This window comes from Strongylocentrotus purpuratus, unplaced genomic scaffold, assembly GCF_000002235.5.
Source record: "Strongylocentrotus purpuratus isolate Spur 01 unplaced genomic scaffold, Spur_5.0 spur5_scaffold_11, whole genome shotgun sequence".
Classification (NCBI taxonomy): Eukaryota; Metazoa; Echinodermata; class Echinoidea; order Camarodonta; family Strongylocentrotidae; genus Strongylocentrotus; species Strongylocentrotus purpuratus.
In genome coordinates this window covers 8,736,295-8,840,164 of record NW_022145596.1, presented here as the reverse complement: position 1 = coordinate 8,840,164, position 103,870 = coordinate 8,736,295, and the positions used below count along the sequence as shown (strand labels likewise).

The 103,870-nt window shown below is 36.3% G+C and overlaps 1 protein-coding gene across 1 annotated transcript; it reads right to left on the bottom strand.

The window, feature by feature from the left end:
* Nucleotides 1-16,930: 16,930 nt before the first annotated feature.
* On the bottom strand, nt 16,931-56,189 carry LOC100891049 (uncharacterized protein DDB_G0271670). The gene is made up of 6 exons (XM_030980566.1): nt 56,042-56,189; nt 53,479-54,462; nt 46,489-46,539; nt 34,942-35,028; nt 33,614-33,644; nt 16,931-17,621 (listed from the first exon to the last, which is right to left on the bottom strand). Exons 1-6 carry the CDS (start codon nt 56,156-56,158, stop codon nt 17,539-17,541), a joined length of 1,353 nt encoding a protein of 450 aa, XP_030836426.1. The 5' UTR covers nt 56,159-56,189; the 3' UTR covers nt 16,931-17,538.
* Between the last annotated feature and the right edge of the window lie 47,681 nt (nt 56,190-103,870).

Below are 103,870 nucleotides of genomic sequence, written 5' to 3'. Positions count from 1 at the left end.
AGAAGACACTATTGTAAGTATTCCACCTTACTATGGATCTATACAACATCCAAAAAAAAAGAAATAACAAGCATACCATGTGCTTAGTTTTCCATTCTACAATTTGATGTTTTCTCTTAAAAAGAGTCTATGAAGCAAAAGTACAGAAGCTTTCAAACAAAACACAAGGGAATAAATCAATAAATTCATCCCTATTTTCACGAAGTGACGGTAGTGAGGAAAATCGCCACGCAAAGTGAATGCAATTTTTTTTCACTACCATCACTTTGTGAAAACAGCAACGAATTGCCAATACTTTACACCAAATGAAAATAGAAAGTTGTAGTGAAGGATTTAGTGCTCATGTTCAACTTCACTAATTCATTTAGTATCAACTCATATACTCTTGCATGTAGTCTACTGGCAGTTAGAAGGACGTTAACACATATCCATCAACACATCGTTAACATCTTTCTGCCTCTCAAAAAGGCAATGTGATGTGTAAAGAAAACTGCATGTACCAAATCAAGCAAGTACTATTGTGCAATCACAAAGAAATAAGGCTGGTTCTCAAATTTGATTACCTTGCACTCGCACCATTCATCTATTATCGAATCAAAATAAAACTCCAGAGAAATAGGTGAAATGAAATCCAATATTAGAAGAAATTCTCGGTTTGCCAAGGGTTTTTTTTATCTTGGATGTTGAAACATGAGAGTGAATAGAAAAAAATGCAAAAGTGATCAAAATGAAATAAGTGTATCCTTGAGAGTTGCAATGAAAGTTCTGTCTGTTCAGAGCCAAATGGGCATTAGGTCTGTGTTCAGTCTACAAATTAATGATCTTCTGGATACAAACAGTCAATACATCTCAAGCCAATATACTAATAGCTGAAATATTGGGTTGCAAGAACTCTTTGGACTGTGATTACAAATATATATGTTTCTCACTTCTCCTTTCATATTTAGCAATAATATTAATCTCTTTCCTTTTATCGTCCGCTTGAGATAACACTTCTAGGTTCAAGAGCAGAATAACCTAAGCTACCAGAAGGAAGTTGTGAATTGAGTCTTTTGTAAGAGAGGGGTGGAATATTATCAAACATAACTTTTATTTGACATATAAAATCCAGTCCATCAAAATGTGAATATTGTATAAACGATCACAAAGATTTAAAAAAATACATCAACGCAAGGAAATGTCCTAATTGTGCATCACCTTTAGAAATGTCAGAATTGTATAATGACGTACCTATTACATAATCTCTCAAATTCTATTAGCAATACAATAGGGCGTTGGCTTTGCCCTTTGGTTGATTTCTTGAACGTCTTTATGATCATGTTTAAAAAAAATGTAATTTATGATTAACATTGCATGATCACCGATTCAGCTGAAAAAGTAAAAGACAATAATATTTCGTCTCTTTCAACTGTTTTTCTAATTAGATAATTTGAAGGGAAGCAAAAAGAAAATGGGGAGATAAAGAAAAAGAGAGGGAGGGAAGGGAAGAGATAAGGGAGAAGGAGAGGGAGAGAGAGGGAGAGGGAGGAGAGAGAGGGGAAGAGAAGGGGGAGGAGAGGACAAGATGAACAGGAAGGAGCATTTGATAAGGTACGTAGGAGAATGGGGGAGGGGCTAGAGATTCTTTATGGAGTGTGAGAGTAAAGATAACAGTGTACATAGAAAAGCTTAAAAAATCTCAAAGATGATATATATATATATATTGATATAAAAGTAGACATAACTCTCCAACATCAATACACTTACCACACATAACATGAATACAGATCCAGAGTCATCTTGATGCCAATGTCTACAGCTTCAGTCTCGATACCATCTTTAAAAATCCTAAGGACCTCGAAAGCAAGAGAGGGACCATCGTGTGGTAATCAGAAAGCTTTTATCATCATCGTCTTATTAAGAGCAAATCAGCTTGAGTAGCCGTCAATTCAACCACAAGCCGATTAAACCTGATGTATAGCAATCATCCACGTCTCTTCCTAGAGAATCCAAAGATGCCTTTAGAGTTAGATGGTGATGGTGGCAACAAGAGGAGGAAAAATCATCACCTACCGCCACATAAAATTAGATGGGCATCCGCATCAGAGTAAGACATTCGCTGGCACTCTTGTAGCTGCAACGATGACGGAGGCAGAGAAATACTGTATCACAAGACTAACAGATCTCAAGGAGCAATCAATTAGTATACAATGTTTCCTATTACATGCTTGAATCATTGGGAGAGCATATCCGTCAGTTACAGAAAAGAGAGGGAGAGAGAAAGAAAAAAAAGAAATGTCCATAAACCAAAGCATACAGACTTGCTTTGGGTTCTCATTATCTAACAACCTCTATTTTCTCTGTCTTCCCTTACTCCCACATCAATGTATCGTCATAGACCTCCTGAGTCCTGATTATACAATTCAGATTTTCTAGCTATAGTATTTCATTATAAATAATAATGATGATGATGATTAATGATGGTGATGATGACTGAGATCATGGTGGTGGTGGTGGTTAAAAAAAAAGACAGTGAATTGAAAAGATGGCTGTGATTGTGATGATGATGATGATGATGATGATGATGATGGTGATGATGGTGATGATGGTGATGATGATGATGATGATGATGATGATGATGATGATGATGATTGATGATGATTGGTGATGATTGATGATGGTGACTGAGATCACGGTGGTGGTGGTGGTGGTGGTGGTGAGTGAATTGAAAAGATGACTGTGATTGTGATGATGATGATTTAATTGGTGGTGATGACTGATGATGATGATGATGATGATGATGATAGGGATAGAGATTATACTGATGATAAAGAAGAAGATGCTGAAGACAATGATAACAATGAAGATCGTGATAATGAAGATGATGATAGAAACAATGAAGAAGATGGAGATGATGAATATGATGAGGAGAAAGAGGATAATGGTTATGATGACAGCAAGAATGATTTCTAAAGGCAACAATCAAATACTGGCAAATCTTAGAAAAGATCTAGCTCCACATGACAACACTATCGCTAAATCTCTATTCCATCTCAACTGCGGGGCAGCTACCCCCTCGACAACCGACAACCCAGCTTATCATCTGCACCTCATTAAATCTGCACGATTCATCCATTGAAGTCCCTGATTGTCAGGAAAACACTCCATACCAACACAGATCACGATCAATAAGTCCAGTGCCCTCAAGTCAAGATGCTGCCTGGTCGACCAGCGCCCACTTGGTGTAGGCTTAACGACGAAGGTTAACAACGGCAGAGAAGACGAATGTTACCAATCCTGTCTCCGTGGCAACTGGTTATAATGTATAAATCATAAAATATTATACTCGATATCGGTGAGCAATGGTATACTAAACAGAGCAGGCAGATCGCTGACTTCGAGGGGGAAAAAATTGGTATATCCACTTAGACATCCGTGCTGTAATTTGATGTTTGGCTGTTTCACACGCAGCGAGTATTGCCTCCAACAGTTTTAGCTACTGGTCATCTGCACAGCAAGAGCTTACAGCAACAACGTTTGAAAGTCCTCCTTCCTCTTTTCTCTCTCTCTCTCTCTCTCTCTCTCCCTCTCTCTCTCCCAACCTATGATGTATTACTATTAGGGAGCACAATAGAAAGCATTTTTAGATAATCTGCTTTGCTGATTTACACTGTAACAATCAAAGCATTTCTCATCCTCTCTTTTTCATTATTCCCCTTCCTTCTTGATTCCCTCTCTTTCTCTGCCACTTTCTCTTTCTCCCTTGCTCTCTTCAGTTCTCTCCTTTCATATTTCTCCTAATAGCACAGTAAAGGGCAAAACGTGATTCTGAGGTTGAAAATGCGCTTGGGAGAAGTAAAAGTGAAGAAGAAAAAAAATCAGGCACAATGCCAACTGAGTATCACGGGGAGAAGATGAGGGAGGTGGGGAGGAGGGAGAAACCATTAGCCAAGCAGGTGGGATGCTTAGCATACGAATAGAGGGAAGAAAATGGAAGATAATACCATTGCCTGTCTGAAATAATATTTAATTATGGTAGCAAAAGGGAAATTAGTTGAATATCATTCCACTTGTATGAAAAGATACATGTGTGAGATGGTTTATTATGCCCTGTCAGTGAGTTCCGATTGAAACGTCAGATATGTTGACGTTTCATCCATGAGTTCCGATGAAAGTTTCTGAAAGGAATCCCAAATCGAGGCATGTGCCTGGACAGAAGTACACCGACTGCTTTCTCACAGAGGTCCCAACATTTCTGTACACATACACACAACTATTCACTGGTGAAAACAAGTCTGTTGAACATGGCTATTTCATGTCTCGGCCCAAGATGTAAATTATTTTCCCCTCTTTACTGGTTTCAAATTCCACATCCAGAGGGAAAAATCACAGCATAATAAAATTGATTGTAGCCATTAGTTTACCAAGGTTTCCCGTATACCCTCTGTTCCCCCATGCTAGATCTCTTCTCTCCCCCCTCCCTGTCAAATTTATCCATGGTGCATGCCCCCCCCCCCCCCCTCCAACAACGAAAACGCCAAAATCCATAATTGTTTCTAGTATCCAACATAAATATATGAACTGTCTAACCTCAAATGTTTCCTTTTTTTCTCTCTCTCTCTCTCTTCAAAGTTGAATGTTAAAGTGAATCTAATCAATAATGTTCAGTTTTCTCTTTTCTCTTCATTAGTCACCCCAGACTCAGTCAGAGGGGTCTCGTTATGAGCTCCCATGGGCTCTGCACTTTGACTTAAAGTTCATGGTTAAACCAACTGAAACAATGTAAGGCTACCATTGTCTTGGAACATGTTTATTATTTCTACAGTAACATGGTAGATCTTGTTCATCCACACAAAACCCTCTTATTGTTAGGCAGTATGTAAGATTATAGATAAATGTTGGATTCCCAAGCTATAATCATGGAGATATTTAACATTGTCTCCTGTATTTGAGACCAAACACAAGTACGTTGTTTTAGCAAAATCTATATCAATTCAAACAAAAACTACATCAAATTTCTTTCTAACATAATATAATTCACCAGCCCCACCATATCCCCCAATCCCCCCCCCCCCCTCTCCATCCACCTCCCCAAAAGGGTCGGACAGAGTACACATTGTTTCTCTCTCTGCGGGCGAATTATCTAAACAGTTAGGATATCTTTGACAGTACAGTTTAAACTTGAATATATGCAGGTAACTTTGAATTGTGTTAAAATACCAAATCGGGTCTGCGCTTGCAGAATATCGATGATATAGATATAGGCTACAGTCTCTGCCCCCCTCCCCCTCCCCTCTCAACCTCAAACCAATTCTTCCCCCACAGAGCACTCGAAACTGAAGAACGGATTACAAAAACTCCCTGCCAACTCTGTTTCCTTTTTTTTTAACAAAAATGAATTTGTGGTTAGCTGTACTCTTTCGGCCCTCTCGCCCACTTTCTCTAAATTATGCATGGGATCGGAATTAGAATGATCATAGAAAAAATAAATAATATAGAACCGCAGGCCATTAGTATGATTGGAATATGCAGTATGTGGAGAATGGTGTTTCACAGATTTGTTCAAGGTACTGCATTTTATGAGATCGTCACTCTAACATTTGTGTCCTTCTGTGTCTATTCAATTTCAATTAGGACAAAATTAATGGTTCGTATTAATAGAAAGGTGGAACGAGTGAAAACTGGTTTAACTTAGTTCACAGAGAATCCCGCTTTTTTCTGTACAAAACGCACTAAAGATTGAGCAAATTGAACATTTGATACTTGTGTGCAAATTTAATATTTGTTAGATTTGCTGGTGGTGGGGGGTTTGAAATCAGACATACTTATCTATGTGTCCCGTATGATTTACAACTTATAATTATATTTACACTTAACTGATGAATGATTACATATTCAGGTGGGCTGTATCTAATACAGACCACCTTATAATGTTGTTAAAATTGCCTTTATTATTATTTCTTTATTTTTCTTATTTCGACCCACTTTTTTGTGAGCAAGATAACTTAAAAACGGTTCAATCAAATACCTTGAAATTTAGCACACATATGTATAGGCATTAGAACAAAGCACAGAAAATTGTTCAACCTTGACCTTGACTGATGACGTCATCTAGACGCCATTTTGTGAAATTTTCTGAAAATCAACTCATGGTCATATCTTCATAACTGAAATCCATTTCTCATTCATATTTATTATGATCAAGGTCAATATCAGTCCGGTCAATTTCAGGACAAAAAACGCGCGTATGCGCGTACGTCCGCGCGTCAGTGCGCGCGCAAAATTTTTAAATGCTCAAAATCGTCTCAAATTTATTTTGCATACGTTTCAGGTCATTTTAAGCATTTTATAAAAAATCGCGCGTACGAGCATGCGCGCGCGTTTTCGCGCGTAACACCATTAACAAACATAAAATCGCCATTTTTTTTCTTCATGATATTTCTCATATTTTTTCAAGGAATTTGATACCATGTTAATCTCTTTATGACCATTATTAACAAGATGAGCGTAAATTCAAGATAAATGTCAGTGCGCGCGAGCTCTTTTAATACATAGCATATATGGGCAAAAACATGCCTATACAAAATCCGTTATAGCTCTTTGGAATGCACCGGAATCCTCAATTTTGTTTCATATTTAGATAGAGTATGAGTCGGAAATATGATTCCATGTCTCATTTGGCCATTAAGTGTTTCGTGACATCATCACAATGGCCTTGGAACTCAAAATGCGAATTTGCATATTATGACGTCAGCATATTTATGGAAAATTTATTGTATCTCTGTAAATATTGATCAATTTTCTTCAAAATTTCGATATGTTGTAGCTAAGACAATTCTCTACAAGCTTAGTAATAACCATTTTTCATTTTAATGACGTCATCATAGTGAAAATCTCGATTAAAGGCCTCATGTCAAAAGGCCTTCATAATTTGCGTTATCCCTATACAGTGTGTCCCGAAAAAAACTATACACTTTTGAAATGGCTGCCGAATAACAAATATATGATTCTAGGGGGGAAAGTTGTATATGTATGGAAAGCCCATAAACTCAGCTTTCATATGACACCAAAAAGTTGTGAAAATAATTCATGCTCGGGTGAGCACTGCTCACTTTTGTAAAGGGTATGAAAATTTGGTTGCGCAGGAATTAGCCTTCCAATTTGTGAGAGGTAAATCCTTTGGAGCTTACGGAATTGAGGATGATATGACCAATTTATGATCAATTGTGATAAGTTTGGGTTTGCTGAGTGAAATGTTTGGTTTATGGGATTAACATTTTATGCATGACTTAACAGGAATTGCATTTTTTATTGTAGCACTGTAACTTCACTGGTAGACTCAGGTGTGTTTATGGGAGTCAGGATGGGGTGATGGTACATGTTGTAATTTCCATGTTACAAACTGTTATTCTCTTACATCTGTGACTTTGAATAAAAAATTAAATTCCTGTTCCGTGCATAAAAGTTTGGTTTAATAAACCATGAAATTCACTCAGCAAATCATGAATGTATCATATCACCCTCAATGTTGTAAGCTCCAAAGGATTTACCTCTCACAAATTGGAAGGCTAATTCCTGCGCAACCTAATTTCCATACCCTTTACAAAAGAGAGCAGTGCTCACCCAAGCATGAATTATTTTCAAACTTTTTGGTGTCATATGAAAGTTGAGTATATGAGCTTTCCATACGTATATAACTTTTCCCCCTAGAATCATATATTTGTTATTCGGCAGCCATTTCAAAAGTGTATAGTTTTTTTCGGGACACACTGTAGAAGGTGAATTTCGTTCACGTCATGAAACTACATGATATTGTTTTTTAAGAATTTTTAAGCAGTATCTCGCTTATTTTTGCTCTGTTTTGTCTCAAATTTAAGTTGACCAGCCCACCTATACTTGTTCCAAACAAGTATTATATGTCTAGTGTTGTTTGTTTTTCATTGGTATCACTACCTTACGACCGAGGTTCCCAAATAACTCAAAATAAAGACGTGCCATTATCAGTGTGAACATAGAGGGGGTGATTTCCTTGAGAAAAAATCTACTAACATAGTATTGGATTTGCAAGTATCAATAGATTTTACCTGAACAAATATAAGTTTATTGACATGCAAGCAAATAGTAGATAATGTTCATATGGCCTTTGAACACATGTAAAGACACGATTAATCATGATGCATATGTTTACTAGAAAAACTACTTATTTCTGACATTCTTGTTTAAATATTTGACATTTATTTGAAATCCTTGTTTGATATCACATCATCTAAAATCCTTATCCATGTTCAATGTCGCATCACCTGAAAATCATAATGTTTGTTCAATACTATTTCACCTAATATCCTACAGGCATGCATCTCTTTGTTTGAGAAATAATTATTTCAATTTCAGTAGGAGTTTGAACAATAGCAAAGTGATTGGAATGGCCTCGAACCTAATGAAACTAGGTCTATATGTATGTGCTAGTGAGAACAAATAGATTAGAATGGGGGAGAGGGGGTGGGCCCCTATACAAATTTCAGTACACTTACATGCGAGCTCGTCAGCGTGCTCGCCAACGAGTTCGTGCCGGCCGATAATTCGCTCAGCCCCCCCCCCCCTTCCTGGATCCACCACTGGTGTCCAACAATTTTCCACAAAATAACTAAAATTTCTATTGTCCAAAATGTATGACTCCGGAGAGTCTTTGCATTTTAGAGTTCCTAAATAATATGCTTTCCATAAGACTCTCATTACCTTAGCCTGCTTATACACTCTTTCAATTCAATGGACTTGAAATTTCTCTGTGCATTAACCTGTACAACTATAATTACTTTTACCTCTCTAATCTTTTTTTTTTGAAGAGCACCTAAAAAGATTGTAAAATAGGTGTTTGTAGTAATATTTTAATCATGAAGTTTGTATCGTTATGCACAAAATCAAGAAACTAAGGTTACCTCACCTGTTTACGATTCTATTCCATATGGTGTTTTAATTACTATGATAATCAGAAAGGTTTGATTGTCATGCACAATTTTATAATCAAGAACCTAAGGTTACCTGTTTACTATTCTATTCCATATGGTGTTTTAATTATTATGATAATCAGAAAGGTTTGATTGTCGTGCACTAATCAAGAACCTAAGGTTACCTGCTTACAATTCTACTATTCCAAACGGTGTGTTCGGTCAGATTTTAGCTTTATATTCAAACAACGTTTTGCATAACTTTTTAAAGTTTTGTTAACAAAAAAAAAGCCTATAGATGCCCTGTATATATTTGAAATGTTGGTTTATTTTGCTGAGAGAATATAAAAAAATTGTTGCTGAGACATGTTAAAGTTTTACCATCAAACGCTTGAGAGGCTCTACACCAGGCGCGGATCCAGGATTTCTTAGGGAGGCCCCAATTTGAAATTATCAGTACATAATGGTGACCTGCATTGATGTAGTGGGGGGGGGTGCACAGGGAGGGGCGATTTCCCCCTCCCTCCTCCCGCAAAGCGCCGAAGCTTTGATGTTTCATTAAATTATTAGACAAAGAAGACGATTTGTGACGAACTCGCGCACGAGCTCGCCAAGATTTTGTAAGATCGTTACTAGCGTCCTGGAAGCGTGTTACAAGCTTAAAGCCTAAAAAACGATCTTATTAAGCTTACCACGAGCATAATATGAGTTCGCGACGAACTTAAATTTGTATGGGGGGGGGCGAATGATTATATTGTCTGCCATTCGAAGAGCCAGAAGGGCATTAACTAAATCACTTAACCCGTAGACTAATGAATTCATTCATTGCCATAGGCTTAATACAGGGAACACCCGGTTCCAGTACGCAAGGGGTTAATAACGAGTTACTGCTCTTGTTACTCTCACAGATGATGTGCCCTTTATACTCAAATTGGCACTTTGATGAATGGGGAAAAAAGATCATTTTGACAACGAGAATATTTGGAACATGATAGTTTAACTTAATAGTAGCTGTAGTGAGTTATGATTCTACTTACATCCGGCCTCGAGCGATGGATAGCATCATTTATTTTTTATTGCATGTCCCTCAGGTAGGACAAAAAGCCACTAGTCTTATATTTGCATAGCTATAGAACATTTACTTGCATTACCCTACCAGGCAAAATGGAGTCTTAATACCACAATGCATCAAAAACCGTTTCTGATATTTCTCTTGGTTAAGACTGCATCGCTCCATAAAAGCTGTGGGTTGTACTAAACAGAGATGTTGCATGAGTGTCAGCCTTCAATGCAAATGCCACAACTCCAACCCAATGATGATAACCTCACTTGCACTGACTGCTAACACAACTATTACATGTTTGTTGGTGTGCAACTAGAGGACCTACAGCTTTAAATCCTATCCAAGGGACTTAGTAATAATGAAAGTTTCATCTGCAGAAAATCTGTACGGAGCCAAAAGGGTGTGAACTCTGTGATACAGTACACGTTCATGTAGATGACTTAGCGCCCTTCTGGCTCCAAAAACTGATGAAATGCGAAAGGACGATAACATAGCAGTTATTGCTGATATCTCTGGAGGCTATTGCTCACTTGAATGGAAGCTGATAATGGAGGTCACTTTGAAGAACTCAAGTTTATGACCAATGTGACAGCTAAACCTGAGCACTACAACCTTGGGCTTTAATGAAAGTGTAAGAATATGAAGCACCTACCTACAATACATCCAGAATAATATGTCATCTTTTGAGATCCAAAAGGGCATTCACTCTGTGTTGAATGATATACGTTAATGCCCTTCTGGCTCCAAACAGACGATACATCATTTCCCTCTCTTGCCCTCTCACAACTCTTAAACCAATTGCTAGTACCTTACATGCCATTAATAATTTGACACATCCTTCGCTGAGCGCAAGAAGGGCATCAACGCAGTGTTAAAAGAAAAGAGTTAAATGCCCTTCTAGTTCTCAGTAGATGACATGGTACACTATAATTTATCTATGTTTATAAAAAGATTGAAGAAAAGCTGAAAATGGGTCACATTTATCATTTCTGCTAAGTCCACATCTACCCAAGATCTTCATCTCTACTTCACATGTACATTCTGTTCAAACTGAAATATAACTTTATCGCAGTCATCCATGTGCAACATCTAAAACATGATTATCTCTAGAGTCTGAACAGCCCCTTTTGATATTGACATTCTCCTTGTAATGCACACATCCAAAAACATTCAGATCATTCTTGGCTCCTTCATGGTTTATGTAAAAACATGATTATCTCTTGAGTCTGAACAGCCCCTTGTGACATTGACATTCTCCCTGTAATGCACACATCCAAAAACATTCAGAGCATTCTTAGCTCCTTCACTGCTTGAACCAAAACATGATTATCTCCTGAGTCTGAACAGCCCCTCTCTGATATTGACATTCTCCCTGTAATGCACACATCCAAAAACATTCAGAGCATTCTTAGCTCCTTCATGGTTTATGTAAAAACATGATTATCTCTTGAGTCTGAACAGCCCCTTGTGACATTGACATTCTCCCTGTAATGCACACATCCAAAAACATTCAAAGCATTCTTGGCTCCTTCATGGTTTATACCAAGACATGATTATCTCCCGAGTCTGAACAGCCCCTCTCTGATATTGACATTCTCCTTGTAATGCACATATCCAATAACATTCAGAGCATTCTTAGCTCCTTCACGGTTTATACCAAGACATGATTATCTCTTGAGTCTGAACAGCCCCTTGTGACATTGACATTCTCCCTGTAATGCACACATCCAAAAACATTCAGAGCATTCTTAGCTCCTTCACTGCTTGAACCAAAACATGATTATCTCCTGAGTCTGAACAGCCCCTCTCTGATATTGACATTCTCCCTGTAATGCACACATCCAAAAACATTCAGAGCATTCTTAGCTCCTTCATGGTTTATGTAAAAACATGATTATCTCTTGAGTCTGAACAGCCCCTTGTGACATTGACATTCTCCCTGTAATGCACACATCCAAAAACATTCAAAGCATTCTTGGCTCCTTCATGGTTTATACCAAGACATGATTATCTCCCGAGTCTGAACAGCCCCTCTCTGATATTGACATTCTCCTTGTAATGCACATATCCAATAACATTCAGAGCATTCTTAGCTCCTTCACGGTTTATACCAAGACATGATTATCTCCCGAGTCGGAACAGCCCCTCTCTGATATTGACATTCTCCCTGTAATGCACACATCCAAACAAATTCAGAGCATTCTTAGCTCCTTCACCTTTCAATGCAAGATCCACAAACATATAGTACATTCTTAGTTCCTTCACAGTTTCTACCAAAACATGATTATCTCTAGAGTCTGAACAGCCCCTCTCTAATATTGACATTCTCCCTGTAATGCACACATCCCAAAACATTCAGAGCATTCTTAGCTCCTTCACTGCTGGCACCTAGAGATCAATAAAATGTAAATTTCTCGTTTTCTGCTCTGGGGGATATGTGTTCAAGATCAACTTGATATCTCCTAATGCGCCGTACCATACACAAAAGCTCCATCCTCTCTAACCCTTTATCAGCTTGTGAAAGCCAGGAGAGCATTCTCACCCCTCAACCTACATTTTTTCCCTTTTTTTTAAAGAAAGAAGAGAGAATAAACACGGACCTGCGGAAGAAGAGCCTTTGGCTGAAGTCGGTGCCGTGCAAAAATATAATAAACTGAACTGAACTGAGATGAACTGATGCTGGATAAAAAAAGAAAAATATTTTTTAAGGTCTATTCTAAAGTCATATACAGAGTTTATCAATTCCATGCATCGCAACCTACAGGAAGTTTTTCTTTTCCCCTTTCTTTTCAATCACTATGGATGGAAATCATCCTGGCCCCCATGCATTTAATTGTATTATTTAAGCTACTTAGACATTGGGAATATTAAACAAAACAGATCAACAAAATATAGAACAAATATGGCTAACTCCTCATTTAACATTTATGTTAACTTTCCCTTCCTTGAAATTTCCAAAACTGTCTTTTTGAGGATTTCTTAAATACAATGATAATTCCACCATCTTTATTTAACTGTCATATGTTTAATAGTACCCTGAACATAAATACAATATTGCTGTTTTGCCCTACTTGTAGAAATGTTGTTTTCTGTCCAGAGTATTTCAACACAAAAAAAAATTACCCTTATTACATCACAGCCCTCCTAATTAATGAATACGTATGTTATAAAACAGCTTTCAGCAAGCACGCCAGCAACATCTTTACAAATGAAGGATGAATTCAAAATAAATTTGTTCTCATGATTCAATATGGTACAAATAATCATGAACACTACAGGTTATAGCATCAATCTTTGTTTAAGCTGTAAACAAAGTAGCTACATTTTAGGCAATCAACCGAAAGAGCTGCTCTTAAATTGATATACCCTTTCACTCCATATTGAGACAAGATAGATTTTTTATACCAGCGCCTGCCTAACCTAAATACAGCGATCATCCTTCTCTATCTCTCAATTCACATTATGGACAAAGAAATGTGTAGAGGGACTTTCCTCCTGAAAATCTATACACACAACCTTTTTGCCATTAGCTTGTGTAGAAGGTGATCCTCTCGTGTCTGTTATGTGAATAGCATCTTGATTTCGTGCTTCCTCACATCCCCATTTTGCCCGTTTATTGCAGGCTGTATGATCTTTATCACATGTATTGCAATTTAACTATCGTCAATTCTACTATGACCTTGGCATTATATATCTATTTTTCAAAAGAATCTATATCTCTTTATATATCCCTTTATATATCCCTGAGTGTCTGTCCTTTTTGTTTGATTTCTCTCTGCTCTTTTATTTTTATGTTCTATTTTTATTCATGTTTATGCATTCATTCTCTCTTTTTCTCTCTCTATACGTCTCTCTCTCTCTATATATACATATATATATATATCATTCTTTGTCATTCTCTTTCTCTTTCTTTCTAATTATCTTTCTTTCTCTCTCTCTCTCTCTGTCTCCCTCTATCATTCTCTTTCTCTATCTCTTTCTCTATCTCTTTTTTCTAATTATCTCTTTCGCTCTGTCTCTCTCTGTCTCTCTCTCTCTCTCTCTGTGTCTCTCTCTCTCTCTATTTCTCTTTCTGTCTTTCCCTTCATCTTTTCATCACCCAAATTAATAAACAGATAAACCAATTTTTCAAACCACATCAAGATGTTTCATAATTAGTACCTTTGAATTCTCCCACTCTGCCAGAAATTAAGCAAAAAGGAATATCATGTTCCTTCCATATTTTGATGAAACCTCTAGCCCTATCCTAATGAAGGTTGTGGTGCAACCTTCCTAGAAGGCTTGATACATATCAATGACACATTGTTTTTTATGTCCCTTTACAACGAAACATTCCACTTAAAGACAACAGCCTATACTCTCCAGGGAAAAATTAGGCATGATTCTTCCTAAAGCCTCACAACAAGTGGGCGATGACAGAAATTTGATGCCGAAGCCTCCGAGCATGTCACATCCACTCTGAAACAACAGATGCAGTTTTCCTATCCAAGGTTCTAGTTAAAGGCCAATCCAACCTCGGTCATGGGTTCATTTCAGTATGAAAGCAGAGAGATACAAGGAATAGAAATTGTTTTGAAAAGTTTGAACTAAATTTGAGAAATATTAAGAAAGTTATGAATGTGTGAAATCTGAAATCACTACTTTACACCGGTATGCAAATCCCAAAATTGGCAATTCGGTCAGAGGCTTGTGACGTAGTTAAAGACAACTCTTTATTTCTCTTGACAAAAATATCTTTCATTTCTATTTTTTCTCCACAGCGCCTTCTCCCTCTGGGCACTGCATTATTATTTCTTTAAAATAGAAAGAACCCTCCAGAGTCTTACATTTTTAAAAATTGAAATTTCAACCATTTTGTTTTTTTTATACAAATGGGATGGTGTCCAGCACACTGACTTAACAGCCAATTTAAAGTACCCATAGGTATAGCACTTACAATTTTTAAAAATTCACACCATCTCATTTTTTGTTTGATTTTAGTATAAAAAAATCAACAGTCTGCTTCTCTGATTTTTCTGCTTTTTTTTATAGATTAGTTGTTGATAAAGGTTGGATTTTCCTTTAAAAGGCAGATAGCACTTACTTTTTTGCCCCAATTGGGTTTATTTTTTTTAAGGGTGCAGATCCAACGTCATTACTTGACCCATTGGCTACATTCCAATAAAAACAACACTTTCAGCTTCTCCAAAGAAACGTCTCCTTCGATTACAGAAAATTAGCAAAAAGTCGGCTTATTAGCGGTAAAGAGATTTAAAGAGCAGATCTTAGCTGTTTGGCAACTCACCTTCAAGGCTCTTGGCTGGGATTAGTCTCTAATTTAATAAAATTAAATTAAAATTGTCACTGACTGAGGAAACTATAACAAAATGGAAATTAATCCTTTTCAGCATTGAAATTTTGAGTGTCTTCACCTCAAAATGAATGTTTCATAAATTGCATAAAAGGCCATTTCCAATATCATAAGTCTAATCTCTTACACTGAATGCCAATGAAAGTTGTTCTAAATCCACTCCTGGACCTGGCGACTTTCGTACAAAATGCTACATTTTCTTTAGTGGATTAACCACTCCTGCCCTCTTGTCTTTAATAATACATGACGATACGTCGCCGTCGCCGTCGCCATGAATTGATGCACATAGAGACGAGGATGGCATCTGAATCAATCATGGTCTGGATGTTCTTCACCAACACCAGGAGCTCATCAGCCCAGCCAGGGAGGCTAGACTAAGGGAGCTGTCACCATTAGCCCGACTTTTCGGAGTACTGTATACACGGAAATATTCAAGTTACATAATTTTTTTCGCAGATATCGCGCTAAGATCAGCAAGCACAAATTTTAGAACTCGCAAAAATATAAGCATGACTTCTTATGCCTGTTTTGAACGGGCTGCATTGCATGCAACGCAAATTTAAGAACCCATGAATATGTTTTAGGGTCGCTCAGCGCGAAAAATTAATCACACAAAAATAACAGCGATTACAATAGCCCACTGATTTTGATCCCGGAGCTGTTTCCATTAGCCTGACTTTTTGGGATAGCCCACTGGTTTTGATCCCGAGCAATTAGCCCGATCACAACTTGTTTGAGCTAATTCACAGTGAAGATGGTAATCCTCTGTTGAGAGCCAGAAGGGCATTAGATCTATAATAGAGTATATATGAGTAAACACCCTTCTAGTTTTCAACAGATGAAATAATGGGCTACTTCACTTTTCAACTTTCATGTAAGTTTTTGAGCCATTATCCAAGGAAAACTAGGACTAGAATAGATTAAAATATTCAACTCATCAACCAATTAACGCGCTATGAATTTGTCAGTGCGAATACACTTGACTAATGGAGAAATATTGTAATTATGAAATTTTAATTAATTTAAAATCATGTACAAATTGCTAGCTTAAAGACAGCTTTCCCCGCCAGGTGCAATTACTCTAAAACATTTCTTTTTTTGTAAACAATACCTCCATGACAGCAAAACGCAGACCATAAAAATGTCATCCCGTTTTTATGAAGAAAAAAACATCCCATCAATCCACAAAGGTACTGAGCTGAATAATTGATTGGACATAAGGACAACATCATTAAATCCATCCTTCCTTGGAGGACGCAGAATGCTTAGCATGGCGACTCCCCCTTAGCAACAATACTTGATAATCTCTAATGAATAGTTTATATTTAGTAGGGACCCTCCGCATCGATCGCCTATCTGGAAGTGAATGTGTGGGCTGGGTTTATCAATATTTGACAAGTGTTTCTCAAAATGTTAGAGCAGTGTGCACAGATGGACTATTAACTAATGACAGAGAAAAGAGATCTGTTCCTAATGTACATGTATACCTGAAGGGGAATTAAACTTAAGGCTATTATTATTCTGAGATCATGGATTTGTATACTATCAAAAAGATTTAATGTTAATATAGAGCATGAATAAAATGGATTTTAATGACTCATTAATTTCTAACCAGATAATCCTTAAACTGGCAGCACCTTATATCATTTCATTACCAACACAATCTGAATTGCATTTTGGATGGATGAAATGATGCACAAAATATTGTTGTCTCCAACATTTTAAACAGGTTATCCTCAAATTGACAAAACCTATTTACATATCTTTTTTTGTTTGATGTTTTCAAATCTATTTTAATACTTTTTTTTAATGGATGAATGAAGTGATGCATGAAATGTTCTTCTTCTCTTCCTTTTTTAAATACATTTTCAGGGGTTGATGAAACCGAAGACCACATCTTCACAAGATAGCATTTAATTCAGCTAATGGAAAAGGCCTATACAGACATCTAAGTCCATTTCTATTGCCTGATTGACAAATGTTGGATGAATCAATAATTTCTCTTCCTCTCTGCTTTATTGATACATCTACTCATCACAGGTTATGTTTGTGTTTTTTTACAGTGTACTATCCCCGCATTCGCTATCAAACTTACAACAACAAAAATCTCATCATTCTGTTTCTTTCTTCCACCTCTCACACCAGTGCAAACCTTCTCCATCATCACTCCTTCTCTCGCTCTTCCTCCCTGCCTCTCTTTCTTACCTTGAACCTTTGCCCTCCTTGTCATCCTTGCTAGTCTTCTTCTCAGCATCCTTGTTGATAGTTTCAACCAGCTTCTTACCTATATATGGGAAACAAATTGAGATCAATTTGTTTTAGTCTAGTCACCATCAAACAAACATAGAAGACTGTAAATGAATTACTGATTTGTGAGGTCAATAAAAAGTATGCATGTATCACCTTTAGAGAGCCAGAAGGGTGTTAACTCCATGTAAAATCATTTAGGCTACATCCTTATGGTTCTAAGTTATAGAGGATAATTATGCTCATAGAAATAATGGGTTAACCAGCACTGCTGATCAACTCTCAAATACATCTCAGAATATTTGAAAGAAGAAATATACGATAACATTTCAATCCTCCTTAGCCTTCTTTATGATACAAACAACTTGCACTTATTATAATCTACTTAGTACATGACACTTGACTTGAAAATGTACCTTTAAATGTATTGATTTTCATAGTTAAATTGTGAGGTGATCATAGTATCGCTGACATCTCGTTATCCTTTCTTGTCATAACATTCAATGAAAGCATAATCATTAATCAGGGAAGGAACATCCGCTTACAGCTCCGAAATAGAACTAGTCTCTAAGCACAGACTAAAATTTGACATAATTGACAAAATTAACAGACTTCACGTTTAGCCTGCACCAGAGTTACTATCGCTATGTCAAGAGCACCTAGGTGTTGTGGTCAAGTGGATTCGTCTCCTGATTTAAATCCTGCTTGGTACTAATGTCCTTTGGCAAGACATTAATCTACATTTGCCACACTCGACCCAGGTGATGTAAATGGGTACTTGGCAGGAACTAATTCCTGGAAATGCCAGAGCGCCATAAAGGCAGCCATGCTGAAGCTGGGGAAATAATGTGGAGCGCCAGGAGTGTCGAGTCTGACAGACATGAACGCTTTGCAAGAACCCACTATTATTATCTATAAATTAGAAGTGACATGTGCAGTCTACAGTCCGGAGAGTCCAGACCCCACATTTTGACTAACAAGGATTCCTTTTTTTTTTTGGTCTGTTAAAATTCTGAATTTACATTATGATACTTGTACCACCTCAAAATTACAGTCCAAAATTGTCTGTTGAGAACAAAAAGGGCATTTATTTTTATGGTAAAAAAGTTGACGCCCGTCTGGCTCTAAAGCAGAAAATATCCTTACAACTATGGTATCGTCTGGTAAGAGCAAGAGGGTTGTTAAGTCATGTACATTTACACACAGTATAACCACACTTCTGGATCTATATGAATGTCAACACTCCCTGCTATATTAAGGATATTTTCGTTAAAACAAATGTTCTGCTTTTCTGTTGCATAGTAATTGATGCGAGCTCACTATCAATTCCATGATTCACAGACTACGAGAGGTGCAGAACACCGCAAATGACGACTCCGAGAGTATCGCGATCATACTCTCACCAGAGGATCAAGTAGCAGACTACTATTAAATATGCAATAATCCTGCCGTGTTTATTTATCAAAACATTGCAACGCTTCTGATAGCAGGTCACCAGTAATGGTAGGCGTCTAACGATACGTCAGACCCGATATCCTAAGCAACGTGACGGATTACTAATTTCCACTTCCTGATCCGTCGGGGGGGGGGGGGGGGAGGTGAAGATTTGTTCCCTACGCTTAAAAGTGCACGTCGTCGGTAGATGGTTCATTAACTGGTTAGGGATTGGAGAAGTTTTCCAGACGAGAGGCTGCTCGGGAATTTCCCTTCCTTTGTCTTTCGACAAATCCTAAAAAATCTACCTAGCAAAAAGAAAGTGGTCTTTTATCCGCTTTTCCTCTTGGGGTAAAATAAGGATTTAGTAAATGGTAACCAGCTTGTATTACAAATCGTCCTAATATTGTATCTAAATAACTACTAAGTCTTGGTAATCAGTCCTGAGGCATATACTCTATTATGGTCCTATTCATTCAAAAACATCCTTACTTTAGCTAGAACCTTCATATATTGATGTTTTGCCAGACTATCAAAAAAATACCATTATCTCTTAAATGGAAGGCACTTTTAAAATCCTCAAAATTTAAATCACATATTACTAATATTTTTATCCTACATGTACTTTGTTAAAAAATACAGAGCAATTTGTGAAGTTTTAAAAAGATGGATCCTGATCAGAATCTTGCATTTTTTTAGGGTGAACACAGAAATTTTCTTGTATTACTTTGACCACAATTCTGCCGTTTTTAGTGATCCTAATTATGCACTTATTCCCGCAAAGTTACAACAAAGGTCAGAGCAAAAAGATGGTAGAAAAGGGGAAATGATTTCACAGATCCTATGTGTAAACAGGAGCAATGAAAGTGTAAGATTTGAATCACAGTTCAAATCTTACCTTTTTTTTTCTAGTGTGTGAATGACTCAATTTATATGCAATTATTTTCACCATGTTTAAAGGTAAAGGCCAGTATTGGAAACGCCCCTATTTCAAAAAATGAAATGGAAGCTCTCATCACCAATCATGTGAAAGAATATGTTTTGACTAATACATGATGATAAAAAATTTGCCGGGAAACCGCCAACTAATTCATATATTTGGTAAATTTGTTTCTCTCATGGTCTGTGAGAGATATAGGGTAGTCCCATATACATCTTTCTATGTATAGTGCTTGTAACTTTACGAAGAATGGGCCAAATTTCTTATCATTTTGATGATTCCAGAACCTTGCAGATGCTAGATACTAGATGATCAACCTTTTCTGATCGATTCCACAACGTTTCTTTCACAATGCAATCGCATGACCATCACTGGTCTTTACCTTTAAGAAGAATCAGGGAGAGAGTGCGGATGTACTGGTAAAAAAAATTCTGACAGATTATCAAAAATTACATGAAATATCACACTTTCAAAACCTGTCATCAACATAAACTTAACCACATAATTACGACATTAGCAATAACGTTTCCGACTAACGTTTCTTTTTTCTGCTGAGTGCGGACATGACCCCTAGTAACACAGCGAGTCGGAACATGATAAAACATGACGACTGAAACAATCCATTCTTGGAGGCCGGAAATCATGCAGCTTCAGTTAAAGTCATCATGAAAAAAGCAAGAAAAGTTAGCAAATACATCGAAAACAATATGGAAAGTCAAAAGTTCAAGGAACTTCAAAAGGATAAGGATGTTGTTTTAACAGGGAGTGTCAAATAAACTAGACAGACACCTTGACCAAAAGATAAATGCCATTCTATTTCTCTTTATTTTTCTACTTTCATTTTCTAACTCATTACAAATGTTGACTTGACCTTTATAAAATATTCTCTCATCTAAAAGTCTTGATATACAATCTCGATAAAATACATATATACCTCAATTCATATATTACTGGTCATCTGTTCAAATGCTTCATACTTCTATTTGTTTGTATATAGGAGACAGTACTTTTATGAGAAATGATTTGAGAGCTTTCATATATCACTTATTAATCCCAAGAGGAGTGAAATCATATCTGCAGTGTAAAATGAGAATGATTGCTTTCCAAATTTCAAATTTTGAGTGCAAGCATATCGTCTCTTCTTTTCTGGAGATTTTGCAGATACCTTCTTGGTCATACATGTGTATTTATGTGTTTGTGCTATAAATGCTATAAATACAGTATAACAGTAATTTAATTTCTGTCAAATTTCAGGATTGCTTTACAATTTTCTAATCCCCACATGTCATAATTGTCAAATATTTTCTATAACTGCAAAATTGCTAATTAGAATACATGCAGAAAGATTAGGGTTTTTTGTTCTCCTCATAAGGAATTGCCTTGCATGAAATGAGTATAATCTCTAGTTTTTTGGATGCAGAAATAAATTAAACATACTTTAAATTTTCAACATGGCTTTTAATTTCTTTGCAACTTCTTAGTACAAAAGCAATTGTAATTCACAAAGATTTCTATTTACTGGATATTGAAGCAATAAAGTCATTTTCACATAGAAATCAATAGCCTTGTATGAACTGAACATAACCTTTCATTTATTGTATGCAGACGTGAGAGAAATGAATAACACATACTGTAAACCTGAAACACAAGCTCATAATGAGAAAGCAAAGCATGAAATCTAATGTGACGGTTTTTCTCTTTTTATATCATATTGTTAGTATATTTTGAGATGAATTATAATTTTTTATTACAATTTCCAAAATATCATAATCCATGAATTCTTTCATTTACTATAATAGTTCAGAATAAATCTAGAAAGCATTCTTCTAAAAAGCAATATCCCTGCTTGAACTGAGCATAACCTTTCACTTATTGTATGCAGACATGAGAGAAATGAATTACACATACTGTAAAAATGAATCACAAGCTTATGTTGGAGAAGCAAAGCATGAAATCATGTGACTGTTTAGCCAGAGGTTTAGATTACCAGTATTAGGTTCGTAATTATGGGCAACCACTGGGGAGCATGTGGTCGAGCGGGGGACGGTTAGAAGTGATTCTCATTCCAAAGTATGATTGCTATCTTCTTGCTGGAAATAACTTGTCTCTGGAAAGCATTTTGAGCTAATTAGTCTTGGGATCTTTATTTACAGAGAGGGAGGAGGGGGCAAAGAGAGAGTTAGGAGGAGACAGGAGGATGGGAGAAGGAAAAAGTGAGAGGAAGATAAAGAGAAAGAAGAGAGAGGCCCACATAGTGAGAGTAAGAGGGAGAGAGAGGAAGATTGAGACAGACGGAGAGATAGGAGAGGAAGGGATACAGGAAAAAGAGCAGAGAAAGCTTTTGATAGAGCGAGAAAAAGAGAGTGGGAGAGAGCGCAAGACAAGATTTAAAAAAAAAAAAAAAAAAAAATTTAACAAGTCCAAAATTAGGCAGCTGGTGCTCTAATCAAAGATAATCAAATCACAACTTTTGAATAGATGCTAATTATGATACCTGAATTCTATTTTCAATCACTACCAACTGATGAGATGAAAACAGACATACAACTATTCTGGCTCTCAGCAGAAGATACATGTCGTCTGTTTGGAGCCAGAAAGGAGTTAACTAGTATACTTTAACACAGATACTTTATTATATATATATATTATATTATATATTATTATAACCCCCTTCTTGCTCTGAACAGACATTGAATTAGGAATGGAAAAGAACAAACGTCACATATGTCATTTCATTATATATTCCTGAGGTTAAAAAACAGTTCACGATTAATGTCCTTTTTTCCTTCAAATCATAAATCTAATAGAGATTTCTGTCTCCTTACTTAAATCTATTTCCGTAATGATAAACAAATACTGACGATGATCTTTCAACACAGAAATGGCTTGGGTAATAAATCTCACTTGAAAAAACGCTGCTCGAATCCTAGAGGTTCAAATAATACAACAAGATACCCAGCCGCCCCCCCCCCCCACACTTTTGATTCTGTAATACTTTCCCCTGATTACATGCAAAGGATCCGAGAAAGAACAACTTGAAGACCATTACGCACAGGAAGGAATAAAATGGAGAAACAGAACTGATTATTTGTACAGCCGGGCTTCACCTCCGCCCGAACACACAAAGAGAAACTGACAGGACGACGTCAAAACCAGAGAAGAAAAAAAATGAAAGAGGGGCTCGTCATTATTAGCCCGATGATTCACATTACTGCAAACAAGAAACGTTTGATACATGAAATATTGGCATCTTGTTAAAGATGGACATTCTCATGGAAAGACACTATTGCAAAACTTTAGTGTCATGGAAATTGTGGTTCAAGTGTTTTGAGCCATGAAAAACTTTCGAGAATCAGAGTCATTCACAAAATTTGTGCACGTTTTAAGCATGCAACGTTTCTGGTTTCACAACTAGCTAGTGTTAATTTGCAGAGCAGAAGCAAAGAGATGGTTATTTTCTCAGCCTTGCCCTTTAAATATGACCTCAAGCTAATTATCTCAAGCAAATTAAGATTTGTTCACGAAATATATGTGTAGCCCATTATTTTGCCAATTGGGGTGGCAATTTAATGAAGTAAACGCACTAAGACTGTGTAGAAGCTCGAGCTAATTCCTTGTGGCTTCAGGAACTGCTTAACTCTGGCCAAAGGAGAAGAAGAATTTAAGTCTTGAACTACTGCAAAAGCTATAACAACTTTTACAAATGGTTGATATTTAATGAAAGTTTCTAGGCGCAAAATTATTATAACCATGACTAACAGAGCACAAATTTCCCATAATTCATGAACTTTCATGTCAAGAAAGTTCTTGATTTTACAGTATTTTTTCAAGAAATGTTGATTTGCTAATATTCTAAGCTCAAGCTTGTTTGGGCTAATGAAAACGCAACCATCGAGATAGAGACAGAAATACGACGAGGCTATCAGGCGGTAACATTCTGCATCAAGCCGGTATAATTGAATGTGATATTGAGAGAGAAACGTGAGTTATGTGGCTGGAAGTACCTGGTGGGGGAAGAAAAGTCGTCTCTTTTATTCTACTCCTGTGTTTGATCTTTAGAAGGGGTCTCTGGGGTGGATTGATGGGTAGAAGAAAGGAAAAAGAATGAGCAAATGTCACTTCTCAATACGTCAATTAGCGTGGTAAATTCACCACTACTGCTGTATCAATGGACGGATATAGCTTAAATAGGGAGGGTTGGAGTGGGTGGGGGATGGAAGGTGAAGGAGAGTAGGGGTGAAGGGGGGGGGGTGATAGTTGGTGGTAGTGTTGGTGGGGGTGGGGATGGGTAGGAGACAGATGATGAACTTTGAGAGTGTATGGAATTCAAATTGGAAAGATACGGGAGAACATCTTTACTGCAAAAGACACAAAGCAAACTGAAAGGAAATTTTACAATTCTAGTTTGCTTTCTCTCGACATCCCCTTCATCACCTATTCACCGTAAATGCCTGTGTATTTCAATCAATCAATAATATAAAAACCTTTTAAAGTAACAGGAGGGATTGCCTTTTTTATTTAACTAAGGGATCTTTATTCTTTTCCTTTTCTATCTTTTATTCATCCTCCTCATTTCCATGTTATCATATATATTTTACTACCACTTATCTCTTTAGTAAACTCTCTTATCTTGCAAAATCCATCAGTCATAATAGCATTCACGCAACAACCATACATTGAGGGTCAAAGCTCACTACAAAAGCCATCTAAATGAAATCCTGACAAATTTTATGGCCTCTCTGTTAAAACAAATCCAAAATTATGACTGTATGACCTTAGCCAAATAGTAAGCATTGTCTTGACTTTGTACATGTCCTTCATTCATCTTAACCCACAGCATTTCTAACTAACTATCTACATTTCTTAAATACTAATTTAACTAAGTGTTGTTTATTACATTATTTTGCTGCAGATAAATTTGTTTTGGACCGACTCAAGTGATCTTGCGTCATATTGTTTTTGAAGGAATTAAAATAAATAAATAAACATGATCGAAAAGACTATAAAAAATAAACAATTTTTGTTTTTTAATAGCCTTGTGCATCACCTATTGAAATGTGCAAAACATGAAAATAACTTTTTTTGTATAATCCAAACATGATTTCTACTTAAAATTGATTTTTGAAAATCTTTGCAATTGTGTTCATAATGACTTTAACATGACGACGATGATTCATATTTCGTTACTAAAAAACAATGATTCAGTTCACAAGGCCCCCCCCCCCCCCCTCCTTCCAATGACAAACTCCATCATAAGTTCCCCTGAATGTAAATAGTGGGCATTGACAGGGAGCAGACATGACTTGCAAATCTGCGGTCAGTTTTACGGTGAGTAAGATAGTCTTAATGAGGGCAAGATTCATCAAAGATCCATGCCCTAAAGAAATAGTGCAGTCCAATGTCACTCTGCACAATCAACGCCATGCTTTTCACCTCAAAACTTCACGTGTATATCATTTCTTAAGCACCTGAAGGGCATTGAATCCGAATTCTAGTTCATACCTTTATGACTCTGAGAAGGGCTAAATATAAATATCGCTCCACACAACTATTTTCATGGTTTTGCAGATGGATTACATTTTCATTACCTGCTTAATGCCACAAAATTATGAATCATTGAGCTTACTCTAAGGAGACAACATGATTCATGAGTTATCACATTTTAAAATGATGAAAAAACAAAGACAACTATTCCTCGAAACTGCCTGTAGATTTGTTTGAATATTTCAACATGGTGATAATCTCATGGAATTCCTTTAAAGATTCTTCCAAAGTTTTGATGAAATCTATTATTTTAGAGTTATTCATATACTGTGGTATGAATAGAATAGAATACCAATTAAAATTATTCTCATGGAAAATGATAATAAACCATTATGGTATATCACATCACATTATGATATGTTGTCCCTGAGTGCTTTCAAAGGAGTTTAGATACGATTGCCTTAGCTTCAGCCCTGGCAGTCAATATCATCATGAAGAGCACTTCATGAAATGCTTTTTTTATCAAATAAGTCAACATTCATCTTTTATACCTCACTGAATTAACACTTTAACAGTCATTACTTTCTCAAACCTCTAATGGGTGTCTTTCCTCACATTCTAAAACAAAAAATTCTATCGACTTTCATGGTCATGTTGAAATGTCAAATTTACAGCAGTTTAGGTAGGTAGGAAGAAAGGGCAACAGATGCTAATAGGGGAAAATCCCTCTGAACACATTATCTTCCAGTGAGTTCATATCTGCACATGATCAGTTGCTTTAATCAGATTTGTATTGGTTGTTCCCCAGTCTGCACACATCCACTAATAGGAGAACCAAAATAAAGATATTCACCAACGCATGCTTGACTTCACAAATTGGTGGGTTATGGAAATGCTACTAAAAAAAGAGACTGAGTCTCGCAGATTGTGCAAGTGTTGCAGAGTCAAGAAAGTTTAACACCACAAACTGCATGATTTGATTTCAACAATTTATTCTACGAATGAAAGAAAACGACTGGCATTAATGATTCATGAAGGCTTCGCGTCATGAAAGTTCTTTTGTTTCATGGTTCCTTTTACAAAATTTTACGGAGCTACCAAATGACCGCTCATAGTAATATACTAGGAATTTTAGCTTTGAAAGATGTTATTTTTCTAAAGATTTCAATGTCATTAACATAATTCCCAGATCAAAAGTGACATACATGCTAAGAACTTAGAAGTAAATTATATGTAGAGGAATAAATTGACAAATGCCAATTTGAAAAGTAAAATAATTTTCAATATGCCAATGAAATGCTATTTTGAAGATAATACTGATTTTCTTATAAACATTGTTTAATTCAATAAAAATCATTCAGCACCCCAAAATTATGGACTAAGCGTGTGCAGTGGCCTTTTAATAACATTTTTCTGTTCATTAATATTTTTTATAGCCTATGACATTATTAACCACATAGAGTGTACAAAAAAACAGGGGGAGGGGCTTGTTCTCTAGTCTTCACATGCAAACACGGCTTCCTTATCCCTCACTCCATCTCGTTTCTCTATCCTTCACGACTCGTCTCACATTTCCTCCCTGCATCCTCCCGCACCTTGGCAACCCGACCAAAAAAACTTGATTTTTCCTGGTGCGGCATCGGCAGCAGCGATAGATTGAAACATGAGACGTTCCAGCGTGAACGCGACTCGACCCAACCAACCAATCATACCTATGACTCACGTAACCCTTTGTAATACCCCGAACCGGTAGAAGCCTGGTTTGGCTATTAATAAAGGACAGTTTTGAGTGCAATGCGCTATATTCTAAAGAGGAAAATGCCGATGTATGTAGGCAACTTGTTCCCTTGACACAGAATTTTTAAACGTTAGCGATATTTCAATCACATTTATCAAAATGTGAATATTGATATTTTCAAGTAACTGTATAGAAAAAATCTTTATACATATATTACTATGGAAGGTCTAAGGGCTGTCTTTTAAAAAAAAATACATATATATATATATATATATTAAAATTGGGCGTTTTAAAAGGCAAAATTGGGCATTTTAAAAGGCAAATTTGATCACTTGAAAAATAGCATTATCAAATAAACCTGTATAGAAAGACCACTTCAGGATTTGAGACAAGCAGTCTTTATAAACATACTGCTTTGGCAGATTTATTTGAACAAATGGTTAAAAAATTATATAAGTGGCCACTATGTCAAATTTAGACTATTGGCCCATGGTATTGTCAAATGAAACTTGTAAATAAATACCATGTTGCTATGGCAGATTTAATTGAACACAGCTGTCCAGGGAACAAGTGGTTGCTAAGTCAGATTAGGAATATTGAAAAGGGCATTATCCAGTCACACCTGTATAGAAAGACAACCAAATAAATTGATGCGAGCAATCGTTATTGCCTTGACGGAATTAACTGAACAAAGATACCAAAGAGAATCAAGGAAAGGATACAAGCAGTCACTAAGTCAGATTCACACAATTGAACGATAGCATTATCGAATGCGACCTGCATAGAAAGACAACTAGGTGATAAAAACAAGCAGCATATGTACATATGTTGCTATGTTAGATTTGAATGAACAAAGATACCAAAGAGAATCAAGAAAATGTTACAAGTGATCACTATCAAAGGCCACTTTGAGTGCTTATGGCTAGCAATACCCCGTTATTACTAAATATAATAGATAATCCGAACGAAATCCCTTTAATCCCTTAATCCTGTGACAGGAAACACTAATCTAATGACCAGAGTATAAGTTTTTGCTCTGAACTGTTATCATACATCATAACAGTTTGATGATTATCAATGACAATGGAAAGCGATATAGACTGCACATGCATCTCAATCAATAGGGTGAAACAATAGACAGCCTGTGGTGATTCAATCCTATTGAACTGTATGATTCTATTATCTAGAACCTAATTCAATGACATTTACAGATCGTTTAAGCTCTAACGATAATGAACGATCAATGTTCCATTATCTCTAGTATGTATGAAGAACTCATGAATGATCACTGTTGTATTATCTCTAGTATGTATGAAGAACTCATGAATGACAATTTATTAATGATCACCGGTCAGTGAGAGATAAAATCAATATCCATAGATGAACATATTTCCCACCGCAGAATAATAAATCACTCAATTCCTAATTACACAGAGTGCAGAAAGCTGCCTTCATCGTACATGTAATGCATCATTTATTTCTGATTAAAGTACCCACTCAAGCTTGCCATGCAAACCAATTTGAAAATCAATACCAATTTTAATCAGTCCTTTGGATATGACAAGCGTGTCTGCGCGGGGAAACCGTGAATGGATGGCCGGCCGACGCAGCTACCATACCGCTTCTCATTATCGATCTTCCCTGATCGACCATTCATCCCCGAGTTCCTCTAGCCGATGTTAACACCCGTCCCATCAATACTACATCATCTCATCTGCCCAGAGCCAGAAGGGTGTTAACTCCGTGTTAAAGTATATGATTTAATGCCCTTCTAGCGCTGAACGGACGATCAGCCATCTCGAGATTCTATTGGAGTAGGGATTGTGTTCTCTGAATTTGCCAAAAGGCCAAGGCCCGTGATTTTCACACCAAGATGCCATTGCCCTTTATCTACCAAGTCGTATCAACGAGAAAGTAATAAATGATTGAAGAGAGAGAGAGAAAGAGGAAGGGTAAGAGAAAGAGAGTGAGAAAGGAAGCTATAATAAAATGGAATGAGAGAGTATAGAAAAGAAAAATTGTGAGAGAGAGAGAGGGGGAGAGAGGGGGAGAGAGAGGGGGGGAGAGAGAGGGGGAAGAGAGGGGAGAGGGGGAGAGAGGGGAGAGAGGGGAGAGGGGGAGAGAGGGGAGAGGGGGGAGAGAGAGGGAGAGGGGAGAGAGAGAGAGAGAGAGAGGGGAGGGGGAGGGGGAGGGGGAGGGGGAGGGGAGAGATAGAGAGAATGGGAAAGATGTAAAACACAATAAAAGAGGACAAGACAAAAATCTCAGGGAGGGGAGGAGGGGGATACAGGAAGAATGGACGAGAAGAGAAGGAGGAGAGAAAGAGAGAAGGGAAACAGAAAAAAGAAATATTATTAAGGGAGATGTATTGAAAATGGGACAGGTGGAAAGATTTAGAAATGATGGAGATAGAGAGAAGAGAGATTACAACAACAAAAATCAATTGGGAGAGAAAGATCAGAAAAGGGAAAAGGCGACTGAAAAGAGAGATAGAAACAATGAGAAAGGGAGTGAGAGGGAGAGAGAGAAAGAGAGAAAATGAGATAGAGAAAGCTACGTCATAAATTACCTATTCCCTTGATATTTCTTAAATTTCATAGTCAGTGAGCATGAACATTTCATATCCAGATGAACATTCATTTATCACACTTGGTGAAAAGGGTCAATCAAGCAATATCTAGAGCAGATCGTTTAAAATGAAATAATGACATTCCTCAACAATATATCAAAAGTCTCTTTTTCACCAAATTTGAAATATCAAGAAGTGGTAATGTTCAAAAAGCTGAAAGTCATGTTTTTGCATATATGCCACACTGTAATTATGTTTATTCTAAATGACTAAGGTAAATTTGTCACGATACTCACTATGCCAATTGGGAATTCTGTTGTTAAGACAATTATTGAGGTAAGTAACATACTAACAATTTGACAGTGTTGAATAACTGATAACCACCAATCCACACGGAAATATTTGAAATAATAAAGATAAGATAATGAATGATTCAGAGACACATCTTTGGGTCTAATAAAGCATTCCCCGCCTAGACTTTCACCTTTCTCCATTATTGTTTGGGAACTGTAGGACACAAAATCAATAATCATCTTGCAAATCTGACCAATAAAACAAATCAAAGTCCCCTAATAAATTCTTGAATACCAAAAAAAAAAAAATGGAAGAACAGCCCATGAAACTGTATTAATCATTCATTTTGGCGACATTCCTGACAGTTTTATGAGGCCCCCTGACTCTAGCTCTGCCATGATTTTTCTTTAAAGTCACAACAGAGAATTAGTCCTTTGAAGATTTTAGAGATTTTTTCAATGGAATACTGCCCTCTGATGTGTATTTAGAAAGTAAAAAGCGGTCATGTCTCAGTGTGCATGAACACTTCCATGCAAACAATAACAGAAAAAACTATACATTAAACAGCTTCTCCATATTTAAAAAAAAATCATCTTTGCTAGCTAAAATCATTTATTACCATATGTCTTTGAATATATGATCTGAATATGAATATGAAATTTTATACCAAGGTACAATAGCAAAGCAGAATCATAAACTTTGTACATGTATGTTTGTATTCTAAACTAATGATTGAAAAATTGTTAGGTCTCACTAGAAAGATGGATGAAGGGGGGGGGGATAGGTAAATAGTTAAAATGTATTTTTGTTAACAAGAATCATACTTTTCGGCATGTGTGAAACATCATTGATTATTGAGCTTTTGGACACAATTTCAATCACACAAAAAATTTCAATCAGAATTTTAAAAAAATAATCAGGATTCCTCCCTTTGCATCACATGTAACAACAAAAGTCAGTGGCAGTGATATAAAAAATCAAGCTCAAATCTCTCACGTGAACAGGTGCAAAATTGGTGATGTGTGAATTAATCGCAGTCCAAATCGCACACTCATCTTGTATGAATGGGGTCAATGGCAATTTTTTTTTTCCAATCAAAAAAATGAGCATATCCTACTTCAACATACAATGTATCAGACAACAAACCCATTATCCAATTTGATATTGGAATAAATTTCATCATCATTAATAACTCCTCCAATGGTTGAATACAAGTGCATGAAACTAGTTCCACAGATCTAGGTTAATGCATTTCCTTTATTAATAACAGATTTTAAAAGAAAACAAAACAGGCACAGGTGATGTAAGATGTCTACCTACCCACATATTCATCTTATAGGATTGTGTGGGGCACGCAATTATAAATTTGGTCATTATCAAAATATAATTTCATAACGACAACAGTAGTGCAATAACAAGAACAGTAATCTAGAACTCTGATGATTAAACTGCTTTTCTTCAGTTTGAAGCAAGAGGGCATTAACTCTGTGTTAATGATATGAGATAACAGCTTTCTGGCTCCAAACAGATGACATCTACATGTAACAGTCATTCAGAGTCGTTTACTAGACACCAAGTTGATAAAAGTAATCCGGATACGAAACAAATTTCCTAAATTTTTGGATATTTTTGATACCGATGCACCTTCGAGGCCAAAACCGGTTACTTACATATCAAAATAACCATTTGATGTATATATATAGTATTGATTGTTTAGGATTTATCTCTCATTCTGTCACAAAAAACTTTGTTATTCAATGGATTGTAAATATCTCAAGGATGAAATTGTTCACTGAATTACGATTCACAATTAAAATTATATTAATATTGATCAATTTGAAACAAATGAATATTTCAAATTTCAAAAAAGAGAAAAGCTATGTATTGTCATATAAACAACCCTGGCTGGCTATTAACGTCATTTTATAACTTTCAAATCTGATTGATGAAAATTGACACTTGATAAGGTCAAAGGTCTATAAAAGACCTCCAAGATGGACCAAGAAAACATGTTTTCAAAAATACAATGACAAAGATCAATACAGTGTGCAGCGTCGTGAATTTTAAAGGTAATACAAAGTTTTGGTATGGGGTCATGAATTTGGTTCAAATCAACATATTGGAAGCATATGCGGTCCTACAATATTCAGAAATCGTTGTCGCGGTTGAAATCGAGTCTAAAGTTATCGAATTGTAAATAATAAACGCTTTATGTTGTATAGCTCCCTCTCAAGGTCAAGATACTAAATAAGCTATAAAACAATGTTTATCAACTAAATTCAACCGATTACCAATTCCCGTTCGGAAATTATATATCACAACTACATATTCTGAGATTTTCATGGTCTCAGCTACCATTGTACGGCCTTAGGCGCTATTTGAAATTAATCAAAATTTACCGGGAGCACCGGTAAATCTTTATATTCAATTTTTCTCAAAAGCAGAAGTGTTTTACGGGCTAAATTTTCTTGTGCTTATAATACATCCACAGGGGGCATCCAAATATATCAAAATTGTAAAGAATCACTATCCACCCAATTTTCAAAATTTCCCAAAACTCTGTATTACCTTTAAGAGCAAAATTCTAGGGTCTTGTTTTTCTATGCATATTGCTTACTTATGATACATTTTCTATGAAGGTTGTGGGCCTTGTATCTTTTAACAATTTTTGGTAATGATAATTGAATAATATACTCTTTGTACAGTGCATATAATGTAATAATAATTCCCATGAGCATTTTAAATGAGTCAGTATACACAGTACACTTCAAGATATGACTCCTACAAGGTGTACCCATTCAACACCTGAGTCGAGAGAGACACTTATGAATAAAATGCCTTGGTAAAGGACATATGCACCAGGCAGATACTCAGATCCTCTAAACCTCAATTGTGAGACACCAGAGAATGGAACCACTTTATTACAATGCTCTAATATATTTCATTGTATTTATTCTTCATCATTGTCAGACCTTTCAGACCTTTCAATTGCATTTCACACATACTAGCATTTCTACGAATTATCTGATGAGATCCTTTATATAGAATACATCAGCCCACGGGAAACACATTACACCCTCAAAGCACATAAGGGGTGGATTTATAGATGGAGGATAAAAATAGAACTGAAGGTATCTTCTTCCCCCATAGGGCACTATGACGTTACCAACATCACGCAAGCAAGCGTATAAGAACGAGCCACAGATGGCGTGGGCGAGCTATTTTATGGCGACTGACTAGTCTAACAGTACAAACTCCATTTTCACACTTGACTCTCAGTGCAGTCTCCATTATGACATTCTAACCAAGTTCACTGTTTCTAGAGCAAAGCCTATGGTGATTTTAGAAAGTGAAATAATAGGGATTATGTACATGTAGTCTGTAATTAAGGTAATTCAGACCCAGTAGAGTATGTGCTATATGATTTTGTACACATAAATTATGCATTTTCGTTGAGAGTAGATCTTGTCGCCGGAAAATAAGGGATTGAACCATGATGGCTGCATTTCTATTTTCAAGGGATATTTATTAGTGCAATATACAAAAAATCCCAACTCAAATGATACTTACGTGGGACTGTAGGCTGTGCACCACTTGTATGCTGTTGAGAGAAGAAGAAGAAGAAAGGATATAAATTGAGGAATACAAAAATAGGTTATATATCAGACTTAAGATAATATTTAATAGGCCATATAAAACTAGAAAATATTCCCATAAGTTTGTGTGATGAACAAAGAATGTCGTAACTGATGCTTCTGAAAATGAAATATATGCTTTATATAGGTTTTTTGTGGAATATATCCTTTATATACCGGTAGGTTTTTTGTGTAAAAGAGAAGAATATTTTCAGATTGATGATCATTGACCCAATTTGTAGTCTTGAACTTTTAAAAGATTCCTCCCTTCTCCTTCTACTTAAACGATCCTCCATTCCTTTCTATCTTTTCGTAATTACAGATACAGACCATGATGCACAGTTCAAGATTAAACTCTGTGACACATAAGAATTCTATATCTGATACCCATCAAAGGGAAAAGCGTAATCACATATGATATAGGGTTTCACACTCTGAACATCTAATGTAAATGGAACCCCTCAGCGAGTGAAGCAAATGCGGAGGGTCTGGTATTAAAGGGGATGTCCATGTCGGAAAAAATAAAAGCATAAATAAGAGAATAGATCTGTGAAAGATGCAGGAAAATTTGAAGAAGGCTAAGAAATGTCTGGACTTTTGACTTAAATAATCAGACAGAAATTGGAAACTCTTTGATTAGCAGTTCTCCTATTTATTGTGTAGTCAAATTGGTACAAAATCCAATTTTCTCTGGAAAGAAATAATTATTCCAGTGCCCTAGTTATATCATTAGACACATATCCTTACACAAGGCTCTGTGAAATAGATCAAGTCCTTGAACAAAAAGAAAATGGGAATATATGGAATAAACAGAATATATTAAGGCTTTTCCTGCTTATGGACTTTGCTTACAAGATGTTCTCTACAGTGAATATTTCTTCTTTTTCTTAGTCCCTTAAATTAGAACTCAATCCACCAAGATTTTGACATTTTAAGTTAGCAATTAATGCATACCAGAGTAAACGGCTGGACACATATTTACGATTCGATGATAAAAGTGTAAATATTAGGAAATCAGTCTTTATAGAAAATATGCAAATGAACACAGATTTTTAGAGATCTAAATCATTTTCTACAGAGACTGAATATCGTTATCAAATCATTGATAAGTGATCAGCTCCTAAAGTCTTTGCCATTTGGAATAATATGTCTTCTTCTTTTTGTTCAGTCTACTGTCGTTCTTTTTTGGTGGATGTGAGAGGGGGGGATTTAATCTGCATGGGGTGGGGTGCAAGTACGAAGAATGAAAGGAGCTGCACTTACCGAAAGGTCGTCAAAGGGAAACTTAGGCACTTCAGCTTTGACAGGTGTCTGTATGGCAGATACTGGAGTCTTCAAAGCAGTCATTTTCTGAAGAAGAAAAAAATCAAACCACCATTTAAACATCTAATCACATTCCAAATTTATATAATTCATACAATTTTCAGCCATTTTGTTTCTCATAAGGGAATAAAGCAGAACAGTACAGGTAATCGAATTTCAATTAAAAAGATACATGATACCGACATCACATGAATCATCACTGTCTTACTTCCAGATCGGAAAGACCTAAGTTAAACCAGTAGTGGAAAGTTTTAGAATTGAGTTCCAAACTTTTCAACATTTCGTCCCTGTTTTCACAAAGTGACGGTAGTGAGGAAAATCGTAACGCAAAGTGAATGCAATTTTTTTCTCACTACCGTCACTTCGTGAAAACAGTGACGATTTGTGTGACAAAATATTCTCCAAGTAAACATAATAGATACTTTCAAGACATGACGTCTATCGCAATTACTTATAGCATAATGCATCACCTATAAAATATATATTGATCTTTGAGCATGTGCTATACAACCTAGTTTTGAAATGTTGAACTTGCTAAAGGCAGGCCAAAATCTTAATGCATTTATCATCTTTCAATCCAATACATAAATATGACTTATAGAGCTTAAATGAAGATTATAGACAGGCCGAAATCTTAATGCATTTATTGTCTTCCACAAATGCTACTGTCTTATCCAATACATAAATATGATTAATAGAGCTTAAATGAAGATTATAGAGAAAATTGAGTCCTGGTCACTTGACTCTTGTCAAATCCCTTACTTCGTTTGAAACTTGGACAGCATATAGAAATAACATTGAGACGGCTTTTACCAATAATCATTCATTTTAACAAGGGGTTTTCCCCTGCAAGATAACATGCCCTTTGGTTATAGGAGATCAGCAGATGTACCCCAGAAAAGGGTTGCAAAACACTTGCCTTTTATCTCCCTTTGAGAAATTAAGCTACATGAACTGACACAAATGCTATCCCGTGTGCATCCATGCCGTGAAAAATCCATCTCGTTAAAGACGAGTTAGAAGTAGGTCACATGTTCACATCAGGCCCCTCCTCATGAGACTGAGGTTTGGATTTATAGCTTGCTCATTCTCATTCGGGGAAATAAACCCGATCAAAACAAGTTTGATGTAACTCATAGTGAAGATGCACGCACATAGGTTTTAAATTAAAATCGTACGACACTTGCTCCTAAGATGATTGCTCCAAATCCGTATTCAGTCCTGGACCCAACACTAAACCTATCCCTAACCCTAACCTTAAAACTAGCCTAAAACCCACTTGCAACACCAACCCAAACCCTATGCTTTTCGAGAAAATAAAGCCTGAAGCAATTGTCACTGGTGCAAATGTCGGAGCACCATTTCACCTTTGAGCTTTAGGACTTTAGCTGAAACTATTATTCCAAGCCAAATAGGTCTAGTTTGCAAAATAGCCTACTATGTGGCCTATTAGCAGGCCAATTCACTACTGAAGACACACTCAGAATATCATATCGTCCATTTAATCTCTGAAGCCATAGGTTGTTAACTCATACTATTTTAGACAGAGTAAAGACCCCTCTGGCTCTGAAGCTCAAATCAATTCCTAAAACGGGTTTTTTTTTTTTTTTTTTTTTTTGGGGGGGGCTAATGTAAATGGGGAACTTCAAACTCTTAGGTGTTTTTGAGTAGTGTTAATCAGTCAAATATCTCAAGCTAGAGCTTGTTTGGGCTAATGGGAATGCATCTATAAGGCAGCATTTAGTTTTTCAGATTTTATGTTTCTCCTCATGTTTCAAATACAATGCCAGGGGAAATAAAAACAATTTTTGTAATACAATCAACTTATAGAATGTTAACCCCCTTTGGGTGCAATGATGCAATGAAAAACTCTTCCTACGTGTATGCTACATCAAGATTAAGTAAAACAAAAGAAAATGAAATTCTTTCAAATGATTTTAGGCCCATGCACTTACATGTACATTTTAGAAGTTTTTTTGTTTTTTTAATGGTTTTTAAACATATTTACACGACAGGAAAAACCCATTTAAACAAAAACACTCCAGAGGGAGGTGGATTTTTTTAATTCAGGTGCCTAGTAATTTCCCACAAAACTCTGGAATGTGAGAAAAACCGACAATTTTTACATGTAGTGTAAAATGCCCCTATTGAAATTTCTATGTCATTGCAACATAACTTTTTTTTTATGGAAACAGAAAGTAATGGAACACAAGACAGCTCAATTATGAAATTTTAATCTTTTAGGTTTCCAATGTGTTTTTGTTTTCAATTGAATTCAAGACAGATTTATGAACACATGAAACACTTTTGCTTTCCTCCCGTGATTGACGTATTTCGGCAAGCAATTGTTTGAAAAAATTGGTTGGTACTAAGTTAGGAAAACTATGATCAGGCACTAGAGATTTGCAGATATGATCTTTATTACTAATGAAAATTGCCTATTATTGAAATAATTTCTTTGGCATAAAGGTACTAACACAGATAGTACTCACACATTTCCCAGAGTTCTTATTAACTATTGTATGAACACAGCATACAAATGAAATAATGTAACATTATTTATTCTACTGCAAAAAACAGAAATGATCACGCCACAAAAATTTCATGCATTGATAAAGACAGCTAATTTAACAGCAAATTTTGTTTCGTAAGTGGCAAAAATGCAGTGTCATATCAGTTTTGTGATTCATTTATTTTGCTACATGAAACTTTTGCAGGTCTGAACCACTCATGAAATATGCAAAAATTATTTAATGTGTACAAAAAATGTTTTCTTTACACTAATGTAAACACGACTTTAGTTACATTAGTTCGAACATCTAAGGCATATCATCTGAACATTACACAATTGGTTACGTAATACGTCATTGTAACGTTCGCACATTTCAATACGTGAAGCACAAGGCTATTGAAATTGCCAAAGGTTGATTTGTCAAAAGTAGTTGAGATCATGTTACATAAATCCTATTTCAATTCTTTTTTTCTATCACATGAAACTTGATGTGAACAGAGCCATTTCAGAACATGTCAAATTTACTCCTAATTGTTTTACATGATATTTAATGGGAACACAGCTTTAATTAGGAACATACTAGTATGTACAGCCAATCTTCACAATATCCCAATAACAATCTTCTTTCTTTTACGTCATACAAAATGTGAAGAGGGGTAAATTTTCAAAACATACAGCCAACCTACATGATACATAATGTGAACGATGCTATATTTTCGAACATAAGGCCCATCTAAAATGTGAACAGTGCTGTACTTTGGAAAACACAACCAATCTGCACATAATATCCTAATTCCAATCGTCTTTATTGCACGTGATAGTGTTCACAGGTGCTCTCTTATCTCTTCACAGCATTCCAAATTGCTCCTTGTCCTTCCGCTCTGCACCTGCGCTCAATTTCTGCTACCCCCCTCTCTCTCTCTCTCTCTCTCTGTTTGTCTCTCTTTCTCTCTCTTGCTCGCTTTAAAGGTGCTATCAGCCAATTATACAGGTAAATAGATTACACTTAAATCGATTAACTGCTAGCATGTAAATATATACAATTCTTAGCAAATTATTCTATTTAATTTTGAAGTATTATGATTATCTAAGATCGTTTGAATACACTCAAAATTTGTAAGCAAAATGGTTTTGTTTTATAATGAGAGATAAATTTGCATAAATTCAGTATGTGTTTTCCAAAAGGACATGAAAAACACATCCAAAGTCTTGAGAAAAAAATTCTGAGAACACAATTATTTTTTTTCCTCCCTGTTATACTTTCATACCATAAGTGAAATATATCATGTGAGAACTCCAATGCACTTTAAGAGATTAATAGAAACAACCACGCATATTTCTGTGGTTGCCAAATTAAGCTAGAAATCATCAAGGCATGGACAATCGGCAATCCCTTCGCTCATGTAACTCATCGTACATTATGTAAATAGCACATTGTTGGTTGGTGTTAACAATATACCTGTAGGTGATTACAAAACCCACACCACCGACAACAAATAAAAATTTTCATTATCGCTTCGCCCACAATCTAGTCCTCAATCACCGCATTAAAGATCACTCATCTTGTTTCATCCAAAAATAGTCTGGAAGCACAGACTTTTATTTCACACTTAAAACAAATTTCCGTAAGTCTTGCGCAGAGCCTAGATCTATCAGTCTCTGGCTGTGTCAAAGCACAGAGCCTATGGGGTGCACTCGACCGTGCAGTCGGCATAGTCTCTTAGCGCAGACACTCTGATACATACGCACTACAACTGACAAGGTTAGATAGAGCCTGCATACTAAACCCAATAGCCATGAAATAAAACCCTTCAACCAAGGTGACAACTCTCACTCCCAATCCCAAAATAAACCTAAGTGGTTCCCTCAAAATAAATGAGCTTTTGCCTGAATTCGGCTCTGCGAGTGGCTTCGCTGAGTTCGGCATGTAAGTATCCCAGTGGGAGAGGAATACATTGCGTAATATAAATGCTGCTTAGATCAAACAGTGCGTGACTATTGTCATCCACTTACAGTTTCTATATGCCCCATACAGGGGAGAAGGATAAATCATAAAATTGCAATAATCAAAATCGCTCAGCATGATATTTTCCTTATTTTTTTCTTAATCTCTCTCAGGTGAGAAAAAAGTGATAGCTTGCAGGGAATTTAAAGGAAAAGGGACCTGGTAACCATTATTGTTCAGATGAGAGAAAAATACTGCTAAGGTACTAAATAATAATGATGATAATAATATTCTGTGTTTATATAGCGCTCAATACATCGATCCAACGATGTGCCTAAGCGCTTTACAGTCTTACAGATATATTATTACCCTGGTCATCGGATTCAGGCTTACCGGCACACAATGTATGCACATTTTCCAATTAAAGACAATCTCAAAGTTTGAGTGAAAAACAGCATTACTAACAATTAAAATGGGGAAAAACTAAACTGATTGATTCATTATTTTCTGCCAACTACATTACTATAATTAATTAAATTTAAGGTGAATGTAAATTGTCACAAAGCAATGTATAGACTCTCTATATCATTCAAAACATTTTCTTTCCTGCGTGTATCCATTTTTTTTAATTGTCTTAGCTGTGTACATCTGACACAAAAGGCAAGTAATCAAGAGGGCCTGACTCATGATCATGAGATACAAAGCATGAGATCACAAATAACCTCAATTTATAAAAACAAATATAACATTCATCGTTGTCTAGTATCACATATATTCACCTCCCAATTCAAAATTTCCCTTGAGCCATTATATTTCAACCCCGGCCTGCTGCCTTCGTGACATATAACATCACTCGGGGGAAGTCAGTTCATATATTTTGTTATATTTAACGCTGGAGTTTGCAATATTTGTATAATATAATATTCTTATCCCAGATGTACACCCCTCTCACTGTAAGATATGTTTATTTGGACGTTTCTCTACATGAAATTCATCTAGATTATCCATCTGTGTGAATGTCTTATCTAGCATCTGGGACAAGCCAGCAAAGGGTTAAACCCTTGCGCCTATTACTCTTGCCCTCCTACTCCTCTCTCAAGATGGAGGGTCCGTCTCCGTCTCGGGGGAATGCGCAGAGCTTTAGAAACAGCACGCTCCCAAACGGCTGGCTAGCTGGCTGGGTAGCTGGGGCTGTGAGCTGGCTATACTCTAGCAGCGAAGCAGAGAGGTAACTTGATCTATGCCGTCAGCCACTGATAACTGAAGTGTCAACCATGGCTGAAGATTTAATAAGGTTCCGTTCACACACGAAACTATCAGCCTTCCAGTCCTTTCGCACACAGGGAATTGTTGTATAAAAACACGTATAATAACCATTCACAAATATCAGCATTATTTCATGAGCGTGAAATTTTCTGCTGTTACAGTAAGATATTAAAACTATATTTTCAATTTTCACAATTCACAAAAGAAAAAATGAAAAAATATATTGTATCTGTAGATTTATAGTAAAGTGTTGTATAGCTTCCAACATGTGAATGGGGCAAGGGGTTTATGAGGTGATGCTCTCCTGTATACATGTATTGGCTCATCAGCCTGGCAATACAGTTTTACATTACATACATCCCATTAGGCCACTTCAGCCACAAAGACCTGTTCACAATTAAAAATTATGCTGGAGTGAAGGGATTAAGAAACCTTTCTCTACAGCAGGCATTATTTTCAAATCAATTTCGTTTTTGTTTTATCGCAAAGATAATGAAGGTACTGTTGCCCATGAAGTTAGAATAATTGTTCTTTTTTAATGAAATGATTGCGAGAAAACTATTTATTTTTTGACACGTGAAGTTAAAGTTTTCTCAGAACTTCATTGATCAGTCTAAACAGTCATAGAGATTGATCTCATGAAAAGAGGTAAGAAAAAATAATTTCAACTTGATGGGTAACAAATAAGAGATCACATGTTTATACAACCTGTGCAATACAACAGTGTATGTATTTTTAATTAAAATCTAATTAAATATTTAATTCTCAATGTTATCATTAGTAATTCTTAATTCAATTTGTTTCAGCCTTTGGCTGCTATTTTGAATGTATGCTTTGTAATCAATAAAACCACTTCAACAGCGACTATACTAGTCTGCAAATACAGCTCCATGTATATATCCCAGTAGACCACTTCAGACTAAAAGCCCTATTCACATTTGAACATCATGCTGATGCGAAGGGATTGTGAAAATCACTTTCATGACATGCATTAAATTCTTTGTTTTATCTAAAAGATTACATATGGCATGACATTTCTTTGACATTATCATTAGGTAACGAGTCTCTACCTTCATACAAAAATCGCTTGTTCCATATGGTACATCATATATTACAAAAACAAAATATCATACTTCGTTTCCAACAATACCATTATCAGTGTGATGGTACAATATAATACGACCCATCAACCTAGAAGTAGAAATATTTACTCTCTCTGCATACATACATGTACCTTTTGGTAGGTTCACAGACTTTAAGTGCCAGATTAAGTCAAATGATTATAATGTTAATCTATCATATAAATCATTCGGTATCATGGTATATTTACCTCACAACAAAAGGCCCGTCTTCACTATCTCGAGATTGCCAAATATCCAGCTAATTTGCGTCTTCTTTAGACCGAAGTAGCAAATTAGCTGGATAGTTGGTCGGGATAATATCCCAAGATATCTCGGTCTAGATTGCAAAATATCCCACGATTTTCGGCGCACATGCGATCTATACCACTCAGTGCGCTAGTACAACTAGTAAACACAAAAAAAACAGAAATCGTTGTGCATGACGGGATCGGGATATTTGACTCCGTACTTCTGTCTAATGAAGACGGTCGCAAACTATCCCGCTAGTTGGGAAATAGTGGGATATTTTGCAAACTAGACCGGGATATTATCCCGACCAACTATACAGCTAATTTGCTACTTCGGTCTAATGAAAACGCAAATTAGCTGGATAGTTTCGATCGGGATAGTTCAAATAGCTGGATATTTGGCAATTTCGAGATAGTGAGGACGCGCCTACAGTAGAAAAAAACAGAGAACCATCTGAATTCATTTCTTCTATTCGCAGATTATCAAAGACGACCTTGGCAATCATATGCTGCATGGTTTTGGAATAATCAATAGATTTGCACCAGAAATATCGACTGAAATTGTATTCACGAAAGGGCAAAGACGCATGTCTGTGTTTCTGACATTCGAACAATCAAAATGAGAAGACAAAAGAAAAAGAAAACAACAATTTTTAATTTAATGTCAGGGAATTGAGGTCAGCTAGTGATCCTCTCTGTCTCAAACAGAGTTACTCACACATTAGCCGGTGAAAGGACATTTACTGTATCTGCTTCAAAATACTGGAATGATCTATCACTTAAACTTAGAGAGGCTCCATCAGTTATTACCTTCAGAAAGGCCTTACTTTTTACTCCGTTATATACAATGTGAATGGACCAAGTTTGTATATATGTCACCCATTTAGAAAGCATTTCATCAAGCAAGTGATAAATTCATTTGCCTTTCGGAGGCAGTAAAGTTCATATTATTTATACATACAAGTAAATCAAAATGCAGCTGTTATCATTTCCTCCAGTAACAAAAATCAGCGGTTGTGTTCACATTCTGTCATATCTTCCAGGATTTTTGTTTGTTATTATTTTTTAAATTGCATTATTATGTATAGAGCTTTGGAATAATGGTCATTCAATTTCTAGTCTGGCCCACACATGATATCAGAGATATAGTAATAGGAATGCCCCCCCCCCCCTCCTCCTCTTTTGAATGAAAAAAATGGGCTAAACTCACTAAAACTACACTATGGCACAAATTAAAAGAATGCAAAATTTCAAACAGTAAACTGCGATTTTTAATCTTATCATATTCATTTTTCTATACATAAATGATTTTTACAAGCCGATCCCTTGTCTGATTATCAAGATATTTATGATTTCATCGAAACCAAATTTTGCGTTTGCCTAACAGTTTCCATAACACTACAGTCTCTTGGGGAAAACGAGTATGGTAATACCGGTCACTCAAAGATTTTTACTTTTTTGAGGCACTTCTTGATCATCTTGAAGCGCAATTTTGTTTAGGGCTTCAATATTACACCATATCACAGACACTGATAACACGTAGGGCCGTGCATCTCAAATTTAACATTATTTTAACGATGCCTTTAAACTAGTACTGCAAATGTGGACGTGTACTACTCTCACTCAAATCATACTTTTATGGAAGCTCGTAAATGGTGGAAGGGGGAATTTATGACAGGCACTATTGTGATTATCTTTTTGCCCCAATTTCTGACTACAAATTCTGGAAGTTCTGTGGAAGCACACCAGAGAGAAAAATGTATGAATATCAGTGTAGAAAGTACTGTCACTGCTGTCCTTGTGTAATGAAATATTCTTATGCAACTTGGTTGATAGATGATAGTTAATAATAATAATAACAATAATAAGCCGTATTTCAATATCTCTAGCTTTAGATAAAGTTACTGATAATTACACTATATGCATGTTTCTTCGGTATGTCTCTCACTTTTCCTTCCTTTTCCTTTCTTCCTTTTCTTGCGCTTAGAAACATTGTTATTAGGTGCATTATAAATATAATGTATTATTATTATAATTATTATTATGCATAAAGACTGTGTAGCCTATGGCTATGTCTACAGAATGTCCTTGGAGTCTGGTTGACACACATATTGACAAACAAAGTGTCAAATATATCACCTTTTACAAAATTTACAAATCCTACATATTTGTTGGCATGGTAGAATCGATCATTTCTAAGCAATCCAGTCCAAACTGTAAGCATTGACACTTTAAAGTGTTAAGTACTTCCCCCTGCAGTGTACCATATGGAGAAAGTAACAGAGTACTGGTAGTCCCATTTTTTTATATTTTTTTTGCAAGCTCAGTCTCTCATTCAAATCACGATGAATGAATATTATGGGGTGATGTAGAGAATAAATCCCTGGGAAAAGAAATACCTGGGAATTTGTTTCTATGCTGGCATGCTCGAGACCTATTGTGAGACATAAGAGATTGTACTGGAAATGGATATTATATGCCAAAACTCCACTGACATATGATATTTCATAACTGGCCTTGGACTAATATTCAAACATTCAAACTATTTGAATAGCTAATACTACTGATCAGCAAAAGAATATCATTTTTTCCATGACAATCCTATTAGTAATTGTCTCAGTAATAATATCTTTGTTGTTTTGATAGTCATTTTTATCATATTTTGTCTGGTGTTTTGTGACTTCTTTACTTGTGTGCGACGTGCGAAATATGGCTTGCTATTTCGGGTGTACTTAAACAGGGGATTTATTTACCTTCTACTAATAAATGCAGTTGTTGAGTTCTAGGAAACTGTTATTACCATGATAACTTTTCCTATAACTCCTCTTTGGAGCCAAAAGGCGTTAACTATTAATAACAATTTATATTTCAACACTTTAATAAATACAGTTTCAGAAATGTGTCATTGAATATCATTCTCTCGAGCTGGCTTTATTAGTAACCTTGATGAATATGCAGGCAACCCTGATAGATGAAAGAATACCACAATTATCAGGATTAACACATTATTTCAGTTCCAAAATTCATCTGTAAAGAGCCTTGCTTGAAGGCATGCAGAAATACCCTTATCGATCAAGATCATCTCGATAACATTCTAGTCCCAAATCCACACTTTTTCTCCCCACTAGGCATTTCCAAGTTTGCTACAAACACATCCCCATTTAGACTAACAGAACTTGACATATAGCTACATAAAAACCATATGGCTAAATGATATCAAATATATATTTTTATTTTTTAGTCTACAACATTATGGAATGAACTATTGTGCAGATAACATGAGATTTGTGCATAGTTTATAGCAAGAACTTTGATGAGTAATCAAGGTCTAATATGTAATGCCCACGTGAACATTGTATTGAATAATTACCATTTCAATTCAAGTGCATGATAATGGTACTGGCTCTCTGATATTTCATACCGACTAAAGATGACATTAAAAATACTGCAAATGTTGATCTATCCAAGAGAAGAATCCTAACACGATGCTCCTTTACATATAAAACTCTTCAATATCCTGTGTGTAATTCCCTTATGCTATATGTAATATGTGACCCTACAAACGTTTCTTCAAACTAATATCGTATAAATATCCTCTGGTGTGAATGACCCAATACATACTGCTCTCTATCAGTTTCTTCATGGATACATAGGATTATGAGCGAGCAACATGACTGGAAAGATTTCTACGCCTTTTGGCTGAACTTTGCCGCTGTTCCCATGACAATAGAGCGTCGATCTGTTAACGATTATGCCATTCTTGACAGCTGGGACATCGCCATCAGATAATTCGCTTATCTCAAGGGATAAGTTCTTTCGGCAAGCTCCAATTGTGGTAAACAATTTTCTGCTCATCTTAAAAAGGTATTTAACACTTTAACAAGGAGCTGCTAAGCAAAATTTAACCCAAACTGTTACGGATTGTTAGATGATAAAGAAAAACGATCCCAGTCATTCCCTTTAATTTCAGAAACTCACAGCCATTTTAGTTGTCATGACTAAAATAAAAGTTTTGTTTGTGCTAGTTAAACATTTTGCTAGTTGAACAGAATCCCATTTTCCCAGGCAGGCATGTTTTTCCCAATTCTCTAAGATTTAGTTGACTTGATTTATCCTTGTCTATCATACAAGCGACCACTGTTACACAAAGTTTCATGGAAAACTGCACATTTTACATTTACCAATGTAAATATTTTTTTTCCCAGGATGCAGTGCAGGATTAAGGGATATTCCATAATGTCCTACCTCGAGCAATCTTTAGAGAACATGGTTTTGGAGAAAATGTCATTTGTTATGGTTAACCACATTTCATTATAAAAGCAAGTCAAACACAAACATAAATGTTGGCAACAGCTTAAACACGGTTCCGCAAATAATTAACAAAAATCGTCTTACCTCAAAAATCTTTTCCACTTCTTTATGTTTACTGTGACCTTGGTGAGTACCCTATAAAAAGAGGGAAAAAATACACAATGTCAAAGGTCATCCTATTTCGTAGCCTGCTGAGACAAATGAAACCTGTATAAAGAAACATATTTGCATGTTTATTTATTCTTTATAGAGAATAATCAAATAGCAAAACATGCGTACACACTGAATAACAACATTGTATAAAGAAATTAAGGAAATTTAAAAACCTATCCTAATTTACTCAAAAACCATGGAATTATGTTCCATAACTTTACTGAGCATGTACAGTTCCATCCATAAAGGAAGGAACAGAAAATACTCTACTCTAGAACATTATCAATTGTTAAAAGTGGTCATCATCACAAATTACAGGAAATATGTATGTATGTATGTATGTGTAATTGATATATTTGGTAAATTATCATATCGATCCGGCCTGGAAAGATATCGCAATTGCACTTCAACATTGAACATCTGGGTATATATTTCTGCTTTTTTGCGAATTTAGGTTGAAGTATTGCCATCTAAACCTCTGAAGGCAATATTTAAACAATATTAAATGGATATTTTGCACCCAAAATCCTAATTGAACCGCGATTTTACCACTACCAGCCTTTACCTTTAAAGATAAAGACCAGTTATGGCCATGCGATTACATTGTAAAAGAAACGTTGTGGAATCGATCAGAAAAGTTTGATCATTTAGCATATGTATTGGTGTGTACTGCAAGGTTCTGGAATCATCAAACTGATAAGAAATTTGGCCCAATCTTGGTCAAGTTACAAGCACTGTACACAGAAAGATATCTATCAGGTCCAAATAGATATAATATTTTACCAAATATAACAATTAGTAGGCGGTTGCTCAGGAAACTTTGTATCATTACGTATTAGTCAAAACATATTCTTTCACATGATTGGTAATAAGTGCTTCCATTTCATTTTTTGAGAGGGGGGCTTTTCCAAAACTGGTCTTTACCTTTAAAGTAGGCCCATAGGCATCATGCTATCATCTGTAATACACTAAGGAGTACATTAAGGACTATTACTACATTAGTGCTGAATTTGAAACTGAAACCGTTTATCAGTGTGCACATACCTTATCTCACATACCATCATGCCCTTTTTCAATTATCATTTCTTCTCATCAATAAAATGTTGAATACTCCAAGGGTATATCTGCCCATGGAGGGGCGATAAAAATGTCAAAGCAACGCAAGATGTTGAGAAACAGGTGTCAGAAACATTCATTGATTCTTAATAGTAAAAGAACAAACAACTATGAAACATGAAAATGTTTTTACATGGCATAATTATAACATGTAGGTGGATTAGGGGTTGTCAATGTAGTCCTACCTAAATGAACATAGCAGTTTTCTTCAACACAATGTTGGCACTGTAAGCATTGTACAAACAATGTTAACATTAACCTTCATCTTATTCATACTTTATGGTGATTGGGCTCTGGTCTATTTTAGATTTTAATTGTTTATACAAACATCCATTATCATGGAGAGCGTTGATGAATTCTGTTGCATTAATCGTATTGATTGTACATTTTGTGATGATCTAATTAAACTGAACGAAATCATTTACCAAGTATAGTGCAAGGTCACCGTAAGGCGTAACCCAATATCATTCAATTTTTCTTCCCAGATAATTGGTTACGACCTTACGATGAGCTTGCACTATACATGATTTTGTTCAGTTAATTTGATCATCACAAAATGTGCAATCAACATGATTAATGCAAAAGAATTCATAATTGAATGATATTAGTAGCATTTTATACAGAGGGTTGACACCCCTCCCCCCCCCCCAACACACACACACACACATACACTTTCAGATAGGCTTTATGACCTAGTTTGCAGGCAAAAACCCTTCTCAGTTGTTGTCCATAACAGTGTCTGCACAATGAGACTAAAAAAGGATCTGTACTATAGCGACCCTTGATTGACACAGCCAGAGACTGACATATCTAGACTCTGCTCAAGGCTTTAGGAATTATGGTACAGTGTCAAACTAGAGCCTGTGTTTGGAGACTAGGCTTAACCCATGGTCGGGGGGGGGGGGTGCATTGAAAAAGGTCAAACCTGCAGGTCCCTGGTAAAAAAAAACAAAGGAGTACATGCATACAAAATAAATGTTGATTACAAAATAACCGTCCACTTGGACACATTTAGCTCTTGAAAGCTAATAGCAAAAGTAATGTTTTTACAATTATTTTTGGTACCTAAGAAGTACAGTAAGTAGTACACATCTTATTTATTTCATACATTTTATTTAATGTTTACACCCCAATCAGTATACATTTCTCATAGATTCCATTCTTCACACATTTCTTTGAAAATATGCCCCTTGCTTGGGTGACTGGACCAAATGGCACCTTAAGAAGGCATGTACAATGTAAACGACAGTCGGCTAAAAGTTATTCAAACATATTCAATTATTGAATTACAACAACAAAACCCTTTCTCACTGAAAATCTTCTTCTCTCACATGAAGCTCTTCTTGCACACACCAAGGGGTAATTAACCTGACGAATATGAACAATTCACAATGAACCCAAGGTCTGTTCGTCCAGACCATGATGAGTCAACGATTCGCTGGTTATCGTGTCGAAACATGCACACTTGTTGACCTGGTAACGGTAGGAGTGAGACCGCAAAGTTGTGGAATCGCTCAAAGCAATGTTCACATGAATTATCAATCCCTTCTGTGACACCAAAATTTATTAAAAAAATATCAAAAGAGCGATTCCCTATAACGTGTCCCACAAGCCATAGGTCTTTTTCCCACCTATTTCATCTAAAAGGAAGAATATCTTGATATGACTATTAAATGTTGGTGCTCTTTGCTTTCACTAACATTTGTTATAATTTTATCAAGAGATATTTCATTTTAGAATTAAATATGGAGATAAGCAATATGTTGTATGGGGACACACATTCCAATAAATATTATTATTAATATTATTGTTAAATTGGGTTCAAATTTGCCTACATAGGAAAGATTGTATACAATGTATACGTGTAGCATGATCAGGAAGAAAACAATTGCAATTTCTTGTCCAAATGTACAGAAGAATATTTATATTCTTAGGTTGGATTTGTAGCTCTTGGCCTGGAAGGTTGTTTTTTCAAAAACTCCACACTGATCTGCATTTTTTTTTTAAAGAAAATCTTGGACATCAATAAATGTCCAGGGCAACTAATGAATGCATCAATGCAATATGAACTATAAATCATAGTCGTAGGAAGGCTGACATTTCATCTATTTGGATCCTAAAGGGCATTTACTCATATATTTTGACATCTATTTATTCTCTAGCTCTCATGTCTCAACCAATTTTTATATATTTTTTTTAAAGATTTTATTTCTATTTTTTTTTTTCTTTAGCATTCTTGATTTTTTTTATTTTTTTTATTTTATGACGGCTCTAATATCACTGATTTTGCAGAAAAAATACTATTACTTCCTCCATTCATTCCTAATATCCAATGTCAACTCTTTGGAGCAATAAGGCCCAGGTTTAAAACCAGCTGGTTGATCTTACTTTCACATTCTTACTGTCCGAACCTTGAGAGTCTTCTCATTCTATTGTATCCCAAGTTGGCCACTCAGTATTCAAATTTGCATTTCTTTTCTTATTTAAAATCTTTATATATCAATTTGAAATCCAACTACCACATAAGTCTGTGAATATTGATGTGCATCCCCTCTTTCTTTTCTCTTCTTTTTTCTGTCTTTTCCCCCTTTTTACCAATATTTTGTTCTTCCATATTTGTATTATTATGTATCCTTTGAGGGTAGTCATACTATCAAGCTTTGCTTATTTTGTCAACCCTCCTGTTTGATGTTCTCGATTAGTTACACACAGCCTTACCTTATTCTACATATATTCTTTTGTCATGTGTAAATTTGCAATATTTGTTTGTTATATATTTGTAAAAATGCAAAAGAAAAAGAAAATCAAACAGAAATAAATAAATCAAATCAAATCAAATCAAATCAAATCTGTGTAAAAATAGTTCACTGTTATGCCCTTCTGGCTCTCAGCAGGTGATACATGTATGTCACCTCTGAATTACTCTCTCTGATGAACAATTACATAGCATGCAAGAATTTCAAAAAGTATCATTGTTTGACCAATATTTGAACAGTATATATATATATATATTATTAAGTAATTAAAATAATTCTCTTTTTTTAAAGAAATATCCTGTATCGTCTTTACAATTCCATTGCCTTATCTCGATGAGCAACTGTTAAGTCAATATCAACAACACACGCTCTATGAAAGTACAAATGTCATATTGTTTAAGGACTATTTACCTTTACTGTGGTCTTTTTTTGCTCCAATGAAGCTACGCTTCGTGCTGAATGCACATAAAGCTACATGTAGATTTATAAACGTTGAATTTATCTCTCTTTTCTTTCTTTTTTTACAAATTTAATGTAACATATTGGGTTGGTATAATGCCCTTCTGGCTCTCAGCTGAAGAAGCACACAGAATAGCTTATTGAATCCATTACAAAATTCACATACAGGATATATCTGGAAGAAACGACCTTGCACTTGCGGAGCACAATTTTGTTTTCTATAGAAAGAGCGAATTGACAAATGAAGTGGAAAGTAAAGTCAAATAAAGCGAGAAACCAAAACGCCATCCCTGACGTAAAGCTTCATATCAGCTCATGCTCAACTGAGCAATACTCCTTTTTTCGCCCGATACTATTTTTCTTTATAATTCCTTCCCTTCTTTTTTTCCAGTTAACTGGAATTCAATGAATACACCCCTGGCAATTCTTTTCCTAGAACGGAATGAGCTACAATAGTTTCATAAGACATGCCTAGAAATATCTCGAGCTAGACTGCATTCCCAATCAACAACAATCAAAATCAATGACATTTTCTATTAAGTCATGATATTTGCGGAGCCATGTTGCTATCTTTCCTAATGGATTTGACATTTGAATAGGGAATCCTCATAAGATCTATTTTGAGTTGAAGTATTTGACAAGTACTTTTCACTTCCACCAACCCCCAGATCCTTGATCTAGATAGATGCTTAATAATGGAAGGCGCATCACATTTTCACATTAATGTTATTATTTATTGGACAAGAAACTACTCATTCTTGCTACTGTATACAGCTCATGAATTCACCTTGATCTACATTTATCTAAAAAAAAATTGTGAGGATAATAATGGAGACAATTTTAGCAGAAGATGATGAATGGGAAATGCATCTCATTTTCATGCTTATGTTTTGAAATATAAATGGAGATTCTTATCTTAATATGTTAACTTTTTACAATACAAAAATCAATAACACAATCATCATTATCATTATCAATACCATCATACCTATCAACCTCCCGACAACCACAAAGAGTTTCATCATCATTATCATCACCATAGTCATAATCACTTCCGTAAGAAACACAACTCTATGCCTGGGGCCATGATGCTAAGGCATACATGCAGATTACCGAATATTCTAGAAAGAGCCAGTTCTATAAAAGAACATATCACCCCTCTTAGAACAGTGACGTTTACTAGAGTGTTTCTCAACGTCACCGTGACGTCATCTCTCTCCTTATGTCTGCGGGAGCTCTTCGTTTACAAGCACCCTAATGTGAACGGTGAGTAGGAATGAGGACCTTTGGCATGGTTTCCATCCTTCTGACACCCCTCTCCCCCCCCCCATCCCCTTCTCCCCCCCCCCCATCCCCTTTCCCCCCCCCCCCCCCCCCATACTCAACCTTTCCGACATCTACACTTTCAAATAAGAGCTACCCCATCGCAGAGCTTATATCTGTGTACCAACCAAACCACAAATCTGCAGATCTGAGAAACCACTCCTGTCCTTCCCTTTTCTATTTGCTGATTACCTCTACACTTCCTACAAGTGCCTACCAAGTCCATATCATAGACATATATAAATAATGCATCAACCAGAGGTCTGCAGAAATCTGTATATAGATGTAAGAAACCACTCCTAACCTTCTCTTTCCTATAATTTTCTAGCTACCTCAATATTTTTTAAGAGAGCAATAATATCCACCTGCAGAAGGTAGATCCATGGTATCTTTCTTTGTGTAGCAACTACAGATCGGCATAAATCTCTATTTTGGTCTAAGAAACTACTATACATTTGTTTTTTTATTGAACCAAGGAACGTATTGTTTTCGCATATCAAAATAAATGAGTAAAATAAAGATATGGTCATAAAACTCGAGTTTTGAGTGTCTGATTCTTCCCTTCGGATATTTCTACAGTTTATCCCTTTAATTTGATTATTCATTTTTTTGTCACCTTATAGTAAAAGTGCAAAAAATAACAAATCAAGAGGAAACAATCTGTATCGTACACTGAAACATTTCCCTAATATTTCTTCTGAGCTGTCAAACATGTCTCCAAGGTCACCTCTCTGTACAGGCCACTTGCAGTAATCTGTACTATCTACCTCTGCTGCAGAACCTGTCTAGAAAGGCTAATTGCATCCAGTAGCCAAGTTTGTCTCTCCTGGGTGGTGTAGACAGGTGTTTACTGACAGGAACTACTGTACTTTTATCTGTAAATGATCAATCCTGGGGGGTGTTTCACAAAGACTAAGATCAACTTTAAGTTGGACTTAACTATGACAGGCTATTCATTCCACTGGTTGCTCTCACTATTGGTCTCTCAATCATGATCTTTAGGTAATTTCTTCAATATTAAATGAACTATAAAAAAAATGCAAATTCTGAAGATTTGAGACCACTATTTATACGTCCCTTCAAAGAACAATGCCAGTAAATGGTAAGAGCAGACAGTGGCATGAACGACCTGCCATAGTTAAGTCCAACTTAAAGTTGATCTTAGTCTTTGTGAAACATTCCCCTGGTTTGCATTAGACTGAGGTGAAAAGAACTGTAGGCAAATTAACTGAGACAGTAAAAGACACATTTACGAAAATGTTATTACCTTTTTTGGAATATCCAGCCTTGGACGTTGCTTGGCATCTCCATCTCGATCCTTCTTCCCTTCTCTAGCTGGGTTAGGTGCGGATCTAGACTGGAAGTCAGCAATGATATCAGGCATGGGGGATATGAATGGCAGATCTCTGAGTGGACCAGAGTCCTTTTTACTGTGACCACCACTGGCCTGCTTGCTACTATCCTTCTGTTCACTTTTCGCACCACTCTGTTTCGGGGGATAGTTCGTAATACTGAGACACGTCTCTGTCAAAAGGCCGTTGGGGTGGAGAACCGTTTTGGAATCGGAGGCGTTGGAGTTGGAAGAGCTGTTACTACTCCCTCTACTGGCAGAGTTTGTTGTGGAGGGGCGAGAGCTCCCTGGCTTGGAAGTGGATGATGATGACGATAACGATGGCGTGCCATGCGGTTTGGATGACTGATTCGTTGATGCCTTCGGCTGCAAATTGCTCGATTCCGCAGAGCTACCCGATACTGGAGCCTTCGTTGTTGGTTTAACCCCAGAGGTACCGTCTTTAGACCGTCTCTGACTGCTATCCTTTGATTTCTCATGGTTGGAAGGGTGGGCAGTTTTAGAAGACGACGAGGAAGTCGTCGACGATGACGATGACAGCTGCGAAGCGGTCCCAGGCTCGCGCTTGACACCCTTGGAAGAGGATGATGAAGCACCAGCTGGAGCCGGCTTTGAGCTGCCATGTCGATGTGACGATGATCCCTCGGCTGGACTACTCTTTACCTGACTACTGGTTTTGCCACTGCCACTAGGCGTCAAGGAATGCTGTCCTGATGGCTTGGTCTGTCCATTGATGACAGGGAAGTGGCTGATGTTCTTGGTGTCTCCTGGTACAGGTGTTTGAGGCTGGTACTGTACACCATGCAAGCGTCCCAGTTCGTGTGGCTTTAAAACTTTAAAGTTGTCATAGAGGCCCAAAGTATTTTGGACAGTCCTGCTCAGATCGTCCTTGGTGTCAGACTGTAAAGGGTCATAAGCAGACGAAAGAAAAGATGTTAAACATTATTCTGCATGATGTTACATCATTGAAAACTTGTCTTTTCTGTGCTTATCTTCAAAGTCCTATTTCCAGCAAACTTGCCAGCAACAAGTGGCACTCTCACTTTCAAGTTTGGGTGTCATATATAGTATATTTGTAAAGCGCTGAAAGACATTTGTATTAAGCGCTATATAAAAGCTAAATATTATCATTATTATTATATAATTACTTCAAAAGAACAGAAACAAAGTTTTGATAAGCAATAACAGAATCTACAGCTGAAAAGCTGATCCCACCTGGCAATGACAAAAGCAGTAAATCATATGTTTACATACCTAAAATACTAATGATAAACATGGTCCCACGTAAATGATTTTGGCAACTCTAAATTGTTAAGGGTATGTCAATCAAACATGATGGACACTGCCTACAAGGCTTATTCTGACTTGCTGTTACATCATCTTTCCTAGATAAATTGTCAAAACAATGATGCAATAAAAATGTTGAGGGAGGCTAATTGAAACAGAACTCTTTAATATTAGTTGATGTTTGTTCATAGTTTTTTAAACATAAGCAAGTTGTTGAGGTACAAACTTCAATGATTTCCACGCAAATGGATGTTGATTTGGAAACAGCTTATTGCTATCATTATCTTGGGATACAATCAACAGTGGTGAGATTGTAGTGGCAAGAAGATGCAGATTGGGGTGGATGAAGTTTAGTGAGCTGGTAGAAGGTTTACAATGAGAATAAAAGGCAAGATCTATAACCCTTGCGTTAGAACAGCAATGGTAAATGTTTCAGAAACCTGGGATGTAAAGACAGTAGAAGAGGGTATCTTGAGGAGAACAGAAAGAGCCATGGTACAGAGGATGAGTGGCGTGAAACCGTCCAATAGAGAGAACACAAGGGAGCTCATGGAAAGGTAGGGTCTGGGAGATATTGTGGTGGAAGTGGTAAAGAGTGGATGGAGATGGATGGGTTATGTCTTGGAAAGGGAAGATGATAAACCTGCGTGGGATGTGGAAGAGGATAGCATAAGAGGGAAAGGAAGACTGAAGATTTCATGGAAATATATATATGGCCGAGAAGGAAAGCAGTAAGGTTGGTCTAAATGATGAGGATGCTCGAGACAAGAAGAAGTAGAGGTAGGGAGTGTCATCATCATGGCGTGAAAGTCAGTAACCCCTCATGAGAGGAAAATGCTGACTTTATTAATGATGATCATTATCACATGGGACCTGCCAAAATTTCTATATTTTTCTGTACTACAAAATATTCTGTTCATGAGAGTGCTCGACTGTTCTCTCTCTTATGCCTCAGTCACACCTTTGTGTATTTGGCTTGCGTATTGCTGCGTATTGATGGCAAGCCCTTTTAACATTTATATCTATTTCTTGATATCAAGAAATTGATATCAAGAATTACCATTGCTTTACAACAGAAAATCATTTCTTGATATCAAGAAATAGGAATAAATGTTAAAACTGCTTGCCATGAATACACAGCAATACACAAGCCAAATATGCAAAGGTGAGACTGAGGCATAAGGTACCTTACCTTGACAGGGGTTCCAAAGATTGGTCCGCATGAATCCTTCTTAATCGTTGGGGCTGGTACCCGTTTCCTTCGGGCCGCATCCCGGCTGCGATCTTGAGATTGGTCGCGCCCAGCCATTCTGTGACAGAAAAAAAACAAGGAAGAAATGTGAATGGATTTGAAGCAAGATCAATAAGGGATAAGTGTCATTTTTTTCGAGAAATACTCACACAGCTCCTGTATTTCCCTCATAGTTGACTAATAAGCCCGAGATAACAATTTGTTTTTTCCTTTGGGGGGAGGGAGGGGGTATTGCCTGTTGTATCAAATATGAAGACAGCTATAAGGAATTTACTTCACATACATGTATTTATGGATTAACAGGTAATGCCCTTCTAGTTTTCACCAGATCACATGCTATATATATTTGTTTCAGGTTTCATACATGTATCTGGTGTGATTTTGATACATGAGATGTAAAAGTAAATAAGAACATATGGCTAACAATCAATGGTTAAATCTACAGTATGATTAAAAAACAAACAAACAAAAAACATTAAAATACATCGTACATTGTACACACAGCAAACGTAAGCACTCAACATATCTGTAATAATAATAAGTAATAATTATGAACTGCCATATACCTACTCTACATTGTGTTTACATGAATTGAAAATAAAAAATAATAAAGGAGGTAATTATAACACAACTTCAGATAAAAAGAAGACATAATCACTTAACTCCTCAAAGTAAAATCATGATTTTGCAACGACGGGCCTAGCCTTTGTATTTTCCATTTCTAGTCCAGTGTCAGAAGAGCAAATATATGCCTCAGCATTTGAAAGACAGAGGGAAATGTATAAAGAGGGTTTTCTTGATCTTAATTTACTCAGCTGCCAGTATTCACACGCTCTTTTCTAAGACGGGCGTTTGGACGCCACTTGACGTTTTGCTGTGTCTTGATGATACATGTACATTATGATATGATTGGATAGACTATATTATGGTGTACGATGTAGTCTTGATCAACAGGCTTTTCTTTCCAGTATACACATGAGACTGTACAATGTACAGATAACTTTGCATACCCCGGTAAGTCAAAACTGCTGGGACCACAAAAAGTATATTGACTTATGCAAAATTTGACTTAGGATGTGTAAATAACACATTTTTTGCATGGTTTTTTTAATGTTTTTATTGATTAGACTTGGGGAAAATTTGACTTGTGCGACTTCAAGTCATGCAGAATTAATTTGAATTCTATATGCCATATTAGAAAAATATTTATCAAAATGAAGTCAACAATTTTGGGTTTCTATAATAATACATGAATAATCAAGCTTTCACAATTATGTTCCATTATCAATGTCATACAATCAAAGATGAAGAATTATACAATCAAGTCACAATATACATTTCCTATATTCAAACTGTTTTGTCTTTTTATGACTTTTTTCAGCTATTACATATTGCCCATCTAGAGACAGTCTATATATTTTACTTAATATTTTGAGAAATGTTCTCATTAGAGGACCTCAAAGTCCTCAATATAACCTTTAAACATAATGTAAAAATAACTTAATATTTGCAAAAAGAGCTCATTTTGACATCCTACCGCGCTTTAAACCATCACACTCAGCAAAGTAAGCATTAACGCATTGCATTTATGTGAACTCCTTGCAATATACATGTCATATTCATAGGCACACGCAGGAGTCAAGTTTGCCCTCACGACAGTTCCTCTTTTCCTTTAACACATATCCTGTTGTTACACATAACATAAGTACACGCTCTACAACCGGCCAGAGCACTCTATGTGCGAGTTCCCTTTACAGTTCCCTCGAATTTAGCCAGGGGGGGACCTCGAAAGTTCCTTTTCCTTTCGTGTCCCTATTTGTCATCTATCTCTCCCTTTGCCTTCTAAATTTCTGACATGGCACACTGACTGATTCATGCTAAAGTCCCGATGAATCATTACCTTTCTGACTTGAACGAGAAGACAACAACGTAACTGTAATACAGCAGCTGTATGTGAGACATTTTACAGCCTATCATGACCTCACGTTCAAACAAGACATTGTCTGAACGCTGAGAGCTACAATGGCATTGAATCATCATCCAAATTCAAAAGTAAATAGTTTTTTTTTATATTTCCAATCAAATATAAATAACCAAAAAGCTCACTAAATGAAGCTAGTAACCATCTATTATTATTTTTATTTACATTTTCAGATTATAACTCTGAGAAAAACAAGATAAAAGACAGATATTTCTATGTTTACTGGTCCCTAAGTGATATGTGATATAACTATTAATTTCTTTGTCTAAATTAATTACCACAAATGGTAAATAAAAGTGCAGTGATACATACACTGACTTCGCACAGAAACAGGTACCTCCCTGTACAAATACTAATACACACACAAAAACCCAAGAGAGCTATTACAAGCAGGGAAAAAATTAATATTTATTTTTCGGGGCTACTTTTCAAGCTTGCCTGCATGAAAATAACATTCTAAAATTTGTTTTGCATTGAACTCTATGCAAATTTACAGGGGCTCTTTTCTGATTTTCGGGGGCTATTGTGGGCATTTCGGGGGCTACTTCGCCCCTATCCCCCGTGTATTTTTTTCACTGATTACAAGTTTCTCTTTATAACAAACAATCCAGAAGAAGAGAAAATAATTTGAGGCCAAAACAAAATCATTTGGATGGCAAAAGACCTCTAGGCCTCCTGAGAAGGACATAAGATTTTGAAGTCAGTAGAACAGTCAACAGTGAGTGACTACTGCATAGCTATATGTATGCACTATTATTTTTCCAGTCACCATCAATTAATGTCTGGAGTACTAGCTACAACTAATGGGGGCAGAACTGGTTAGAGGAGGGGGTGCGTAGGGGGGGGGGAGCATTGGCACTCCACTAAATTTTTACTTGGAAATTTTGCTCATTCCTTCAATCAATTTTTGGCATTTATTTTTGTTGGTAGCAGAACCAGGGGAGGGCCCCGCCCCCTCAAAAACAGGCCAACACAACTGGCCACTCTACTCAGTCTGTTTCACAGACTACAAATAGCCCCTAACTCATATCAATGTTGACACACAGGGCATGCATGACCTTCAACACACGAGGGCAGTGTAGGGAACATGGCCGAGGGACCGACAGTGGTATTTTTGTTTACAATCACTGGTGATTAGTCAATAGGAGGGAATTAGATTACTCATGAAAATTTATCACTTAACATGCCCAGACACGTGCTAAGAGAGGGGCAAGGTACCAATTGTATGCTTATTAAAACGATTGTCCCATTAAACAATGCTGGATATGCACAGACAAAGACAAATAAACACTAATTTGATTAATAATAAATATTAGCTTTGAGGGTACATGAATATTTATTTCTCACGTCTCTCCCTGAGCCTGAGGCGTAGGTATTAACATAAAATAGATGATCTGATTCTGATCGCATGTGGGCTCGACAGCTTCTCTCATGCTTTGTAAAAAAAAAAAACACTAGGTCTGTAATTCACTTCTGGAAGCTCAAAAAGACATTTGGAAAAATCAAACGAAATATATAGCTTTAATAACTAAAAAGAAATCTCATATTATCCATAGAAAACATGGAAGGGTTATCTTTACAATGTGAATGATAACTGCATCAAAGTACATCTTGCAAAAAAATGGAATATTAATACACTTACTTACAGTTATCGGCTGTCTTAATGCATTTGGTATGTACAGTACATGTACATGTAAGCCTACAAAGAAAGTCAGTTACATCCCAGGAAGTCATGAAGAAAAGATCACAAAAATAATTGCACTTCGAGTTCACATTTCTGTGCAATGAAAGATACCTTGCTACCTCAAAAAACTTAATAAAAATGATGATCAAGTTTTTCATAATATGAAGTCATATCATCATCATGGATTGCTATTCACATCCAGACATACATGTATGTACCTATTATCTAGATAATCAAAAAGTCTAATGTGAACATACATGTAGGTACCTAACAATAATATTATTCTTCCAGTTTAAAATAATGGATACTTCCTCACAAAAACAACGACCTGGTTGAGATACCAGTAAACATGGCTGCTAGCAATTGTCTTTCATTCCCAAAAATTCACATCTCAACTACACAAGTACCTGGTATTTTTCTGATCAAGAACCCCCCCCCCCCCTCCCGTGCCCCTCCCCCTCCCCCTTTTGAACAGCAGGTGAGAGTAAAAGCTATATAATACTCTTTTCACACTGGTTTTGCTTAACACTGTACTTTGCTTAGCCCCGTACTATCCTTAACCCCGGACTATTTTTTGGGCTTTTCACACACGCTGTTTTTTAGTCCCGTACTAGCGCCTATTCCGGAATAAGAAAATTCCCGTTGTTCTCACTGCATTTCGTTAACCCCGGATATCGTGTATGTTATGATTGGACATACTTCGCATCTGGCCAGCTGCGATACGCTCCATTGCGTAGTACCGGACTATTTTTTGTTTCTGTTCTCATTCATTTGCTTAGCACCGCAATTGCGGGGTTAGCAGGAGTTAGCACCACAATTGCGGAGTTAGCCCTGCTATTTTGCAGGGTTAGTTAACCCCGTACTATAGGTGGGGTTAGCCAACTTTAGCCCACTTTGGTAAAAACCAGTCTGAACAGAAAGTGGAATAGGCTTAACCCCGTACTATAGGTGGGGCTAAGACCCCCCCCCCCCCCTTAACCCCACCTATAGTACGGGGTTAAGCAAAATATTGCCAGTGTGAAAACAGTATGAGTGTAGATTGCGGCCATTCTTGCTGCTGTGTTGATAACTCAGGTCAAAGTTCAAATGCATGAGTGAGGATTACTCATATCGATGGCATATTTGTCATACTCGCTCAACTCTTCCTGCATCTAGAGCCCAAATAAAATCCAGGGTTGAGGTGCGATAAAAGTACAAGATCCGGACCTCTCACTCACGTGGCCTAGTTTGCATGTGCAAACCATTTGGAGGGGAGGGGGGGGGGTCATTATTCAGCCTTTTTTCTGGGACTGTCCCAGGAAATGGCCCTGTCCAAGCATAATAAAGACTATGATACTGTGTATCATGCACAACCCATAGACTTGTGTAAACAATGCTCATAACTTCTTAATGAACTTTTGTCATGCAATAGATGAGTTTCATTCACATCATATTTCAATTAAATATATCTTTAACGGCTACTCAAGGGGAGCAGCAAAAAAAAGTGGCCACTGTAAAAAGTTGGCCTTTCAAGACATTGTCCACGAGACATTCTTTCTATACTGAGAAAATATGATAACATATACATGTATGTGACCATTAGAGACAGGTGCCCTTTATAGAGAGGTGTCCACTATTAAAGGTGGTCTCACTGTGTAAAAGATACTCAAGGGGTGGTTTGGGTGATCTTTATAGACAGGTTGGCTTTCTAGTCTTCCAGTAATTAAAGTTGTATAGCCTAATCAATTGTATGTGTCAAAAACATACTGGGAAAACAAGAGGCCAGCTTCTTGATTAGTGTTGACTTACTGTCTAATATCTGTCAATCATAATACTTTGTAGGAGCAAAGACAGCATGTGGGCAAATACATACTCCATAACTTTGCATTTATAAGTCCTGCACACTGCATTATTATCAGTTTACTCATAAATCAATACTGTCTGTAACTTTGAGTGTTGACTGTTGAATAGTCAAATCAAACTATAATATGAATTATATTTCGCTTTGATTTGATTTATCGACATAATGCTTGCCAAAATAAATTAAAAATTGCTTTATGAGGATAAGTCTTTTCTGTGAAAAGCGACACACGTTCCCTATTCTCATCAATAACCTGACGTACTATCAAATACATGCACTGGAGGTGATGAAAATGTATCACCTCATGAGACAGAATTATGGAATGTGATGACAAACATTTCTTGCTTAATAATCAGAAAATGTAATCCTCACAGGATAATATTAAATTGGATATGACATATGTATGACAAGACTAATCCATATTGCCTTCAATACACCGGTTCTCAGCCCTCTACATGGAAAAGTCATTCAAACTTTGTATTCATAATCCTTTTATTGCTAAATCAAGATTATGTTTGTAGATTTGAAATTCATAGCAATTTTTCCAATATTCGATCCTCCTGAATTGGATTGAAATTACAAAATTGATGTGATGCATCACATGAAAAAATAAAATTCAAGAATGCAAAGAATAAAGAAATTCAATGAAATTTTAATTCTCTCCTTTGATTTAACTCTAAGGGTGGTATTCTTGAAAGCGGACTAACTTTAGTCCTTGGTCTAATCCTCCAACTAAGTATATGAACTAATCTGTTACTAAATTAAAATAAAATGTTTTCATTAAGGAAATATTTTGTAATACCAAAGTTAATTACAACAATATAACTATGAAATAATTATGTTATCATGGTAATTTAGTAACAGATTCATTTATTCAAAAACATATTAATATGGACACTTGGCATTCCATACTTAGTCAGAAGATTAAAGTACCATGGACTAAAGTTAGTCCGCTTTCGAGAATACCACCCTAATATTTTTTAATGTAAACACAATTGGCAAGGATTTCTTTTTTCTCTTGGCAACCAGGATGGTGGTGATATGAAAGGCCATTTAGTATCAAACATATATAGAACACTGAATAATAAATCAGCTCAACTGAGTATATTGCTTATGAAAACCTGAAAAGGATACCCACAAGACCCGATAACCCAATAACCCATGTTCCCTTTGACTTTTTTATCAAACCCAAGCAAGATCATAAAAGAACAGTGTTTATGTAAACTGCTGGTCTAGATTTATAGGTTAACAGTGCCCTCAGTACCTCTTTCACAAGAGTTCATGACTTGTAAATCAGCAAATTATCAGCGCTGTGTCAACAAAATCAAGAAACTCGCCACTATTGGGCATTTTCAAGAGTTTTTCCTCTCTGTCTCTTTGTTTTTTGTCCCTGGTGCGCACTTCAAGATTCCCTAAAGGTACATAGGCATTCATCATTTGTAACATTTATATTGTCAGCCTTCCAGCTTTATCGTGATTTATTCTCCCATTGTCGTGATATTTTGCCCGACTTCTCCGTGTTCTGATAGCGACATCAGTGTTTCGATGAAAACATAAACAGAGTGGACTTTTTTACAACTCAGTTGCTGAGATGAAGTGTGATTACTTGAGGTGTTATTAGTGTTTTGATGGTTTTTTTGTTTTACCTGACTGCTAAGAAAGTGTGTGCTTGCTTGGAAGTATAAGCAACCACCGTACCGACAGCTTCAAATCCTCTCGGAGGGACTTGGTAATGAAGATTATGCCTTATAAAAAGGCACTTTAGCACATTGACTTGGTTTCAAACCAGATAACTAATTATTAAAGATTGCTCCCATCACTGAAAAAGACTTTGCCAGTTGTAATAATCAATGTTGTAATTCAATCACTTTACAGAATTAAAAACATTTACAAATCTGGATATATCTCCTGATCTTTGCCGAAGTCCCATTCACACAAATTTATGGTTTTATACCATCCCACAAAGGACAAACCATACAAAAAAAATTGGTGGCATAGGCACCAAAACAAATTATTTTTCTTTAACTAACCACCACAACACCTGTAATTTGATGCACTGCAAACAATTTAGCGGTTTCCTCTTTTATGAGATAGATAACATTAAGTAGGTATACTGGTCGCAACTCATTTCCTTCTATATACATGTATTAATTTCAGAATTAAATGGTGTTGATTACTGGTATATACATGTATGCAGGGATATCGAAATGAGTATCAATACCATAAATTTATAATTTTTGAAAGAAATCACACTCACCCGTATCTCACTTACATTTGCCAATAATGAAATTGATATGATTATAGTTGCATAGCTTTGAAAAACATAATTTTGTTTTCTACTCACATAATATTGTAAACTAGGATGTTGATATAACCAAACATACCGGTACTACATGTACGTGCACCTGGTATACCGTACACGTATATTATCATCTAAAGTGAAAGTAAATCCCCTGACATAATCACCTTTGCAAAGGACATTTGTTCTTTGTAAATGTTTCATAACTGAGATAAAAAGAAAATTATAATCAAATCAGTAAAATTCATCAAGATGGCAGAAATTTATTCATATTCATCTTGCCTCCTGAGTGAACTCCATGACATGTGTTATGCATGAGCTCAGTAAACCTTGCTCATGTTACACATGTCTATGGTCTACCATAGCAGTCTCGCCCCCATTCACACTTACAAAAATGATCGGATAGTTTTATGAAAATTGTGACTGGTTTGGATTTTTTGGTGGCCTGGACTCAAATTTTGATGGCCCACCTCAAACAGATACACATACATGTATTTTGTTAATGGTTCGCACTTTGTTCATTTTCTGCATGTAAAACTACATTGATAGGTGCACTGTATAATCCCCTTCTTTCTAGATTTCTATCTCTTTCAAAACTCAATTTGAATCTTGCGACTTTATATCTGTTTCCTTCATATATTTTTGTACTACCGTTACATGTACAGTATATACAGTACCCTCTCTAATTCTCTATTATCTTCTCCGTGGAGGTACATGTTCACAGGTACAAAGAAGATTTTAACATTTATACATCTAACAAATTACAAAATTAGGCGAAATCAAATTAAAACGTTATAAAGTACAGGTAGGAATTAGGAAACACAAAAGCTTCTGGTATTACAGTATAAATGTCATTGTTTGTATTTTTGAACAAATTTCCTCTGATGTGAAAGGGCCTGTATGATATCTGCCTAGCCTTCCTATATCATGCCCTGTAGACTGAAGAGATATCAAATAATTGTGAAACTCAATCAAGGAGCTCCAAGCTTCACATGGGGTTCATGGAAATCAATAAGGTATCACCCTCAAACACGGCAAGGACACTGTCCTTTTTTCCTCGGGCGCATTTTGCTCTCTCAAATTGGCAACGCGATCTAGGCAGCAGACAAGAATCCTCTTCATCGAGTCTACTGCCCTCCTGGGAAATGGACCCTTGGCTGGAAGGGAGAGCTTCTTGAAAATGTATTGTAATGCAGAAAACAGTCATCTTGATCAATATCATCTGCTGAAAGGCAGAAGGGCATAGATTTAATGCACAATTAACATAACGCCCTTCTGGCACTCTGCAGATATGATCTTTGGAATTATCAATAGTTTATATACGTATCATGTCTTTCCATGGTTAAGTGTGGTATTGTTGTTGTTGTTGTTGTTGTTGTAAGGAGAATGTGTATATGTAACTGCCCGTTTAAAATACAGCCGCAGGGCCAATGGGCAATTCACCTTTTTAATATTCTAATACAGCCAAGATTTCAAATAAAAAAGTTATGACAGCAAACAAAAAAATAAAAATAAATAAACTCACCCCATACAGAATTTGCCTATAGGAACAGGATATTGTGAAAAGTTTTGAATTACAGAGCTGGTAAAATGATGGTATTTCCCATAAAAAAACCTTAAAGGTTTATCAAATTTATTGAAAAATGGCTATCACCAAGCTTAAAAAGCATGAGGCCATGTAAAAAAAAAATACAAGAACAAAACAAATTTACATCAGTCACTGTTGCTGGAAATAGAAGCACATCTAGACTTAGAAGTGGCAGAAGTAGAAGTTGGAAATGGAATATCATCTAGACATAGATGTATTAAAGCTAATACATCTAAAAGTATTCAACAAAGGCCCTAATTCGACCAGTCTACGTTCATTTTTTAGTTAAGAAAAACATTTAAAAAACATCAAATTTACAAGTGGTAATGCTTAGGTTTTGAAACCTCTATTAAAATAGATTTTATTATGGCAGATCTGTCGTTCATAGTGCGTCACAATTTCAGGTAGAAACTAAAAATACCGTTTCTTAACGGTGCTCTTTGACAATAAAACAGGAAGTTCACCCATATCAGTGGAAAATGTACACATACCATTTGCAGTTTCAGTCAACCATCATTTAACCGGTACTACCACATATAAATTATAATAATGGGCATTATTATGGTAATCACTCTACAGCTAGTTTCAGTGGTTTCAGTCCAAAACAGAATTATGTTCTAAAACCATTTTAACTGCCATAACTAATGTGCTCTTCAAGTGCTCTCAAATTTCAAATAGATTAGAAAGTTAAAAACCTAATTTTTATGCCAATCATTTGTGTAGTCCCATGCATAGACTCATACATGTATCCATGTCCACTGCAATTTACTCTGTTTGATTTTCATCAATTTTAGTTGATTTGTTATGCTTTTGATGGTTCCAAAACTTCATAATAAACACTTCTTCTCATTTGTTACAAAAGTCAGTAATCTAAAACATATACTTCTCTGTGAAACAGTAACGCCTAACCACAAGTTAACATCATCTTCAAAACAAAATATGTACATGTACATGAAAAACATTGATTTGTTTTCTTACCCTTTGTGCTCTGGAACAGTCCCTTAATAATAAAGATGTGCAATGACCTATGTACATAAACTCTCTGTAGAAACCATACCATGTATATGTACGTGCTAACAAGTGTATCACTTAGGAAGCAACACAGAAATGAAACACTTATAATTCATAGTGTGCTAAAGAGAGACACACTCATCCACGTCCTAGTTTCTATAAATAGATACAGGGGGAGTCCCTGAAAAAATGTTGAGAACGTGGGTACATCAAGCATGCAAAGTTGCAAACCAAAGCTTTTACTGGCTACAAGTAGCATGCTACTTTCGCATGAATTATTAGTTCAGCCAGCAGATCAATATCGATGAAAATTCATGAGCGATTCCATCAGTTACAAATTATATGCCAAGTGGTTTAATGTTTGAAAGGCATTACATGGTATCTGACAGAGATATAAATATGTTCCTTAAATCGTTATCATGTAGAGTATAGTAAATAGAAATGTTGTGAGAGATATGTCAATCAGTTGAGAAGATTTATCATCTCTAATACTGATTCATAATAATATACATGTACATTTTAAAAAAATCTAAATTCTGAACTATGGACAGCTCAAAACTAGAAAACTTTATTTAATAAAATTCAAAATAACTCGGTGTTTATAAACTCAGTCTTCATTTGTACAATCATAGTTTGACAAAGGACGATCAAATCTTACTCTTGTTAAATATGACTTTTAACCACAGGGTACAACATGGGGCTTTGTGTTTTGTACAAATTCTATTAATAGAATAGAAAGAATAACTTTTTATAAAGATCAGTTGAAATAGATAGGAAAGAGAGCTCAGTTTGGTTGTCATTTACACAATAACAATGTCTTACGTTTCATTGTGTAATGCACCTCCACTGAGTGTAAAGTACACACATGCTTGCACCGTATGTAAACAGTTCTGTCTTGATGTATATGTGTGGATGCAACAAAGTACAATCTACATCTATTACGGTACGCAATTGTGGGTATTTATAATTTCATTACAGATATCTTCCTCGTAACATTGACATTTAGTGTTTGAAATGAAAAATACCAGATGTCAAGGAATAGATACAAAATGTCTTTCCTCTCATCTTCTCTTTACAGTTATCCAGTAGTGGTACTGAAGGGGGCTCAGGGGCTCAAGTCCCCCCCCCCCCTTTCCAAAAATCACTCTCCTAGAACGGCTCCGGACTCTATGTCTTTCTGTCGCATTTGCTCGCATTTTATGTAAACATATACTTTTTGTCAAAGTACACAATGTCCATATAAATATAGCAGCATATCAAAGGTAATCAAAACCTATTCTTAGCATCTAATCAAAGTTCAAAGTACAAACTGAGAATACAAAGAATGATAACTATGGACTGCAAATGGTGAAAATTCTATTTAACAAATGTTCTATTTATAAGTTAAAGTAAAACATTAGCTCTACAAAATTTGGTGGTGAAAATGGGTTTAGTTTGCTGCTAATAGTAATAGAAGCTGTTTTAAAACAAAAATATTATACATGTAGACAAAGAAACCAACAGGTTGAAATATATTCTTTAAGCCTAAATGTACATGTATGTATAGCTAACATACTGCCTCTCTGATAAACTGAACATAAATGGTGATGATTTAAGGGATTACCTAAGAGGGGTTTCCAGAATTCTGAGAAAGCAAAATATTTAAATTACACAAAGCTTTCTTTTGTAAGCTTAAATGTAAATCATTCTGCTGGCCATACAGTATACGGTTAATACTGTAGCCTACACGTACATACATGTACGTATCATCTATCTGGTATCAAAAGGGTGTTAACACTGCATTAAATTAGTATGAGTTAAAGATAAACTTGAGTTCTGGTAATGCGATTGCATTGTGAAAGAAAAGGTGTGGAATGAATCAGAAAAGTTGATCATATAGCATGTAAGTCATGGTGTGTAATGCAAGGTTCTGGAGTCATCAAAATCATCATAAATTTGGCAGAGTCTTGGTAAAGTAACAATCACTTACACAGAAAGGTGTATATGGGGCAACACACATGGTGTCGGGGCTAGTACTACCCTGATTTCCTTATCTTTATATGCTCATTACTCAGCCAGTATACATTTTCTTCCAAAATTTGTTGGCACATGACATTTATTTGTAATCTTGAACATTCATTGTAAGTTTCGTTAGATTCTGTGAGAATTCATTTTCTTTTTTTACCAGAACTCAAGTTTATCTTTAATGCCCTTGTGGCTCCAAACATACAAAATGTAAAGACAGAAAAGACTACTGCTCAAACTGAACTGCCATTTTATTTTTATTTTTTTTAATATTTTATTATTGATTCCATAAAATGTGAACATCTGTAGAACTTTGTGCTGCCAAATGCATGGCACAGGCCTGGTTCCCAGCAAAATTTTGTGCTGGATTTGCTGGTCTGAACATTCAAACAATTACCATAGTGGGAATCCTCATTAGGTATTTCATATTATGAACAATTAGAAAGATTTTTAGGCATTTTGAACTAAAATATGATCTCGTCTTAAGTACTTAATTTTATTTCATTAAGCTACAACTCTTCTGATCTTAGTTTCTGTTATGAAAAGACAAATCATTTTTATGTAAATTGAATTCCCTGCTGTACTTAATAAGTAGCAATAACTGCCATCTACTAACTGATCACCAATACTATACCATGGACCTAACTGTCTATACATAGCCAGCAATCTGTGTTGTAACGTTATCTATGCAGGCATACTCCAGTCTGATACAATTTCAACATGTCTGCATACCATTCTTCATCATATTGCAGCTGTGTGCCAAGCAATTATACCATGCAATTACCATATGGTTGTCAAAGGAAGATGGGATCACCAGGCTAGCACTTTCAGTGCCCCTTCCATGATTGACTTGCATTCACATAACTGAACTTCATGTCGTTACACTGGATCACTTCCTCAAGTAATGCTATGCACCATTAAAGGGGAAGTCTACCCTGATATTACCCTGGTTTTAATAACAATAGTATTTAGCTTTTTATATGGTTTTAATAGAATCAGAAAATAAGAGGACCTGGTCAGTGAAACGGTTGGAGCAAAATCCAATTAAAAATAAGAAAGTTATTTATTTTTAGAGTTGTGATCGGACAAACACAAATTTGCAATATGAGGGGCCTATATTGCATGTGAAGGTATTTAATATCTTAAGTATTATACAAATGATATAAATAGAAAATCTATATAAAAATATTTTTTATAAATTAATTAATTTTAAAATTTTATAAATTAAAATCCTTACAACATAGTTATTACCAAAGGAATATGATAACTCTTTTGTATGAAATCTAAAACATATCTTTCCTCAATATCCTATCTACAATCCATGTCCAAATATCATATCATAAAAGGTCTGAATGTTGAGACCATTTCACCACAATAACCATGGCAACAAGCTGCTGTATCATTCTTCACTCTGAATTGCCAGTGACAATGTCTACTTGCTAACTCAACAACTTTACTGCAGAATTGTCAAAGCTAGCATTCTCACCAATCCATCTATCCAGGGAGCAACAATTATAATATGCACACCAACAAACTAGGAGTTGGGTCAATTGTTGAATGGAGAGAAGATGTGGGTGTCCATAGCATTTATAAGCTGAAGACTTAAGACTTAAGTTGTCATTGCATCCTCATGTGAATTGCTCGCTTACATGTACATGTGAAAGTAAAAACATGAAACCAAACCATTCACCTGAAGAAGCAGACAAAACACCTCACCCCCACCCCCCCCCCCCCCCCCATGCTTCATTTACATGTGAACTGTTCTTTAGGAAAGTCCATATTCCATGGAACCAAACCATTAAAACAGACAAATTTCATGTCATAATTTTTTGTTAAACTACTTTATGGTGACAGCCCCTCCCCACCCCCCCCCCCCTCCCCCCTAAGGGCAACATGAACATGTCCATTTGAACTGCTCAGTAACCAAAAGTGAAAGTTCACATTCCGTAGAACTACTGTAAATAGGACACAATAAGAACAAGATGCCAATGCCGTAATGACAAGAGACATACTGTAAATGATAAAACAAGTTGATATAGTATAGTTATGCATAGTAAATTACACCTGTTCATTGTGACACACCCCCGCTATTCCCTCTCTATGCACATTCATGACGTGAACTGCTCAGTTATGTGGAACGTAACAAGTCACTTTCAACAACAAGACGCCTATTCTATTGTGACGGAGACATCAAAACGTTGCTATTGTATTTAACATAAAAAATATAGCTATTGAAATTATGAAAGTTCACAAACTTTGTGGACCCATTATATACATCGTCAGTGACGGGCACAAAATAGCTGGTATTGTTACACCAAGGAGTTACATGGTAGGGACATCCTTCCGTAAGCTTCCCACTCCCTTGTGATGCAACTCTATATGAACTGCTCCGTAATCAAAAAGGAAAGTTCATATTCTAAATGGTTCATATTCTAAATGGGTCACATGCAGTGCCATATACCACAATGACCTACATGTACATGTATTTTGAGGGTGGATGCTACTATTACCTATTTAAATAAATGTGACGCCCCTGCCCCCCCCCCCCACCCCCCAGGGCAGGCACAAACCCTTGTCAGACATTGGTGTGCATAACAGTGTCTGCACTGTAAAACTATGCTGACTGAGCGTCTACTGCACAGTGTACACCATACCGGTAGGCTCTGTATTATAGCTACGGTACCTGCTCTAATCAATATAGCCATAGACTGACAGAGCTAGGCTTGGCTAAGACTTATGGAGTTGTGATTAAGTTTAAACGAGAGTCTGTGCTCGCAGCCTGCCCCCCCCCCCCTCACTCCCTATCCTACCTCACATGAACCATACAACCTCTGTGGTTTGCAGAGCCCTAGATCATATAAGCTACTTAGTTGACAGGGTAAATCATTAACCTTTATAAGTAGTTTCTTTCAGATATTTTCACTAAAATTCATCAGAAACCATGGACAGAATCACATAACATCTATTTATATGCACCTGGGACATGCACAGATTACAGCCTTCTATATGTATCTATGCATACATATTTTACACACATGACCATATTCAAACTTTTCATTTCAATTTAATTTCCATTACCAAGACTAAATATTACCTTTAAAATAGCAAGTGTCAAAACAACAGGGAAGTGCAATGTGAAACTGTTTGTGTTTTGGATATCAAGTTATTAGAAAAATATATATAAATTCACATATGAAATAATACTAAATGGCATTTTTTTAAACACCAAATCAACAAAACAAGTGATCAAAATCATTTTTCGCTTCTTATTTACGCACATGCACACAAGAGGCATACCATATGAACATGGAGGCAATTTGAGACAAAACAGTGACGGAAAAGCTCTTTTTTTGTATAAGGCCATAATGGAAATCAAATTATACATGCACTCAACAAACTTCATGAGAATTATAGAAATAAATCATTATTAATCTTTCAGTGATCTTTCATTTATCAAAATAAAAATTCTGATAAAATATATTCAGGGTAAGGGCTCATGCTCCTTTCCATCAAAGAACACATGAAACAAATGAGAAATGTACCTTCAATACCCTACCCTCATGCACATTACACCTTATTTGTTGCATAATATGCACACACCTTTGGGAATAACAGTTATGATTTTATAACAATAACTGTCATCATTATGTAACAATGCACTATTACACAATGTTTGTGAAGTGCGTCCAATTATATCACATACACATGTACTGTACATGTAGTTGCGCATAATCATTGTTTAAGCAGGAGTAGATTGTGAATGGACGCACTATAACATAACAACTTGACATTCATGATGATTCATTTTTGTGTACCCTCCCTGAAGAAGAAGGAATGAATTGTGCTTTGATATTAAATATATTGCCATATTGTGAAAATGTTGGACAAGACAAGTGTGTAGTCCCATTTATACCAATATCTGTGTGCAGTGCATGATAATTTATTTCATTATAATTCCTGTTTGTGTAATCTTCCAGAAGAAGGAACGAGTTGTGCTTTGAAAAGTTTGGACAATAACATTTTATTTATTTAATATTAAATGACAGAAATTCATTGCCCAACTGTAAATTTTTTGGACCAAACAAATGTGTACCAGTAGTGTCTGTAGTCCCATATACCCATTTCCATATGCAGTGCGTGTGTATTCAACAAATGATCATTACAAAACCATGCTGTGTCAATTCTTGCATGGAAGTACAGTGTACTACATGTAGATATAATGAGTCTAACGACCCTTTCAAATTGTCACAAGACAGTTCCTCTTAGAATGTAATTACACGATACTTTGCGTATCTTTTATTAGAGTCATACATATGAAAATGATATTCTATTTTTCACACATGATACTCGAGTGTGTTTGTTTGTATCCTTGTTATTTGCTCAAAGAGAGAAAAACATCCTCTCATCCGTAATGAAATGAATCTCACAAACACTTGATTCACATGCAATATAATGCCCATCTTTCCGCATTAAATGGACCATTAGTAAAATTAAAATATTGAATAACATACAGTACTTATTGCAATAATCTTTGAGAGTACATTTGGTTTTCTTGTATGACCTGACCTACATGATGATAAATATTTTCAATCAATGAAAAAAAAAGAAAAAAAAATATTTTTATAACACATTCTTTGCCATTCATGCACAATATACTGTAATGTGTGAGTGAGAAATCATTGAAACACATTGAAAGAGGCCCTATAAAGGAGGAAAACTATTAAGCTTTTGACAGTTTGAGGGCGTTGATAAGAAAAGTTTCCAATCCAATCAAACCAAGAAGATCCTCTTATTTCGCTCGGACGTCCTTCCTATACAGGTTGCCTGCATTTAGGCAGGTTTCCTACACTGCATTTACAGTATTTCAGTAGACAGATCTGTCATCTCTATAGTCTACAGTGTACACCTCCTAGTAAGGTCTGACTTGTAGAATAGCACATAGTACCTTGACCCCTTTCCTGTAGTATGTACAGGGATGTCCTATCTTCAAGAAGAAGAAGTGAAGTGCATCTTCTGTACATGTACTGTGCAATGGGTATAAACACACTCAACATTTATACCACAAGTTTGCAGTGAATTATGACTGTTTACAGTATAAAGCTGATTTTAAGTCAACACAAGGATATCATTGCTTGTTTGCTTGCTACATGTATATGTGCCTTGTGTCTATTCCAGACATTGGCGATCAAGGCTTTGCATCTCCTTCTATCTCTGGTTTTTTGTAATTGTAAAGGATATTATAAACTACTCATAATTTGCCAAAGAATACACACTGTACATACAGTATACATGTACAGTATATAATAAAAAATGTTAATGTATAAATTACAAAGAAACAAATCTTTCTTGCATAAGTTGCTGGACAGAAAAAGCAACAACATCTAAGCCTAGATACAGAGTGTAGGCACAGACATGGAAAGGTACCAACTTGATATGGCACATATGGGACTACATGTACACTGTATGGAGACCAGACAGGAACTACATTGTATATATTGAGTGTATGCGATACTGTATCATCTGCTTATACTCTTCCTAGAACTCAATATCTCACAACTATTTGAAACAATAAACTACAGAGCTTGTGTCTGCACATTCTGAACATGTAGGACTTTAAATATTATACAGGGTACAGTGTACATACAGTACTCAGTAGGCTATATTAAAATTGTAAAACCAGTCACCTTTTATAATGATATTTAAACTGAACTTTTTTCAGAATTGCAAAGGTTCACTATTGTTATCAAATCACGTAGACGTCATTTGTGTCATTAATGATTCGCTGATCTAAACCTTGAGAAAATTTGCAAAACAAATATGCAAATGAAAGTAAAATGTTTACAGTCAGTGTGTTTATATACATGAGACCTACATGTACTTCTTGTATGTACTATGCATGTGTACAGTATGGGTACATGTACACATGGACATGAGAATGTAAGCCTATATGTACATGAAAAGCATGCGAGAGAAATTATACAGTAGACTGCTGATTTATCTGTTATTGAGACAATATCCTGAACGTTTGACAACAATGGACCACATTTCCCCCAGGAGGGTTGCAATGCACACTCTTAAACTAAAGAGAGTTCCGATTGGGCCATTATATTGCATTTTATTTAAAGTCCTACACGTACATAAAGTGAATGTGCAGACATGAGCTCTGTACTTTATTGATGGAAATTTTATAAGAACCCTTTTGTTATAATGGTGCCTTCCATGTTGATATAAATGTTAGCCATTGATACGAAGGCTGACTATTGTCTCCCTGATCCTCCTTGTGGTCACACACTCTCTTAGCTTATAATAGGTCCATGGCTCAGGCCTTAATATTGGGTCCAGGGCTTTTATGTCCAGGAACTTGATGTTGAATAGAACTCTAGCATTAAATCCTTAGTCCTGTTTCACCAGGTGGTGAGGAGGTGGGGAAGGGAGAGGGGGAGGGGGGCAAAGAACATGAAAGTAGAACGTAATAACAAGTACTAAAATACTATGACAATTTGGTTCCCAGCCAATCAAATGCAATGGTTTCAATAGCTTAAATGGTTATTATAACTTTTCATTGATAACAAGTTTTATGCCACACAGCCCTAAACAGTATTTTCATTTGATTTGGACAATATACTTCCAATAACAGTGTGGGAATTCCCCCAAACAATATCAGCTGGGTTTAGTGTGCAGGGAAAAGTGTGGGAGGATTCCAGTGACGATCCCATCACATGAGGCCTGTTCACACGTTAAAAACACAGGGGAGACTAATCAGGATTGTGCTCAATATTGTGTGCCTAGTAAGTCAATTTCTGCTGTAATTCACGCTAACCCTGTGTGCTCCACTGATCTTCAATGCAAAAAGAGAGTGCCCAGAATATAATCTTTACAAAAACACACTAAAGGTACATTTTAAAAATCTCTTTAACGCCTTATTTTACTGTAAATGTGATCAGAAATTCATAATAGATGAGATATTTGTTCACTTCAAACATGAAAAAAGGGCAGGATTCTAAATGCAATTCAAAATCATGTTTTACCTGTCACTAATTATTCCATGCGTGAACAGCCCTTTTATTAAAAGCCAGCAGCTAACTCTCTTAAATAAATAAAAGGTATTGACATAAAATACAAGAAAATGTTTTGTACATCACATGACCTTCTATAGCATGTGTTGATGTTGAATAATACTGCTTTCCCCCTAATACAGTATTTTTTATTTCTTGCGATATCTTTGGAAATGATTTTGCAATCAAAACAATAGCTCATAAAGATTTCTTAAGATATCCATCACCAGAATAACAACAAAGAAGGATCAACCAACACATGGGAGAAAGAACAGAATCTAAATTTCTAAACAACATAACAAAATTAAGACTTCTCATTCCAGAGTGTAAATCAAATCCTCAAAGATTTCATCAATCTGTTCACTTCCATACAACATAGATGAACCATTCTGATCAGCTTAGAACAGGAGAGAAAGGGCTAGAAATAGCTCTCCAAAAATAAAAATTATAAAAAATTGATTCAAAGTTCAAAGTACAGATCTTTACAAGTTCTAGCTCATTTTGAGAATCCGGTGCAACCACGTAGTCTGGTCATACTTTCTACATGTACACTTATTTGGAGTTCATAATTCCTGACTGACTGCATATGAGTCATGTGTCCGGGCTGCGACGGACAGGGGAATGACAAATATCGAAGAGCCAGTCAACAACTCCTTAGCTACGGAACATGAACCTTCCTGCCCTGGCTTCAGCGTACACGATTTGAATAGATGGACCAAAAAGGATGTCAAAACAAATATCACTGCCTTAAACACTTTAATCACTCTCAACTTCTCATTGTTTATAACTTGTTGAACAATACTAGCTGACATGTGAAAGTCACAAAAACTTTCTTTTTTGACAAAAAACAGCTTTACGAGATGATACTTCTGTATTTCGGCACACGCCCAACATATTTTTCACCATTTGAACAGGCACACAAGATAAACACAGACGCATTATGTGAGACTTACCAACCGAATCTAATTTGTGATAAAAATGTACTCACCTTCAACATATCGTCGCTGTTTTCACGAAGTGAAGGTAGTGAAAAAAAAATGCATTCACTTTGCGTCACGATTTTCCTCACTACCGTCACTTCGTGAAAACAAGGACGATATTTAAATCTACAAACTAACAGAAATCATACAATAGACTAAACACATACATGTACATGTAGAAGTACTGGTACGCAATGTTGCAGATTAAACATTAATGATGATTTCCAGTGAAACTTGTAAGGATTCTCATTTTCCTAGAGAAGTCGTTATATCTCATTCTAAGAGGTCTGGCTAAAATACCTTACATGATTTTTTTTTTTAAGGAAACAAAATTCACACATTAAATATTGTATATTAAATACTGTAAACATTTAAGCCAACATACATGTAGATTAATTGACTTTCTTTAGATTCTCTAATGATAAGTTGATCCTACTGAGGCATTGCAAATATTATTTGTTCAAAAAATCTTTGTAGTATTTTTCCCTATTGTAGAAGTTCTTTTTTTCCCCATCAATTTGTTATCATTAGCAAAGTTTCTTTTGAATTAAACAGAGCTCTTCTGGTGCTCTCAATTAAAAAACAATTGTTTTCTTTTTACTTATTCTGTTTTGAATATTATTTTTTAAATTTTATATGCTGATGTAACAAAATAATGATGTCACTTGAGTGCCCTACATGCAAATTCACTACCTCTTGGAGTACGATTAAGCCTCGTTCACATTTGCCTTGGTGAACCGTGGAGCACTTCACATTGCTGTACCTCATAGCACGTGGATAAGTGAGCACGTGTTGGACCTAATTTGTTGCACACAGGTACATTTACCTTCTTTCTTTTTCATCCACACGTGCCTTTCATTCCCACCTAAAATAAAACTACCTCAATTAACTACTTACTGCTGCTTATGTTTTTGTGAGTTCTAAAATTTCCACTTGCCGCAAAATCCGCAAAAATAGATGTACCACGAATATTTCTACTTTTACAGTACCTTGATTTAAAGCATCATAAGTGAACAAGCTTTTATTCAATCATTTTTTTTCTTCATCAGGATCAAAGACTTGATTATTTTTCACCTTTGGCTCTCAAGTAGTTCACGATAGCGATTCATCTCTCGCTCATCTTGTATTCTATTTATGTACCAGGGCAGAAGAGAGACCATTACCTAATATGATTATAGAGTCACTTTAAAATAAAACCACATCCGTAAACTACCTCCATTTAAAGCATCATATGTGAACAAGCTTTTAATCAACTGTTTTTTGCATCAGAATCAAGACATTTGATTATTTTTCACCTTTGGCTCTCAAGTGGTTCAGAGTAGTTCTTCATCCCTCACTCATCGTGTATTCTATCCATGTACCAAGGCAGAAGGGAGACCATTGCCTAATATGATTACTGGTGATGCCCCCTGGCTGACCCTTTCTCTGTTATGGCCTAGTTCTGGGTCATCTTTTGTCTGAAGGTGGCAGTCACAAGCTGTGCGAGGTCTTCCTTTCTCTCTCCCTCCCTCTTTCTTTCTCAATCTTTCTTCACACCTCTCAACTCACTCTTTCTCTTTCTATCTCTTCATATGTATATGTACTAGTACATGTACATCTATTTCTTCTCTCTCCTCTTTTCCCTCTCTCTTTCTCTTCATCTCCTTTATCTCCCCCTCTCTCTCTCTCTCTCTCTCTCTCTCTCTCTCTCTCTCTCTTTATTCCAACATTTCTCACATGTCATACCAGTATAATCTTTCGATTCCATTTTCTTCCATTTCATTATATTCATAGTACTTTTCCTCTCCCTGTCACTGTTTCTCCACCTCCGTTGCCCCCATCTCCTTGTGTATTCTTTTAACCATTTTTTGCTAATTTACCAATTGTTTCATTCCTTAAATAATATATTTCCACTTTGATTTCTCTTCAGATACATAACATAGTGTAAGGTACTAAGGTTTTCTTAGAGAACAATTATCAATAAAAGCAAAACACCATCGTTTCCAACTTGAAGAAAGAAAGCTGATCTGTACATAGCCCTATCAAAAGTTCCTGGAGTGAACTTGATCAGTCATCAGAGGCGGAATATTACTAGCACATGGTTGAACTTTCAACAGAATCAGGGTCAGGTAATAACTGGCAAAGACACAAAAATATGCTTGCCAACATTGTTACAATTTAATGCAGGGACATCAATGCGATCTTTTGTTGATTTCCATCAGCTCAAATGGAAAGCAAAGATAGGGAAATGTTTCAAACAATGAATCCTAAAACTGCTAAATATTATTACAGTAAACAAAACAAATCATACAAATTCTTTGTTTTATATCTGGGGCCTAAGCAATTACATAAAACTGATTTATTGAATATGACATTTCATGTATCACTGTACATGTATGGATATTCCAAATTAACATTCTAACTGCTGAGCACTAGCTTCTTTTTTCCCCCCCCCCCCCCCTTTCTTTCCTTTTCTTGTGGTGGTTTTAATGCTTGTACCTTTTAAACATGTGCATGTACACTGTACCAAAACTAAATAATCATTTAAGGTCATATTGCTCAAACATTGAATTAATATATGACAGTCAAACCTAGTTGTATAGTTCAAATGTATATAGGCCTTTAATACAATGTAGATAGAGTGCACAAGAAAAACAAAAAGCATTCATTAAAGGCAGGTCGTCTTTACAGACGGGTTACTTTAACACATACATACAATTTCAAGGAAAACCAAAACAATGTGGCATTAGACAAGTGGATGCTACACGAACATGAAAAGCGGGTTTGACAATATAATGTGACCATTTTATATATTATTTTTTTATGAATGGTCACACTACTTTCAATATACAAAAAATATCTGTCTACTTTAGATAACCCTAATTCCTAATAATGTACCAAATCTCCATCAACACACATGAAACTAATGTACTCAGGAGTCACAAATATTCATGTTGAACAAATAGTTTGTTGTTATCAGATGAGAATCAGACAGATATCAGACTGTATATCTGTCTTCATGCGTAGGCCAGAGATTAAGTGAATTGGTAAAGAGAAAAGTAGAACTCAAAACAATAGGCTGTAGTCTTGCTACATGTAGCAACATCCTTCATGTTTGTATGCATTCATGTAACATAAGCATACCGGTAAGTTCTTATTTTGAGTTTGAGACCGGAATTTCGAGAGGGAAACTGGTTTTATTCTAAGCTGTTTATTGTGTACAAATGAAGTAAATAGGTTTTTCGAATTGGAAAAATGTAAACAAATGATGAAAACCTGCTTAAAATCCCATACACGTAACAATAAATGTATTATTTATTGCTCAACAAGCAGTCTGGAATAGTTGTACCTACATCTCTATTTCCTTCTTTTGTTTCTTTTTTTTCTTTTTTCTCTTCATTTTTTTTTTTTTTTTTTTGGGGGGGGGGGGTCATTACTCAGTTATTTTCAACCAAATTTGTTTAGCACTCTGAATTATCCATTTGTAGTCTTGAGCAGTCAATGTACATGTATCTTTGGTTTGAATTTGTATAATTTTGTTTTTCATCACAACATCAATCTGAATATATTGTTATTGCTAGGGAACAGCCTACTATTGTTCCAGTATGCCAGCATTCACCTTTGCCATGTAAGCATATTTAATCTTGAAAACAATACTACATGTTCCTTTTTTATAATTATCAGTTAACCTTGCGTGATATTAGGGTTAGGTTTAGGTTTAGGTTTAGGTTTAGGTTTAGGTTTAGGTTTAGGTTTAGGTTTAGGTTTAGGTTTAGGTTTAGGTTTAGGGTTAGGGTTAGGGTTAGGTTTAGGGTTAAGGATACAATAGTGATATTTCTACATGTACAGTATCTACATGTGTATGTGATTATTATTGCTAGAGAAGAGCATTTTATCATTCTTGCATGCCTGCCTTCACCTACATACATAACATGTACATGTACACGTATGCCATGTAAGCAGATTTAATCTTGAAACATTTACAACATATATCCAGGCTTGAATGTGCCTATCCATTGAGCTCTAGCCTTATTGGAGTGACCCTATAGGGTCATGCTATGTCTGTCTGTCTGTCCATGAAGACTCTAATGGTCTGCTGCCTGGCATCCCCATCTCTAACAAGTCAATCACATGGAGAAACTGCTGAGTGCTAGTCTTACATTTCAGTCTTGTTTAATATGACATCTGCCAGCGGAATACACGTGTGCAACTTTATCAAGGGTGTCACATTGATTACACTGGGGGGGGGGGGGGGGGTTGACACCCCATGTTACAAATATTCTGTTTTAGACTGTCAGCAAATTTGCAAAACTGATAATCTGACAACCATTATTTTCCTTAAAATGGACTAAAGATGACCCTGAATATTATTATTCCATATGCAATGCAAAATTCAAAATTTTATTTTACTGCTTTTTAAAGAAGCCAAAAGTTGTAAAGGTGCATAACAAAAAAAAAGAACATGTTGGTATGCCTGCATAGTATACATGTAGTATACTAAACTAAAAATTTGACAATGAGACAGGCAGACATGTACAGTACATGTATACAATGTTGATCTACAATTGTTTATGTACCGTCAAACTACATTCAATGACATATTTAACTGCAGTATGTATCCTTTGCTCAGGGCAGAAATCATGAAATGTGTTGATACTGTACAGGTATAATCATTAGAAGGCAATACTAGAACTTTCTTGTTTTTGTAATGCCAGGACAGTAACGTAGTAAAATCACATATACATGTACACATACATTATACATGTAAGTACATTTGTACTGTATGCCTATAGTATAAGAAAATACTACTTCAGTGTGATATTTACATGTTAGAGTACATGTACTGTACATGTACATTATATGGAGATGTATGCCAGGCCTACACGTTCAGTGTGCAGTACAGTTTCCCCTTTAATTTCTAATAGACCCATTCGGAAACTCAGCCAAAAACAATGCACACCAGGATGCCAAAGATAACAAACCAGGCGAGGTATTGACACTTCTCTTTCCAAACTAGTCAGGACCTATACTCCTCCAGGTTGAATTCAAGCACAAAAGTGGGCAATTCAGTGAAGATTCTTATTTGCACTTCAATTTCAGGGGGGCCCCCAAACCCCCTCCTTCTTTCCCGACAAGATGACGCATGCAAACAGAAAGTTCCACTTCTCTTTGAAGCCAAGCACCGCTTTCCAACAGAACTTGGCCGGAATACAGATTCCCTTTAATGCTTTATCTTGTAATTCAGATCACTTTTTTAATGAGGCCACGGTGTGTCAGGTCATTCAATTTTTTGGCAACTCAAGCCTAAAATTAAAAACTTGTGTGATATCTTTACAACATTGCATCTGGCATATTTCAATTTGTTTCAAATATTTGAAATATTTGAAATGGAATATATCTCCTTAAAATATAATGAGCCACATATTCACGCAAAAACCACCAAAAAGAATCAGTTTGGATGTAGGGGTACATTTGCAAAATCATACGGTTAATACCACCGGCATGCCTCCTCCTTATACTGTTCTATTATGTGCTATCATAAGCCCTCCACTCCCCCCCCCCCCCCCCCCCCCCCTGCCCCTTAGTATCTGATCGCTGATGGAGCTACCCTGTTAAATACATGTACATGTACAATTGTAGATTAAACTACCAAACTAATAAATATTCAAAATAAAACCGAAAACCTTACAATCATAGAGACTGTAAGGTAAAGACTATTAGTATTAGATCAACATTGGATCACTTACCTGGCCTTCATAAACCAAACATGAAAAAGCACTTCATTCAACACAACATCTATTACAATTTATGATGAATTCAGCAAAGTGGACGAAGGAAACAAAATCCAAGTCATTTTGCAGAATAAAACTGACAAGAACAGGAAAAAAGCTTAAAGGGACTTTGTAACATTGTTCAGATGAGAGATAGTTGTGCTAAGGCATTGACTTCAATGCTAGATGTACAATTAAAGATAATCTGAAAATTTGAGCGAAAACGGACCATTATTCATGGTACAAATGGGGAAAAACTGATCTGATCGATTCCTTAATTCTCCCATTACTATATCATTACAATTTAATGACATTTTAGGTGAATGGAAATCTCACAAAGCAATAAAATGGCTCTACATTCCATTCCAGACGTTTTAGTGTTGACACATTTTTGTATAGCCTGTTTTTATGTCTTTTTTTCATGGAAAAACGGTTGGGAAAATTCAAAAAATGGTTGGGAGAATTTAAATTCAGAAGCGCCGCACATCGAGGCCCATTCGAAAACCCGTTGAACTTTGTTGAAAATCTTCATTTTGCATGAATTAATTTCGGATTTGGGGCATTGTAGTTGGATAATCCATACATACAAACATAATTTTACGTGTTTTGCATCCTGATTCAACAAATTTGTGAAATCAACCATCACAATGTTACTAAGTACCTTTAAGACTAATACAAAAAGCAGAAACTATCCACATACATGTAGGTTTGAAATGTAAAAATAAAGTTCACAGCTTTCTCAAGGTCAAATGAACTTGACCTTGATATTTTCATAGTGTGAAGTTGACAAAAAGCTCTTTACAGAGTTTGAATCTGATCCTCATACACAAGGGTTCCAGACCAAAAGCTTATAAAAAGATTCTTAAATCACTATTAGAATCATACTTCTAGGAATAGAAACAAAAAGTCTAAAATTCAAAGCTAAATGATACTAATATTTTCTGAATGACCATAATATCTACTAATCAAACCAATATGATTTGTGAACGTATGCAACAGACATTAATATTAGAAGTGCAAGTCAACTTTCATTTCTTTGTCGTGTGAATAGGATGACATACATGTAAATGTAAATGGACAAAAAATGGATGGAGGAGGCACTTTTTGGCACATTTTCCAAGACACATCCGGCTGAGCTATTTTTCAAGATGGCCGCCAAATTTAACATTTTTATTTTACATTTTTTTCTGACAAAAAAAATCATTTTAGCATTGTGTTGTTCTTTGTTTGTTTTTTTCATTAAAAAGAAAGAGAAAAAAGTGCAAGGGGCTTCAAAAAGAAAAAAGGTGGGGACCTAAAGATTTTTTAACCTGTAAATGTACCTTCAAACAAATATCCACAGAATTTGTTATCCTCAATACACGAACAGTATTGTTATTCTTTCACTTCTGACTAATATTTCTCAATAGCATTTCATCAGGGGGGTGGGAGTTAAAATGCATAAAGTGTGGGTACTGGGAATTTCTTTCATTTGTACATACCGGTACCCTGTGTCAAAATTCCCTATTTCATACATATAAATAGCAGTTATGAATAGACAAGGATTTACACACGTAGCTTTGTTAGAAACACATGTTGCCACCATTTCTCTCTTTCAAAAGCTACACAAAAAATCAATACGCATAACACACATGAACAATTACAAAGAGGTTCATGATCTGTCTATGGTTCAAGGTAGGATAAACCATAGTCTACATTTTGAATTACCTAAGAATTTTACAATTATTGTGCTTGTAACAGCGACCACATCTGGTTCAATTCTCTTTATTAAACAATAGAATTTGTAGTTCAAAGTGCAAATTGTCTCTTACAGCAAAGAGGATTAATACAGATTAGATAGGGCTAAATATGATAATTCCTTACAAGTTCAGTGCACACAATATCAAGTTGTGCAAGAAAACAAAAGAAGCATTATCTTCGCTTTTAATATTATAGAACATAAATGTACATGATATTGTATTTTACATGTACTGTTTAATCATATACATGTAGGCCTACTTAATTTTGTATTAACACAATGCAAAATGTACATCCGAAAAAATGTTGTTTTTTGTTTTGTTTTTTTGTTTGTAAATGTACTCTTTGCATGAGATACACCAAGACTGACATGAACATGTATGTAGTCATTTTATCTGACATGAACTGTTAACAAAAATAGAGAGGATTATGAAACTACAGGTTGTACATGGTAATGTCAGAGAAATGTATGACAGGATATACTGTACACAAAAAAATCAAAAATAGAATATGCAAAATTTTTAATCAATACATTGGTTGTTCATATTATCAGTCGATTTCAAATATAATGATTTATTAAAGAAAGACAAATGTTTTGCTTTCCTGATACTATAAGTCTTTGAAAAAATATCTGTTGATAATTTATTAGTCTTCTTAGCCATTGTGTTTCAGAGCTAAATCGCTCACCGTCTACTTTGTTCGAAGGTTGACAGGGGCTGATGGATGCCAACAAGCAACTTCAGGAGGCAAATCATCAAAATAAAATGATTGAGCAAAACATTGGGGTCACTTAGGGTCACTCACAACACAACCTGAAAAGATTGACTGATAGAGAGAAAAACGAATAAAACCTACATGTATCATGCAGTAAAATTCCTGGAAATGTTCTTTCTTTTTTTTCTCTGATAACACAGCACAATGGAATAGTGTACAGATATCTCTCATTTTTCTTAAATTTCCTGTATATTTTCTGCACTTGCTCCAAGAACTGATTGCATATTTATTGATAAATTGAAAGATGGACAAGGATGAAGAAATACTCATTGTGGGCAAACTTCCATAAAAATTGTTATTTTTGCTGTCACAAGGGATTTAATCTCATGAAATTTCATGAATATTTTGCAGGGTACAGTTGTAACGAAATTTAACACTAAGCTGGATATTCAAGGGTGAAGAAGTATTGTAACATCGTAAGTAACCTAAATTGTGGCAAAACAACAATTCATGAAATGTCTGTCACATTTGTGTTCCTGCCATATGCCCAATTTATCTGTATGCGAATGCAGTCACTGATCAGTATTATCTGACATGTACAGTATGTACTAACCGTATTTAAAGATAATAAGAAAAACACTACCGTAATTAAAGAAGTGTGACTATTTCAAACACTCAAGATTTTCAATCTGTTCTGACTTGTGTTAATCCAAGATGGATAAGAGGTTAATCTAACAGGAAGAAGGCAAACTTCATCTTCAGACCGTGTACCATCTCTTGACAATCATAAAGCATAAATGCAAGGTCTGAATGATAAAGACTGTAGACTACATGTACATGTATGGAAAGCCTACATGTACATACAGACCCTGTATTAACTATTATAGTAATTCAGTGTCCACTAAAAACATAACCATTGAAAAGTTGATTTCGGCTTAGCAAGCCTCTAACTAAAATGAGCGAGTCACAATTAAACATTGATCACTATCAAAATACAGCCTGTGTTTACAGACTACAGAAGGCTACAGACATTATGTTTTCACCAAGTCTCTACATTGACTGCTACTATAAAGTTCTGAATGTGATAATGTGATAATGCAGTTATTAACAAGTGAAATGTATATTGTAGGCCTCCATTTACATATGTACAATGTAGGCCTGAAAACAAACATTTAAAAGGCTCGATATTTTGATAAAAGATATACTTTGTATATGAGGGGGCAATACCAGTAACTATTATTGTACTCCTTTCTGCATGTATATTATGTACATTTACAACTTTGGCAAAAATGCAGGCCTACACGGAACACTGTACATTTAACAATGGATTTATTCTTCCCTTACAAAGTTTTGTAAATTTTTAAGTGTGTGAAATATTGATTTGTCCAGATTTCAGATTCTTGAGGATGTGGCATATTAAAGCTTACATCTAGAAGTATTCAACAAAGGCCCTAAATCGACTACAGGTGTAGTCCACATTTCATTCTTGAGTTATGAAAAACACCCCCCCCCCCCCCCAACAAAAACCAAAAAAAAACAACAACAACAAACACACAAACAAAACAACAACAAACAAAAATGTACAAGGGGTACCGATATGGATAACTCAGTTGTTAACAGTGCCGTATTTGCCGGCGTAAAGGCCGCAGTATTTTTGGAAGAGAAAATATCAAAAAGTCGGGGTGCGGCCTTTACGGCGAAAGAGTAAAAAAAAAAAAATCAAGTCAAAACCAGCACGAATTTGCACATATGGGACCACGAACGATAAAATAACTATACCACTATGGTACAGGACATTTCAACACATCTTACCGACAATTTTATCTTGCATTGTTGACATGAATACGAAAATAAATTGCTAAACCAACATTTGCCGATAGATCTTGATCTACATGTAAGTTTGTGCCAATGCATTGCAAAAGTAAAGGAAGGGACCATTTAAAGGACCTGCCGCGAAGCATCCATCCGAAGTCGCCATTTTGTTTTCCATTTCATGCAGTTTCGCATTACACCGTACATTTTGGTAGGGGTATATATCGGACACCAAATCTGCCCGCGATCACTTTTTGAGCTTAACTTCCGGTAAATTATAAGAATATTGATGAATTTTGTATCAGTTTGTAAAAAAAAAATTGTGTTTTACGAGAAAATTACGATTATTTTGTTTTGTCCGTTGGTTTTGTTTTCCTTCTTTTTTTTTTCCTCTTTGAAATGTCAAAGTTGGGGAGCGGCCTTTGCGGCAGTGCGGCCTTATCGCCGGCAAATAGGGTACTTGTATACATGTACATATACAGTATGTACCGGTTGCTCTATGAAGAAAACTTGACAGATGTACAGATGTACAGGTGTATGTAATATTTTGGAGGAAGTTTTGACATTCTATTTAAGCATGAATGAACAAGTCATTTACTTTTATGATATTGAAGTTAGTCAAGCATCCCAGCTGATTCCTTATGAAGTATTGTACTTACAAGAAGAGCATTTCATGGTACATGCTCAGTTTCTTTGGCGTGAAGCCAGTTGTGTGTCAAATTTACTATAATTTTGTGCACCTTACAGCATTATGGCCCAAGTTATGGCCAGTGATTTGATACATACATAATAATACCAGGCAGGCAGGCAGCAGTAGACCATGCAAATTGAACAGTTGCATTGTATTCTTGCGTTTCCCTTGTTTACTTATGTTATTACTTATACATTAACTTTCTCATGAAGTTCAGCTAAATGTACTTGTATGTAGCCCTTACAATAGGCCTGCATGTATTTATTATCATCATTATCATCCTTATTATCACTATCATTATTATTAACTTATTATCATTAGTATTATTATTATCATTTGTAGTTGTACATGCAGGTCTACTTCATTGGTCTAATGAACTTTATGATTTAACAGCTGTATACTACTGGCTTACATGTTGTCATATAATTATACAAATTTAACTACCGGTACAACAAAGACAATCAGATTTAACATCACTCAAATCCTACTCTCTTTCTTTTTCTTTCTATGTCTCCCATTACATGTATAGACAGCACTGTCATACTAATTTACTCATTCTATTAAACTCATTGTATTCACATTTGAATGTTACCACGCTATGATATGTACATGTATGCATGTGTAATTGGGTATGCCTTTCATATTTTCTTTTATTGGAAATGAATGATGCGGGCAAGTATTGAATCCAATGATCGGGGTTAAAGTATATCTGTAAAGCACTTAAATTGTAGAGACATTTGTATTAACTATTAAGCGCTATATCAAAGCGGAATATTATTAAATGGTACCACAGAATAAAGAACAGAAATATTAAAATTAAAAAATTACCAACTCAGCAATTTATCCAGTCCAGTCTATGTACTTTGTGCAAATATGGGTACAGTAATATTTGTTCAGCTGGTTATACTCCAACATTTCTGTTCTTGTACATGTACATGTAACAGTTAAAACAAAACACGTTGTGTTTTGTGTTCATCTGCACAAGTCTGTTGCGCTTTCATCATTCATGAATATTGCTACTGTGAAGGTTCTGCCATTCTGAAGATCTGCCATTTAAACAACTTCATTGTATATGAATCAGTGAAATACGAAGTGGAATAAATCATACTTCATTGCCCCCACATTTACACATTACTAATCATAAATACAAAAGAGGTGAAAATCAAAAGATAACTGAAATCCACCGCTTCCCAGTTGATCAAGCAGGGAACAAGAGACTCCAAATTTCAATCTCAGCAAAAAAAAACAAGGTGCTTTTGTGCAGATTCAAAATACCCTTCATTTTTATCCATTAATTCCATTTAGTACTTTGATCTACTTGTACTTTGGACCTCTGCACATTGCAAGGTAATGTAATTTATTATCCCCTGTATGATTTTATTGTTCATGTACATGTAACAACAGCTCCAGGCTTGCGGATCTTGCGAAATGTAAAAAGACTCTTCTTCAATACCTGAAACTGTTGCTGCTGTTGTTTTTGTTTTTGTGATTGTTGATGTTGTTGTTTTTGTGGTTGTTGTTGTTGTTGATGTTTTTTCATTATCATTAATATTCATTATAATGTCAAAACATTGACAAGGTTCCAGGTGCAGTCGCCCATGGACCAATAACATTTTGCTTCAGACTTCTGGCCCTGTGGATTCTCGCAATCAAGTCTATTGATTTTCTAGGCCTATGATCAATTCTCTATTATGAATGTAAGACCTACATGTACCACAACCTTCAAACATTTATTTAACAGAAATGGTTTAACGCAGAAAAAAAATGAAGTTTGTTGATCTCAACTGCTAAAAATTAAACGAAATATCAGCATTATCTGTTAATTCTTTATCCTTATAAATTATGTCAAGAGCAATTTTCCAAGTGTTTTGCAACCGTAATCGCTGAATTTCATAGACAAGTTCAGTGTGCAAAATAACGCTTGTGAAGGGTTTAATAAAGATCGCCCTGAAATTATGATTTTTGGAATAGATGAAACCACACATTTTTGAATTGCTTGAGAAAATATGCATAATAGACCCTAAACATCTTCTTTTTTAGTGTTCAAACTTCTGTCCAATTTTTCATTGATATTTTAGTGAGGCACAACAGAATCCTAACAAGTGTTAATGTCTTTCGCATTGTAAATTTGCAAACTGTACTACACTAGTACAATGTTTCTTTTATGTTTTACAACAAATTCTTAATTTGGTAGGGTCATATCATATGCACGTACATGTGTAGCGTCAGCCTCAGGGAGATACAGGTAAAAATTATTTAATGACCTAGTTAAACGGTCTAGATTTTCAGACAATGAAAGACGTCTGTACGTCTACAATACTCATTTTCAACAAATAATTAACATTATAACATTTAATACCATTGTAAACTCTATGCTACTATCAGACCGACTACCCATGAACATCGTACGGCAAATGGACAAAACACAACCAGTCAACCACCACCTTACAATGTATGTAGCTCTTTGAATGAATGAAAGAAACGATTTTAAACAAGTCAACATTGACCATGTTGACCCTCCTAAAACATTTGCCTTTCTGACTTTTCATTCATGTTTCATACAAAATAATTTTAAAGACTTCTCAAACACAAATAAGTAAAGTAAAGTATAATATGAACATTTTAAATGATCCTTGCTCTAAATTGTAATTACCTTTCGGCTGTGAATGGTCCCGGTTTGTCACCGCCTTCAATGGGCTGCTATTGAAAATCGGCGGTTTTGTTGACTATTCAGCTGCAGTAAAGTCCCCTCGCACTACTGTACAAAAGACTCAGTAGCTTTCAACTGCCTGCCACAGTCGTAGTCCCGTACGGTTACATGTCTGCCACAAATATCTCAAGTTCGGTGGTTCAAAAGACCACAAAACTCAGAGGTATGTTAGAAAATATAGGTGTAAATATCCCCACGAGATTTAACGGATTAAAACCACTGCTAAATGCTAATAAACCACCAATTAGTGCATGCAGCCCGTTGCATTGTCAGTGACTGGAGATCGCCATTTCTGATGCGCACAACTGCTTAATTTGGGTATCACATAGAGGCGGTGATTTACATAATAAATCAATGGTGCCCTCACTCAAGAGTTGACCGAATCACCGGGTTTGAGCAAATATTGTCGGACAAAGATAATTAGATCAAAATGATGACATACAACTTGAAAAATATTGAATTGCAAACTAATTGAATATATTGACATGATTCTACATGAAATAGAAATTTGCGCTCCTTTCGATGGTGTATAGCATAAATTGCATGGCATTAAATAAATCATGCGAACCGTCTTGATGTGACGATGTATATATGTGCAATGTCGCGTTATTTTTTTCTCACAATAATTGCAAAAGTATCATTTTCACTGAAGCCTAAATGTGCTGCCAATGATAAAAAGCCATATGGGTGAATATAGTTCAACATAATTTCTGATGCCATGAGTATAACTGATATCACCAGGGAAGTCAAAGCCAGTTATAAATGAGCTTCAATGCCGTTTCTCGAAGGTTACAGCCCTTTCTTTAAAATCAAAAGATTTTCTTGGGGTGCATGGACGTTACTCCCATCATAATATATTTGAATCTCCGGATTAGATTTGGTCTATGAAAAGAAACAACATATTTTTTCTGATATAGCGAATACAATTGGGATTTTAATTTAAATAATACAGGCCTACAGGCGTTGATGCGCAGCCCTACCCCCCCCCCCCAACTAGTACTGCCCTACCTGGGCTACCCCCATCCTCAGTCGAATTATACCGCTCTATCAATTAATTCGTATATATCACCCTTTCCAAAATTAATGGAGGGGAAATTGAGTCGATTGATTGATTTTCATTCGACAAGCTTCCAACATACAACAATATACAATAATAACAGATCAGAAATAAGTCAGCTTGAACAGGATAACCCACTAGTCAGTTAATTAAACCCTTTATTTATGTATAACAATATCGTGACTCATAGGTCTTCATGACTAATTTTGTGTCGAAATGATTAAATTGATTTGTTATAAAACAACTAGCCCGTCCTATATTATCCCACGCAGAGGGCAATTCTCCCGGAGGGGGGGGGGGGTATACAAACCCAATACAAAACATTGTGAAATTCCCCTATGCAATTATGTAGTTGGAAGCTCAGGGGTTTTAGGTAATATTACGGTCAGATGAGGCATCCAGGGGTTCGCCTTAGGGCCCTTGGTAGGGTCCAGCGGGCAGAGCCCCCGAAAGCCCAGGGTTTTTAGGTATTTAATTACGGTCAGATGAGAATCCAGGGGCCTGCCTTAAGGCCCTTTGTGGGGTACAGGGGCGGAGCCCGCGTAAGCTCAGGGATTTTAGGCATTTAATTACGGTCAAATGAGCATATTTTGATACCTCATTTTGTGACGTTGGCAGGTCACTCATTTTTTCTCTTTTTTTCCCTTTTTTCTTTAACATACTTTTCAAAAAAGTGAGGGGGGTTCGAGCTCCCGACGTTCTGCAGGCCCTGACATGAAGGCTTATAAATAATCATATATTTTAGTCCGACTGTTAATTTTGGGATTTGTAATTTCCAACAAACGCATGAAAAAAAAAAGAGAAGTAATACCAAAGAATTATGTCATTTTTTAGCAACATTTGTAAATCACTGGTATCGGATTAGAAATAGCCCATTTCCCCCATCACTAACGCCAGTGTTCAGGGGTTCATGTCTTCTCACCCCTATAATAAAAAATAAAGACACACACGCTTTCCCATCCTCTCACAATATTTCCACGAAATGCGCGTATCGCTATATGCGGAATGTATAGAAATTTAATTTCTGTTAACTTTCCTTTGCGAAAAGTTGCTCCCTCCCCCCCCCCCCGCCCCCAACTTCCGGCGCATATGGGGGTGCATGTTATTGAGAAGAAAGGATAAGTAGGCACTTATCAGAAGGGGAAAGAACAGTTATTATAAAAGAAAAGGTGCAGGTGTCAATGGAGAAAGGGCAATTATCAGAGGTGAAAATGGGGCACATGCCCCTAAAAAGGGACACTCAACAGAGATGAAAAAATGCACCTGTGGGAATTGAAATGGGGCATTTGTTGAAGAAAAAGGGCACCTATCAGATTTTAATAGGGGCTTTTATCAGATATAAAAAGGGGCACTTTGAAAAGGGGAAGGGGCAAATATGGTAAAGGGCACTGTCTTATCCAAAGTTATTATGGTACTTATTAGAAAAGAAAATGGGCACGTATCAAAATAAAATGTAGACTCATCAGAGGTGAACAGGGGCACTCATCAAAGAAGAAAAGGAGTACTTATCAGAAGGGTAAAGGGCAATTATTACAAAGGAAAAGGGGCATTTGTCAAAGTAGCATGTGTATCTGTCAGATTTGAAATGGGGCAATTATCAGAGGTGGTAAGGGGTACTTCTTGTACCTGAAAAGGGGCACAGATGAAAAAGGGCACTTATGATAATGGAAAATAGACACGTATTACAAAGGATTAGGGGCAGTTGTTGAAAGAAAAGGGGCACTTATCAGATTTTAATAGGAGCATTTATCAAAGGTGAAAAGGGACATTAATGAGAAAGTGAAGGAGATCTTATGAAGAAAATGGGGGTGCACTTATCAAATGGAAAAGGGGTTCTTATTAGAAGGGGAAGGAGCAGTTCTTCCAAGGCACTATATGGGGGTGCCTGAAAAGGGGGGCAATGTGCCCCCCCCCCTCCGGATGGCCACCTCTGGGTATATAGTGTACAGAGGATTATAATCTAGAAGTGGAAGCCTGCAAGAGGACACGGTTTTATTATCATGTGGCCCTTTTTATGTCCTAGGGTTATTATTATTGCATTCAATCAGCAGATGCACGAGATTATTGTATTATTACCAACGCTCCTTCTCTCCCCTTTCCTTTTATTCTCTGCAAGTCAGTCTTTTCTATTTGTATTTGTTATTTTTGTTGTAACTAAGTTGAGGGCTGCGGGCACGTCAAGCTACTTTGCTTATTTCTGTAGCCCTCCTGCATCTAATGTATGTTAATTATGCATTCAATATATTTGTTTAAATTCGTTTATTATCTGTATAAAATTATATACACTTAAAATATTGTATCAAACCATATTATGTTCATGAAAATGTATGAAGAAAAAAGATGCAGAAACCAATAAATCAAATCAAATAAAAAATTATTGTCCTGTGTATATTTTGACGTATGTGTAGTTGTCTAATAATGTGGTGGTCTACGAAATACATTTTTCTTATCAATATAGGAGTAGTGAGGGGAAGTAGCTCCCCTGTGTAAAATATTATTTAAACGCAAGGATATTTTAAGTACATTGTGATTTGAACAATTTTCAATCTATCACTATCAGTGTTCTGAGATTTAAAAACTCATCATTTTGACACAAATATGTTTTGTTAATATTTTTAATTCTTCATGATAGTTTGATAGCAAACATAACACTAACAAAATCTAACCACAATTAATGGTAAAACTAGTTGGGGTGGAGAATTCAAATTTATATTCAAAATGTTCGGTGAATATTTTTGTTGTAATTTATATTGAATTAATAGTTCATACTATGATGTCACACTTTCAATTAAAAAAGATAAACAACAGAAACAGGGTTATTTTCATATGCTACAGAAGGAACACAATGCATGTGGTGATACAAAATTATGAATTATACACTTTATAACAGTACTTTGCAAGTAAAATGAAAAGCACATCAATAACACATCAATTACAAAAAATATCAATGATCAATAAACTTGACGTAATGTGACAAGACCTAGTGATACGAAGTCTTTTGAATTATGACATTGAAGGCATTCAAAGTATAAGCGCTGAAAAACATGAGGGGAGGCAGTAATGGCGGATTCAGGGGGCGGGCCCCCTCCCCTGGTAAAAAAAGAAGGTAAATACACGTAAATTTTACCTTTATTTGGAGACGGGCCCCCTCCCATAGTGCTCAAGGGGGGGGGGGTGCGATTTTCAAATTTTCGAGGGCAAAAAAAAAAAGCTCCCCCCCCCCCCCACACACACACACATTATACAGCATATACATTTTGATGAACCCACGGATAATGATAAAGACAATCTGTATCACTTAAAAATGCGATCCAATGTCATTCGCTGTGTCATGGTTTTAAAACATTATTGCTTCAACTTCAATCGGTCATACAAAGTTTTGGTATGGGGTAATGAATTTGGTTCAAATAAACATATTGGAAGCATATATATATGCGATCCTACAATATTTAGTGATCGTTGTCGCGGTTGAAATCGAGTCTAAAGTTATGAAATTATAAATAATAAACTCTTTTATGTTGTATAGCTCCCTCTCAAGGTCAAGATATTAATTATGCTATGAAACAATGTTTCTTGACTAAAATCGACCGATTAGCTATTCCTGTTTGGAAATGATATATCACAACTACATATTCTGAGATTTTCATGGTCGCAGCTATACCATTCTACGGCCGTAGGCGCTATTTGAAATTTATTAAAATTTACCGGGAGCACCGGTAAATTTTTATATTCAATTTTCCTCGAAAGCAGAAGTGTTTTAGGGGCTAAATTTTCTAGTGCTTAAAATACATCCACAGTGGCATCCAAATATATCAAAAATGTTAAGAATCACTATCCACCCAATTTCAAAATTTCCCAAATTTTTGTATTACCTTTAACAAAAGAAATCGTACAAGATCACACTATAAAGCAAGTATCCTCTGCACGGAAAGTGAACAAGCGTTAAAACACAGCTATTGGTCCATGGTATAAATGTCTTTACAACTGTTGACGTGTTTTGGAGCCAGAAGAACTTTAAAGCCCCTCTAAAGTGTTGGGAGCCCCAAATTCGCCAAATGTTTCATAGCAAGAGGACGTCATTTAAGACACACTTCTGGGAAGATCCCCCCCCCCCAAAAAAAGGGGGGGGGGTTGAAGACAAATATTGATAAAAGAATACATATTTTGGGTTTTCTGTTGTACGCAGAAAACCTAAAATTTCTATTTTTTTCATCAATATTCGACTTCAAACAGACTTGTTTTGAAAATCCTTGCAGAAATGTGTTTTAAATGACATCCTCTTTCACATTATGAAACACTTTAAAAATTTTGCCATCAAATTTTGGGAGCTCACAACACTTTAGAGGGGCTTTAACACAGAGTTAACGCCCCTCTGACTCCAAACATTATTTATTCTAATTTGACATGATTATTGTATTGTAGAATTCTTTCTTTTTCTTTCAATTGCAGTAAAAAAAAAAATATTGATGATTGAATTGCCGTCTTTTGGCTGTGCTGAAGAAGTGCAGCTGTGAGAAAAAGTGCAATAACCTTCATTAAGATCCGTATACATTTGTATCAAAGTGTATGTTATAGCAGCAGCAACACCGTCGTTACCTGATCATCATCGTGTTCATCATCATCATCAACAACCCCATCATCATCACCACTATCATCAACATCATCGCCATCATCATCACTTTCATCATCACTGTCATCAACACCATTACCATCATCGTCACAACCAACATCATCATGGTTATCACTATTATCAATATCGTACTCATCACCCTCATCACCGTTGTCATTATCTTCATCATTACCTAAGAAAGGCCACACCTACAGAGGGAAACCTCAAAGCGAAAATGTACAATTTGAATACATTTGAGGCCCTTATACCCCTTATACCCGAGCTTTGAGTGACATTGAAGAAAAAAATTGCTCTTAGTTGCTTTAAATTAGGAGCACATTATATGGTGAAAGGAAAAGGGGGCACATAACCAAAGTTAAAAGGACACTTATTAGAAAAGAAAAGGAGCACGTGTCAAAGTACTAAAATCGGAATTATCAGAGGTGACAGTGGGGCACGGCACTACTCGCACCTGATAAGGGGAACACCAGAAATGAAAAAGGCACTTATGAGAACGGACAAGGGCACTTATTACAAAGAAAAAGGGGCAAGTATCATAAGGAAAATGGCACTAATTAGAAAGGAAAGGGGCACGTGTCAATAAAAAAAGGGCACTTATCAGAAATGAAAAGAGCACCTTATTACAAAGTTAAAGGGGCCTCCTTTCAAATTTTTGAAGGGCACTCATAAGAGGTAAAGGGACACTAATAAGAGTTGGTAAGGGACATTTCTTGTACCTCAAAAGGGGCTCTCACCTGATATGAATAGGGGCACTTGTGAGAATGGAAAGGTGCACTTATTATTTAAGGAAAATGGGCAATTTTCGAAATAAAAGAGGCACCTATGACATTTTTGTCAGCCGTGTGAGAAGGGGCATTTATGAAATAGGGAAGTGGCTCTTATTAAAAAAAGAAAAGGGGCATTTATCAAAAGGAAAAAGGGCACTTTATAGATAGGCAAGGGGGCATGTGTCAAAATGAAAGAGGGTACTTATAAGAGATGAGAAGGGGCAGTCATCAAAGATGAAAAGGGGCCCTTACCAGAAGGGGAAGAGGCACTTATTACAAAAGAAAAGGGCACTAATAAAAGTAAAATTGGCACCTCTCAGATTTTGAATAGAAGCAATTATCATCAGTGAAGGGGGCACTTATAAGAATGTGGGACGGGCAACTATTATAAATAAAAAGGGGTACTTAAGTAAGTAAGTAAAAGAGGGCACCTTTCATATGTAAAAAGGGCACTTTAGGAGTACTTTATAAAGTGGGGCACTTCCCCCCCCCCCCCACCTGCCTCCCTGCTCCAATGCCCTTGATTACCACCATCATCACCATCGCCTTGAATTTCTCCTGTTCATCATCACAATCCTCATCAAACTCATTAAAAAAAAAAATTGTCATCACTAAAAGTCCGCTATATATATACTTTTTTTTTTATTACAGTATTCCCTTCTCCACCCCTAAATCATTGCGAACGCCCCCATAAATTCTTAAAAGTAGAACTTACGATTAATCTCCTCGTTAACCAAATTTAAACAAATTATAATAATAAAAACAGGTATGTGGTATATTTCCATTTTTTATTAACATCCGCCTTCTTCCAGTTATATCTCTTTCTTTTTCTGTATAAATTTTTTATTCAGAATTAAGTGCAACCTTGAACATAAAACACACCTTGCCCTAATAATTCATTTTCATTTGATCATTATCATTCTTATTTGTATTACTATTATTGTTATTTCTATTATTATTATCATTGTTGTTGTTATTATCATAATCATTATCATCACTATTGTTATCATTATCATTATTATTATTATCATTATTATTATTTTTATTACCATTATCATAATTTTTATTCATTTCATTTCATTTCATTTCATTAATTTGACCAACATCTTCGTTACTATATTTGAGACTTTTGCTAAATTCTAATCCAAAGTTTTTCAATATGACATTAGAACTATAATTTTGTCTTAAATCATTACATATCTGGGTAGGTTTGCCACTGCCCTTTAATACGTTTTCTGTTCGACACACACGTCATGCAGAAGGCTAGAGACAAATCCCTCCTTACAAATTCTCAGAAATAAGGTCGTTGCCTGAAATGTTATTTAGAATACGATGTTTTAAGCTCTATAACACATAATTTTATGCAATCAAACACTTTGATGTTTCAATAAGAATGTGCTAAATATTATATCATTTTACAAATTGTAAATTCACTGTAGACTGCGCAAGGGGAGGTACAGTCTAACATGTTAAAGACTTCTAATCAAATTTTCTTGAAATGTCCAAATTAAGAAACGTTCAAGATGTTTTCTTCCATTATCTTATAATATTTAAAATGCTTTTGCTTTTAACACTGTCTTTTATATACGCCATTTTAAAAACAATTTTACAAAAGTGATATATTATGTAACTTTTATATTATGAAACTTTTATATTCTATTTTGCATGTTTTCTAATTGTTGCAAATTGTATAATTTATTGTAATTTACTTTCACCATTAACAAAAGTTGATTTAAATTAAAAATGCAAAATCTTGCTGGGGACTTGGTCTATCTGAATTTTGTTTTTGTCAATGCCCATAACAATATTTTTAAATGTAACATATGTTTACTGCTATAAGAAAGATAAGCCATGTAAAGTTCACAGTTCGTTCAGACCGGAATCATGAAGGTTCCCTTTAACCACATGGCGCTTTTCACATGGGTATTAGCCGACAAAGCATCCCCAACATATGGTACTGACGTATGAAGCTCAACAACGACGTCATATCACTATACACAATCAATGTTGTTCTATAAGAGTGCAGTTATCAAATATGTTTACTATCTCAATCCCCCGTCGGCTTATTAAGCACGGTGTATCTATGCAAACTGTGTTTTTGAGATAAGAAAGGGTGAAAATAAGGATGAGATGGGGATTCCATGAGAGATGATAGGATAGCGAATACGCGGGGGGATCACCTAGTGAGGGCGCAGTTCAATATTGTGCGGTCATTGGAGTTCGGACGAGTCTCGAAGGACAAACATGGACCTATCTATACCACCCCGGACAACTATCGCTTGTATTACTAGCGATAGTAATATCGGACTACTAGTACTACCCCCTGGACAACTACCCCTTGTACTATCATCCCTGACTACTAGTACTATCCCCGGACAACTACCCCTTGTACTATACCACCCCGGACAACTATCGCGTGTATTACTACCCCGGACTACCGTACTCCCGGACAACTAAGCCTTGTTCTACCACCCCGGACTACTAGTACTACTCCGGACTCACATAACAATTACCCTCGGACAACAACCCCCATGTCAAAGTTCCTCTAAATGCCAAATAGAACAGAATAGGTATAGAGTGTAAAAGATATTCTAAACACTCATTATTATTTTTTTTAAAGGGAGAGGGCTCGTGCCACATAGCGTCGCCTATGGTTACCACTATAACTTAATTATCTGACTATAATCATGACAATTATGATGCATCGGGGTTATCTGTACAACATTTTCTTGATTCAATAATGTCTTTTCTAAGAAGGCCATGAATATCACGATAATCAACCAGGCAGCGATGCGGGAGATAATGAGGCAAAACAGGATTTTTTTTAATTTTTTTTTATCCATTCAGGTCTTCATCGGCATGACTTGCTGTTTGCATTTGTAATCAGATTAGACACATGGTTTTAAACCCATCAGAATACATTAACATTTTCTCTGTAATATCCGCACAGAGGCATATTCATCCAATCGTTCTATGTTATGTATATAAAGAAATATTTTAACCTATACTGGAAACTACAACAGCGTGCCTATAGGGGCACGTCCCCCATCAAACGGCGAAAAAAAATGAGAAAGAGAGAGAGAGAGAGAGAGAGAGAGAGAGAGAGAGAGAGCATGGACCTATATACGAAGTAGATCTATGGAGAAAGAGAGAGAGAGAGAGAAATGGGGGGGGGGTAGAGAGAAAGAGGGGGAGGGTAGAGGGGGAGAGGGGGAGTTGAGAGGGGAGAGGGGAGCTAGAAAGAGAGAGGACGAAGCATAGTAGACGACCCCCTCCTCCCATACGCTAATGTTCTCACATCCAGTAGCAGGCGCGGATCCAGGATTTTCCAATAGGGGGGGGGCCGGAAATTTGAAAATTGCGCAGACCGTTTTTTCAAGGTCATATTAGAAGCACCATACCGGTACAATTTTTGACATTTTCATCGGAGGGGGGGGGGGGCCTATAGCCTCTTGCCCGTGGAAGCTTTGACATTTCATTAAATTATTAGAGAAAGAAGACTATTCGTTGTACTGTTCTCGACTCTTAATCCTTGTCTGAATTCAGTTTTCCCCCTCCCGCGCAAAGCGCGGAAGCTTTGACGTTTCATTAAACTATAAGAGAAAGAAGACGATTCGTTGTACCATTCTCGACTCTTAATCCTTGTCTGAATTCAGTTCCCTCCCGCCCGGGCGAAGCGCGGAAGCTTTGCCCTTTCATTAATTATTAGAGAAAGAAGACGATTTGTTGTACCATTCTCGACTCCTATTCCTTGTCTAAATTTAGTTTTCCCCCTCCCGCGCAAAGCGCGGAAGCTTTGACCTTTTATAGTTCAATGAAATTATTAGAGAAAGAAGAAGATTTGTTGTACCATTCTCGACTCTTATTACTTGACTGAATTCAGCCCCCCCCCCCCCCTTCCCCGCGAAGCACGGAAGCTTTGGCTTTTCATAGTTTAACGAAATTATTAGAGAAAGAAGATGATTCGTTGTTCCATTCTCGACTCTTAATCCTTGTCTGAATTCAGTTCCCCCCTCCTGCGCTTTGCGCGGAAGCTTAACGTTTCATTAAATTATTAGAGAAAGAAGATGATTCGTTCTATCGTCATCAACTCTTTATCCTTGTTTGAATTGAGTTTCCCCCGCGCGAAGGGGGAAGCCTCGACGTTTCATTAAATTATAAGGGAAAGGAGACGATTCTTTGTACCATTCTCGACTCTTAATCCTTGTCTGAATTCAGTTTTCCCCTGCCCGCGCGTAGCGCGTAGGCTTTGACGGTTCATTAAATTATTAGAGGAAGAAGACGAATCGTTTTAACATTCTCGTCTCTTAATCCTTGTTTGAATTCAGTTTCCCCCTCCCGAGCGATGCGCGGAAGCTTTGACATCTCATTAAATTATTAGAGAAAGAAGACGATTCGTTGTACCGTTCTCGACTCTTAATCCTTGTCTGAATTGAGTTCCCTCCCTCCCTCCCTCCCCCCCCCCCTCCCCGCGCGAAGCGCCGAAGCTTTGACGTTTCATTAAATTATAAGGGAAAGGAGACGATTCTTTGTACACATCTCGACTCTTAATCCTTGTTTGAATTCAGTTTTCCCCCTCCCGCGCAAAGCGCGGAAGCTTTGACATTTCATTAAATTATTAGAGGAAGAAGACGATTCGTTGTAACATTCTCGACTCTTAATCCTTGTTTGAATGTAGTTTCCCCCCTCTCGCGCAAAGCGTGGAAGCTTTGACCTTTCATTAAATTATTAGAGAAAGAAGACGATTCGTTGTACCATTCCCGACTCTTATTACTTGACTGAATTCAGCCCCCCCCTCTCCCTCCCCTCCCGCGCGAAGCGCGGAAGCTTTGACGTTTCATTAAATTATAAGGGAAAGGAGACGATTCTTTGTACCATTCTCGACTCTTAATCCTTGTCTGAATTCAGTTTTCCCCTGCCCGCGCGTAGCGCGTAAGCTTTGACGGTTCATTAAATTATTAGAGGAAGAAGACGAATCGTTTTACCATTCTCGTCTCTTAATCCTTGTTTGAATTCAGTTTTCCCCCTCCCGAGCGATGCGCGGAAGCTTTGACATCTCATTAAATTATTAGAGAAAGAAGACGATTCGTTGTACCGTTCTCGACTCTTAATCCTTGTCTGAATTGAGTTCCCTCCCTCCCTCCCTCCCCCCCCCCCCCCCCCCCCCCTCCCGCGCGAAGCGCCGAAGCTTTGACGTTTCATTAAATTATAAGGGAAAGGAGACGATTCTTTGTGCACATCTCGACTCTTAATCCTTGTTTGAATTCAATTTTCCCCCTCCCGCGCAAAGCGCGGAAGCTTTGACATTTCATTAAATTATTAGAGGAAGAAGACGATTCGTTGTAACATTCTCGACTCTTAATCCTTGTTTGAATGTAGTTTCCCCCCTCTCGCGCAAAGCGTGGAAGCTTTGACCTTTCATTAAATTATTAGAGAAAGAAGACGATTCGTTGTACCATTCCCGACTCTTATTACTTGACTGAATTCAGCCCCCCCTCTCCCTCCCCTCCCGCGCGAAGCGCGGAAGCTTTGACGTTTCATTAAATTATAAGGGAAAGGAGACGATTCTTTGTACCATTCTCGACTCTTAATCCTTGTCTGAATTCAGTTTTCCCCTGCCCGCGCGTAGCGCGTAAGCTTTGACGGTTCATTAAATTATTAGAGGAAGAAGACGAATCGCTTTACCATTCTCGTCTCTTAATCCTTGTTTGAATTCAGTTTTCCCCCTCCCGAGCGATGCGCGGAAGCTTTGACATCTCATTAAATTATTAGAGAAAGAAGACGATTCGTTGTACCGTTCTCGACTTGTCAGAATTTTCAAAAATGTTTCTTTGTCTGCTCCTTTTTCGTCCTATGTCCTCTTACTGCCCCTACCGCCCCTGGCTACGCTTCTGCTTTAAAGGGAAAATGAAACAATCATGATTGTGATAGCACACGATTAGGATAGTAGAAATGAAAGATCTATTACACCAACCATGGATAAATCACTGCCGGGAGCGTCATAGTTTTGTGTTATCGGGCGAGGGCCAGGGCGTAGCGACCAAGCGAGTTTTGCAATGTTGAATGCTGAAATTATGCATTCTAGAAAATCCCTAAGCCCAATATGTACGTTCTTTCCGCTATATTTCTTTCTAGCTATATTTCTAAATTTCCTGGAGGACGTGTCCCCCTATCGGGCCCAGGATTGCCGCCCCTGTCCATGATTACTACCAACATGAGTTCAAATACAAGCACAAGCGAGTTGGTATGAGCTGAATCCAAAATAATGAAGGGCAAAATAAGAGTTGTGAAGCGGTCCTACCGTTGATTCTAAATTTGACTGTTGAGTATATAACTTCTATTTAAAAGACATCCAAAATATTGTGCCCTTTTCAAATTTCTCACTAAAGAGGGAATGACCACAGGGGCTGTTCTTAACGTTTAACTTTGAATCCGCGGCTCGAGATTTTATGCGGCCGGCCCGGCCCCCCTCTATTCAATAACGTTTGCCAAGCCTTCAGAATGACCCCAAATCTCCCGATTACAGTTTCCCCCATTCGTCGTTACTGTCACTTAGCGCCATTTCATTGTCTTTCCCCCTTTCTCACCGACTTTTCTTCCCCCCCCCCCCACCCACTCGGTGTTATCTAGGGTACGCACATGTATGTTCCCTCTCTTTGAAAGCACCCCTCTATCTCCGGTGTGTAAAGTCAGTACGGGCCGGATTTTTGTGTATTACGGGCCGGACTTTGTTGCGTGAAAAGTAACTCTTTATCGGAAATTTTGGGAACATAAATTCGGTCCCTCCTCCGACCCCGGAATGAGAGGGAGGGGGGGGGGGGGGGGCTTTCTTCTTTATCTTTTCTCTTCTCTTTTTTTCTTCTCTTCTTTTTTCCTTTCTCTTCTCCTTTCTTTTCTCTTCTCCTTTTTTTCTTCTCCTCTTCTCCTTTCCTTTTTTCTCTTCTTTTCTTCCTCTTTTTTTTCCTTCCTTTTTTTGCTCCGCCAATAGGGGGGGGGGGGCCGCGGCCGTTTCGGCCCCCCTGGATCCGCCACTGCAGTAAGACTGCTGCCCTCTAAAATGGATGAATTACGCTACGCCACTGATACAAACAGTGTTACAGTGATACATGCCCAATAGCATTCTCAAGGAGAAAATTGATTGATAGACTGGTCAAGCGAAATCGAAACGAAATATGTATTTAATTGGCCAGTCAAAATAAACATATACACATGATAAACCTAATAGTAACATTTAGGTGCTTCGAGGCCCATACCACCCCTCCCTATCCGGTACTTTCTCAGGGTATTGGTAGTGGTCCTGTAATAAACAAATATCCCTTTTCCCTCGACCAAAAGAAATAAAACTTTAAAACAACCTCTTCGGTAGATATTGGACATGCGAATTTATTTATATGGGCTCAACTATGTTTCCAAGAAAAAATTTATGAAACCAATTACACTTGCCTAGAACAATGGGCAT

Excerpts from the sequence above, each read along its gene's own strand:
- LOC100891049 (XM_030980566.1), bottom strand. The coding sequence starts at position 56,158 with ATGGCTGGGCGCGACCAATCTCAAGATCGCAGCCGGGATGCGGCCCGA. Across the intron at positions 35,029-46,488 it reads AAGTGGAAAAGATTTTTGAG|AAAATGACTGCTTTGAAGAC; the intron begins GTAAGACGATTT and ends TTTCTTCTTCAG. Across the intron at positions 17,622-33,613 it reads TGCACAGCCTACAGTCCCAC|GTAAGAAGCTGGTTGAAACT; the intron begins GTAAGTATCATT and ends TCCCATATATAG.